The sequence below is a fragment of the Cyclopterus lumpus genome, chromosome 8 (genome assembly GCF_009769545.1).
Source record: "Cyclopterus lumpus isolate fCycLum1 chromosome 8, fCycLum1.pri, whole genome shotgun sequence".
NCBI lineage: Eukaryota > Metazoa > Chordata > Actinopteri > Perciformes > Cyclopteridae > Cyclopterus > Cyclopterus lumpus.
In genome coordinates, this window is record NC_046973.1 from 13,322,076 (window position 1) to 13,463,457 (window position 141,382).

Here is a 141,382-nt window from a genome sequence, read left to right on the forward strand (position 1 = left end):
ACGACTACTAAGAGATATTAGATGTCTACAAAGAGACTCACAATCACTACAAAGAGACGCAAAATGACCACGAAGTGACACAAGATGACTACAAAGACACTCAAAATGCCCCCCAAAAAAAGCTAAAACCAACATCAAAAAGAGTCTTAACAACTGTATTGTCTTCTTCCTGTAGAAGGGATCGTGGCGCCTTTTGCATGTCTGTGCCCAAGAACCCATTATCTCATAATCTGTCCACAGTAACAGTAATGGCCATTCATTTAGCTGTGAGGTAAGATAAAGCTGTCACATACTGAACACTGTCACTATATATATATATATATATATATATATATATATATATATATATATATATATATGTATATATATACATATATATATAGTGAATTGGCATGTGTTTATGTGTCTGGAAAGCAGGTTTTAGAGTCTGAAGGGTTTCTGTAGGCGCACATCGCCATCTAGTGGAATAACACTGCAACAGCAGCTAAAAACCACGAGCCGCAAACCGGAGAGCTTTAGCACCAATAATAGCTGTCTGTACTGTGTGTAGGTGAGATGGTTACATTGTCACGCTCTTAAAATCAGAAGGGGAATACAATCAGCGCCAAAATAAGCAATTCAGGGCTCAAATGCAAACTAAATGTCTGTAGCTAACAAACAAAAATCAGATTTCAGCATGTCAAAAGGATTCTTTTAGCACCAAGAATGATGATGGAATGGGAAGAGAACGCAAGCTAATATTAGTTATGTATGCAAGCTACTGTAGTTAGCTAAGGCACTTGAAAACATAATACTGCCTAGGTTTCTGATGTGTCCACATTCCACTATATTACAAGTTGTAGGGCTAAACTTAAAAGCATTCTGTCTTTAGAATATGTTTATATTCATAGTCATATTCTTGGTCTTTTGAGGGAGAGCTGAAAGGACGAAAGTATATGCTAGCTATACTTTCATCGGAAAAGAGTTGGCAAAGCTGGGCTGGGTTTTTGGTTTAACTTTATTTATCTTTTAATCTAGCGTACTCTTTCTAGTTTCTCAAGTTTACAAACCCTAGCTCTAAGGTTAAATGTGCCTCTTTTAGTTGGTGGGTCATTTGTATACAGTCCCTAAAATTACTGTGTTGTACTTTCTTTACTGTTTTGGATATATATTGTATTGTACGAACTGTATTATCCATCATGATGTTTCCTTTTTGATGTAAAGGTATCCACGGTTAGAGGATGAAAGCCAACACAGAGACACACGGAGCTCAGATGATTGTGTGTGCGTGTGTGTGTGAGAATAAGTGACAAAGACAAAGAGAGAGAGTGTTTTGTAGTTTGAAGGTCAGATTTTGGCCATGTGGCGACAAATTAAAACAATAACCTCATCTTTGTTCCAACTACTTTCAAAAGTTGGCCTTGTAAAAAGTCTGCAATCAGATAACCTCATTCTCTCCCATGTTTCAATTTGTCTTATCACTGAGGGCGCTCACATTGTCATCACATTCATCAGCTTATTAAATCAGTGCGTGTGCGGAGCGACACTCATTTGTGATCCCCTCTGTCCCGCTCTGTCATTTGCTGTGATGATGACCTTCGTTCAGAGGACATGTTATTAGCTAACATCGTCAAAAGGCACAAGTTGGCGACAGAATAAGCTTCAAATAGCCACACACACACACACACACACTCGCTCTCTCACACAGACACACGCTCACACACACACACACACACACACACACACACACACACACACACACACACACACACACTGTGCCTCATTTTCTGTCCTTTTTCAAGATTGTCAAATGGTGCGTGGCATTATCAGCATGACACACAGCGTGTGTGTTCATTGCAATCTCACCTGCAGAGGGCACACACTGTTCCACTGAGGAACACATTAGGAGACTATTTGTGTGTCAAATCACAGTATTAGTCACTTTTAATTAGATTATTTTTAAAGACTATTTTTATTGGTTCATTTAATCAGATTTTAACAGCCGTCCTGATCCATGGGGGAGGTCTATTTGCTGGATTCAGGTGACGTGTATCGCCTTGCTGCCAGTTCTCTAGAAGAACGTAAATCCGTCCGAGCCCAAAAGGCGTTAAATGCGGCCCGTCTAATTAAATCCGACTTTGACAGCGTTCCAAATGTATTAATAGAAGAGCATCTGCATATCTCCCTTAAAGCAATGGTCGGGAAAGGGCGAGAGTGAGTGGCAGCTGGTAAACACACTCACGCGGTATCAGTGAAACTGGGGCTGACAGTGGCGAGAAGTCGTTGCATCGACACTGTCGGCTCCAGTAATCAGAGGTGGAGGCCATGTTGTTTAGAGACGCTGCAGTCAAATGTTTCTCAGAGTGACAACAGTCAGTGGTCTACTGATGTAATGGGTGGTTATAGGTTTGATTTCATGAGTTGCGAACAAGAAGAATATCAGCATACGTTGTTTCCAGGATTCTGACCCGTACTGTACGCAGGGGTTAGGGTGTTAAGAGAGGGTTACAGCTGCTGATGTTCTCTGTGTTTTCAAGGGCACAGCGGCAACCTCTGTTGTTCTCCAGCGCCACCAGTATAACAGGATTTGATTAAAGAAAGATATCCATATATCTGCATCAAGGAGGACACAAATAGCCAATTAGAATTAAAAAGTGTCCGAGTCAGTTGTCGCCGCATGTTTACAAGCTTTACAAATGGCCGACGGTTAATGTACAAAGTGGTTAGGAAGTGAGCAGAGAAGTGGAAATAATTAACTCAAAGTATCTCAAGCTGTTAAAAAAGTTAAATTGATAAAGAATTGATTATTGTTATAAAATCAATTAATAAATAGTTGGATGAAGAAATAGATAATCAGTTACAATAGTCAAGTGATGGTTCAGCCAAACCAACCAAACCAGCCACAATTAAATTGGAGGAAAATATATGTTGTAATGATGTCTACCTCCATATAATCAATAGTGTTGAAGATGATTGAGGGCTTAATGGCAAAGTGCAGTCGGAAGAACTGTGACTCAGGCTCAGGTTGGCATTTAGAAATGTCGTCTTTATTGAGAACGTAAAGCACAGCAAACACCCATCTCAGCAAGCTCACCGTAGACCTGACAGCTCAGTTTACCCTTTTTATTCTTCTTTTTTATTACAAAACATGTCCATCTAACAGTGCCTCGCTCTAAGAAATACACGTATGTAATTACAAAAGAAACATCCACGGTACATTGGCGACAGACAACGCGTTCGAACTACCGGAACAGCCTTTATGGTACGAACTTACTGTGGGCAGATTTGTATTTCGAGTATTAAACCTCCTCTCAGGTATTAAGCCTACCTCTCCACTGACGGTATCCCACCCGATAACCCCCCCCCCCCCCCCCATGTTCAGGGCCAGCAATCTCTGCAACAAAGCTACATTGGTTATTATCTGTACTCTGCGTGGCCTTCTCCGCTATCACAGACCTTATACATGGATATGTAGACATGCAAGACACGGCATCACAACAGTGAGATCTGCTTTTAACAACTGACTAACGCACAGATTAAAGTCACCTAGATGAGCGAGAAGAGAAGCAGGGTTCGGGGAAGTACTGGTGATGGGTCCATCGTGTTGACGGTGCTGCCGTGAGAAAAGTCCTCCGGTTACTGGTTTGATTCATGCACGAGACGCTGACGCTGGACTGGAACAGCCTCATGTCAGAATGTCAGTGATGCGTTTTTTACAGAGCCTCACGAAGCAGATCAAATGCCTGACTCTTTAAATAAAAAATATCCTCACTTTTGTGCAGCCATTGTGTGATATATTCAAAATAGTGTATAATTGAAGACAGAGCCCTTGCAGAGATGAGGATGCTGCTACATCGGTGATATTTTCTTTTAAAATCCCGGCTCTTTAGGTCGTTGAAATAAATAACCAAGTGTTTATTGAGAGTGTTGCAAACTAGTCAGTCTATCTTAGACAAGTATACTGTTTTTTAAACCATAGAGATTACATGTAGAATGTGACGATAATGACAGCTGTGTGGTAAGGTTAGTTAGCGGAGCGAGGCTACAACTCTGTTTCAAGAGATAGATTAGGATCTAGACAATGGTCTCTAAATATGTTGCCACCTATCACTCCACTCTACAAGCCGCTCCCGCTACCCTCCACGTCGTCCACCACCACAGAGCGCTTGCGCAGCACAGTGTTGCCCTTCCGGCCACTCCTGGCCTGCGGGGGCAGCTTGGTCTGGCACGGGGCGCGGTACTGGGGCAGGCCGGCCTTGGTGGTGTCCAGCTCCTCCGGGTCGTCCTGCTGGGCCCTGAGCGCAGCCATCACGTCTTTGTCCGAGGGACTGAGGGTCAGGCAGCCGCAGGGGCGCCCGCCGGCGCCCTCCGCTCCGACCTCGACGACCTCTCCCGCGTCCTCCGGCTCATCCTCCACGCTCATGAAGGCGTCCCCCCACAGGCTCTCGCAGAGGTCCCTGCCGTGCTGATACATCTACACACACACACACACACACACACACACACACACACACACACACACACAACATATTCATAGTAAATAAAGATTATAAATATTTCTACCCAATATATAACTTTTATAACTTTATCTTCCCTGGTCGTACATGTTGACCTCCCAGGCCAAACAAATCCCAGTACAGCCTTGTACTTTAAGTTGTAGTTTTGTGTCTCTCTTTGTAGCCATTTCATGTCTCTGTGGTTATTTTGCTGCCTTTTCGTAGTTGTTGCAAGTCTCTTTGTGGTCTATTGGTTTCTTTGCAGCTGTTTAGCATCTGGCTCTTGGTAGTTGCTTTGTTTCTCTTTGTGGTACTTTGTGTCTCTTTATATTAAGTCGGTGTCTATTTGTGGTTGTTTTGCCCCTTCTCGTAGTCATTGTAAGTCTCTTTGTGGTCTCTTCATGTCTTTGTAGTTGTTTTGTTCTCTTTGTAGTCTATTTTGTCTCTTTTTGGTCGTTTGATGTTCTTTTTGGTTATTTTGAGTCTCTTCCTGGTTGGTACATGTCTCCTTGAGTTGACATTTTGTAGGGGAAGGCCAGGCAGGCCTGACACATCGGACACTTCTGAAATGACCTGCTCGTTGTACATTATCCCTTACATATTCAATTGGTAACTATAGCTGTACATGGTGGAGTAAAAAGAACAATACATCCCCCTCGTATGAAGTATGAAGTAGCATAAATTGGAAAGACACTAATGTACCACAGATCATTAGAGTCAGGAGAGCGCTTTAGTAACGGCTAATGAGTGCTCAAATTGGGCTAAGTACATTTTATTCCAAACTGGTATTGAACTTTGGAGTAAATCTCACCTTTTTCAACATTCATGAAGTATGGCCTTTCTTAGCTTGTGAGCAATCAATGGAATAATTCATTGTGGCCCTTTCAGGGCAGCGCCGGCCTTGAAAACAAACACCCTCTGCCAGGTGTTAGATGGGGCTGCAGGCACCTGGCAGCTGCTCTCGCAAACGGCTTATGTTGGCATCTCTCTCTCTCTCTCTCTCTCTCTCTCTCTCTCTCTCTCTCTCTCTCTCTCCCTCTCACTTCGCCTCACCTTGTCTCCACCAGCTTTGAGAGCAAGACATGATGACCTTGAAAAAGCTCACACTGGTATCTAAAAGAAGTCATCTCTGCGGCGTCTTTCTTATGGTTGAACGACGGACAGATCTAACCTAATCGGAAAAAGGTCACTTTCGGCACCTTTTTGTGTACGCCACCTGACAGGAAATGCATTACAGCGCTCAGTCTTTATAAAGTTGTACTTTTTGCGGCAAAACTCCAATTACTGCTGACATCGGCTTTATGGTTTTCTGGAGCATGACAAATTATACCCCTTCTCTAATACGGTGAGACGCACGGATTAAAGAGGGACTGTGCATAACGCAGCAAAAAAAGAAAAAATCGTAATTCAACATTTAAGCTGTTTAACGTAAATGGCGCTTCAAAATAGTTGGGGGAACTAATTGGTGAAGTTCGCGTGAAAAACACACCACGCGTTGCCATACAGCTCATTTTGTGTTCCATCTATAACTGCGTCTTATTTTCTTTTACATTGCTTCCCTCACTGTTTGTTTGTCTCTGTTCTTCTCCCACCCCCACCCCAACGTCTGCTTCCTTTCATCCTGCTGTCGGTTGGAGGATTAAGAATAAATCACACAGGGGGCTCAGAGAAGAAAAAGCTGTAATATATTTACCGTGGTCGAAGGACAAAGAGGATGGCGGCTGTTTCTCTCCACCACATATACACTCTCTACCTGATGCTGAGGTCTTATTGCAGCGACCTCATTATATACACAGGGCACACACACACACGCACACATTTTTCTGTCCTTCCCCAGGCTGACGTGGTTTGCTGCCAAAGCTAATTCAGTACAAGCACAAGTGGCTCGAGACGACATGGTGTGATCGAATAAGTGAGATATAGACATTTCCTGGGGCTCTATCCTGTCCTTCCCATCCCTATTTCATTCAATACTGCCCTTCTTTGTCCGAAAACTATACAATGTAACACCTGGTGTGAAAACGAAAGAAAGCGGAAAAAGAGGAAAAGACAGGACTTCAATCCGTGACATTGATTGAAGATACATTTATTTCTCGTGGCAATCCTCTTTTGCAATTATTCTTTTGGCCAGGGGTCAAGATCAGATTTAGAAAAAGGTCAGTTTTGTTTATGTAACACCAGCTGAATGGAAATCATCCAGATTTGAGAACAAATGACGACAGTGATGGATGTATTGAACCACACACAAATATAATATCTTCTCAAATTATAATATGGAAGCCAGGACAATATTCAACAGATTTTTAAACAAAATGTAAGAGGTGATATAAGTGTAACTACAACCTTTAAGCTATGGATTAAAGTTCTAACAGAATATTGTTTTTTCATCCAATTTAAAATTCACTTTCAAGTTTATTATATAACTTGGGTGTGTTTATTTAATAGATTCTGTTTAATATCTATGTTTTAATATATTTTATGTGAATTTAAATCCCAATAAAGAAGAATGTGACACAACATAACAACGTAATAACGTGACAATGTAATGTCACAGCCTAAAGTAACAACCATAACAACCACAATTAACTGACCTTAGCAAACTTCCTTACATAACATTACATCACAAATTTAACAGCTCTACGTAACAACACTACATAACAGCGTTAAATCACAGCACTACGTGACTACGCTACACAACAGCGCTACATAACAGTGCTATACAGCGCTACATAACAGCACTATGTGACTATGCTATGTAACTGCGCTATGTAACTGCGCTACATAACAGCACTGCATAACAGCACTATGACTACGCTACGTAACAAAGCTACGTAACAGCGCTACGTAACAGCGCTATGTGACTACGCTACGTAACAGCGCTACATAACAGCACTATGTGACTACTCTAGGTAACAGCGCTACATAACAGCACTTTGTGACTACGTTACGTAACAGCGCTACATAACAGCACTATGTGACTACGCTACATAACAGCGCTACATAACAGCACTATGTGACTACGCTACGTAACAGCGCTACATAACAGCGCTATGTGACTACAATGTTTACTTTTGGTTTCACGAGGAACACGAACCTGAGTGAAAGTCCTGTGTCGGCTTGACCCATCCACCACCTCTCCTTTCCATCCGTCATACCGCGTAACTTTCAACATCATACTTGATGAATTGAATGCAAAAACATCCACATTCTGGTTTGCAAGAAATGTAGGATGCAAAAATTTCCCGACGACTTGGTTGCTTATTTGTTACCCCTTCATTGTCTGTACTTCTTCCCTGACTACATAAAAGTATGCGTTAGGTATTTCTTTGGTCCCCTGAACGTACACAATATATACACAGTAATTTGCAAGCTGTATTATGATGAAGACAATTAATTCCCTATATCTGATCCACAGATGCCGCTCTAGATGTGTTTTTGTGCCAGCGCCTGGCAAGGACAAGGCCCCAGTCTTTGCAGACGTAACCTCATTCCCACAAAATCCGGAGCAGAGAGAGTTACTAATGCCGAGATAAATCAGACCTTGGCTGGGAAATAATGTTACCAATGAGTACAAAGACAGAGTGAGACACAGAATGCCAGAAGGAATGTTTCGCATGCAGTGGTTGTGTGTGTGTGTGTGTGTGTGTGTGTGTGTGTGTGTGTGTGTGTGTGAGTGTGTGCCTATGTGTGCCTTTAAATGCATTAGCTTGTTTCTATGCAAATTGACACATATTGCAGTCACCTACTACAAATCCTCATCCGCATATAACACACATACACACACACACACACACACACACACACACACACACACACACATAGAAGCCTGCATTTTGTTCCTATCTATCGGTTGAATTTTCCAGGAACTGGGAATCCGTCGAGGATTTTAAAAAACGTTTCATGTGGATTTTCTCCACTCACAGTGTATGTGTGGATTAAGCCATTTGAATGTAAAGCTTAGAAATCTCTAAATTCAGAGTTGCGAGAGGTTTTCCGTGCATGTTCGCACAGACATGAGGTGTATAAGGTGGACTAAAGCGCCAAACAGAATGAAGCTTTACTGCTGTGAAACCCCCCTGCAAAAAAAAGAAACGTTGCGAGAGGCTTGTTTCTCTCTAAGAGGGACCGATCTGTGGAATGTGCTCAATGCGGTTTCTTTGTATTTGGGAACTGTTTAAAACACTTCGTTTTGAGAGCTACTTAAATTCATTAGGGCCTTTCTCAGCGACATTAGAAGGCGCCTTACAGGAAAATGGGCCGATACAAATGCAAAGAGCACCAACACCCTTTGAGGATAGTCTCTCTATCTCTCTCTCTCTCTCTCTCTCTCTCTCTCACTCTCACTACAAATCGGTCATTTCCAGTAATCACCCACAGAGCATTACTAATAGGTCTGGTGTCTGGGGCTTTGTGTTCATTTGTGGTGGAGAGAGAAAAAGAGAGATAAAGGAGGAACGAAAAAGGGAAAATGGATGGGTGGAGGAATAAATGGATGGATGGATGATCAAGGCTTTAGTTCATCTTTGTTTAACACGCTAACTTTGTTAGTTAGCACAAATATAAAGTAAAGCTGAGGTTAATGGGGACGTCACAAGGTACAAATACTAAAGATACAATACAAAATGGATGAATGAATTGATGGATGAATGGATGGATGGATGGAGTGCCATGGATGGATAGATAGACAGATAGATGCATGGATAGATGGATGAATGAATGACTGGATACATGGAAGGATGCATGGATGGATGAGTGGATGAATGGATGAGTGGAAGAATGGATGAATAGATGAATGAATGGATGGATGGATGAATGACTGGATGGATGGATAGATGGATGGATGGATGCGTGAATGGATGCGTGAATGGATGGATGGATGGATGAATGAATGGATGATGGATAGATGTATGGATGGATAGATGCATTGATGGATGGATGGATGGTTGCATGAATGGATGGATGGATGAATGGATGGATAGATGCATGGACGGATGCATGAATGAATGGATGAATAAATGATGGTTGGATGGCATGTGGCGAGTGACGGTCAGTCACGCCGGCCCCTCGGTCACTCTGCCTCTTTTTAAATCACCCAGCTGGCCTCTGGCCGCTGAAGCAGGACCGAATCTGAACCTTTTCACGCTTCAGCCCACAGCACTGTTAACCCTTTGCTTCCCGCACACTCGTTTGAATACAACCACGCAGTCAGTGTTTGGCCTTCTACCTGCAGCTCATGGCTCCAATGACATGCCTCCACACGGTCCGTGAGGGGGATTTCCAACCTCTGACACCTCCTTTGCTTTCCTCAGCTAAGGCGTGACCGCACTCTGCTCATATAATGCATCAGGTTATGTTCCTAATAAAGCTAAAGGAGCGTGTAACAGCAGCCGTTATATTGAAAGCTCTACATAACTGCTTGACAGGACGAATTATGGTGGCGGTGTTCGTGCTGCAGTATGATCAAGGCCTTGATCTTAGTTTAACATGCTAACTGAACCCACCCACAATGCCGTGCTGCTCGTGGGGCTAAACACACTCAAAATGTCTGATTTCTACTGATGGTAAAGAAACAACAACAACAACAACAAAAAAAACACAAGGCCCCCAGATTATGTAAGCAGCCAATCACAGATGTGCAAGATCACAGCCTACCTGCTGATACTGAACACATGTTCCTGTGCAGTTCTGTCCCCTGGGGTCTTTGGCCCAGTTACGAGCACACGTCATGTCCATCCTGCAGGCATCAAACCTGCAGAAAGGTGGGTAAATTCTTTGAAATGGCAAAAACATTCAACTTTAATTTTAATATTTCCTCATGTTGTGTAGCAGAAAGTGAATCCCCTGACTACACATGAATGCCGTTCATTGGACACACGGTACGCTAAGCCGGATAGTAATCTCGCTCTTGACAGCCTTATAGGGGAGGAGGGGGGGTATTTAGATGTACTTGGCAGACTCACCAATCACGGCACAAGCTGTGGCAGAGCGGCACGGCCTGGATGTAGGAGCGGCGGTGGGGGTGAGGCCAACGCGCGGCATCGGGGGAGCAGCGGTAAAAACACGACACGCGCTTCAGGAAGCCCTCACACCTGAGGGGACAGAATTAAACCTTGATATTGATATTGTCATGCTGTCTAATATCTTGTGTGTGCGCGTGTGAGTGTCTTGTTGGAGTGTCGTGTGCATGTTGCATTTTTAATTTCTCAGACATACAGTAAATCTCAAGGTTGGAAGACTATTGTGGGTTTAAATATTTCACTTAATATCGCTGAGGAGAAAAATATTATTTCACTGAAGCTACTCAAACAATAACTGCAATAACTGATTGTTGTCCTCTTTGAGGCAATGGGAACTGTAACTATTTAAAACATAAACATTGCCTATTAACACATCTAGCAGACAGCAAGATTAGCATTGATTTGCTGTTGTTTTCTCCGGCCACCGAACAAATGTAGGTCTTCTGTTTACTCTTCTTTTAGCTCTGTTTTGGGTCTCCACCAACTCCTGAGGGAAATATTAGAAACCATGGCAGCTAAATTCCCCACAGTGTTTACTAATTACTTTAGTTTAGTCTGACTTTGTCTGTTAGCTGTTTGGCTCAGGGTATACAAAGCTTTCGTGAAAAAAGATGAGACGTCAAGAGAAAAGCTGCCAGCCATTAACCAAACACAACAAGCTGAAAGAAGATATATTTATAGGTGAACTACAGATTAGGCCAGTCATGGTAATTACGTTATCAACTTATCGTACAATATACGAAACATGACCTCGATAAATTTAACGTGATCAAATTATCGTAAAGAAAATGGACATGACCCCGTTTATTTTTTACGATGTATGGACAACACGTCAATCATTTTTACAACATGAATATTGCTTTTTTCCCAATACACGCACTTGATTATTTTTACGTTATCGACTTATTGTGTGATATATATGGACATGACCTCAAACATTTGCTTTAAGTGCCATGAGGTGGAATCTAAAGAGCCTGGATCAGGAGGGGTATCTACTTACTCAGAGCTCAGGGGCCCACACTTGTCCCATGGCTCGTTCTTATTGACATCAGAGGGCACATGGGAGATATCCTTGATGTCTTCTTCAGTGCAGCAGCTATCTGTGAGCACCAAGGACCGGGAAACATGTGCCGTCAGCTCGTCAGTCAGCACAGTCACCTCGACATTTGTACACCATTTAAACACTTACTGTCCGCGTACAGCCCGCACTCGCTCAGGTGCGGCTCCGGGCCTGGCGCGGCCTTGTGCTTGCCGTCTTGGAGACACACGCCCTCCGAGCGGGCGCCGCCAATCAGCGCGGCCGCCAAATACGCGCAAACCAATAGCAGAGGGCGAGAGGTGACACCCATCTCTACAGCCACGAACAGGTCTGAGGGGGGAGAGTTCAGCACGTTGGATAGCCGCAGACAAAAGGCAACGTAGTCGCACCTGGATCTCAAGCAATTAAAGACAACAATGCACACACAGTATGATGCATATATATATATATATATATATATATATATATATATATATATATATATATATATTACGTTGACAGAAGGAATTATTATGGATGTTTCCTGTGGAATTAAACACGTCAGGAGTAAAAAATCCCTAATCACAGCTATTCTCACGCGGCTCCGTAGTTCCAACCATCAGTGGCATATGTGTGTGACTTAGACATCCCGCGTGGGCCGTTAAGCGCCGTGTGGGCTCCGCATGCGGTGACCTAGTAGACAGGTTGAGCCTAATTAGGGGAGACGGAGGCACCGCGCTGAGGTGGATGACATGCGTAGTTGTTTAATCTGACAAGCGGCTGGCCGGTGTGTAGCCCACATAACACGAATTAGGCAAATCTGTTGGACGTGGCCACATGGCCCTGATTTGAAGAAATGCAGAAAATAAGAAAACGGACGAAAATGTGAGAAACTTGGCGCATTAGTTTAATCTCACCTTCCAGTTTTAACATCATAGATTATAGCCTATACTCGTTGTTATAAATTTTAAAAAAGAAAAATATGAATAGTTTGTTCGTCGCAGTTTTCAATATTGTACCAATAAAAAGCAATGGCATTGTTTTAAATGTGAAGCAGCTAACCTGATCTTGAAGATAGAAGAAAATAATAAAATAATGTTGGTATCGACAGCTCTGTGCAGAATATATGAAAAGTAACATATTGCAGGAACATCTTTACAAAAGACTCATTTTTTAAATCACGCAGTTGGGGGAAAAACAATATATTCATTTTTTGTAGTCTAGTGGTGCTCATTTGTGAGTTTACACTGGCCACTTAATGGTATTTTTTAGTTTCATCTGCTGTAGAGCATATTCTTAATTTAATTTAACGCATGCGTAATGTTGCTGTGATATCGATTCCGTCTGGTATTTACACCCTAAGCTTCATCAATGGCAGCTCCGGATCGGTTGTGTTGTTCTTGTTTTACCTGTCGGTGGTGAAGGATGCTCCGTCCGGGGTAGTGTCTCCTGTTGTTATGCTTCTCTGCCGGTGAGTGTTTCCCCTGCGTCTCTCCGCTGTGTTGCTGTGGATCCAGCGCCTGTAAGCGGTGCTAGGTGCTCTGGTCTCCTCCTCCTTTCTCTCTCTCTCTCTCTCTCTCTCTCTCTCTCTCTGTGCTGGCTGTGATCTCTTCTTCCTGGGGGCCGCTGCTCGACACTTTGTCACCGGTTTATATGAAGGACATTTCAGTCCCTTCCACCAGGCCCACCCCCTCCCTCTGCCCCATGCTGGAAAGTCCTCTCTCTCTCTCTCTCCCCCCCCTCTCCCCTCCCTCCCTGTCAAGCACACACAGAGAAAAGACTCCCTCCTTCTTAATCTCCCAATGAGATGTTTACCAAATCCTCCTTGTTGACAGCCTTCCTTCCATCAGAGTTAGTCCAAGGAATGTTGTAGATGGAGATGCCAAAATAAATCTAATAACAATAATAAAACCAACCCAATTCTCTGTCTTATAGCACAAGGGCTGTGTTGCCCTTGATGCTGAGAGGATCATTCATAGGTGGTGCTGAGTCACACCTGTCCCCCACACCCCACCCCCGCCCTTTCTGTATCCACATATACACCCTCTGAGGTCAGGGCTTTTGCCAGATGACAGGGTTACAGGAGGGTATTGCTGAGATTTAATACTGCGTGATGTGCTGAGGACAGGGTACACACATCTTCTGGGAACAAAACACTGCGAGCGAAGCTGCTGCGCGTTGCAAAACCCTTCCTGTTCCCATAAAGACAGAGTTTAGGTCACCCTCCTTTTCTGGATTACATGTGTTTGTTTGTTTGTTTTTTGCCACCCGTGTGCCACCTGGTGACCTTGCCGGCAATGCTACCAAAAGGTCTAATCAAATTGACATTTGGTGGTAAACATTAGTCCAATGGTGGTGCTATAGGCTACGTGGTCCAAAGGGTGGAAACATGAGTTTGGCGAGCCAGTGTTTTTTTCCACCATGCGTCTATTACAGCTCCTGGCTTTTAATCTCACCTCCCATTGGACCCTGTGTGCAGCCTAATCCCTGGCTGGGTTCATCGCTCTCTCTCTCTCTCTCTCTCTTTCCCTCCCTCCTTCCCTCCCTCCCCTAGTGACCTCCCAAGGCTTTTGGCCACAGAACAGCAGATGGAGAGTGTCTTGTGGCCTAGATACATCCACCTAAAGCCAAGGCGTGGCAATTGGTGGCATGCCTTCGATATGATTGGTTTTGGCAACCAAACCATGCAGGGACAGGAAGGAACCAGACAGACTGGCCATCACATAAACACCCAGATTGAGTGCAGATGAAATGGTCTCACCGGAGGTTGAACTGGAATTCAATATACTGAATACTTCAAGGAGGACATGAAAGCCCTCGCCGGCCATGTTGTCCACCAGACTGTTTCATAACTGCCGAGGGTTGTCACCGCAGAGCACTTTATTTCTGGGGATGAGAGCAGAGGAGCGAGAGACAGAAAAACAGCTCTCCATCTGGTAATTAGAGGAGGAATAAGGATATCCTTTGTTTGAGAGCTATTCAGGGAACAGAGAGAGAGGACAAAGCAGCCCATCGCTACTCTCTGTCCCTTGTTGTCATTCTCATTTAACAGGGTTGGGTCACTGCCTGCTCTTGGGCCTAAGCTGGCAAACAGTGTCACCCCTCCTCGTCGACTCACTAACTGAGAGACATTCCTTTACTACAATTACTATCGACATGAAAACCGTTTCCAGTAAATGATAGCTGAACTTGTTATTCAACTAACTTTTAAATTAAAGTAATGTTGTCAGTTGAGTCACTAATTGCTGTGATACTGATCTTTAGTAAAGTGCGTGAAAACTAGCTTACAAGTGAGAATGAAAAAGTTAGCTAAAAGTAAAGAACGCAGTTAGTTAACTAAAAGTAATGGTTTAGTTAACTAAAAGTAATGGATACACAGTTAGTTAACTAAAAGTAATGGTTACACAATTAGTTAACTAAAAGTAATGGATAAACAGTTAGTTAACTAAAGTAATACATTAGTTAACTAAAAGTAATGGATACACAGTTAGTTAACTCAAAGTAATGGATAAACAGTTAGTTAACTAAAGTAATACATTAGTTAACTAAAAGTAATGGATACACAGTTAGTTAACTAAAAGTAATACATTAGTTAACTAAAAGTAATGGATACACAGTTAGTTAACTAAAAGTAATGTATAAGCAGTTAGTTAACTAAAAGTAATGGATACACAGTTAGTTAACTAAAAGTAATACATTAGTTAACTAAAAGTAATGGATACACAGTTAGTTAACTAAAAGTAATGTATAAGCAGTTAGTTAACTAAAAGTGGTTACACAGTTAGTTAACTAAAAGTAATGGTTACACAGTTAGTTAACTAAAAGTAATGGTTACACAATTAGTTAACTAAAAGTAATGGATAAACAGTTAGTTAACTAAAGTAATACATTAGTTAACTAAAAGTAATGGATACACAGTTAGTTAACTCAAAGTAATGGATAAACAGTTAGTTAACTAAAGTAATACATTAGTTAACTAAAAGTAATGGATACACAGTTAGTTAACTAAAAGTAATACATTAGTTAACTAAAAGTAATGGATACACAGTTAGTTAACTAAAAGTAATGTATAAGCAGTTAGTTAACTAAAAGTAATGGATACACAGTTAGTTAACTAAAAGTAATACATTAGTTAACTAAAAGTAATGGATACACAGTTAGTTAACTAAAAGTAATGTATAAGCAGTTAGTTAACTAAAAGTGGTTACACAGTTAGTTAACTAAAAGTAATGGTTACACAGTTAGTTAACTAAAAGTAATGGATAAACAGTTAGTTAACTAAAAGTAATACATTAGTTAACTAAAAGTAATGGATACACAGTTAGTTAACTAAAAGTAATGTATAAGCAGTTAGTTAACTAAAAGTAATGGATACACAGTTAGTTAACTAAAAGTAATGTATAAGCAGTTAGTTAACTAAAAGTAATGGATACACAGTTAGTTAACTAAAAGTAATACATTAGTTAACTAAAAGTAATGGTTACACAGTTAGTTAACTAAAAGTAATGGTTACACAGTTAGTTAACTAAAAGTAATACATTACTTAACTAAAAGTAATGGATACGCAGTTAGTTAACTAAAAGTAATAGATACACAGTTAGTTAACTAAAAGTAATGTGCGGAGTTGGGAGTTGTGGGCCGCTAGTTGAGTTGAGAGCCGCTAGTGGAGTTGGAGTTGGGTCCGCTAGTGGAGTTGGGTCCGCTAGTGGATTGCATGAACATGTTGCGTTGTTGAGTTGGGGGCTGTTGGGGGCCGCGAGTGTAGTTGAGGGCCGCTAGTGGAGTTGGGGGCCGCTAGTGGAGTTGGGGGCCGTGAGTGGAGTTGGGGGCCGCGAGTGGAGTTGAGGGCCACTAGTGGAGTTGAGGGCCACTAGTGGAGTTGGGGGCCGCTAGTGGAGTTTGGGGCCACTAGTGGAGTTGAGAGCCGCTAGTGGAGTTGGAGTTGGGGGCCGCTAGTGGAGTTGGGTCCGCTAGTGGATTGCATGAACATGTTGCTGAAAGTCAGAGAGACTTCAGGATCTTCTTATTTTTCTTCATCATGAGTAAGCCCAATTAAGAGGATATTGGAAATAATGACATTATCCATTAGGCCTCCGTGGAAACATGGGAAGCCCCTTAAGCTCGATGCTATGCGGTCATCTTATCTCAGCCAGCCATACTTTATATACTACTGCTAGTCCCTCAAAGGAAGGTAAACTTCATTGACCTTTCAGTTGATAGAAATGTCACTGGTAAAATACCAAATTGTTGGTGTTGCTAATAATAGGGTTTTTGCTAAGAAGAATTGTTTCAAATGTCACCAATAGTGTGAGGTTTGCAGATGGAACAAATAGGAGCATTGACTTAGATTTATGTTTTTCTATTACAGAAATTGTGAAGTTAGCTAGTGCACACTATGTCTACATGGACTGGACTACTCTTCCCCTTTAAACATTTATTTTGTATCTTAAAATGTATAACAGTGACCTCTTTAGTTCGGTTGTGAGATAAAAAGAAAATCATTCAAAATCGGAAATCTGCACCCGAGAATATATTTCCCCATTTATTCAAAAACAATGTTTCGATCCAACATTGATAATTTTTCTTTACATTCAGCTGACAGACATTCAAGTATTATGACATGACATCTACAATCCAGTGTCACACAGTCACACAGGTATTTTTAAAGATACAAAAAAAAATACATTTCTGACAAAGACTTTAAAAAAAAAAAAAACATCCCAAGGACACACAAATATTCATATATCACATATCAATCCCTCATCTTTACTTTCCAGTCTGTTGGATTGTGTTGAACATTGCCATTGCACATCTTGTTGAGCTAGGGGACAGTCCAATCTCCAGTGATCCTGTGGTTTGTTGTTGCAAATCAAAACCAGTGAGGACGTCCCAGTTCTCCACCCTGTGGTGACAAGGCCCCACTGCATACAAAGTATTTATGCCCATTCATTATTTAATATCTACGGCCAGGTCTATTTCATGCCAGACACTTACTCACAACCAGATGATATTGACTTCTTGGTTAAAAAAAAAAGGGCCAGTAGTTGATTTGACTTTCTTCACATCCATCGCAGCATAGAGTTGAGATGAGTGTAAGTGACCCGCTTGAGTTGTTCATTTGGGCTCTTTTTTTTGCCCCTCGTGCCATTGCTTGAGAGAAGAGGTTCAGATTGTTGAACCTTTGATGAGGCCGCTGTTGCTAGTTGCCATTCGGTCTCAATCTTCGTTCCTGGATGTTTTTCCCAAAGTTCATAGCCAGGGTAGCAACAGCGTAAGTGGACAAGACAATGATGGTGCTCCCCACAAACTGCGACGAGGCTCCCCGCCTCGCCGCCATCCTCCAGCCTCGCCTCTGCAAGCGAGCGTCCGCTGCCACCGCCGTCTGCACGCCGGGCTCCATGGCTGCTGCTCGGACGGACCCGCTCCTTGAACTCCTGGAAGCCTCTGCGAATGGAGAGGTCAGCGCTCCCGTCTGTCTCTCTCGGGGGTTAGTTTTCGGCGTCCTGCTCGCTGGAGCTCAGAACACCTGGTGCACTTCTCCCTGCATGCTTCCTTTATTTGCTCGGCCTCGTTCGCCCACGTCAAATCCTCAGACTCAGCTGGGTGCCAGAGTGCGTCAACAACATCCTGTGGGAGATTGACGGAGTTAACAAGGACTCCTGCCAACAGGGCAAGCTGTCCAGACGGTGCTCAATAATAGAACGAACAGAAGTCATTCAGGCCGACCTTCCTCGTATTTCAGGACCAAGGTCAGCGCCAAGCAGAGCATAAAACCCTGAATACAGTCGATCCTTTAAGAACCTATCACCACCTAATCCGGCGACCCATCTGACAGGCTGCTAACGCTACAGAATGACCCCTGTTGTGTAATAGCACTTTTTAAGTTGTGACACATGTTGCTGTAATGTCTTGATTGCCTCAAAACTGACAGAGCCACATGAAGGAAGTCTGTTAGGGCGCCAGAGAGTAGCGTACACTTCTGTTCATAGAAGGTAATTATATTTTAGCTGAGCTTAGTTTCGAAGGTCTTCTTGAATACAATTAATGAATATCCACCCCAAAAAGTCTAATGACTTTATGTTATTCTTTTGAAATCTCAATCAGTTGAGGTATTCATAATAGTAAAGATTATAATTCTGCTTCCCAAGTACTCAATATACTATCGATCGCTGCCTTAAAAATGTGTTTAATTGTATTACATTTAGAAAGATCAGTAACTGATGAGGAGCCATCACATTTCTTAATCTAATACAATACATATTCTGATTATTATGAATGTTATTTTACTGTATATTTCTTTCTTTTTTTCCGTTTATATTTGTTATTATTTATTTGGGCCATTTTAAGACGTGCTCCACGAAATTACACTCACTTATCAGGTAAATCAAGGGTGACACGGTTTACAATGGTAATAATGATTGGATCACCAGCTCCCTCTGGTTAAAGTATGTGTCCAGAGTTAAGTGAACAGGAAATAGTCAGACTTCCTGTGTTTGAATAGAAGTCAGCAATAGAAGAAGATCATTCATTATTTCATATATTAATCATATCATATGAAACGAAGTGAGTGTTCTACGTAAAATGTTTGATTTATTGGGTTTTAGACATTATTCTGTGGAAATTAAAAACATATCTTTTATTGCAAATGTACCTTTAGGAAACAGATCAACCATTTGTTAGAGGCTTCCAATTGAAAAAACCCGTTGGTACAGGAAAACATGTAGATGAAATTCAGTTTATGAGGAGAAGAAAACCGTCTTCAAAAGCAGCTGCTTCTCTACATTGTTGACTTCCCCGTCTTCTCTCTCATATACAGATTATTACTCTCTGAGATGCAGCCTGTTAGTTTCTCATTTCCTCTGCTCACACGTAAGAAGGAAATCACTGGCAAGAAAAATTAAACACGACATAGTGTCTCCTCCCGTCAGCCTGGGCACGGTGCTGCAACCGTGTGCTACCTTTATGCGTGTTGTTGTGTACTCTTACAGGACTCTTTGCGTCATCGAAATAGGTTTAGCCGTGTGTGTGTGTGTGTGTGTGTGTGTAAACCCTGGCAGGGCCTTTGCCTATACTGCTTTGAAGCCAAAACCAATTACAATTGACATCAAACACAAAAACAATCAGTTCATCAACTCACTCTCTAAAAGCCGATTACTCCGTCAACATCCTCCTCGCTTCCTGCTCTCTCTTTGTCTCCCCGTTCTTTCTCCCTGCTGCTTTAATAATGAATAATAAGAACACAGTTCCTGTTGTTTCTTCTGCCTCCTTTCTTCTCTCTCCGGTTTCTTTTCTTTCCGTTCATACGCAGATCAACTGATAACGCTCAGGAGAAACGGCTCGAGCCCTAAATTTCCCTAAACCAAAAAGACCCACTTTAGACTGTGTAGCCTATTCATTTACAGCTGTAACATCCTTGAAGAAAAGAATTGTTTCCCCTCAGTGTAGTAATGATCTAGTTTCCAATGGCCTTCATGACACATTCTAGTTTGGATTGTGTCCGAATCACAGCACTAATAAAGACATATTTAAAGGTTTACAACAATGTTTGCATAAGATTAGATACAAACAAGGCTTTCCCCCACGTTCCTCTGGACTTCAGTGCAGTGTGCTGGACTGACTGGAATTGTGTGGAACTATTGGACGTATAAATGATCCATGAATGTAAACGGGGTTCCACAGGGTTCAATTCTCCGCCCGGTTTTATTTAATCCCCACATGCATTCGCCAGGTTATATTATTCACATTACCAGTGTTTTTTTATGATAATTAAGACGGACATATTATTATATTCCTTTATTAGTCCCGCAGTGGGGAAATTTACAGGATTACAAGTGATATAAACAATAGATAAAACAAGTGATATAAACAATAGGCAGTAAACAGTAAATAAATAATATATACAATAATAAATACACACAGACAGAATAAATATGCTATTTCCACAGTGTATTGATATTACAGTAATAGTGCACAGGTTGGAGTGAATGAAGTGATTGTGTTTTTAAGTGTTTTGTGGTCTACTTTATTACATTTAGATAGATCAGTAACCAAGGACGTAACAAGAATAGGAGACCTTGTTTCCATCGCTGGCCGAGACTCTTTGTCTCATACTTTCTTGTTATTTATTCTTTTCAATTTTAAAAAAAAATGTCTGCAAAGCATGAATTGTGCAATACAAATATATTTGCCCAGCCTTGCCGAACAGACCAGGGACTATTCCCATTGCACTTTTTAGATGTTATTTCGTCTTTACGAGTCTGGATGTGCTGACCTTGTGTGCACGTGTTTGTGGTTGTAGTGTGTGTGTGTGTGTTGATGGGCACTATGTTTATCATTTGTGCGTTTTGGCGAGAGCGAAGAGAGCAATCCTTTTATTCGTCAGGAGCAGCCGTGTGTGATCTGGTGCTGACAAGGGTTTAGGGGTGTCCTGCTGGGCCGGATCCTTAAAGCTGGCAGCATGGGAGCGGAGCCTCTCGATTCGGAATCAAACATTGGTGGTCACCGGGATTAACCACAACGGCCCGCTGCTGCTGTCTCGCCTTCTTATCGGCTGTGTGTGTGTGTGTGTGTGTGTGTGTGTGTGTGTGTGTGTGTGTGTGTGTCTTCTATTTGCTATTTGCCACACCTTGACTTTAATCTGCACTGATCGGTGTGTGTGTGTTTTAAATCTGACCTCTGGTCGTTTTACAGAGTAAATGGCTGCAGATTAAGTCCAGTGCTCATTCTAATTGATCTCATGCAGGTAGAAACGTGTACTTTTGAGTAAGTGGACCAAACAAATACTCGACTTACTCAAGGAGTTTTTCCCGCGGAATGCATCAAGCATGAATTAAATCAACCAGGAAGAAATATCCCTGAGATATATCTGTTATTCCACGTTATTTTCTCATACAATTAAGAGACTGACTTCAGAATAAGATCAAATCATTATCACACAATTTAAATGAATCCTCCTGTTGCTGGCGCACACAAACAGGGTCACACTGTGCAGGGTCATGCAACGGCTCTGCTGCACTGCCACCTTTTACCACAAGGAGGCGTAGTGGTGATTTATTGGAGGCGAAAGGAGAAGTTACCTTCAGGAGATCAGAGAGCTTCACATTCATGCGTATTAATATTGTAAGACAGCCGGACCCCAGACAACTGCAGCAGAAAATACAGACTGTGCAGGGGATGGACAAAGCCAAAGAGGCTTGTAATAATTTCACCTAATCCACCGTATTCGCCATGATAGTGACACGCACACACACACACACACACACACACACACACACACACACACACACACACACACACACACACACAACATACATTCATTCTTTTAAGTTGTTCCTTGCAAGACGTGATGGCGCCCTGTTTTGCTCGTGCTGAGTCTGTTTCCTGGTAAGAGTGATCCTCTAGAGGTCTCTGTGTTCTCACACACACACACACACACACACACATACACGCACACACACACACAAACGTGTGCAAACTCACATTTGGAAAAGCGGTTTGTTTGTGCTGGGTGTTTGGCATGGAGTGGATGACTAGCAACAGAAGCTTTAACGAGCCTTTGGATATGTTTCTCTTTCACACTTCAATGTACAGGATGTGTAGTCTGTGACCATCGAGCCCCATCGATATTGATGTGGACTCAGGGCCTGAGGATCACACCTGCAGAGTGCATGTTAACCTTGACATGCCGTTGCTATTCAAAGTCTATGTCACCCTTAGAGACCCGCATTGGCCCAATTTAGGGAGGGACAGGGGGGACCTTTAGGTCAACAGTATATTCCACTTAGATGTGGAAGACATCACCGGGAAAGGAGGGAACCTTAAGATTGATCTGAGATGCAGCTCAAGCGTGTCAAGTTCTTCTTGTGGGACTCAAGGGTACCCATAGAACCAAAGGTCCTCGAGATTCATATGATACCAAAATCATTACTCTACTTTGAAAACCAAGCCAGCTGTAGGTTACAGCCTCTTAAAGACAGTAACGTTGGGTTGACGGTAACGGTGCTTTATATTGAATGACGTTAGCATCGGCTTGGAGATTAGACTATGAGGGAGGCAAGTAGGTGTACATTTAATGAGGTGATAAGTCTATACTCTCTTTGAAAAATAATTTGTGTCCGATATGGTTATGGTGGCTGGGACGTGGTTAGGAGGGGAGTGGGGGAGTGGCTCAGGGAACAGGTGTCGGGAAGAGGCCTAATTGGCCTCAGCTGCAGGGGATCAGGGATTGTGCATCTCTCTCCTATATCAGGTGAAATAGAGATGGAGACACGGTACAGGAGAGCAGAGGCACAGCCAGAGGAAGTAAAGAATATTGCCAAACGTTACCCTGAGTGTGCTCATTTCTTGGTGCTGAAGGGGGGAACCCATGGATTGTGACAGGAGCTGTTACAATGTTTTTTACACAAACAAAATACTTGCGGTTTCAGATCTTCCACATGACACTTGTGCAAGTTTCATGGTGGACCTCAATTGGTTTCTATAGTTGTGATGTCACAACATCTTTGCGTACACTTGTTAAACTCAGATTAAAGCTGAGCACCAAGAAAGCTCCCTCCTTAGGCAGCTGCATGTGAAAACAGCCTTCTAGTCCAACTCCACAAACACACATTATTCGGCACATTGAAGCTCACACATCCACATCTCTTTTGTATCAGGCTCCAGCAATAATAAGAGTGCCCCCCCTCTCCCAGTGCTTAAACTAGCCTGTTTTGTGGATTTCCTTATTTATACTGTATGTACAATATATACAAAACATACTGCAGTTAAGTTTTTAAGTTTTGTGCTGATGCCTGTTACACTGATTATCGGCAGCTTTACAGTTGTTTTTCAGTGCTCCCATCTGCTCCTATTCTCACTGTGTGTGTGTGTCTGTGTATGTGTCTGTGTGTGTGTGTGTGTTTTATACCAACACCATGTGTGCTATTTAATTAAGCAAAGTCATTGGACAATAAACATTCTGTCATCATAAGCCCCAACATAAAAAATAAACTGATCATCATTTCTGAGGGAAAACCTCAGTCTCATAGACCAGACACTCCCTAAAAGTCGGACACTGATGTGCGTGGGTGTTTCAGTTGCGTAATGGGACATGAATGGTAAATGGATGTCGAAGTGTCCCCGAGCACCAATCCTTATCATTAGCAGGCATATTGTCGTTGATGTGACGTTTCATCAGTGGACAGAGAGCTGTTCCAAACGCATTTGAAAGAGTAAATTCACACCCTATGAACACCTCGTCTCAGTTGACCCCCTGGTGGTTAACCTCCTCACCTCGCTCCAGTGTTGTTCATAACGTTCTCAAGGACCGCGGGACATCATTGTTGGTTGTGGTTACAGATGCAACTGAGCAAACTTTGGACCACTGCCAGAGGTGAAACATACTTGAAACTGGCAACCAGAGAGCAGTAATACAATGCGGTTCAGCTTGGTTTTGAGTTGATATGATTAACTTGTTTGCAAACCTTATTCACACAATCAGCGCAAATAGAGGGACATCTCTGACCACTTAGTGAATGTAAATCCAATATTCTCTCTAATGTTGCGTTGCTTTTGGTTTCCAAGAACTCCTGATGCAATGGTACAAAACATATTAGTATATATGGTACAGGTTAAAAGAAGAACTTACATTACTTCTGCCATTTGCTATATATTCCTCTGGGTGACATAATCAGGAGTTATAACAAAATTATATGATTATTCTACATATATTTCTTATTGTCTTTGGTATTTTTGCCATTTATAGACAAGCAATGATGCTTGCTGGGTAATATGTATGTGGATGTTGTCCAATGTCTCTTTTCGATGATGAGAGCTATGAGACCCCATGTAATGAGCTAAAAGACGCCATGAAGCCCCGTGGTCTCGCTCATAGATGCTTTTAAAGAAACATGTGAGGAATTATTTTTAATATAACTACGGGGGTAGTTAGGGTTTGTCCTTGAGTTTGTTCCAAACAAAAACTGAGCAGCTGTTACTCTCCGAACTCAAAGGGATTACAAAAAAAAAAAGAGATTATGTAAGAGGATGTGAAAGCAGCATCGTGCCTGTGTTCAGCAGACACTGGAGCACCAGCAGCTCATTCTGCAGCGACCATAATGACCACATTATAAAAATGCAATGAAGTGTGCCTCCCCCGGCCAGCCTTCCCACCTGGCTTTTTGCAGTGAGCTGCAGTTTAGCCGGTGCATGCCGGAGCAGGAATCAATAGCCTCCCCTGCCTGCCACTTGTCCAGCGGATCCACTGCGGCACAGGCGACGCTCCATGACGCGGCCTTTGTGTTCATGCGTGGGGGGGTAGTCCAGCTACAGAACATATACTGTCATCAGCATCGATCTGGCTCTCTACTACCAGCCAGGCGGCAATGACAGCTCCATTTAATCTAACAAATAACAACCTGCTTACTGGGGCTTTTTTTTAAACTAGATTTGTGCGTCTCTGAACACATTCTGCCACACGGCAAGGGAAACGTTTTTCTGATTTCACTGTTTAGACAATGGTAATATCAAATCGTTTGTTTCGTTAGCCGCAGTCACTCAATCTATAGTTATGTTTTTTCCATCCTTTATCCCCAAAGAATGAAAATAATGGGCAAATTTGTTTTACCTCGATGCGTGTCCGTTTGTCCCTTGATTCCTGCACTCGGCTGCTGCTGCTGTTGGTGGTGCTAGAGGACAAGTCAGCATCACCAAAGTCAGTGGGATTCATCCTCTGAGGAACATGAATGTCAAAATTGCAATCCGTCCAAAGGTTGTTGAGACATTAAAGTCTGGACCAAAGTCATTTGCCGTTGGCTAATATGTTGGGGTAAAGGTTAGAACAGAAGGAGTCAAGCCTTTTCCTGACAAAGCTAAAATTGTTTGTCAGTCATTTTGAAAGCGGACCAACAGCATCCCTGCAGCCTTCCTGCCGTCTTCCTGCCCATTTCCTTTCAGAGTTGGTCAGCGTGGGCCGGATTTGGACACTCTGTTGCAGATCTCTCGCTGCGTCTGGCACTGTCGAAGTTGTGGCTCTGTGGGCAGCCTCCGACCATATGTTGCATAAAAACTGTGTGAATGTCCTAATCCCCAGCAAGACATTATGCAATGACTTTGGCAAAGGGCCAACCGCCCCATCAATTACTGTATGTCATGGGTGGAAACATTGTGTTGCTCAGTGTGGCCTTCTTCTTCTTCTTCTATTCTGGCCTAAGGGTTTTGTTTTGTTTGTTTTCCTGTCGATGTGTGTTTCCCCCTCCCGTTAACCTGACCCCAGTTTCACATAGCCACACCTCTCTGCGCTGTTTCAGCGCTAAAGAAAGATCGTCTCGGGCTCATTTGTAGTTCTTTAAACCAATCACGATCGTTTTTGGCGCCGATGACAAAACAGATAGCGGAAATACGCAAACTTTGACGAGGAAATTACTGGTTTTTGACAGTTCTTTACATTGTTCATTGTAGGTATCAAACAAATGTATACCATGAAAATGTTGAGCTTAAGAGGTGCTGGTAGGCAGATTGCGTTACTTTAAGATAGAGCCAGGCTAACCGTTTCCCAGTTCCTGTTTTTTGTGCTAAACTAACCACCTGCTGGCTGTAGCATCATAGGCCTATTTACTGAACTCGTCATTAGTCATTTATTCAAGCTAATCTGTTGCACACAAAGCTTCCTAAATAATGTAACGTATAGGCTACACTTTAAGGAAAAGGTTCCTGAATTAACCTATAATGTGGACTAGCCCCTACAGGGCCGAGCCTCCATTTACTAGCTTTATGAATGGTGTTTCTGTCATCATGTTTCTTTTTTCTCACACGTTCAACATCTGCATTACACTGTAGGGCCTTTTAGGCATTTGTCAGGGAGCCTATGAGCAGCCTCGGCTGTAGTGTTAGCTTTAGTCCACGTCCAATTCCTCAACGAGACCCGAAAGGTGATTAAATGAGCACAAATAACGGCGGTTTACTGCAACGCCCCGCCTTCCCCCTCTCTGTCGGATCACTGTGGACCCGGTGTCGCTGTCCGTGGTGCTGAACGTGTCACCAACCGGCCTCCGTACAAACATTCACAACATCCAAGGTGTCTAAAAGGGAAATGTTTAAAAAAGCTATAATGAAACTAGCCGCGCCATGTTCAGGATATAAAAACGGCAATATTATTGGACACTTCAAAAAAGAGGAACACTCCGGCTGTGCGAGGAGTAGGAGGAGGGTTGGGAGGAGGAGGGGGAGGGGCGAGAGGGAATCCCAGGAAGAGATGGGGAGGGTTTACAAATATCGCGTTGCTGCTGTCGCCCCGTCCAGTCCCCAGTTCCAGAGGACGTGAAGGTGGACGAGCAACGGACGCGTGAAAGGAAAGCGGACGGAGGGTTCGAACCGGCGTGCGTGTATCCGCGGCGTGAGGGAGGGACGTGCTGTTCTCGCGCTCCTGACGCTCACGGGAGCAGACACTCGGGCTCGCGGACGCAGCGCGTCTCGGAGCAACAACTCCACGGCGCCACACACACACACACACACTGTGTCAAATCATCGCCCCCGTTGTATTTTGTTGTTGTTTTGTTTCTTGAGCTCTTTATTTTTTTTACACGTTGTCTTTTTGTGGGGTGCGAACGTACGCCGGAAGGGGCTCGCGCTTTTTTTCCTTCTTCTTTCGGGACAGTCTCGCGCAGCAACAGAAGAACTTGGCTCGTCCGACGTCCCTCGGTTCGCTCGGGCCTCCCGGTCGCCCCGGTCCGCGCCGCGCGGCATCAAAGCGCCCTCTGTGCAACATGTCAAGGATGCTCCGAGAGGGAGCGCGGACCACCGAGACGGCCGCGTGACTGGCACCCCGCAAGACGCAGGACACGGGGCAGAGCCAGGGGAACCAGACGGAATGGGACTGAACGACACCCGTGTGTTTACCTGGCTTTCTTCGACGTGACACTGTATATGTGTGTGTGTGCGCGCGCCTCTTTGGTCTCCCGAGTGAGCCACGACACTGCTGTTACTGCTGCTGTGCGGTTCGGGTGTGAACCGGCGGATGCCGCAGCCCTGCCGGGTTAAAACACATCTTATAGTGAGGCTGCGTGGGGGGTTATATTGAGGGGAACCCCCCGCCGCTCCTCGTTCCGCCATGGATGACTCGGGGATAATCCGGCGACGGAGGCTGCAGGTGAGCTTGGTTGAGGCTGGACATCGTCCTCCTGTGACGTGTCTCTTACTCACGAAAAAATAACGAAGCAAAATAATGTTCCTATTGTGTCCAGCCGTGGGCCACACCACGAGACACCATGCCAAACACGCACAGAGTCCACTGGCGCATTTCACATGCAAGTTAATGTGATTTTCCAGTAGTATGGCTAAGAATGTCAATCAAAGTCGGACCTATATCAATATACCCGCAGGCCTCAATATATGCCATGACAGCACTTCCATATCATATATTGCAGTTATTTCCACGATTAATTCATTAGATTTTCTTCACTATTCAGTTGTTATTTGGTCAGGACAATATCATGAAATAGTGAAAAGTGAGCCCACGGTGATGTCATCAAAAAGCTTTTCTTTGTTGGGCCAAATAGTCCAAACCCAAAACATATTCACTTTGTTATAATGCACTGAAAACTACTGGAGCAGATAAATGTTCCACATTTATTGCCTGTTGTTGGTTGCTAATAGATTAAATGAGCCGTCTGTTGCAGCAACAATTGCAGTGTGACAGTAGGAGAATACAGCAATCGGCGGCCTCATCATTAAGCCAAGCCCCAAACACAATGGTGTTCTTGCCCTGTGCTTGTGTGGGGGGTCACGCAGTGCCTCTCAGGTGGTGAGCGTCTCTCCTCCATAGTTTTATTATAAATGAATGCAAGACATCACATGTCTCCTCCTGATTTCACCACAAAGCTCACTTTAGGTACATTTCCTTTTAGGCCGAGCTGACGCACAAGTCTCCTTCACCAAATGCTGGGAATGAGTCGTCACTCATGCATATATGACGTGTGCAAACCTCTGCGCTCATCCATTATGAAGTAGCCTGCCTAACCACGGGTCATACACTCCCCACCCCCCTCCATCTTTGTGTGATTCAGTCGAGTGAACTGAGGAGCGGGGATGAGCAGCCTGCAGGGCCGGGCCGAGAGAGCGGCCCGCCCGGCAAGTGTGTGTGGGTTTGTGTGTGCATATTTATTTTCTTGAACATTGGTGGTCATGTTGTGTGAAAAGGGAGAATTGTTAGCGAGTGCTCTCAGTCAGTTGCAGCTCTGAGCTGAGCTGCTCCGAGGTCAAATTGACACCCCCATTACTGTGAAGAGATGTAGAGAGAGAGAGAAAGAGATTGTGTGTGAAGGAATCAAGGGAGGATTAGCAGTGAGGTGTGGAGCTGACTGCTCTGCCTACGTGATGTATGACAGGAGATGTGAGGGAATTAATCATCGAAGAGTCAGACTCGATCTATGTCTCTGGTATTTTATAGTTATAGGCCGGCCGGGCTGAATTATTTGGTGTATGTCTCTGCCTGTGTGTGTGTGTGTGTGTGTGTGTTTGTGTGTCGATAAAATGTGCGTGTTGACGTGTGATTTTCTCTGTGTGTCCCGCTCAAAGGCCTTGTTGTCACTCCCCTGGGCCTCATCATCCCAACCATCTCTCTCCCTCTCTCTCTCTCTCTGACACACAGAGACACAAACACACACAATCATTCTCTCAGCACCATACGGTGACACCCCAGCGCTCCCTTGAAGTTGGGGTCAGGGGTCACACCTACGATGCATTGCTTCAACTTGACTAACGTGAAATGAGCATCTCTGTGCCTGCTGCACGTTGTGTCGCTGCATTCGGCTCGCTGGCACACAAAGCACATATTTAGAACAAGACAATCATTTTATTTGGCTTGTCGTCTATATGAAAAGATACACACTTTTTGTCCAAGAAGATGATAAACTATAATGATTATGCAGCTATTGTCTTCATGCTACTTGATAACAACAACTGGTAGCAATTTAAGCTGTCTGCCCTTTTAAAAGCATGTAGAAGGACCCCGTTGGGCTTGGGTTCCACACGGTTTGGTTTAACTTGAACACTCACTCAGTGTTGTGTCTGATCCACATTATACAAAGGGGCGGGTCTAGCTAGCATTAGCTATCTTTCTCTCTTGGGTCCAGATGTGGTGATGGCTAATAACCAGAAGCTAACAGAAATCTAGCTTTGTGTAGTTCTGTGACCGCCAAACTGCACGTTACCCGTTATTTTTAATTAAATCACAGAGTAACGTACAGAGTAACGGAGTACCGTTAAAAATGGTCAAATTCAAGATTGGCCTAATCAACTCCTAACAACGTCGGCCCACTACCTAGTTGACTAACTGTCCAACAAAGAGTTTGGACAACACACATTACAGTACTGATAGAAAGACCAGACCAACATTACACACACCCTAGCTGCAAAAATAATAAAGATCAGATACTGTGTGTACACAAGTCAAAACAAACGAAATGTTTAGATTTTCAGCAAAAAATGACATTTTTAATGTCAGTTATATAGGCTTCAGCGTTTCCTTGCCAGTTATTGTTATCACAAGCCTGATGTTCGCATCATGAAATAGAAAATAAGATGAATGGTGGCACAAACATAAGCACCAGGCCATCAACTTATGCATGACACTCATCAGCCCCTTTCCCTTCTTCCATCTGTCAAATCCAAATCACTGAGTCAGACTGTCAGATGCTGGAGATGATGGCTGGCCGTGTCACTGTCTCTTGGCAGCGAGACAGTCCTTGATGGTTCCCCGTTGTCGGTCTCCGGGCCGACGCCCCACCATTTCTCTTCTGCAGCGCGCCCAACCCACAAAATGATTGGACTGGCTGGCCCATCCCGACAGAACTGCCGTTTGCTTTATAGGCATGCGGCTCAGCTCATGCCTTTCATTTCATGACTGGGGCCTTTTTTTCCTTTGGTTCTTTTAGTGTGAGAAAGATGACTTGAAGGACACAACAGCCAAGGGCCGTTTTGTAGGTTTGTCATATTGCAGGAAAACACCAAGCAGGAGACGGCATCCCCTTTAAGTAGGTTTTACTGCCTGCATCATTTAGCCCCTGGCTAAAAAAAAATAGCATCTCAGATGAATCATAATACATTTGAATGGTTTAACTAACTGGTTACGTCTACCGGCCAAGTAACAAATAAATAAAAAATGCAGATAAGATTCATGAAAATTACAAATTTCAACATCCTTCTCATTTCTACTCATTCCGGCCTAAAGGTTGAGTGTATTAACAAATGATTCATCTGGAGTGACTCAACACGAGGCAACCATAAACACACACACACACACACATATAATACGTACACATACGTGAGTGCTGCACTCGACCCATTAACAAGGTTTTTGTTGTCAAAGAAAACCTGCTTTGACAGAAAGAGGTTTGTCACGAAAGAAAAGCCCAATCTCTGAAGTGGTTTCCCCGAGAAGAAGAAGCAAAATCTGGATATAAATACATTAAAAAAAAGAGCTTCCTGTCAGAGACGGGAAAGGATATAGCACGGAGCTGTTTGTCTTTCTAATCTGTGATCGGTGGGCATGTCATGTGTGTGACAGAGCCTCCCATCTGTTGTCAGTCACCCTTCACCAACTGCCAGACTTCATCAATGGGACACCGGGGAGAGCTCTAAACGCGGCGACGACAATCTTTTCACGTGCCGTGCAATGAGCAATGAGCGCAGGATTCTGACACACTAATTACACCAGAGGAGAATTAATTGAGCCGCAGAGAATTTCAGGGACTTCGGGAGCTGAATGTGGAGCGCGGGTGATCGTTCCTTGATGACATATTGTCTGCTTATTGTTCACTCCGAGACTGTGAGTCACTAACGCATGTCGGGAAGTGGAATGGTCGGCTTGCGGGCCGCCGGTCTCCGCTGACAACGTCGAGATTGGACCGGGGACGTGAGCTCTCTCTTCCTCACCTTTTGGCAAATTAAAGTGGAACTGCATTCAGGGAGGTAGTGTGTGACGCTGATTACTGAGAGTTATAACAAAGTGAGTGTGACAGAGGACTACTTTAATGGAATTTCTGCTGGGTTAATAGAGGCCGTGTCACCTGAGGATTGATTGACTAAGCGACCGGCCGCAGCACGGGCACATAAGCTAGAGTCCAAGGGAAGACGGACGCATCATTTTCATTGTGCCTATGTTTATTATTTCAGGCACCAGTGGACGGCTGTTTAATGTGCCGACTGGCTCCTTTTTTATTGTCTAGACATGCCTGGACATTAAATAGTCCCGCAGAGGGACATGAGACAGACAGTGAGCAGATGTTCACAGGCCTCCTGGACCCGGATATAAGAGGTATAGCAGTCCGCTGTGCTCCACCAATGGCTTCCAAGCAGGGGTTTGTAACTAGGTCCACTTCTCGATTCTTAAAAACTACCCACGGACCACCCTGCCCACATAAATGAGAAAAGGAAAAAAAACATGATACAAAAAGGAGAAAAAACAAGCTGGGCTGTAAATACGTGTAACGCCACTGTCAATATTCTGCTTTAATGCATTCAGGGTCACATTTCTTCGCCACACGCATCAGGGGGATTTCACCGGCACAGAGTTTGTCAAATCCCACGTCACTCTTTTTGTTTTCTAAAAAAAAAACAATTCATTTTACTGCATCCGAGGGAAAGTTGGCTAGCTAACGGCGGCAAAACACGCTTGCCTCTAACCTGATGGTGTGATGTGACATTCAAATGTGGCTGTCAGTTAACATTGTGCATTTTAATTTGACATTTGTTCTTGAGCACATTTATATATAGGAATAACCACAACTTGTAATTTTCAATTGAATCTAACCATTTGAAAGGAGCTCCACTAGATGGCATTCTGAGGCCCGAGATTAGCTGGTTTAATGCATTTTTTTTGTACTTCATTGACTATTTATGCTTCAAGACATACTAAATGCATGCCTAAATACTCTTTGTAAGTTTTAGCAGTTTTTATTGTTATTACAGTACATGAATGTTATACTTTTATATTTAATATATTTGAGTCAGACTTTTGGAGCCAAGGATTCACTATTAATTCATTAAAAAGAGTTTTATCCTGACAGTGTAGGGTGGGTTTTAAAATAAAATTTTCTTTTGCCCCTGTGTACATCTTATCATGAAATGCACACATGAAAATGCATTTTATTTCGTGTGAGATGACTTGTGTTGTGTTTCCACTGGACTGCAGCTGCTCTGTGATACTTATAAAGGGCTTGTTTTAACGGTTAACCCTCCTCATTAGCAGCTCAGAAGCCTTTTCTGAGGCCTCTCGTTTTTATAAGTCATCTTCCCCTCGGCTCTGACGACTCAGGGTCAATCAATGAAGGACAAAGTGAGGAGGGATCAATGGGTTGAATATTCAGTTGTCCTTGTAAGGAGGGATTTGTCTCTGTTAACAACCTACACCCTGGAGACAAGCAGTGGAATAGCAGTGCAGTTTGTGACCTGCTTATGAAGATTACTGTTTTTCTATCTTTCTTACCGGGGAAATGTTTTCCACTGTTCCAATGTTTGGTATCTTGCGGTGCTTCACTATTCAGCTTTCTGAGTGTCATCCGCGGCGTAGACTTAACCTCATGGATGGTGACTGACAACATAAAAAAAACACTCTGCTTTGTTGGAGGTTTGTCCTTCTAACACAGAGCTTTCAGGTGGCCACGCTTTAATATATATGTTGTGCTTCAGTGGAGACCAGTAGCAGCAGGTCCACTCACACATATACATGCTAACTCACACACATATATTCTCACTCACTCACTCACACACACACACATCTTTATCTGAAGGTTAACCTTATAATCGCATTGACTGCGGTTAGAAGATGGTCGATGTGAATGTTAACAACGTTACCCTGCGTGTGACAGGAGAAGGTGTGAGGCGGCTAATGCATTAATAGCATCTGCTGTGCGATGGCTCACATCTGAGACACTCAAAACAACATTCATCGTTTCTAGAACACACACATGCACACACTCCCAGAGCTGGAGGCAAGAATACTTAGGCTCAAGAGGAAGGCTGTGGGCATAATTCATCTCTCTCTCTCTCTACTCCACCCTTGTTTACACCCTCTGCACCCTCCCTCCATCGCCCTCCATCTCAGCATGTAGGGTTTTGTAAACAGCCAGGCTATGCTGGCATGAGATCTGGCTCATCTCGGTGCAGTGAGTGTCTGCTGCTGATGCTCAATGTAATCCATCCATCTGGATTCGCGATATGGGAGGATAGAAGAGAGAGGGCCCGGTCTCAAATGGTAGAAAATGGTAGAAATAAACAGCCTGGCTGGTTTAAAAACATTAATCCAAGTACATCGTGTACATGCAGTTGCATTTTTAAAGTAAATTCTAGTCTCGTTTATTTCCTCGTTAGTCGGGATTACCAGCTGGGAAACTTCTTCACCCCAGGCCTCCAAAATCCCCGGGTTCATCTAATTTATGGAGGGGAAAAAAGCGATTTCAGTGAAGCAGCCAGTTGGGTCTTCAATGTGCATTTGAAAGATATTTCAAGAGTGATAAAAAAGGCTAAAAAGATCACAGTCTAAGTAAGAGTGAACCACCACATCAACTGCGAATCGGGACATTGGCCAATGAAATAAAGGAACATCATTGTTCATGTACCTTCAGTATATTGCATAAGTGCTGACGCTAGTTAATGATGAGCTCACGCTAACGTTAGCTCCACAGGTGTTTTTGTAACCTAACGTTTTAGTATGGGGTCAGATCAGTCTCAATAATTGCAAATGCACACAGAGAGACTTACAAATGCAAACACGAAGATTTACAAATGCGCACAGAACAATTTACAAATATGTTTGGTTTACAAATGAACACAGAAGGATTTACAAATAAATTAGACTCACAAATGCATGCAGAACGATCCACAAATACCTTTCCAATGAACACATAAATAAATTACGATTTATATAAATGTAAAAGAAAAAACACAAATACATTTCTGCATTTCTATGTGGATTCTTCTATTTGTTTGTGGATTTGTATGTATTTATTTGTCAATCGCACTGCATTTGTTTGTGGATTGCTTCACATGTGTGTGTGGATTTATGAGACTCCACTGCCGTGGCTAGATTTGCAAATGCATTTTTTTTAAACAGACCTATTTGTAGCCAATCAGATGTCGACCTCATTTTCAGCCAATAAAAACAGGATCAATAAGATGATCAAAAAGGCTGGTTCAGTGATTGGCCTTCCCCCGGACTCACTAGAGGTCACTATACAAAAGATGACAAGAGCCAAGTTAAAAACAATCATTTCTTTTGAAGGCCATCCACTACACTGTGTTTTTAATGGACTCAGAAGTTCATTCAGTGAGCGACTCAGGATGCCTCAGTGTTCTCCTGAACCACTCAGAAGGTCCTTTGTTCCAGCAGCAGTTCGATTTTTTAATGAACACCGTTAGTTTTTTTTTTTTTTTTTTAGATTTAGCATCTTTCTGATGGTCATGTTTTATGGGGCATCTTCTGGTTTTGTTTGTTTCTTGTAGTGTGTTTCTTGTCTGTTGTGCTCTCATCTAATCTATCTATAAACACTGATAGCCTCCTGTTGTGCCACGCTACGGGTGCAAAGCTATTGGTCGGACAGTTCCTTTTTGGTCCGGGATTTAACGAGTAGTTAATCATCGGTTTCTGGGATCCTAATTATATCCTCCTAAACATAAAAAGGATGGCAGATTTTTTTCACCAATGCTACTTTTTCTCTCCACCTGATAAAGAATTCATTGCTGCTTTCGTTTTTTTTGGTCAAATCCCAACATCCTGTTTCATGTAAAAACATCCAAATTAAGAAGGAATATGCTCTCAAACGTATAACATGTGGTGCAAACCTTTTCATGTTTATTATTTTTAAAAAATGAATTACCAAATGGCATGTTTTATTTTGTTGCTCATGTGAAAGTGTAAATATATATATATTTTTCTTTCGGTAACTGATCTCCCTCTTTTTTTCTTCTTGTCTTTCTTCCAGAAGGATTTGCCCCTGCCTCGCAAGAACAGCAGGTGAGTGTTACCCTCGTTCACCCCTCCCCCTGTCTTTCCCCTCCTCTCTGGGGGGAAGAGACAGGGTGAAGCTGCTGAGCATGATTTACATGTTGTGCTTTGAACCGCTCTGAGGATGCTTCAGCAGTGCTTGTGGTGTGGAGTGTGTCGTCCTTGTGTGAATGAGAAGGGAGTCGGCTGGAGGGATGCTGGGAGTCTGTCGGAGTCTGATTAAAGCCAGTCGGGGGCTCTGGAGGCTGTCCACGGTGCTGAAAGCCCTTCTGCCTTTCCCAGTCGCTCAGTTACTCGTCTTTATCTCTCCGCTTCTCTTCTTATTGCTTGGTTATTAATCTGTTTCTATTCTACTCTCGTTTCCACCCCTCTGCCTTTTGGCTCTGCTCCACATAACCCTGTTTTATAAATCCCCTCTCGGGCTCCCATTTCTATCTCCCTCTCACACACTGGTTGTTAGTTTATCAGTATATTGGCAATCAGTTTTAGTCAATCCACGGGCAACGGAAGTATAGAAAGTAAAGTACAAAACCAGACACACAGCTGAAAAACAATACAAAACTAAACAAAGACAAAAACACAATGCAATTAGACAGTTGATCACAGTAAGTCAAACATACAGTTAAATCACCTGCAGCAAAAGACTCTGGAAGCATTTAAAAGGCTACGAGAACTTTCACTTGATGCAGAGAAACATTTCAGAGGGAAATATTGTACTTTATTTATTTAGTTACTTTGCAGATTGAGATTTAAAACACATTATTTATCTAATTTTAAAGATTAAGAACAGTATAAATGGGAGTTAATAGTAGCTTCATCTTTTCAAATACTTGCGGACAAAGTCCTCCATCGGTGATAATAATCCAATAATCCAGTATATGGTAATGTAACACTGGGGCTACAAATTATGTACTTTTGATACTTCAGGTACAATTTTCTGTCAATACTTTTGGTAGTTTTACTTGAAGCTTCTCCGATCGACATGATAGTTGAAATGACTCGTAGTAATGAACCCACGGAGAATTGTGACGTGGCTCTGCAGTTCCCTTCAGCCTCCTAAAGCGTCATTCATTTCATTAGCTTATTTCATAGCTTAGCTTTTTCCTGCCCACCATGGCATTGTTGTTGTTGAGTCTCACGGCCTCTGGTCTCTGGTTCTCTGAGAGTCGCCACGGGGCGGTGACTCTCAGAGAACCAGAACTCTAAGAAACAACTGTACACAAACTGCAGCCGGAACAAGTTAGCCACATGCCGGTGAACATACCAGAGTCACATGTTTCCCATGTGCGTTGGTGGAGACCAAAAATAGATCTAAAATAGAGTGAATATTGGCCGGAAACAACTTTTATAAAGGCGATCAATTTAATCAATAAGGAAATCAATGAAAACAAGTTTTAGTGATATTTGTAATGTGTTAATTAGTGTCATCTACACTGTACATGTCGGAGGCCAGTGCCAGGCTCACCGTTTCCACCCTGTTTCCAGTCTTTATGCTAAGCTAAGCTAACCAGCAGCTTCATATTTAGTGGCAGTCATGAGAGTGATATCGATCTCATCATCTAACACTCGGAAAGAAAGGGAATAAGCGTTGTTTCATCGTATATGGCGTATAGATTATTATGAAGAGGGTATTAATAAGACCAATAGCATGTTAATGCTTCTCTTAAGGTTGTTTTTATTATAATGTCTTTGCTCCACTGAGTAAGACTGAATATGTGTGTGTTTGTGTGTGTGTGTGTATATATGTCTCTACCTGGTTCCCATTTCCCCATTCTATCTTCTCTACGCTGCCCCTGCCTCGTCCAAGTCATCATGGGTAATCACACATGTCATTTCACTCTTTCACTCTCCAACAATACTTTCCATTTCTCCCATCATGCCCCTCTCTCTGTCTCTCTCTTGAGACGGCTTCCGTTTGGACTCGGCCCGTCTCTATCTCCCTCCGCAGGACGCTATGAGCCCACCATCCATTATAAATGAGCCCAGAAGGAGTTTGGAGCGTGTGTGTGTGTGTGTGTGTGCGCTCGTGGCATACATCGCCATCAGGCTTTTTTAATGTTTAGCTTCATTCGACATCTGTTTTGCAGTCCACATGACCTTGTCCCCAAGTCGCGTCTTCGCTCTCTGGCGGTGTCCGTAGGCTGCGGTGGAAAAGCTTTTGACTCCACGTCAGGTCGCCTTTCAGTGCACAGACATCAAGAGCAAAGAAAACCGCCGCGAACAAGTCACAAAATTACACTCTGTACCAAAACCACCGCCCTTTGTTGTTCCTCTCTAAAGGACAGACCCAACCTATCACCCTCCATCCCTCCCTTCCCCTCTCTCTCTCTCTCTCTCTCTCTCTCTCTCTCTCTCTCCCTCTCCTCTCCTCTTGCCCACACTTGCCCAGACATCGGCGCACCTCTAAAGCTTGTGGGAGCTGCAGTGTGCGTTGCATCGCGCTCATATCTACCCAGAGACCCGCGGCTCTCCGACCGCTCTTCCCCATCCCTCGGCTTGCTTTGTTCCGCCTCGATACCGGGCAGCATGTTTCGACGCACTAAAAGGTACAACAAGAGTAGTGATGATGTGGCTCCTCCGAGGTGTGAGGTGTGGTAGCGCTGGCTTCCTGTTCGTGCATCCCCCTCCCCCCCTTTCTCTCTCTCTCTCTAGCTCTTTCCCTCAGTCCTCTCTCTCTGGTAGTCTACAGTGCCAGTGCAGTATACATTACAAAGTGCCTTGTATTGACAGTGTGACTATACTGTGGTTGCTGCGTGCCGAACGTGGTTTTCGGATGTTGGCTCTGTTCTGCTGAATGTGCGCAGTCCGAGTGATTTTTAGTGTATTACAAAAGGCTGTTACGGTAACTGTTTCAAGTATAAAGTTCCAGCAAAGGCTCCAACGAGTAAATTGCTGAATCTTTTGAAGCTGCGTGATACGCGACATGCTATTTCAAGGCGGGCATTGTCTTTTATGTGGATGTCCAATCAGCGCTTGATGGTGAACGCAGTCGATTGAATCGTATCAATCCCTCCGGCGACACTGATCGAGAATGCAGCGAGATCTGCCATTCTCCCTGCGCCGCCATTCGAGCCGACAGTGACGTGGTCGGAGGTGAGGAAGAGCCACGTGCCGCTATCTGGACGTACACTTTCCGCTTCTGGGAGCGTGCTCCAGTTTCAAAAACAGACACAGAACTTCCCTTTTTGCGTCTACTGCAAACTAGCTACGTTTCAAACAGCCCAAAATAACAAAAGGGCACGGCAAAAGTACGAGTGCAGAGGACGCGTTTGTGTCTGACATTCAGCTGCAGGAGATGCAAGAGGAGATGGTCCGTGGGGGCCCAGGGCGTCAGTAGCTGGCGCGCAATGCATCCTGGTACGTGGAGGCACTTTGGCACTTTTGCTTCAATCGACGTTAAAGCACTTGAACCGACCTGATCTGTCGTAAGGTAAGTTAATGTCTACGAATGTCAGTTAGTCGAGCTCTCTTGGTCCGGACGGAAATATCTCAACAACTTTTCAGCTTCTACACTGAACTTTGTGTGTTGGTGCTATTCAGTTAAACAACAAGGTAAACAACATACCTGCGTGGTTGTAGGCTCTTGGTCTACAACCACGGCTACGTGGCCTTTCTTATGAGTTTGTTTTATGCAATATCACGTTATTGAGAAGGTGATGAGTCATCATTGTGACATTGTGATTTCCAGCAGACCTGCCCATGGACTGATTCACTGTCAGTCGTGGTCCATCAATCAAATCTGAGTTAGACAGAGCAGCGAGTTTCAGACGGGCTTGCAGGAGGGGGGGGGGAGTTTTTACCCAACTCAAATCTCCACAAGCTATAGTTGGCATTTAACGTGAAGCACAAGAGAGAAAAATCTCCTGCAGGGATCAATAACATCTCACATTATCGCGTTTCTTGGATACATTATTTGAGCACTAGTTTTACCTTTGTGATTTTAATTGATACTTTCAATCGTGCTGATGTCAACAGCCTGAACATTTGTGCTGATTTTCAAGAGCATTCGGGGCGGGGTGGGGGGGGGGGCTCTTCATTTTCGACGGCGGCAGTAATGGATGTCATGCTGAGTCTCTCCCCCCTCTGATGATTAGGGATTAGGCCGGCTTCTGTTACACCAGGGACTCTCACTCCGGCACACCTGAGCCCAGACACCCAGGCAGGGAAGATGGAAACAACGCAGGAAGCCTCCTTCTATGTGATCCCTGCCACACTCCGACAGCGTTGCTCAAACAAAAACCCCAAGAGGAATCTTTTTATTTAATATATATATATATAAGTCATCGCTAAACTGCTGTGCAATATAAGAAGCTCAAGACGCGGTTCCTTCTCGAGTCCCTGCCGGGGAAAAAGAGAGAAGAAAACCAACAATTAAGATAATAAAAGTGACGGAAGTGGAGGAAAGGGGGAGCGTGTGCGAGAGGTGAAAGGAGGAGAGACTGAGAGCGCAGGGCCCTGGGGTGATATCTGTGTCTGCTCTTCCATTAGGGACCAGCTCACCAAGGTTACGTGAGCATGCAAGACACGCACTCTATAGCTTTGACGGCCTCGCTTGCACCCGTTCTGACTCTTTCTCTCTTTCTTTGTTTGGTTTCTCTCGTTCACTGTCTCTCTGCGGTTGTTTTTTCCCCGCTTTCTTTCATTTGTGTCTTTCTGTGTTTTTATTTTCCGAGGACAACCGTTGATTTGAATCAGAAATATTCTGCAACCTTATCTACGCGTGGCAGTTCTGTCCAGCTGAATTCTCCACGTTGCTGAAGCCGGTGCAACATGCGGCACATGCATGTAGTACGAGTGATATTAATTATTCAAAGAGTTTTCGAAGGCGGTGTCTCGTTTTATTTTTGGGCTTTCCCAAAACCAGAAACACAAGAACAAAAGGTGTAAGGAAGTTATAAAACATATGTGTGAATATATTACTTAATTTCATCTATAGATATTAATATTCATGTAATATGGAACGCAAAATAGGTCGACGAAAAAGTCCAACCCTGGTCTGTATGTGAGTATAAGCTAAGCAGCTGAATTAGGTTATGTTAGTCTGATCAAATATATTTCCCTGTCATACATATACTGTACATATGTTGTTGTTTATTTAGTGCAACATGTCTATTGCATGGATCATCAAGGCTTCTGACTTTTGCTGTTGTTTTGCTTTAAACCCTATCCAGGATATTTACTGTAACACTCCTTTTACAGGACTTCTGTTTTAAAAGTGTGTGTGTGTGCGTGTGTGCGTGTGTGTGTGTGTGTGTGTTTATGTGTGTGTCCGTCCCTCGGTGCTCTGGCTCAGGTGCATGTGTGAGTCTCAAACACTTTTCCACTGTAACTAAATAAGCCATTACTCTTCATTTAACCAATTATGTGCGAAAACCAAAGGGGGTCAGCGGGAGACCAGGACACCTGAGTCCGACTGCGGAGTCTCTCCTTCTAAGTGCTGCAGCTTTTCCCCCTGATGGAGCCCCGAGTTCCATACACAGCAGCTTAAGGCAGTATATGTGCTACATCTCCCATTAGCTTCCAGTGAAGTGTCTTGTCCTCTCCTCTTAGAGAGATGAGACTCTTATTCTGTTTGATCCTCCTTCTCCTCCGCCGTCTTCCTCTCAGGGCCTCTCTTACAGGAAAACACTTTTGAGGACACAGGCTTCTCGGGAGCACTACATTTACCCGTGCTTGATAGATATCGCTGCTGTCAGCTGCTGTGTAATCCCCCCCGACAGAGACAAAAAGAAAAGGGGGGGCCTTGCATCCAGACTGACGTGCTTTCGGGATGTTTGGGACCCCCGAAGAGCTGAGGAACATGGGTGGGAACGAGGCGAAATGTTGGACTTTTCCTCCTGGTTATATTGTGTTACCAGGCCGGGCGATGGTTTTGACATTTAACCCCCCCCCCCCCCCAGCCTTCTCACGCAGTTCTCAAATTTCCCCACAGAGACATTTCGAACCGCCATGAACACGTGAAGCTCGTTTGGATTTCTGCGTCCCTTTCGTCTCCTCCGCCAACATACCCGTGAATAATGCTCACCATTATTTACATCGGTCGCTCCCATTCGTTCACCCTCTCGTGCTGGGGAGATAAACACACCCGAACCTCCTCATCAAGCAGCTCTTTTCTCCCTCTCCGCCTCGCTCTTTTCAAGTGCTCACTTATCCGTCTCCCTCCTCCCCCTCCTCTTCCACAAAACAGATCTACGTTCTGTTTGACTTTGCTGCACCGCGGCTACATTTCATACGAGTGGCCGACTCAGTTTGATCAATATTGAAGTAATGGTGCCCCCCCCCCCCGCTGTTAAGCAGGAGGGAGGGGCGTTAACGTTCCGAGAGGGGGATGAAGGCTCCTGTTTGTCTGGAGTGTGTGTGTGTGTGTGTCTGGGTCATACCGTGCGCCTGTGTGGGTGATGAGCACCGCTGAGAGTGCCTTTCAACCTGCATCTCTAATCTTTGTTTTTTTGCACTCAGCCCTTTCCCTGAGGGTCATCCCCCGCTGACACCCCTTATCTCTTTGGAACACCTCCTCTTTTCGACCTCCTCACCTCCAGGGAAGGGGGGGCGGGGGGTCAAGGCCAAGCGCTGTGTGTGTTTCCGTGTTTACAGCTAGCCCCCATTGTTTTCCCGTAGTGCTGAGAATCCATTAACCAAGAATAGTCTCTCTCTCTTCTCTCTCTCTCTGTCCTTCTGGAAAGAAATGAAAGCCAGCAAGGCGGTGTCGTAAAAAACCTCCGGGTGGCGGGACGTCCCGCCTTACGCAGAGATTAGTGCAGCTCCAGACAGAAAAGGCTTAAGGTTAAAGGACGACGTCGGGATTCGATTGATCCAGTTTGGAAAAAGCGTGAAATGGCCCGACAGCGGTTTATCGGACCTGCCCGTTAAATCCAACCTATTGGCGTACGTGATCAATAAGGCCAGTTAAAGATCAGATCGAGCGGGTCATCCTGTGTGCGGTTAGAATAATGGAAACCAATGGCGCTGGCTCGGTTTTGTGAACTTATTGGGATTTGTTCAGTGGCAGTGGTATGAGCAGATGGGAGCGACCGAAAAAAAGGCGGGCTGCGGTGGCTGCTGGCCAACAGCCAATCAGCTGTCGGCTTTTTCTTTTTTTCCCTTTTTGAAATCACTTTGCACACGGTAGCAAGAGTGTTAAAAAGGAAACATTAAAAGTACAAAAGAGCCTTTCAGATTTGTGTCAAGAGCTTTCTTTTTCTTGTTGTTGTTGTTCTTTAGACCAACGTTGAGAGAGATGTGTTCTCTCCTCTTTGTTCCCAGCTGTTTTCATTTTTCAAAGCGCATTTTGCCGCACACACAATAAATTGCACTGCTGCGTTCTGAGGAAATAAAAAGGGATGAAGAATACAACGAGGCTCCCTCAGTTTCCAGCATAATGGACACATTGGTTGCGTGTCCAGTATGAATGTGTGTGTGCACATGCCAACTGAGGTGACTCAGCGTTGTAGTGACTGCTATTAAGTGCCCAAAACATAATTAACTGAGGTCATGGAATGTTTGTCTTTTCTCCCTCGTTCGTCGACGCTATTGTGTCTTAACTTGGCCTTCCTCGCTCTCTCTCTCTCACTCTCTCTCCTTCTCTGTTCTTATCTGGGCCGAGCGGCGGCAGGCAGGGATGGATGACTGAGGAAATTAAATTCTTCTTGTCGCCCACTGTGATACAGCATGCAAACACAGCACCTTCCTCCCGCGTTTACATGCGTCTCTCTCTCTCCCTCTCTCTGTCTCTCTCTCTGTCTCTCTCTCTCTCTCTCTCTCACTCTCTCGCTCTCTTTTTCTCTCCGCAGTTGCCGTACAAGCAACAGGAAAAGTCTGATCCTGACCACCACCTCTCCCACACTGCCTCGCCCACACTCCCCTCTTCCCCTCCCCGGGCACCTCGGTATGTAGAGGAGCCGTGACCTTGTCTTGACCTTGTTTATTAATGGGATACTTTTTCTTTTTTTTTAAATCCCTTAGATTCCAAAGTGTTATTTTAAAGAAAGACATGTATTCACCTATTCATCCTTTCTGGCCATTTAATTGATATATTTCTGCCTTGACTGGACAGAAATTGGTTCAATAATCATAATCCCATTATGTAAAAAAAATGTAAATGCTTATTTATTTTCTTGCCAAGAGTCAGATGGGAAGATATATACAAAATACAAAATCTGCCTACCAACACCTCTAAAGCTCAATTATTAAAGTGTTATATCTTTTGTTTATTTGGTATTTTTGCACCTCCGTTTCTGGTCATCCTGTTTCCAGTCTTTGTGCTAAACTAAGCTAAGCTAAGCTAAGCTAAACTAAGCTAAGCGGCTGCTGGCTGTATGAGACCGGTGTCAAACTTCTCATCCAACTGTAGGCAAGAGAGTGAAAAAGGCAAATGTCCTGAAATGTAAAACTATTCCTTTAATTAACTGAGTACAAAGAGTCAATAACAATTATGCTGATGGATCTACATTGTTGTTCATCCATAAGAAGTGTATTCACCTGGTTTTGGAAACGACCGGGACATGACTCCCACGCCGGGTGTTGCGCTCGCTCTAATCCTTCAATCCGATATACAGACGAAAGGTTTGTGTGCAGATTATGCCTCGTCCTTAATCTGGCTGCTCCCAAAAATTAGCCGGCTTGATGTATTCATCTATGAAAAAGCTCTGAATCGCATCCCTCAGTCCAGCAATCAAAACGCCACACATTATTGTCCACAGAACGAGGCAGAATTAATGAAAAGCTGAGGCTGCTAAACATTCATAAGGCTACAAATAAAAATAATTGATCCAAATACATTTCACACCCTTTTACCCCCGAGAAAGCCGAGCCCAATTTTGGCCACGCTGTCGTATTGAAGGATCAGATCAGAGAATGTGAGGACGGCGTGGTAAGATGCTTTAAGGTGTGCTTTGTTCTCCTCTGGTCATCTGGTCACAGAATAACTTGACTCTTTGTAACATCTCTCCTTTCCCAACATGTGCGTCTCATCCTGTGTGCATTTCTTGTCGCCCCCACCAGGAAGCAGCCCCCTGGACAGCCCGCGAAACTTCTCTCCCAGCAACCCGGCACACTTCTCGTTCGCCTCCTCCAGAAGGTCGCTGCACGTGTTGATTTCACACACGTTCATTGTTTTTTTGTTTTTTTACTGTTACCTGTTTTTTGTGCCGAAATGGTTGCGAGAGGGACAGAGAGCGAGACGGGTGAGGGAGGTGAGGGAGGTGAGGGGGTGAGGGGGGGGTGAGGGGGGTGAGACGGACAGAAGTCGAGTCGGCGTCAGACGAAGGGAGAGAACGGGGAGGGGAATAAGTGAGTGCCACAGAGGAGGTGGGGGGGATCTGTTGCTCTGGGTCACACCGCGTTGGTGCGTATGGACGGGTGGCCCTGGGTCTGTTTGTATGAATGTGTTCTCATGATTTAGTAAGTATTTACAACATTACATTTAGACAATAGTGTGCCAAGACGCCACCCCCCAGTTTAGTGTGGAAGAAGTTGGCCTCAACCCCATCCAACGCCTTTGGGTCGCACCGTCACGAGCCAAGTCTCATGTGGGGCGACCTCGCTAACGCTGTGGCTTTTTTCTCGAACGCTGTCTTTAAGAAAAGCCGAAGGGACTGCAGTAGTGCGAGGGTCACGTTCTACAGGCAGAGACGTAGGACAGTGTTGGGAGTATAAATCCTCCGTCCTCATTTATCAAATCCGGCTGCCTGCCTCTGTCCGACCGAGACCCACAGAAGAAAAATGAATGGGTCTTCTCACTGAGAAAGGCTTCTGGGGAAAAAACCACATGGGATATAAGTCACTAGTCTAATGAATAACTTTTTTTTTTTTTTTTTGCAGCTGAAATTAAAATGACAAAAGAAAAGTGGTCAGGGTTATATCTACAGTCGGTTATATTAAATCACAGGTACCAACAATAATGTTTTTAGACAGCCGGGCTAATATGTATTTGTTTTCTTTTTGTGTTTGCACCTGGTTGTCACACACCTGTGTTCTCTGCAGAGACGGACGCCGATGGTCTTTAGCATCTTTGCCTTCCTCTGGATATGGAACCAACACTCCGAGCTCAACGGTAAATAACTCCCCCGTCACATCGGTGATCGCTCTTTCGGTCAACAAAGTAAGGGGTAGAGGTCCAGGTCTCATTGCTCTGATGATGGCAAATGATGGGGAAAAGGTCTGTCTGTGAACCAAGGCTCATCGGATGCCTTCATTAACATTTAAAACCTCAATTTATCATCCGAGGTGTCCACAAGGAGTCCAAATCTATTAGTAGGCAGATTAATAAGAGTTAGTTTATCCATCTCCACCCTCTCTAATATTCCTGTTTCCCTTCTCTCCATTGCACTCCTAATCCTCTACCCGCCCTTGTCTGCTTCCTCTTCCTACTCCACCCTTTTGCTCATGCCTCCTCTTCCTCTTCCTCTTCCTCTTCCTCTTCCTCTACCCTCTTGCCTCGCCACAGTCCTCCAGCTCCTCTCAGGAGCGGCTGCACCAGCTGCCCTTCCAGCCCACCATGGATGAGCTCCACTTCTTATCCAAGCACTTTGGCAGCACCGAGAGCATCACGGATGATGATGGGGGCCACTGCTCTCCCCACATGCGGCCGCGCTCCCGCAGTCTCAGGTCAGCATCACCACCACCAGCACCCATGAGATTAAAAAAGCGGCTTCAGCTGCCCAAAAGCACTATCCTCTTTTTAAAAGGACTCTCTAAAAGCAGATTTACAGGGGTCACCCCGGCTTGAGCTCTTTACTGCTTTTATATAACCTCCTGAATGTTCCCGGTTTAAAGCTAACATGTCTGATTTTATCAGCACGGGAAATTAACCAATGAATAGAGAGTTAGTGCTGTTACATCAAGACAATGTCATCAATAATAGAAACGCGGTAACTAACTGAAAAAAGATCTTCTTGGTTCAGTATGACCAGTAATTTATGGTTGCTAATGTTAGCCAATGTTAGCAAACTTCAGCTGGATGCTGCTTTAGTAATTGACGTATCAAGACAAGCTGGTTGTTTAAAGTATCTAACTATCTTAAAGAATAAAATAATGTTTAATTTATCATTAAAACAAGTAGCTTAAGTCAGCTAACTTTTATTGTACTTCTGTTACACTGAGCTTTAGTTTTGGTATTATCAGTTCAGCAAGTAGTAACATGGGCTCACAATCAATAATATTTAAACAGTTAATTTGCCTTACTTAAAGCAAGCCTATGTGACCAGTAATTGACATTAGCTACAATAAGCTACCGTTACCGTGTACCAAACTAGGAAGGCTGGAGCAGAAAAGGCCTGAACTGAGCAAGAGAGCAGTTTAATTCCTTCCTTAATTTTTCCATTTTTCAGAGGAAATGTGTTATTTTGACTCACAGTTTCACTTTAATGTTGAACTTAAGTGCTAATCAAATATTATGCACGATTCAGATGTGTTGTTCATTACACTAAACACATTATAACAGATGTTTTTTAAAAGCCAAATGTTTTTAACTATATTCCATGTTCTTCTGCCCCGCCCCCAGCCCAGGACGCTCCTCCTCCTGTTATGATAATGAGATAGTCATGATGAACCATGTGTACAAAGAGCGCTTTCCAAAGGTGAGACGTACACACACACACACTGAAACCTGCTTTGTGATAAACATCATATTCCATGAAAAAAACACTGAGCAAATCCTTAAACCTATAGAGCATTAAACCAATCTTTCAGGCCACAATAACGTTCTAATCCTATTTACTCAGAGCTCATATTTTAGAGAAATAAAAAGGGGGTATCATTTATGATTGAGCATGTTCAGAGATTGGTGTATAACAAATGCACAGTAAACACAAACACAGTTTAAAATAAATAAAAAACAGAGCCACGGGGTTGCTAAACCATAGCAAACTGGATTATGTGGCACTGCCAAGTCGCGATACGTTTACAGAGAGAATATTAAGTTTAGTCACTGCAAATGCTGCCACAGCCACAAACAGTTCAACAAAAGAGCCTCATTTTTCTTCCGTTCACTCTCTTGGCGGGCTGAGGTTGGTATCGAAAGAAAAAGGCCTGACAGCTTCCACAGGGATAACAATCGACCCTGAGGAAATTTGGCAGTAATGTTCGGAGTTCATTCGAGATAAAAGCTCTTTGGGCTCACATAAGTTAAATGGGGAGGAAAAACATTGCAAAATTACATTGCATTGTATTCAGTGTAAAGCAGCAGCGCCACAATGTCGCAGGCACAAATGAAATTGTTTTCTGACCTTTCTGTCACGTAGCTCTGGGTCCTCTTAAGAAATTCCCCTGTCGCTTCTACTCCCGCTCCCCATTCTCACCGTCTCTTTTCTCTGCTGCTCCCGGTCTCTCCCCACCTTGTCGTGAACCACCAGGCCACGGCACAGATGGAGGGGAGGCTGGCCGAGTTCATCCAGGCTTTCTCTCCGGAAAACGTTCTTCCGCTGGCCGACGGAGTCCTCAGCTTCATTCACCACCAGATAGCGGAGCTGTCCAGAGACTGCCTGGCCAAATCCCGCGAGGGCCTCATCACCTCCGTCTACTTCTTTGAGCTGCAGGAGAACCTGGAGAAGCTTCTTCAGGACGTGAGTTATAGAAAAGATACAATGCCAACGAGCTTGTGCAAGAGCAATAAACCCAGTAATCACTGATGAGTTCATTTGCATCAGAGCTGGGTATGGGTACCTAAAAAACGTGTGGGTGCCAGTATCAAAAGTACCAAAAATATATCTTTATCTGCACTTTTAATTAACATTTTGATATAAACAATTGGAAACATGACAGTTGTTGCATATAGAGATTCGCCCACAGATCATTATTACCCAAGTCTGCAGTTCCCCTCAGCTCTATGGAGCGTTTTAGCATCTTTTAGCTCATTGTTTTCGTTTCACCAGCCACATTGTTACCGTTTCAGTTTCGATCTCCCCGGCTCTCTTTGAAAATATCTTTTTGAAAACCCACTGTACGCTGTATACCTGCTGAAGACGAACAAAGTTATCAACTAGCTAGTGGAGCGTGGCGGAGCATTTAACTAAAGCTAAAGAGCCAGAGAGTTCCCAACAGGAGTGCTTGGTAGTATCCAGAAACAGAGCCAAAAAGAGCATAAAGCTGATCTGACATCAGCTTTATGTGTTGAGAATCTGTTTAGAGCTGGTTGTGGTCAAAACATTTATTAATTAAGGTTCACATAAAGAAATTGTCACCAATTTTAATATTTGAGAACACTGGTTAGAAAATATATCTCAAGGTAGGGTCACAAAAGATATTAACATAGCATTTTAAATGAAAGCAAAACAGACTCAGCCACAAACACATCTATCCTCTGCTGGAACGGGGCATTGCAATGTGATGCTGTGGATGGTTACGGATTGAAAGACTCAGCTCATGTCTTCTAATTTCATTCAAACCTGTGAATGCCTTTGAGACGAGATGAGATTGAAATGACTGCGGTAAATGTAAGCTAATCGCATTCGGACCAGATAACAGGGATGAGGCAATTTCATCACCAACCTCATTCTGGCGGCTTGATTTGATCGCTGTGATTACTCAGGGTTGCCTGGTTTTGATTCGATAGTATCAGCATTCGTTAGTTTTTTAGTTTTTAACGATCAGATATTCTCATGTGTCACAGCTTCTTGACGCTTTTCTCACTCTGCTTGTCTTTTTTTGTGGCGTGTCCGTACATTAGGGTCGCGTTCGGACGTTGCAAAACGTTAATCTCCCTGTCTGTCTCTCTCACTGTCAGGCCTTCGAGCGTTCGGAGAGCACCGAGGTGGCCTTCGTCACGGAGCTGGCCAAGAAGCTTCTCATCGCCATCTCCCGACCAGCAAGGCTGCTGGAGTGCCTGGTAAGATGACATCCTATCCCCGCTACCATGTCCACAACCTTCATCCAGCCCCCCCTGCCCTTCAGTGCAGAACATGTCCCCGGTTCACGTCCCTCTTGTGACTTAAGGCAAATCGATTTTCTTTAGATACTCGTTTGTTAGCCTATTAAAAGCATTTAAGCACTCTGATGCACCACACAGCGGGGGCAGAAAATCAAAATAAAAGAGCCGGTCTAGTCTGTCTGGATGGCGAAATGCATTTGCATTTAGATTAGAATTTGCCCCGCCAAAGTACGACTAATACCAGTCGTCGGCCCCCTGCTGCTGGAACCGCCTAACCGTCTGAGTCAGACCGTGAGGACATCTTATGTGTGTGTTTGTCTGGTTGTGTTTGTGTGTGTGTCTATGTGTGTTTTGTGGCTTTATAACCGACTTGCGTCCCACTCGATGAGTCATGCCACAGTTCTTTTCCTCATATTTGATTACTAGCGACAGCGAAAAACCGAGACATGGAGAATTAATGCGTCGATGTAATTCCACACTCGTCTCCTGCATTTCGCTGCAGTCGGATTACAGTCTGCGGGAACCACTGCGTGTCTTTGACATCGCCAGTGTCCAGGCTTTGGATCAGCAGCCCGGAGTTTCAGCAGTGGTACAGTGGATGAAACGCTCCTCTGCAATCCAACTTGTCAAGTTCAATGTTTGGCCGATGTAATGAAGTCTTTGGTGGAGCACGCGGTCTCAGGGATTGACTCTTGAGGTTCATACTGACCTGGTTGCATTGTTTTTGTGCCTCATTTCTCAGCATAGCTCAAGAATATCTGTTTGTTTATTTCCACACCAACAAGGATTTAATTTGAGCAAAAAGAGGCACACAATAGCAACCTGGATCACTTAAAGGTGGGCAAATAGGACACATTAGTCAAACTAACTGAGAGGTTATTAGTGGGAATAATAGCAAGCACACAATAAGCAAAAAGTCATTTTCTGTGCTAATCACGCACCTAATTCTACCTAGTTTCTGTATTTATACCGTTTGCTGCTAGTCTGCTCTGGCCTCATGATTTGGGCTGGTTGGAGTGAATGATGTATGATTAAACACAGCATACAGCTTGTAAAGTGTAGCTTTCAATGGGAAACCCAAGTCTCTGATGCTGAACAGACTGCAGCGATGGTGTCTTCCAGAAACAAGTCTTTGAGCTGCTGGAGGCGGTGAATCTTCAAACAACTGCTCAGAGCAGCCGTGGTGGCTTCGCTTGGATATGGAAAACATTTTCTGATTTACATTCAAACCAGTTTACCTGGAAAGCAATGATAAAAGTTTTTAAAAAAACACCCGATGACATCACGGTCACGTCGTAACGCTCTGGTTTCCAGGAGTTTAATCCAGAGGAGTTCTACCATCTGCTGGAGGCGGCAGAGGACTACGCCAAGGAGGGTCACTTGATGAAGACGGACATTCCTCGTTACATCATCAGCCAGCTGGGACTGACCAGAGAAACGATTGAAGGTGAGGGAGGAGGGGGACAGAAACACACAGTTGTTACCTTATCAGAAAATATATGAGCTGACAGCTGACTTAAACCGCAATATGTTTCTCATCAGAGATGGTAAACCTCGATAGTTACGACAGCGAGGGACCACTAACACCGGAGACGGACGACTCGACGGAGGTGAGATCTTGAATGTGGTCATTTCTCCAACGCTTTTTCCATCTCCCTCATTCGTCAACCTTTCTTTCTGCCAAATTGCTAATTGGGACAATTTCACACAAATGTCTTATATGGTAAAATAAGGAAGTGATGACATTTTGGACAGGCGTGGATGTAAAACTGTAACTTCACTGGTTGGCGGAGGCCAACAGGTGGTAATTCTAAATTATTTTTGCAAATGACTATATATACACATATAATTTAGCTAATTTATGCTGAAGCTTACAAAACTGATACCCTCCCCCCCTCTTGAATCTGTGGGCCATCCCTCTCGCATTAGGCATGCCTCCAACTTCAAAAACCAAAGTAGGAAAAAAAGATTAGATGATTTAAATGTGAGATCACTAAAGTTACAGTGCCAAAAGGCTACGTGACTTCATTGACAATGAGGCAATATACATGTTTTATGTAGATTTTTGTTCGATTTTACGCTGGATCATGTTTAATATATCGTCATTGTGATCTTTGATCCACAGGGTAAGATCAGAGCGATGAAACCACCAGAAGAAGCCGACTTCCAGACCATCAAGCTGATCAGCAACGGAGCGTACGGGTGAGTCGAGGAGAGCGTTAGGGCGTGCTTACATTACAGCTGTAAGTCAGGCATGCGGGACGCCACCTTCTTTCCTTTTTATTTTATTCTTTTACAAGCAACACAGTGGCCACGACCACTACAACAAGAATAACTGTGTGTGTGTATGTGTGACTGCACTAGCGCCGTGTACCTGGTGCGACATCTGGAGACCCGCCAGCGGTTTGCCATGAAGAAGATCAACAAGCAGAACCTGATCCTGAGGAACCAAATCCAGCAGGCCTTCGTGGAGAGAGACATCCTCACCTTCGCGGAGAATCCCTTTGTCGTCTCCATGTTCTGTTCCTTCGAAACCCGCCGGCACCTCTGCATGGTCATGGAGTACGTAGAGGGTAAGAATAGATCTCTGTGTGTGTGTGTGTGTGTGTGTATGTCAACTGATGGAAGACAATAATTTGGTACTGCCCACGTCAACCCCGACAGTTATTTTATGTTGTTAGGTTGAGTTATGCCCCTTGTCAAGATATTACCATTTAAACTTTTGTGCATTTAGATTTTGAATCAGTATAAGTTAGCGTGTGTCCCACAGGTTCTGAGTACGTTGTGTGCTCTCACGAGGGAAAAGCGAAAAGAAAAGTCCAATTGACAACTGCTCAAACTAGACAGTAGTCGTACTAAATACGTTTGTTTTTAGTCAGTGTGCTGTCGATGCTATTCTCCCACAATGCAACGGGGAAAGTGAAAGAAAAGAATCCCCCAAAAAATCTAATGAATTGTTTGTGTAGAACACGTATGAAGGCTGTTTGTAGACTACACTGCTACAACCGTAGCAACTTTGACAATTAGCATATCGCACATACTGTCCCGAATAATGCAGGCAGCTTGGGTGTGGGACAACGAGCGTGGCGGTAGAACCGGAAAGCTTCAAACGTTGGATGTTTTTTGCGGAGGGGTGACTTGTGTACGTCAGCACAGTCATCGCAAACCCACAGAATGTAAATGGTTCGAGGACACGAGGCACCAGGACACGTTGACGTTGACTAATCAAAATGGTGAATTGTGCTGGCAGGTGGAGACTGTGCCACTCTGCTGAAGAACATCGGGGCCCTGCCCGTGGAAATGGCACGCATGTACTTCGCGGAGACCATCCTCGCGCTGGAGTACTTGCACAACTACGGCATTGTGCACCGCGACCTCAAGCCCGACAAGTGAGACTTGCTCAGAGATTGCGACACTATTTAAAAAGGGTGTAGAGAAAGTGTGTTCACTTTGTTTGTTTCTCAGCCTCCTCATTACCTCGATGGGCCACATCAAGCTCACAGACTTCGGCCTTTCTAAGATGGGTCTGATGAGTCTGACCACCAACTTGTACGAGGGACACATAGAGAAGGACACTCGGGAGTTTCTGGATAAACAGGTGAGACAGAAGTGATTCCAATCCATTCCAAAAACACAAACACAGACAAGCCAAGTAAAGTTGAAAGTACGAAACGTCCTTTGACGTGTTCATCTCTATGTAAAGATATTCCCCCCCCGTCATTGTGAGCCAGGCATATCCGAAATCGTGAAGAAGACATTCCGCAGAACAATAGGCCCATTTTTCCTCAGCTATTATAATCAAATTGTCTTTTTAGGTAAGGTTTTTTTGTTGTTGTCTCGAGCCTTTTTCTTCGGCGCTCACGCTTGTGAAACTGAGCCTCATCGTTTCTCGTGTGTGCACATTACGGCGTGCCGGAAATCCGTTAGCATTCAGTGCATATGAACAACAAAAAATATAACTGGGGCTTTCATCTTGTCTTTTCTAAGCCTGGCGGAAAATATGCACGCTCCACAAACATGTGCAACCAAATGTTATGCACAGGTAGTTTGAAAAGAGGTTGGAAAATAAATCACATGACAAGGTGGTTTAGTGCAATCTGGGTAAGTAAAATGATGTGAACTTAAATTAGATGTTACAATAAATGTTAGTGCTTATTAGTAGCGGAAATGCACAAACCTGTAGAAATCTTAACACGCCTACTGAAAAAATCAAGAAATTATTTTTTCCTTCAGGTGTGCGGAACTCCGGAGTACATCGCCCCCGAGGTCATTCTGCGCCAAGGTTATGGGAAGCCAGTGGACTGGTGGGCTATGGGCATCATCCTGTATGAGTTCCTGGTGGGCTGTGTGCCTTTCTTTGGAGACACTCCGGAGGAGCTGTTCGGGCAGGTCATTACAGGTGAGGGGTCACATGTCATTACAGGTGAGGGGTCACATGTCATTACAGATGAGGGGTCACATGTCATTACAGATGAGGGTTCACATGTGTTGGGTTGTAGTGGATTTTATGTACACTTGCACATGTAGATAAGAGAGGTTATGTTTTAAATTAATACATAAAGAAAGATATGATCATTAATTTGAGGAATGTATTATGAAGCATAAGAGAGGATCACTGTTTTATTATTCTGTTTGTTAATGACAAATGTAATGATTCATTGTATGATGCATGGGAATGAATGGATGTTTTATTGTTTAGACAGTAGTTAAAGGGATGCCGATTGAAACCTGAGATGTTGCTTTTATTCTGTAGGCAGGATAATAGGGTTTTATTCTGAAGGGGAACTTCCTGTCCTTGACCGGAAGTGTGAGCTTTGACCCCCGCTAGTTTATCGATTTGAGGCATTCTTTGAAGTGGCCAATGGAACTAACCCTCAGGTGTGAACCTTATGTCTTATTCGCTGGTCAGCGTAGCATGCTGTGTCTCTGAAAGGTATTTGCATGAATACCTCCACTAACCAATGGGAGCTTAGCTCAGCGAATGGACTGCGAATAAAACTAATTGTAAGACGTGAATTGGGTCTCTTACGTGGTGACGCCAGACAGAAACTGTTGGCTAAGTCAGGAGACTGTGGAAGCGAAGCCATGTGAGCGCGTCCGGGCCTGGACCATGTATGTATACAGATGACTCTTGTTTGTTATGATTAAATAATGATTATTATATATCTCTGGCTTCGGAGCTTCTTCTTCCAAGCACAAGGTAGCTCGAGACTCTCTGAACTCTTACACATGTCATTACAGATGAGGGGTCACATGTCATTACAGGTGAGGGGTCACATGTCATTACAGGTGAGGGGTAACATGTCATTACAGATGAGGGGTCACAGGTCATTAGAGGTGAGGGATCACAGGTGAGGGATCACAGGTGATTACAGGTGAGGGGTCACAGGTCATTAGAGATGAGGGATCACAGGTCATTAGAGGTGAGGGATCACAGGTCATTACAGATGAGGGGTCACAGATCATTACAGATGAGGGGTCACAGATCATTACAGGTGAGGAATCACAGGTCTGAAGCCTTAATTGTGTCACATTCTTCCTCACCTCTCCACTAGAGACGTGTTTCCTCATGTCCTCCTCTCACCCTCATTCTCCTTCTGCTGCAGACGACATAGTGTGGCCAGAAGGGGACGAGGCTCTCCCTGTCGACGCCCAGCACCTGATCTCCTCCCTTTTGCAGACCAATCCCCTGGTTCGACTGGGCACAGGTCAGTCACTGGGCAAATGTTACTACCTCTTAGAGTGTAAAAGTTACTACCATGTATCCATTAATAACTATTTCAATCAGTTATTCAGATTTTAAGATGACTATTTCAACCAAAAATTCAGTATTTTAAGATAACTATTTCAACCATTTATTTGGTATTTTAGCTAATTATTTAAACCTTACATGTATACATTTTTATTAGCTAACTATTTCAGATGTTTATTCATTATTATTAGCTAACTATTTAAACCATTTATCCATTACTCAATCTCAAAAGTGGAGCTCTGGTGTCACAGTTGACTCAATATGTGGCTTTTTTTCTCCATCTTTTTTATTAAATCATAATCTCAATCTTTTAAATTAGCTGAGCATCCCCCTGGTCTCTCTAAGTATCCCCTGGGGTAACGTTACTTCAACCCTTGATTAGGAATCAGTGACCTAAAATAATAACTGTTGTCTCGCCTGTAGGCTCACCAGTTCAGTTCACCCAAATAAGTCCACTTCTGTCTGGGTCAAAGTGCCGCAGTTCTTACCTGTCTGTCTTTGTGTGTGTGTGTGTGTGTGTGTGTGTGTGTGTGTGTGTGTGTGTGTGTGTTTGTCTGTGTGTGTGTGTCCCATTGTCCTCTAGGTGGTGCTTTTGAAGTGAGGCAGCACTCTTTCTTCACAGAGGTGAACTGGAACAGCCTGCTGAGACAGAAGGCAGAGTTCATTCCTCACCTCGAGTCTGAGGAAGACACCAGTTATTTTGACAGTAAGTCTGCTTCTTGGGATTCCCAGCACGGACCACAGATCCCCTTTTGAACTCAGGAAAATCATATCCGTCTGAACAGCTCCGGGTCTTCTGAATTATCACCTCTTTTGCCACAATACCCTCGTGACCACGATAACTCTGGTAAATGGAGAACCGTTTGCAGCTTTCCATGTTAATCGCTACCTTCTCGTCACCAGCCCGATCCGAGCGCTACCATCACGTGCAGTCATACGACGAGGACGATACCAACGACGATGAGCCCGTGGAGATGCATCGCTTCTCGTCCTGCTCCCCTCGCTTCAGCAAGGTCTGAGCGGACGTTCCCGTCAAAATTCGCCGCCTACTTCTGCTTTTATCGACATAGAGAATGTTTGAAGCCGTGCGCAGACCAAAACGATAGTGACCATCTGTTTGTTGTGTGGGCCTGCAGGTGTACAGCAGTATGGAGCATCTGTCCCAGCTGGAGCATAAAGCGCCTGGCGTGACCCTACGGGAGCACAAGGTCCCCAGGGAGGATCGAGTGGCCAAGAGGGAGAGCCTGGGCAGCCTCACCCTCCGAGACAAGAGCTGGCGGGCTGGATCGCCTGAAATGTGAGCGCAGTCCACAAAACGAATCACATGACCAGACCTGATTCAACTTAATGGATGGATAACCCAACAACACAATGAATGAAACACATGTTTGTCTTTGTAATTTCTTTTGTCCAGAGAATAACTTTATACCAAAGCATTACTGCCTTTGATTTTCCCAGGAAGCGCTTATCCTGCTCCGAGTCCTCCTTCACCGAGAGCGACTACAGCCCACCATCCGGGGCCCGAAGGCGCTTCTCCGCCCTCATGGACACGCACCGCCTGTCCTCCCCTCTGGAGGTCGACTCTGAGCTGCCTGTCCCCAGCAGGCAGCCTCCAGTGACGACCAGAGGGACGTCCCTGGAAGGAGCCATGGGCACCACCCCCTCTCAGGGCGATCTGAGAACACTCCTTAAGGATAGCAACGGGCTCACAGCTGGAGGTAAGAAGAAAGGTGAGGGAGCATGTCACTTTGTGACCCGCTAACCTGCGTTAGATTGCAACTTTGTAACGAGAGCTTAATTTCTCTACCGTGTCACAGAGAAGATTTTGAGACTGGCCGATGCACCGTTGCCTCTACCAGGGAGTGCCGCTGTCCTGGGGCTCCCAGACCCACAGGTGCCCCGCGGGGCCGCAACTGACCTGGTGCTGCGGCGGGTCCGCCATCAGCAGCTCTCGGCAGAGGGAGAGAAGCGTAACGCACGACCAGGGACCAAAGTAATCAAATCTGCTTCCGCAACGGCTTTGTCCGTCATCATTCCTGCAGGTAAACACAAACGGGTTCTGTGACATTTGGCACCTTTAAAAAAACGTATTTAAAGCTGATCTCCGTCCCTGTCTCCTCAGTGGAGCAACATGTTGCATCCCCGCTGGCGAGCCCCATGTCTCCTCGCTCCCTCTCGTCCAACCCGTCCTCCCGGGACTCTTCTCCCAGCAGGGACTACTCCCCCATGGTCAACGTGCTGCATTCTCCGATCACCATCCACCGCTCGGGGAAGAAGTACGGCTTCACTCTCCGAGCCATCAGAGTCTACATGGGAGACAGCGATGTTTACAGCCTGCACCACATGGTCTGGGTGAGGGAGCAGAGCAAATAATCAAATGTTGGCAAACGATGGCATCATGCTAACTGAAAGTTTGATGAGATGCTACCTAAGGCTTGAGTCATTTCAATCTTAAATTTCCAAAAGTTGCGTCAGATTTGAACTGTCATCTTTTTAAAGCAGCCTCTTAGTAATGTTCAGCTCTTGGGATGAGGCACCGGCAATATGTAGTGTTGTGTGTCTTCTACATATGAAACTTTAGATAATGTGTCAGAGTGGAAAGAATCCTGTATAATGGCAAAATGAGTGTGAAACCCTGGGGAACGCAATGTGAAATATAATGGATATGTTTTTGTTCTGATCGCAGCATGTGGAGGATGGGGGTCCCGCCCAGGAAGCTGGTCTCAGCGCTGGTGACCTCATCACTCACGTAAACGGGGAATCAGTCCATGGTCTGGTCCATACAGAGGTGGTGGAGCTCATCCTGAAGGTGAAGACAACCTACCTCACTAACTTGTATATCCATTGCAAGATTCCTTTTATTGATATGGCTCAAATAACATGTGCTTTTAAAATAATGTGATTCCTAAGAAGATATATATATATATATATATACATATAATCTACAGAGTGGAAGCAAGGTGACAGTGACAACTACTCCATTTGAAAACACCTCTATAAAAGTGGGTCCTGCCCGTAAGTCCAGCTATAAATCCAAGATGGCACGGCGCAGCAAGAGGACAGGAGCCAAGGAGGGACCAGAGTGCGTTACTGCACTTCATTACAAGGATTCATTGTCTTTTGTGCTTTACATGCCTTTATTGTCCTCACCATGTTTTTTTTTTTTTTCTTTCAGGAAGAAGAGAAGCTCCCTCTTCAGGAAAATCACCAAGCAGTCGAACCTGCTCCACACCAGCAGGAGCCTCTCCTCTTTAAACCGCTCCCTTTCATCTGGAGACAGTCTCCCAGGCTCCCCCACCCACAGCCTCTCCGCCCGTTCGCCCACTCAGACTTACCGCTCCACCCTCACTGAATCGCCTTACATGGGTTAGCGTCTTTTTGTACCTATTTTGACTGTCTCAGTGTGGATAATATCATCTTAAAAACTCAAAACGGGGTGTATTTATAGGCTCTGATACATTTTTGCTATAAAAGAGCGGGACCCCATTTTGTTTGTTGTCAAGTAAATGTGGACGTTAAAGTCCAGCAGCACTGCTCAGTGTGGTCAAGTGTGCTTTATTCCTCCTTTAACCACACCCACAGTGACATCACCGTGTACTGACACACCGTGACATCACTGCAATCATATTAAAAGTTAAAACCTCTAGAAACAAGAAATTCAAGGAATCTTACATCACTCTTTAATCCCGCTCACGTTGTTTATTCCATGTCATCCCATTATTTACGCTGATCTCTTAACCTTTTTTTCTTTTTGGAAGATGATGAATATTTTAAAAAGACAATTAAACTTAAAATCACATTTACTGTGAACGGTTTCATTCTTGACAGAGATGCAACGTTGACCACATGGTGATAAAAATGTTTTATTTCCTCTCCTCTCCTCAGGCACCTCCTCCCAGAGCAGCTCGCCAGCATCCAGTACCCCCAACTCCCCCGCGGCCTCCCACCACATGAGGCCCAGCTCCCTGCACGGCCTGTCTCCCAAACTCCATCGGCAGTACCGCTCCGCCCGCTGCAAATCTGCCGGCAACATCCCCCTTTCCCCCCTGGCTCACACCCCCTCCCCAACCACCTCCTCTCCTCCCCCTCTCTCTGGCCACACGGTGGGGAGCTCCAACACCACGCAGACATTCCCCGCCAAGCTGCACTCCTCACCACCCGTTGCCCGACCCCGGCCCAAAAGTGCGGAGCCGCCCCGGTCCCCCTTGCTGCAGCGGGTGCAGTCGGCGGAAAAGCTGGGAGCCCCGATTCTGCCTTCCTCCTCCTCCTCGTCGGCGTCGCCTTCCCCTCTGACTGGCGGGGTGTCGCTACGCAAGCACAGCCTGGAGGTGGCGCACGGGGACTACCGGAGGGAGTCCTTCCACTGCGAGCACAGTCTGCAAAGCCTGCTAGAGATGGAGGGGGAGAACGGGCCCGCTCCCCCGTCTCCTTCATCCTCCTCCTCTCCCTCCCCTCCCATGGGAGGGGAGATCGGAGGTCTGAAGCCTGCGAGGAGGCTGGGGAGGCAGGAGTCGCCGCTCAGCCGCGACACCCTGCTCCCACCAAGAGAGAAAGCTACACAGACTGCCACCGAGAGCACGACGACCAAAGCCGAGTCCAAGACCAGCGTTGTTGACGCGAGTAAAACCTTGGCTGAGGTTCTGAAGAATAACGCGGGTGCGGCTGCGGTGAAGTCAAGTCCAGCGCTGGTTTCCACTCATACGGAGGCCAAGCTGAGTCCAGGGGACAGAGCTCAAAAGGCAGGTACCGCCAAGATTAAACTTGGCGAGAAGACCTCAACTCCGGGCACATCGAAGGGCCTGCAACAGCCAGACTTCAAGCAGCAGAGTGATGGCGGGCCTGCGACCAGAGCTCAGGAGAACACTGAGGAGAAAGTGGGTGCAGACAAAGGGGCCGTGCAGAAGGTATCGTCTGCAGAGCAGTCCAAGCCGCGCAAAGGCGCAGAGACGGGGGCGAAGGGAGGCATTGGAGGCAGCGATGAAGCGGCTGATTCGACCAAGGTCAAGGGACCGGCACCCCTAATTTCCACCCAGGTTCAAACCCTCGCTGCGGCTCACGCCAGATCCAAAACCGAGAAGGTGTCGAACGGTTGCCGCGGGGCCAAGGAGGAGCGGGCGCACCTGGAAGTCCTGGAGGAGAACCCGGCGCCGCCCTGCTCGGGCCGGTCCCGCCCCATGTCGCCAGGGGACAGAGCCAGCTTCGTCACCCAGCTCACGAGCGTGGCCAAAACGGTGCTCGGGCCCATGAAGGCGGGGTCGCAAGAGGGCGCCAGGGTGCGGGACGCCTCCAAGCCGGGTGACGAGAAGCGTGGCGGCGTGGTGGGGAAAGCGGAGTTCTTGGCCGGGGGCGGCCGCCGCGGCGGCGCTCAGGCAGCGGCCTCGGCCGGCAGCGGGACGATGCCATCTGATAAAGGAAACGCCCGCGGCTCCAAGCATCACTCGTGATCAGAGGGCTTCAGAAAAGTGTCGGACTCCCAAGCAATGCCTTTCTACTGTAGCGTCCCGCTGACATATCCCGAATGAGCAGGACCTTTGAGCGGAGGGGAGACGGGAAAATGTCTGAAGAAGTAACTCCAAATAGATGACGAGTGACATGTAGAACACACGAGATGTGAACAAAGACGTGTCGGCCATGTTGGCAAAATGGGCGCCGCACCTGGTGTCGTAATGTAGGCCTGTGTAGGTACTGTGTGTTCAATGTTCTGTATATAAAGGGGGGGGAGGTATGTCTTAATGCATGCACATGGAAAAATGAAAGAATATTTAAAAAGGAGATAAAAAAAAAAATATATATATATATATAAAGACGACCTCAAGGTGGTGAACACTGTGAACAGCTTTTCAGCACGCCAGCTGGTAACTGTGTGTGAACAAGCGGTTCTTTTCTGTCACAAATGGGCATTACCCACTGGTTTCGGATCAGCTCCAGTGCCATCCTTCAGTTATTAAAAAGAAGAGCAACACACGCTGTATTTCAGTGACTAAAGTCAAGGTCGTGCTTCGTGGAGTGAAGGGAACCGGAGCAAGTGACATCGAAGCACGGCGTGCTTCACATTGTTTAAGGGCTGAATTTAAGTGGAATGGAAAGAGGGCGATGATGAGATGCACAGGGACACTATGCAATGCCACTTTCTTTTTTATTTAATTTTATTTATTTATTTTTGGTGTCCCTCCCTCCCACCCCCCAAATTGCCAAGTTTACATTGTGCTCCAGACGAGGACTGAAGAAAAAAGTGAGGGATGCAGTAAGCCAAGCAAACACTTCTTTTGTTGTTGTTGTTGTTGTTGTTGTTGTTGTTTTAAACGTTGTCTCCATCGATCATAGTGCAAAATGTGCAATTGTATATTTTAGGCTGTCAAGTGAACACACTAGTGTGTCTGGTGAGGAGGCGGAGAGGTCACAGGAGAGTAGATGCTCCTTCACTCACACGTTTCAATGTATGCAGGTGTACCGTGAATATATTATGTGTGTGACGTTACGTGTGAAGGGAAAGTGCCAGTCTTTTTGTTTAGGGATGATGTGGGTTTTTGTTGTTGTTGTTGTTGTTGTTGTCGTTTACACTTAAATGTATAATAATATGCAATCCAACAGTGCCCAGTTTGATGAATCGGAGCACCGTTGTCAGTGATACAGTAGTAGACTACACACTGAACAGGAGTGGGTGTGTTGAGAGTCGTCTTAGTGGTGAGGTCGTGTTTTGTTCTCGCGTGTTCAGACCCTGATAGTTTTGGTTAGACCGCCACCTTGTGGACGACGTCACACCTACATCGAAAGTCCCGAGGCGCAAAGGAAGATGGGCGTCCAACGTTGCCCGGCGGTCTTATTTCCATTTCATAAATAACTATCCGGATACATCATTCTTTTGCTAAAGGAACACGTTGAGATCAAGAACGACGCGGTCCAAGTTTATATCCATCACGACGTGTCGTGGTCTTCGGACATTAACCCAATGTTTGGAACTGTGTTTGTGTGGTGTGATGTGAGAAAATTGCACTTTATTTTGTGTAGAATATTTTTTTTAATTATTATTTACTGGTCCTGTATATTTATTTTATTATTTTTCTATTTGTTCTATTTATAAAAGTTGTTTTTCTTTGTTTTATTCTTTTTTACACCTCAACGGTTAGTGAATTTCTGTTTTACTACTGACATTAGATATTTATACATTTTACATTTAGACTGAGAAATCTACCAAAATCTGTGTGACTACCCTTGACGCTCATATTCCTGTCAGCAACACTTATCTCTGACTGTTGTTATGTCCATTATATTGCTACATATTTACTATCCACCATTGTGAAAACCCAATGCAAAAAGCCTCTAGTGCAGACATGTAATAAAAAGCAGAGAAACCCCTCGTTCTGTTTGACTTTTCTTTTTTTAAAGCTATGAACAGGATAAAATGATCACCCAAAGGCATTATCGAGGGCTCCCTGTCATTGGTCCTTTGTTAACCAATCACAGCGCTGCTAGCGTGTGACCGGTTTAAGCAGGAAGTGAGTGTAAACTCATTAGCTTGCTGCTCGAAGACTCTTTTTTTTTTTCCTCCAACGAAACGAATGCAGAATAATTCTCTAAATAATTAATTAAATGACTTGCTTTATTTAAAGAAGAAGCAACGACGATGTCCGAATAAAGGTAAGAGATAAATGTCGGGCTACAACTTGATTTATTCTGCGAGTGAACGGACTCTGAAGTTGTCAGATGCCTGAGAGTTTTTAGCTGGATCTTTTATCTTTTTGGAGGGGCTTGAAATTTAAAATAATTTGCAAATGGATGACAGCTTTGCCCAAGACGCTTGTTAAAATGCAGCTAACGTCAGTGTGTGTGTGTGTGTGTGTGTGTGTGTGTGTGTGTGTGTGTGTGTGTGTGTGTGTGTGTGTGTGTGTGTGTGTGTGTGTGTGTGTGTGTGTGTGTGTGTGTGTGTGTGTGTGTGTGTGTGTGTGTGTGTGTGTGTGTGTGTGTGTGTGTGTGTGTGTGTGTGTGTGTGTGTGTGTGTGTGTGTGTGTGTGTGTGTGTGTGTGTGTGTGTGTGTGTGTGTGTGTGTGTGTGTGTGTGTGTGTGTGTGCGCTTTTTTTTTTTAAAGATGGAAAAACATGAATATCGATGACCAATTTTAATGTATAAACATTTCTTCATTGGTGGCATTTTTGTACTTTTGAATATTTAAAGTTCATTCTGCTGATACATATGTACTTTTTACTTTCGTGACATTTCCTATGTAGGACATTGTACAAACTGAAATTCCTTGAGTCACAGGACGCCGTCACATGGTTTCCCTCTTTACATACTGTCCTGGAGAATGATTGACTTTGCTGTGGTAAACAAAAACCCCAATCGGTTCCAGGGGCGGATCCTTTTCAATGCAAAATAATAGAATTGGCTATTCGTGGCTGCATCATCCATCTGGGGGTCTTGTCTGCATGTCTTTGTAGGCTGCTATGGCGATAAGGAGGATACCTTCGCGCTCTGTCTCCGTCATCTTTGGTCGCTATGAATCCCGACGGCGCCTCGGCTCGCTGCGAGGGCCCATCCTCCGCGGATGACCCGATGGACGACTGGCTCTTCCTCTCCTCTGATTCTGCGGAGCGTCTGGGCCCAGAGGGGAGCAGGGGAACCCCGGAGGCAGAGGACAGAGGACAACTAAAAACCAAGTTGATCTCGGCGTGGAACAGTGTCAAATATGGTCTGTTGTTACCCGCTCCAACGCCGCTTCTGTTTCCTTTTGTCAAATCTGTCTGTTCCCCCCACTCCCCTTTGCTTTGTGAGATTTTAAACTGGTTTCTCTTCTTTTTTTTTCTCCGGTAATGTTTCAGGCTGGTCCTTAAAGCAGAAATCAAAATTTAGCAAGAGCTCCGCTGTGATAATGTTTGGACAATCCTACGAGCTCAGGGACCACGGTGAGGCCTTCTTGGTATGATTGTTGAAAGCACACGCGGGCGGTGGGGATTTCAACTCGATGCTCTGCCGCTGTTTCAGACGAGAGGGAGCGTTTCCGCCGCTCCTTTGCGTCTCTCCTGTGGTTGACGTACAGACGGGGCTTCCCTCATCTGGCGGGCTGCTCTCTGACCACCGACAGCGGCTGGGGTTGCGTGCTACGCACGGGGCAGATGCTGCTGGCCCAAGGGCTGCTCCTGCACCTGATGCCGCCAGGTGATGTCCGTCATTAAGTTGAAACACAGAATGTTGTCAAATAACTTCAGAAACTGTACTCCTGTGATTGGAAAATCTAAGCTCATACCAGGACGAGTTTATTGAGTACTACTCTTCCTCCATTGTGACTAGATTTAGCTACTTTGTACTGTTGTACTTTGTACTGTCGGGAAAAGTCTTTTAAATTAGCTTTAGTCAAAACTAGCTGTGACTGCACTCCAGCTTGCCTTCACCACTCTTGAGCGGTTTTGGCTTTTACGGGTGTTTTGTTGAAGTTCCACTGATAAACACCTTACATTAGTAGTATATATCTGTTGTCTTATCTTGGGGACATTGACCACTACTCAAATGACTGTCTTTACAGGTTGGACTTGGTCTGTGAGCCCCTGTGCGGTCAAGGATGACATGGACCTGCTGGTGAGTCGCCCCACGGCCGGGGCAGAGCGTGGACTGGATGCAAAGGAAGGGTCGAATATGGGGGTTCGGACACTGAGCTTGGGTTCCCTCCTGGACAGACCCATGGAGGCTACACACAGGAGGGTGGTGTCGTGGTTTGCGGACCATCCCACAACTCCTTTCGGGATACACCAGCTGGTGGAGCTGGGCAAAAGCTCGGGGAAGAAGGCCGGCGACTGGTACGGCCCTTCCATCGTGGCACACATCCTCCGGTAAGAGCTGGAGTTGGGACCTGGCAGCCCAATTATCCTGACCAACTTCTGTCAAGATGTAACGTCCGACAGTACTTGTTTTTTTTTTTTTCAGGAAAGCTGTGGCAGCATCAGCGGACCTCCCCAATCTAGTCGTGTATGTTGCACAAGACTGCACCGGTGAGTAATTTATTCCATCAGTGGATTTGCTCTCTTCTCTGAAGTGCATAGCAAATGCAGCTGTGCTCAGATTCCCCTACAAAATAAAAGCAGCTTCGGCAAATAAGCTCATTTGTTTTCATTTCAAATTTGACGTGAGTAATTAAAAAAAATTTAAAAAAATTTAAAAAGTTTCAAGAATGATCCATGTCTGTCTCCGTCTCTTCCTTCCCATACGTTCAGTCTACTTGGAGGACGTGAAGCGGTTGTGTGAGCGTCCTCTCCCTCAGCCCTGGAAGTCTGTCATCATCCTGGTTCCTGTGCGACTTGGAGGACAAGATCTCAACCCCTCCTACATCGCTTGTGTCAAAGTATGCACACGAGAATCAATGCAGTCCCTCCAATGTGCACTCCGAGTAGTTTAGACGTGGGGGGGGGGGGTTAAAACGGCAGCGGCTCTCAACGTTGGGTCTGTCTTGTACAAAGAACAACAACTCGTTCCTCGTTCTCACCCCATAGAAACTCTTGACGTTGCCATGCTGCATTGGAATCATCGGAGGCAAGCCGAAGCACTCTCTGTTCTTCGTCGGCTTCCAGGGTATGTGCAGTATCGCGCACGTCATAATGCTGGTGCTCAGCTGTTGGCTGTCAGTCCTTTTCACTTTTCTGTTCCTCCCCCGGACCTGCCGTGCCAAAGATGACCATGTGCTGTACTTGGACCCTCACTACTGTCAGCCCACAGTGGACATAACAAAGGAGAACTTTCCCTTGGAGGTATGAGGAAGTACCATTTCCCTTCTTTTGGGGTTTCTGGTTTTGTTTCCTGCTATTGCCTATACAAGTGTCTCATATAGTGTCTCATATCTCATATATATATATATATATATATATATATATATATATATATATATATATATATATATATATATAATATAATTTTTTTTAGACTTTAATATAGACTTCCCTCACGTAAAAATGTTAAATAGATAACAGCCACATCAGACCTTTTTTATCTGGATATTTTCTCTGATTCTGAGACCTTTTTCTGAATTATTCTTTTATTTTGGCTCTCCTCCACCCCGCTTGCAGTCCTTTCACTGTAAATATCCCAGGAAAATGGTTTTCTCTCGCATGGACCCCAGCTGTACCATAGGATTCTATGCCAAAGGCCAAAAGGACTTTGAATCCCTGTGCACAGCAGTTCATGAGGTTTGTGATTAAGATTTGAATCTCCATTCATTCAACATGCTTTTGGATTGTTTCAAATTATAAAAAAATGTGTTTTGGATTGTTTTAAATTATTAAAAAATGTGTCTGAATTAAATTAGTTGCAAACGCATATTTCGAAGCTGATGCCACTTTACAAAATGTGTTTTGTAGAACCCATTTAGTGAATTTCCGGCTTCTTTCTGTCTCTTTTAGGCTCTCAGCATATCTGCAGAGACGTACCCCATGTTTATATTTGCAGAAGGAAAATGTCAGGAGGAGGAGAGAACCAATACACCACCTTACAATATCGCCTATATCCAGAGGAACAATGAAATGAGAAGAGTCAACACTCGCAACAGTATGGACGAGTTTGTTCTGTTATGAACAGAAGAAGATTAAAATCTGCCCCGAGGGGCGGACAGTGACTATCAATAATCAAACGTACATAATGTGGCAACTACTGAGCTTGAAAACAAACAATGTCCTCAAAACACCCACTAGCCATAACCTCAAGGGGAAATTAAGTAGCCAAGTATAAGTAATGACACTACAATGTTATTGTTTTTGTATTGCTGTTTTTTGCTCAACTATATTTTTATTTATTGTTTTAACAGAAGAACATTTAAATTAATATTAAATTGAAGGACTTTGAAGAATATATATATATATATATATATATATGATATATATTTTTTATTTATTTTTTGCCTTTTAAACTATTTGTGTTTATCAACAAAATCCAGGAGCTCACGCTAATTAATTTGACTAAATACATTCTAAATAATCTAATTAAAGTTTATAATAGTACATTTCTCCAAGGGACAAATTTAAAGCAACTGTTGCCTCTCACTGTTTCATGTCATGTGACGGGATGTACCGCCTTTTTTGAATGGATTAGAAAATTGGATTCCTGTTAACATGTGACACACGCAGGAGAAACGCAGTATGACTTCACTGCAGAAGAAGTCGGATGTTGTGAATGCACTCTTACAGGAAAAGAACAAAACGTACTGAAAAGAGACTCTCTATTATTCCGATTTTTATTTCCTTTTTCTGCTGTCTTATCTGAATAAATGTTTGTTTTTTTTCAAAAAGGAAGAAACTCATTTGTATTTCTGTATGCTGACGTGAAAAAAGTGTTTAATGGTGTGCTGAGCTATTCTCAAAGCCTGTGTGGTTCTGTTGCGGGCCATTTCTCGGCTCCTTAGGGTCCCGGAATGACTCTGGTGACCTCCCACCACCAGAAAACTCAACAATGCTGATTTGGGCCTCTGTTGCCTTTTTGGGTGGAGGGGAAAGCAGGAACAGGGAAGTTGTCATAAGAGGGGGGGGGGGGTCCTCTTGTTCACAAGAGATGCCGATGCGTTAAGGAACTCGTGCACAAACTGCCCTGAGTCTGAAACCGGGAAAAGGAAAGTGTGGTTCTGCACATGAGAAGCAGAAGCCTCATAGACATTCAGGACCTTTTTTAGTATGTGTCCTTGTCCTTGGCGTATTCTAAAGATTGGCGTCCTGTGCAGTTAGCCTGTGCATAGTTGTGCCGAGTGTCACATCTGCTGTCTTTGTATGGGTTGATTAGCAGCTATAGTCCTTCACTGGCTTTTTACTCCTTTTTTTTTTTTTTTTTTTGGAGAATCATGAGGAATTTGGTAAAAGAAAATCTAAAGATTCAGTATTACATACCTCATAATGTATATGTAATAAAGCAAGTAGCGTCCTGTCGCTTACCTTGAATGCAGCACCAAATGAGTGCCTACAAGTGTAAGCCGAAAGTTCACAAACATAATTTACTTTGTAATATTTCGTGCATTCGTGATGAAAAAAGAATGTTTTTAAGTACTCCATTTGGGTAAATAAATAGCTACTTTTTGTAGGTAAATGAAAGTGTGACAGCGTATGGAACTACCAACAAAGTTGCATCTCTTTTTTTCTGACTCATATTAGTCGAGTATCTGATTGACAAATTCATTTTTGATACTCTATTTAACTGCTCTGGACAAAACAAGCATTTGGAAGTTGGGCTTTTTTTGGGCACATTATGCTCATCTTGCACTCTCATGTTTCACATCAAACGAAGTGCTCGTCAGATTAATCAATAATGAAAATAAGTCACAGCCCATGGTATTGAATAATTGCTGCGTTTTTCTAAAAGCATAATCACACAGGCTGACAAATAACGAGATACCGAAAACTATTCCCCCTCCCTCGCCATGTTAATACGGCACGGCCTAATAACGTGCACGTATTCAAGTGTGTGTTCACATGGACGTAGAAGCGGAGTAATATGAGCATTCCTGCCGTCTCGTCCACAGTACCCATCCCCCATCCTCCACTGCTCCCTGTTAACGCATCCCTCACTGGGCATGCGGGAAGTGAGCGAGACGGTGGATGGGGGCGCTGCGGAGTCGCACAGGCCGGTCTCTGCGATACAATCTACCGAGAGGAGGGGGGTGGAGGAGGAAAAAAACCAACTGGGTAGGTCGGTCTTTGTTTCTGGCTAGGAAGGAAAAAAACCAAGAGACGGTGCGACCGGCGAGGATTTTAAACATCAGCGTTCACCGCCAGTGTAAGTCAACTGCAATTCGGTTATCGGTTGGAGAGAGTCCGGTGTGTGTTTCACGGCGCTGTGGAGACGAAACGGGCGCTTTTAGACGGCGTTTTTTGGTGTGGGGCTGAGAGAAAGCCGAGACCGACATTACAGCACCGCTGCCGTGGCGCGACAGTGCAATGAATGAAAAAAATGTTTTTAGGAAATGTGCTTAGAGCGGAGCTCCGTGCCAAGGGTACGGGTGGCGCGTTGGATCAATCAGCCCCGGAGACGAGGGATGCTCTCACCTTTCGCACGGGCGCCGCATCTCGAGAAACATCTCGGAAAAACAACACGTCTTTTTTGTTGTATGTGCCTAATTGGCCTGCGGTAGCGTGGCCGGCTAGGCTAACCCGACTAGCTCGCTAGCATGCTAGTCACCGCCAGCAGATTATGTTGTAGTATCAATACGGGCTTTTACGGAGCTAGCAGGCGGGCTAGCTCCGTAAAAGAGCTGCTGCTCTTTGTCGCTTCCACCGACACATTAGCGTCGTTTCGCCAGCGGAGCCGCTCTCCGGTGAACACCGGGGAACTCGTGCTGCATGACGTGAAACGGGAGGTTAGGACGAAGGGTATATTGTTTGCGAACGGTGTAACGTGAACCGTTTAAACCTTGCTAGGCCTGACTAACGCGAGTGGGGAAGCTGCCCGTGCTAATAATAACTTATATTTAATGTTATTATTTCATACAGTGTGTGTTTTTGTAAACGTAAACATTGTAACCACCGGAACGCGGCAAAGTTTTTACTTTGAAAAGCTGCTCGCTCGTTGACTTCCAGTTGCCGCCTGTGTCTGCCGTCAGCGTGGGTGTCTTGTTGAATAGAGCCGCGTCTTTATTTTAGTATTGTTGGACCCATAAAGTGACTGTTTCGGTGACCTCTTGGCCATTGTGTGTGTGTGCGCGTGTGTGTGTGTGTCTGAAGCTCATAACGTGTGTGTAGCTCATAGTGTGTGTGTCTGAAGCTCATAGTGTGTGTGTGTGTGTGTGTGTGAGAAGCTCATAACGTGTGGATACAAGTCTTTAGTTCCCTGACTTGTTGCTCCCAAGTCGGATACCAGTGGTGAAAGTGATCAGCTTCGATTCAGCAACTGACTATCTGTCACAATTTGAATTCTGAAGAGGTCCACGATTGGACGTATTTGAAAGGACAGTGCACCCCCACACCGTTCTAGAAACAGTTTCCCTGTGATTTGTTTTTTAGTTCACACAACAACAGCAAATCTGCATGTTGTGTGTGTGTGTGTGTTATACACCCCACCAAACCATGCAACTTGTAAAACACAACATCAGTGTCACCTTTTCTCCCCAAAAATAATGATTTAACACGCACAGTGAACCCCAGAGCTTCTTTCTAAAGTACGCCACCAACTGTCCTGTACTGTTGACTACTGTTAACTGTAAATTTGAAATAAGAGATGCCATGTTTGAGTTTTTCATTTGATCTCATCGTGTTGTGGTCAGCCGGAACCCAGCAGGTCAAGCCCGACCTGGTCTGGTGAGTGTGTGCCTCGGGAGAATGAATTAACTGTCTATTATAAAAAAATAATAAGCTCCCATAAGAGGATTTATTATCTGATCAAAGTTGATTGTGTAGCTCAGTCTACTCTAATTTGAGCTTGAACAACTACTGTGGTGTAAAAAAAAAATTATATATATATAAATAATTGTGTGTGTCGGATTGGATTCTGAACACCGCTCTCATTCCTGTCGTCATCTCTCCTCACAGAGGTACTTTCTGCTGCCACACATTCCCAGGTTCCCCTGAGAGATGTCCACTCCTGACCCCCCGATGGGAGGGACACCTCGGCCGGGACCCTCCCCAGGCCCAGGGCCATCTCCAGGAGGAATGATGGGCCCGAGTCCCGGTCCCTCTCCCGGCTCAGCCCATAGCATGATGGGGCCCAGCCCAGGACCTCCTGGATCTGGACACCCGCACCCTCCACAGGGACCCTCAGGATATCCACAGGACAACATGCACCAGATGCACAAAGTAAAAAGTCTTTTAATTATTTGTTTCCCCTTTAGTTAAAAAAAAAATAACACCCAAGTTCATTCTGTAATGGTTTATATTCGTCTTAGTAGGAACTACCTATTTACTACAATATAGCATTTAAAGTTAAGGTCCCAATCGCTCATCAAAATACATTTCATACATACTACTGTTTTTTTTGTTGTTGATCAGCCCATGGAAGCCATGCATGAGAAGGGGATGCCCGATGACCCCCGGTATGCTCAGATGAAGGGCATGAGCATGAGACCAGGAGGACACAGTGGGATGGGACCCCCTCCGAGCCCTATGGACCAACACTCCCAAGGTAACGCCGCACAACATTGCGGTCAGCGGCACCTGAGTCAGAAGTCGTAGAGGGACGAAATGCGGGGAAATACATTCTCCTACGAATATCTTTGGGGGCATAGTCGCAGTCTGCATTCCTCGTGAGAGTTTCTTGTTTGACAACATGTAGCGATTACTTTTTGGTCCCCGAAAAGCTCCACACAGTCAGAACGGATAACGCAGACAGTTTGTGTGTTTGAACCCATCCAGCCGGTTTCTCTTCTTGTGCTGCTGCTGTTCATTTGGCAGCATGAGCAGACGGCAGTAGGCAGGCCGATGGCGGGGGGCGTGGCTGAGAGGCTTCCCCTTTCAGACAGCAACAAAGGCGGTTGCGTCTACAAAAACCACACTCAGTGAACTGAAGAGGATAGCAAGTATGAGACGCACAAGAACACTCATGTGAACTATAGTAGTGTGTTTTGCTTTGGAGATGGTTCTCTGAATGTTCTGTTCAGTTGGCATTTACTTGGCAGCCTTGAAAGAGAATAAAACCGCAGGTTACTTGGCTCATACTAAGTGTTTACATTTTTTATTATGGTCAAATGAGTTGTTGACATGCGCTAAAGCTTGATTTCATAACGGAGTATTGTTCGGAATTGTGCACGGATGTGCTACGTACTCGGATCAGTATGTGCTGCATACTACTAAATTCATGATGAAGATTTTCATTTGCAGCAGACCGTTCACACTGGAGTCAACTCAAGCGATAAAATGTCAAATTAAAGATTATTACGTGTTTCCTACAGTGCATTATATATTTATATATTTGAGCACCCACATTTTACCCTCGTAACTGTCACTCACCTTCATTCCTAATTATTCAACCGGTTAATTGTTAAAACCGCCTTCCTCGCAGTCCGCCATTGGACAGTCTGAAGAGTTGCAATGCATTTTGGGGAAGTAATGTATTTCCAGTAGGCTCCCGGTTTATACTCAGAAATTCTTGCTAATCTAGTACAAATCCACACGCAAGCCAAGTCAACCGGAACACACCTCATGCTAAATGTTACGTCGTACTTAGTTTGAATACTACGTTATTGTGCAATGTCTTAATGGAGCAATTAATAATTTGGCCATCATGCATCTGTTCTGTTTCCCAGGATACCCCTCTCCATTGGGAGGCTCAGAGCACGCGCCCAGCCCTGTCCCAGCCAACGGCCCTCCCTCTGGCCCCATGATGCCCGGAGGTCCCTCCGGCCCCGGGGCTGGCCCTATGGAGGGCAGCGTGGACCCGAACCAGGGAATGGGTCAACCTAACCGCGGGGTCCCCCAGGGTCCAGGCGGACCCAGTGTTGCAGGAGGTGTGCCCGGCTGTGCAGGTGGGCCCGCGCCTTTCAACCAGAACCAGTTGCACCAACTCAGGGCTCAGATTATGGCCTACAAGATGCTGGCACGAAGTCAGCCCTTACCGGATCACCTGCAGATGGCCGTGCAGGGGAAGAGGCCCATGCCAGGGATGCAGCAACAGCCGATGCCCAACATGCCGCTCTCCACGGGGCCTGGTGTTGGGCCTGGAGTTGTTCCGGGACCCGCTCAGGCCAACTACAACCGACCACATGGTGAGTTAAATTGGGGCCCACCGGAAGCCGGTTTAGTGTGTTTTTGTAATGTGCCTCTTGACAACTATATCCAAGCTAGAGCTTTGAACAAAGAAAGCAGACTATCTGATGGCTCAGCAGAGACACCTGGTGGCTGAAAATGTGTTTCTTATTCATTAGCTTTCAGAATATTTACTAATTACCAGAGAAATCAAAGTGTTCTTCTTGTTTTAGTCATGGTAGGTCCTAATATGGTGCCTCCTGGACCTGCAGGAGTTCCCCCTGGTATGCAAGGCCCGCCTACCAATGGACCCCCTAAATCATGGCCCGAAGGTAAACTTAGTCGTGTGCGTGCATGTGTCTGTGTGTACACATGCAGCAGCGCTGACCTCTCCTGACTCTCCTCTCTCCTCCAGGACCAATGGTGAATGCCGCTGCCCCCTCCAACCCTCCCCAGAAGCTGATTCCACCACAACCCACTGGCAGACCCTCTCCCGCTCCCCCCTCCGTTCCCCCCGCCGCCTCCCCCGTGATGCCCCCTCAGACACAGTCCCCAGGACAGCCCGCCCAGCCGCCTACCATGATGCTTCACCAGAAGCAGAACCGTATAACCCCCATCCAAAAGCCCCGCGGGCTGGACCCGGTGGAGATCCTCCAGGAAAGAGAGTACAGGTGAGTACGCCCCCGCAGCAGTGTTGAAGTGTGCACCATATATATCTTTCTGAAACATTATAAAGCACACTCTTCTGTTCCCTTATTTGCATGTTTATAACATGGTATTTTACACTTATCAACCTCTAAAATTAAAAACCTTAAAAAAATACATTTAAATGCCATAATTGACATGATTTTTTTATCAAACGGTGAAATATTTTTTTTTAAATAAATGTATTCATTAGGCTACAGGCTCGTATTGCTCACCGTATCCAGGAGCTGGAGAACCTGCCTGGTTCTCTAGCCGGTGACCTGCGCACCAAGGCCACCATCGAGCTCAAGGCCCTGAGGCTGCTTAGCTTCCAGAGACAGGTAGCCAAGAAATTCAAGTCCAGACAACGGTCGCACATATTGAACCTCCACTTATTTAACCGGCCTATAATCCGGTCCGTCCTTGTTTTCCCAAGATGCCGTGTTCGATATTTCCACCGTTTGTGTGTCCACAGCTGCGTCAGGAGGTGGTGGTCTGCATGCGCCGTGACACCGCTCTGGAAACGGCCCTCAACGCCAAGGCCTACAAGCGCAGCAAACGGCAGTCGCTGCGCGAGGCCCGCATCACCGAGAAGCTTGAGAAACAGCAGAAGATTGAACAGGAAAGGAAACGTCGCCAGAAACACCAGGTACGCCTGACTTCCATGGGCTGGGCCGTTTGAAGGCTAGAGGGGTTCATTTGTCCTTTTGTATGAATATTCCAGGTTGTATCTAATTAAGCATCCAGTTTTTGGTGCATGTTTTTTTTGTGCGACTTAATTTCCCCCAAAACACAACCGATTTACTCAAAATGGCACGAAAAAAAAGTTATAATATTTCTCAACAGAGCAAAAAGTTTGAAAAGGGGGAACACAAAAAAGAAATTCACAATAATATAACAGCTGTGTTTATTTATTTTTTTGTCCCTTCTGTTGACAGGAATACCTCAACAGCATCCTGCAGCACGCCAAGGATTTCAAGGAGTACCACCGCTCCATCACCGCGAAGCTCCAGAAGGCCACCAAAGCCATCGCCACCTACCACGCCAACACCGAGCGCGAGCAGAAGAAAGAGAACGAGCGCATCGAAAAGGAGAGGATGCGCAGGCTGATGGTGAGTGTCACATCCATGAAGGAGACACGAATCCATTTGTTTTTCGGTCTCGACACTTTCAGGAATGTAATGGGTGTGTTCATTATTAGTCCATTCACGAGCAATCGAGCATCTGTGTGAACCCTCTCCCAGGCTGAAGATGAAGAGGGCTACCGTAAACTTATCGACCAGAAGAAAGACAAGCGTCTGGCCTACCTGCTGCAGCAGACGGACGAGTATGTGGCCAACCTCACTGAGCTGGTGCGCGCCCACAAAGCTGTGCAGGCTCTCAGAGAGAAGAAAAAGAAGAAGAAGAAGAAGAAGGTAAACGTTTAAAACGGGCTGCCGTGTGTTTTAATTTAAATTGCATTTTTATTTTCATGATTGTTTTTTCGTCTACTTTTCTTCCAAGAAGCCAGCAACTCTGGAAGGTGTCATTACCTCCCTGGGACCAGATGGAGAGGTGAGGAACTAGTCTACTTGAATAAGATGTCCTTTTATAATCTTTATAATCTACCTTTTTTATTTACTGCAGCATTGTTTTTTTCCTGTCTCCTCCCAGCCTTTAGATGAGACCAGTCAAATGAGCGACCTTCCGGTGAAGGTCATCCACATGGACAGTGGGAAGATCCTGACTGGGGGGGAAGCACCGAAGGCTGGCCAGCTAGAGACCTGGCTGGAAATGAACCCAGGGTCAGTATCTTAATAACTAAATTAAAAGTTACGACTCGTATCAACAGAGCGTGGCGCGGATCGGCAGCAAAGCCACGTTTTTGCACACCGAAATCGTAAATGTTTTTAACCCGGTCAAAAACACTTTGTTCCTCTCGCAGATACGAAATTGCACCGCGCTCCGACAGTGAAGAAAGCGGTTCAGAAGAAGAGTATGAGGAGGTGCGTGCCTCGGGAGGTCTCTACATCAAGGCTAAATGGTCACATTAGGATTTCTTGCAAACAGTTTTCTGATCTCCCTCCTCGCTCTTTTTTTATGTTTTACTTTGGTCAGGATGAAGAAGAGGAGCAACCTCATTCCTCTGCGACTCAAGTAGTAGTAGTAGAGGAGAAGAAGAAGCTTCCCAACCCGGATGAAGTGGATGTCCTGCACATCATCGAGTAAGATGAACCGCAGAGATTTTGGTGTTAACTCTTAAGTCTATAATAACTCTTAAGTGTTGCCTTCTGCTCACGCACCAAGACATCCTGAGGCATTCATATGTTGACTTTTGTTTCCTTTTTACATCTTGTTGTCATTTGCCCAATACCAAATCGCACTGTATTTTGTCCCATCTTCTTCCACCAGACACGCCAAGCAGGATGTCGATGACGAGTACGGCAATGCAAGTTTCAACCGAGGCCTGCAGTCCTACTACGCTGTGGCCCACGCCGTCACCGAGACGGTGGATAACCAGTCCACGCTGCTGATCAACGGGCAGCTCAAGCAATACCAGGTACGCAGCCCAAACACAGCCGCAAAGAGTGGAGCCCCCCCCCCCCCCCCCCCCCCGTTCAATGAGCCCAAAGCTAACGTTGACCCTGTTCCTGCCTAGATCAAAGGTTTAGAGTGGCTGGTGTCGCTTTACAACAACAACTTGAATGGCATCCTGGCAGATGAGATGGGTCTGGGGAAAACGATCCAGACCATCGCCCTCATCACTCACCTCATGGAGTACAAGCGCCTCAACGGGCCCTTCCTCATCATTGTACCTCTCTCGTAAGCCCTGGCACACCCTCCTCAGCTGTAATCTGTGACAACGCAAGAAGTGCTTTTACAGAAAAGGTGCACGAGTTGTGATGTTCTTGGGTTCAACTTTTTCTGCTTCTTTTTGTTTTCAGAACTCTATCAAACTGGGTCTACGAGTTTGATAAGTGGGCCCCATCTGTCGTAAAAATCTCATACAAGGTCAGTCCTTTGACAAAGAGGGTGTAAAAGCTGTGGTCAATTAAACGTTAGGGCTAAACCTAACCCTTAGGGCTAACCCCCTAACTGGAAAGCAATTCTGTCCATTTTCAGGGCTCTCCAGCTGCTCGTCGTGCATTCATTCCCATCCTGCGCAGCGGCAAGTTCAACGTGCTGCTCACCACGTACGAGTATATTATCAAAGACAAGCAGGTGCTGGCAAAGGTAAGGGAGCGCCCTCAGATTTAGGTTAAAGTTGCACGCAACAACAACGACTTCTCTCTTCAACTCCTATATTTTGTCCCAAAGCTTCGCTGGAAGTACATGATCGTGGACGAGGGCCATCGCATGAAGAACCACCACTGTAAGCTGACCCAGGTCCTGAACACTCACTACTTGGCCCCGCGCCGCGTGCTGCTCACAGGCACACCGCTGCAGAACAAGCTGCCCGAGCTCTGGGCCCTGCTCAACTTCCTCCTGCCCACCATTTTCAAGAGCTGCACCACATTCGAGCAGTGGTTCAACGCCCCCTTCGCCATGACTGGAGAGAAGGTGAGTCGCGGTCCGGTGTATTCGTGTTTCATAGAGGCCGTGTTGTCATATAGACCTCCACATAACAAAGAGCTACAGTTGAATAAACATGTTTTCCCCACCTCCAGGTTGACCTGAATGAAGAAGAGACCATTCTGATCATTCGGCGTTTACACAAGGTGCTCAGGCCGTTCCTGCTGCGCCGACTCAAGAAAGAAGTCGAGGCTCAGCTACCAGAGAAGGTCAGCTAGTTCGCTCTCGTTGAGACGAAATTTCATTACCGCAATAATTGAAGTGTTTTTAATATTTTTGTGCATATTTTATTAATCAAATAATTGGTATTGAAATCTTTTTTTGTTCCACTTTGTTGTTGGTTTATAGGTGGAGTACGTGATTAAATGCGACATGTCAGCCCTGCAGAGGGTTTTGTACAGACACATGCAGGCCAAGGGAGTGTTGCTCACAGATGGATCAGAAAAGGACAAAAAGGTAAGAAGACGACGTCGTCTTTTCTTTTGTCATTGGTGAAAACCTCATTTTGTAGACATTTTAAAGTATGGAAACTAAAAAGCGTATTTTTCTTTTCTTCCACCGTGTACATTTTCTAGGGTAAAGGTGGCACGAAGACCCTGATGAACACTATCATGCAACTGAGAAAGATCTGCAACCACCCTTACATGTTCCAGCACATTGAGGTACGGGACAGAAGCTCCACCTCCATGAACTAGAAGAGGAGAAACGGTTGCAGAAGGAATGAACGTGACCGTTTTGTTTTGTTTTTACAGGAGTCTTTCTCCGAGCATCTCGGCTACTCTGGTGGAGTCGTGAGCGGGTACGTAAAGCTTGGACCCGCGCAGTTGAATCCATGTTACACACTGGTTGCTTTCGTCCTGCTCATTTTTCTCCCTCTGCCCGTCCAGCCCTGACCTGTACCGCTCCTCTGGGAAGTTTGAGCTGCTGGACCGCATCCTGCCCAAGCTGAGGGCCACCGACCACAAAGTGCTGCTCTTCTGTCAAATGACCACACTCATGACCATCATGGAGGACTACTTTGCCTACCGCAGCTTCAAGTACCTGCGTCTGGATGGTGAGAACCCCCTCGCCACCACCCCCCTGGGTCAAAGGGCCTTTTACTGTCACCTAATCATATTAATTATCAATTGAGACTCACTTCCTGTACCCCTCTTTACAATCTTTTTCCTCCTCCCACAGGAACCACCAAGGCAGAGGACCGCGGCATGCTGCTGAAGACGTTCAATGACCCGGCCTCGGAGTACTTTGTGTTCCTACTCAGCACCAGGGCAGGAGGCCTGGGCCTCAACCTGCAGTCTGCTGACACCGTCATCATCTATGACAGCGACTGGAACCCACATCAGGTACGCAAATATATATTTTTTTTTTTAAAATTTTTTAGGCTAAGCCATGATATTGATATCTATTTTCATAAGTACATCTTTGACTAATTTCTTCATTCATTTTCTATTAATACATTTACTTTGATTTATTCATGTTTTTTTATTCATTTATTATTGACTGACTTGAATGTGAAATTCAGGTTCATCAGAAGGTCATTTCTTGCACGCTCTTACTGTAATTCCTCGTATAATATAGTCCAAAAATAATTTGACCGTCTACTTCGAAGTGGAGGCTAGCGTCCATTGCTGTTTCAAACTCGTCACGCATGAGCTCGTTTTTGTGCTTCACTTCTTTTGCGTCATCGACCTCTTGATACAAAAACACCTCGTTACTACATCCCCGTAGGACAATATATATTCGATTTATCTTATTTACACTTAATTAACAACACTGTAGTGGAAGCTGTTTGTTGGACACATTACGATTTTAATATTGTGTAACAAAGGTTTTGATATGTTTTCCTGTTTGTTTGGTTGTTTTTTATCATTCCACCTGAACTAATCAATGTGTGGACCCTCTACAGGACCTGCAGGCCCAGGACCGAGCCCACCGCATTGGTCAGCAGAACGAGGTGCGCGTGCTCCGCCTCTGCACCGTCAACAGCGTGGAGGAGAAGATCCTGGCGGCGGCCAAGTACAAGCTGAACGTGGATCAGAAGGTCATCCAGGCCGGCATGTTCGACCAGAAGTCCTCCGGCTGCGAGCGTCGGGCCTTCTTGCAGGCCATCCTGGAGCACGAGGAACAGGACGAGGTCGGGGCTCAAGAAGGCAGCCGTGCCAGGGGGCAGTGGGTGGGTAGAAATCTGATCCTGTTGCAACATCGCCCACATCTGCTTGTGTTGTGCTCTACCTCGATTCTCTCTTTTTTTTTGCCACAGAAATCTGCCGTTGTTCACGTGTCTTTCTTTGTCCGCAGGAGGAAGACGAAGTGCCCGATGATGAAACTGTTAATCAGATGATAGCCAGAAGTGAAGAGGAGTTTGAGCAGTTCATGGTTAATCTTACCTCCTTCTCAATTTTGAAATACTGTTTATTTTAATAATCTTAATCCACTAATCCCCTTTACTGCATTTCTTTTTGTTTTTTGTTATTCATTCCAGCGCATGGATCTAGACAGACGCCGCGAGGAGGCCCGTAACCCTAAGAGGAAACCCCGTCTGATGGAGGAGGACGATATGCCCAGCTGGATTTTGAAAGACGATGCTGAGGTCGAGAGGCTGACTTGCCAAGAGGAGGAGGAGAAGCTGTTTGGCAGAGGATCCCGCCAGCGCAAGGAGGTGGACTACAGCGACTCGCTCACGGAGAAACAATGGCTCAAGGTGGGATGTCATCGCCTTTTTAGTTCTGAGGATATGTAGTGACTTTGTGTCTTCGAAGGCAAAAGGGAATTAACTTATATGAAGTTTTTATTTATTTCATTTTTTTTGCTGCATGGTAATTCCTCCCCAACGCAGGCCATAGAGGAGGGAAATCTAGAGGACATCGAAGAGGAAGTGCGCCACAAAAAGACGACCAGAAAGCGCAAGAGGGACCGCGACCACGACGGCCCGGCCACACCCAGCTCCAGCAGTGGTCGCGGGCGGGACAAGGACGAGGATGTGAAGAAGGCGAAGAAGCGTGGGCGCCCGCCTGCCGAGAAGCTCTCCCCCAACCCGATGTCCCTCACGAAGAAGATGAAGAAGATCGTCGACGCCGTCATCAAATATAAGGACGGGTGAGGACAGTAACGTGTGTTTCCAGGCATGCAAGCTAATGTGGGAGAGATTACTTCAGCATTGACTCACGGTGATGCGTACTAAGAAACCTGCTGTCGTCTCTCAGGACTAACGGGCGTCAGCTGAGCGAAGTCTTCATCCAGCTGCCGTCTCGCAAGGAGCTGCCCGAGTACTACGAGCTCATCCGCAAACCAGTGGACTTCAGAAAGATCAAGGTGAGGATAAAGGTCCATCTTTTCTTTAATGATAAAGGGCTAGCTCAGATGTTTTTAAAGTGGGCTTGTGTGAGGTACTTCTCCTTAGTCCTTCAGTAGATGACAGGGGGGAGGTGCAGCTAAATGTATTTTAGAGACCTATAAAATTCAAAATCTGTTTTACGTGTACGCTATTTTTTGAATATTTCCCACGCTTTACCTCGCCGTCAGCCATCCCATTCTGACGGGGAACTGGAGCTGTCGTCTACGCTCTCATCAAAGCCACCAAAACGTCCGCAGCGTCCCTTTTTTTAGATGACAGTTGTTGTGCTGTATCAGCTGACTGACCGCTGCCTTCCTTTGTCCCATCCTACCACCAGGAGAGGATCCGGAGCCACAAGTACCGCGGCCTGAACGACCTGGAGAAGGATGTGATGCTGCTCTGTCAAAATGCCCAGACTTTCAACCTGGAGGGGTCTCTGGTGAGTTTAGCCACATGCACACGCTTTGAATATATTTGAGTAAATTAAACATCTGCAGAGTGTCTCTTAGTCAAAATAAGTACTTAATAATCTCCTTCGGGGGAAACCTTTCAGATCTATGAGGACTCCATTGTGCTGCAGTCCGTCTTCACCAGCGTGAGGCAGAAGATTGAGAAGGAGGACGAGAGCGAAGGAGAGGAAAGTGAGGAAGAGGAGGATGACCTAGACGAAGGCTCCGAGTCTGAATGTGAGCATCGGGGAAACGGAAGTGTTCCACACTGTAGCGTCGACGTGGTAGCGGCTGAGGCACATTGACCGTTGACCCTGTTTTTGTGATCTCTGTTCCCGTTCCATCAGCTCGTTCAGTGAAGGTGAAGATCAAGCTGAGCCGGAAAGAAAAGGGGGATCGAGGGGGAAAAGGACAGCGGCGGAGGGGCCGTGGTTCCCGGGCTAAACCTGTGGTGAGCGACGATGACAGCGAGGAGGAACAGGAAGAGGTGAGACAAGAAGTTCAAGCACAAGAACAACATCCCGCTGAGAGGCGTTACTTTGAATGTAATGCTGAGGATGAATAATAGGAAAAGATGCTCCCCGTTTAATGCTGTAAATAGAGCTTTATGTAAGTGTTGAGTACAGCTATTTTGTATTTCATCCAGCCCCTCAATAGCAATGATGTTCTGCTTCTCGTTTATTTAGTTTCTATGCTCGTAAACTGTCAGACTAAAGAAGATATTTGGAGTCATCAATTTGGCCTTTGGGAAATTGCAACAGGCAAAAAAATAGATATTCTTACACTTTATTAACCAGAAAATGTTATTTTAACCTTTTGCTCTCGTGTACTTGTGCCAGATAACAAATGTCCAATGTCGGTTTCAGGAGCGCTCGGCCAGTGGCAGCGAGGAGGACTGAAGTGAACCACTCCCGATTGGACCAACGGCCCACTGAGCCCCTTGACTGGACTTTATATATTTTACTTAGATACAGCAGGGAGACAGTCGGTGGAAGAGGCTTAGTTTTACTAGATGAGCTGATTTTTAGTGAGACAATTGTATTCTCATTAAAGTATACCATTCATTGAAAAAACTATTAAAATACAGAAAAGACTAAAATATGAAAGCTATGAACCATTCACTTCCATATTTAAACCATGTTCCCTGTTTGAATAGTAGTGTCTCTTTGCCTTTTTGTTTTGTTTTCTCCTGTAAGTGGAAAATTGACAGAGCCTGAATTATAGACTGATCGTGGGCCATAAAGACAGCTAACTGTTTAGTTTTTTTAAAGTGGTATTAATTTTGTCGTCTTTTACTTTAAGACAAAGCGTACACATGAACCAGGAGTCACTGCGTTCCCTGAAGTCCCTTTTTTTCTTTTTTTCTTTTTTTTCTTTTGAATGCATGTTGTGCGTGTCTGTGGAAAAGCACCTGGGTGTGTCTTCGCTATTATCTCTGTGTTTAATTTAAGACTACAAGCGGGATCACGGTGCATCCCACCCTGCAGCCCCTCCCTCTCAGGTTGTGTATGTAAAGGGGGAGGAAGGGATGGGACCATTTTCTCGTGTCGATGTCACTGGATTCCAAAAAGTACAATAAAGGCATCTCATCATTAAGCTACTCTTTGCATTTGTTGGTCGAAAAAAAGAATGCACGGGGGTCTCCCCGTTACATTGCACTGCACTCACCACATCTGTCCACTAGATGGCCTACTGAGAACATGAGGCTGGTTTACATCAGCTACCATCTTTTTCTCAGTCATGTTTCAGGTAGTAGTAAATAGTTTTCAGTTACTTTTAATACTGGTTTCTGTTGCATTTCTTTTAGTTTGGGCTTTAATGGAGACCAACCTATTCTTTAGATGTACCCCCACAGCTCTATTAATCAAGTCAAGTGACCCGACACCCTTTTCCAGTGCGAGAGCTGAGGTTGTATGCTGTTGATTGTAAGGCCCATTTGTGATATTGGGCGATACAAATAACTCAAATTGAATTATTTGAACCATTTAGCCATTAGCTTATTTTAGCTAGCTATTTGAACTATTCCAGTTCAGACTGTTTCAACCGTTTATTGTTGTTTCACGATGTGTCTACTTTTTAAGATTTGGTGACATCTGGCAGTGAGGTTGCAGATTATTTTTTTGGGGGCGGTTGCACAACAAAAAAATGTTTTTACACATACTCTGCATGATAATTGCAGAAGTACAACGGAACTGCATCCCCAAGAGCGACTTGGTGTCCCAACACCATCCTCCCTCCCTGACCGGTCTGCTGCAGCACACACACATGAGGGTCCATATCTGCTGTGTGGGGGGCTTCCCCTGCCTTGGCTGAGTTTTAGAGGAACAGTTGTCCCAGCATGACTCATTCTGCTATGTGAATATGTGTTTGGACAGTTATGGCTGTCATTAACCCAAGTTTAATTGAATCATGAATATCCTCTATTTGGATCTGTTCGATTAACTAAAGAACCAGGAGCCTTGTGTGTTGCTTTTCAGCCACTTTCCCCTTGTGGCCTTTTATGGTTCCATCACGTTGTCAGTCTTATCTTTGTTTCCAGGGCCAATGTGATGAAGCCGACGTCTTCTGAGCAGCGCTCCCTATCCGTGGGGCTGCTTCCTCCTCGTCCACGGGCCACAATGACAGGAATGTGTCACCCTGCCAGGGGAGGATTGAACACGCACAGTTATATCTGAAATATCAAATTTCTTTTTTTTTGTGATTTGATTCTACCGTAGAAACAAAACTCTCCTCCCCCGACAGACGTCCCCTCTCCCTCCCCCCGACCTCCGCCTCAGCTATTCCCAGACCAGAAGCCAAAAAACGTGCTCCGCTTGCAGCTGGAAGAACCTGATTTGGCCTTCAGGGGAAGACAGAAAATCAGTTGCAGCCAACACACTGTTTGTTTTGTCAGGAGGAGCGTTGGATGTGAAAAGGGCCGCACACTGGAAGAACCAGAAAGGAGGTGGATGAGAGGGCCGTGAGAGGAGCTTTACCTCACATGCACTTTTGTTCCTACTTTTAGCAGAGGCCTAAACATTCCTTGTCACTTCTTATTAAATTGCAGCCCGACGTGCAGCACAGTGTTGCTAGAGGCGGGGGGGTGGGGTCATCCTCTGAGAACGGCCACCATTGGACAGAAATGTGTGCCGCATGGCTCTGGTGTTGATTAATGCAATGTAATGGAGTCCTTTGCGGGAGGTCAATGTGTGCGCCAGTGCTGGGAAGTAAAGTGCATTTACTCAAATAAAGCAACATAGAGGTACTTGTATTTCCATGTTCTCATATGTAATATTTTACTTGAGGGAACCATCAGCTACATCACGGTCACTGTGGAGAAGCTCCAATAGCAGCAGAAGAGCCGCCGTAGTGTCAACTGAAAGTACTACCTGTATCACACACAAGTATTCATCACGCAGCACGGCCTCCCCTCCTCGTCCGTGTAAGCAGAAGCCAGGGTTATTATTACATCTTATTTTATGAATCATAAATTATAAATGATCACATGTCTTCTTTGTTATAGATGTTGGATTAATGTAGTGCAGAAGAGGTTACAGTGTTTTCCTCTGTTAAAATATAAAGTAGCATAAGGTGGAAATACCCAAGTGTTTCAGGATTTAGAGCCCCAATTTGTTGCCAGACAGCTTTTGAATAAATGGACTTGGTTCCTTTCCCCCACTGGGAAACATCGTACCCCACGACACACGTATGTGAGGTTGAAATGTTGCACAAGAGGATCCAATACATTGTTGTGGTCCCCTGCGTTACAAAAGAAAGTGGACTGGTAGTTCCATCAAAGAAACATGTCCCCGTTAAATCTGTCAGATGGTCTCATTTACAGTAAATAACTGTTTCGAGGACGAAAATGTTTGTTTGTTTGCTGCAAAAGCACATATATCGAACAATATTCGTGTCGCAGAACTTAGTTTTTCTTCTCTGCGATTTTTGTAAATGTCTCACGACCCCTCAGGTTTTCCTTGGGACCCCCCCCGACCACTAGAGTGGGAACCACTGGACCTGACTGTATATAAAGGGATTGAAAACCAGCTGAAATGCCACTGACATGTTCATGTCAGTCTTGACAATCCCATAATGTCACATCTCCTCACTGGCGTAGAATGAGCACTTTTGCTGGAGATACTTCTCAGAACACTTAAGTACATTTTAAGCATCTGTGTTTCCAATGGCGGACGCCCTCGGCCTCGGTCCTTGAATTTAATAAGCAGCCTCACTAGTTCTTCAGCTCTCACGGTGAGGTTCATGCAACACATATACCTGCGCGTATCTTTGAAACTTTAATAGTTTCTGTGCACATTGTAGCAGCACTGAAGGTCACGTATGATAAACTGGACTTGGTCCATACAAACTATATGTTATCTGAATGTATAACCCTGTGATCGTGACAGGGTCAACACACTATGACCTACAGGATATTTCCCTCAAAGTGCTTTATTTTCTGGTAATTGTTTATTTTTATTTGTTTTAAACCAGCATTGACTGTCCAGCGCCTCTTACATTGTTTTCCTTAAAAGAAACATCTGTATTATTATTGATATGTTCCCTATTACAAACTGTATAACTTGTATAGGCGTATTCCTGAGCTATATGACGCTCTCTGTTCTGGGGTCAAGGTTATTTGTACTTTATCTCCTCCTCTGATGTAAATCTCATCGTGAACTATCTTATGGACCCTAGCAGAGTTTGAGACTTTGAACCTGAAATAACATGTTTTTTTTATTATTTTTTTATTTTTATGAGAGGTCACTACCCTGAATTCCGATAGTGGTGATATGGAGATAAACGCTGTCCTAATGACTTCATTGACTGTTGTCAGTATTTTAATGAGAAGGTTTCACCCACCGGTACACCTTTATTTCATAGTAGATTAAAATAATTACATAAAGAATAATTCAATTATTTCCTTTCCCAACAAGCTGAAATGCTATAACAAACCAGTAGTAAAAGTGACAGTATGAACTGTGCCTCCGCTTTGTGTTGACCGCGTTGTTTGCTATTATTTAGATATTGAACGAGTCGGCCAGCTGCCAGTGTTTTAATGTCCCGGGACACATCCGGGGACAACTTTTGGACTTCAAACCGGTGGATTGGGAACATCTTATTTACTTGCGAGGGGGATGGGGCGATTAGTTTTCTTTCTCTAGAAAAACTGAATATTTCTTTTGACAAAAAGTCAAATGGTTGTTTGGATAAAAGTCATTGTAAGAAACAAATTGCTTTATAGTATAATTATAATAATAATAATAATAATAATACATCGAATTTATATAGCGCTTTTCAAAACACACAAAGACGCTTTACATAAGGCATAGACATACAAAACTAAACTAAATAGAAAGACAAAGAGCAAACAAATTTCAGGTAAAAAAAAAAGAAGAAAACTTGAGAAGTTCTCAGGAATGAGTCATATAGTGGAGAGTGCAGGGGTTAGCAGGTGAAGGCGAGTTTGAAGAAGTTTATTATGGGAATTAACTCATAGTATTATGAGAGAAAGGGCACATCATTGTTATTATTATTATTATTATTATTTATTTGTAATATTATCATTACTTTTCTCTTAATTATTACTCACAATCTGTCATTGCGTGTTCCTGATAGCAGAGTACTTTCCCCCTGGCAAACCCTGAGACCTTTAGTGATAGTAAAGGTAACTAACTACCAGCAGTGTACATTATTGGTGTAATTTAAGGTAATCTATACATCCCCCATTTAAGAGCTGATATATCATGACTTTTATAGTACGTGCTCAAAATCACAGATTATCCCCACCCTTCCATTCCCAGGTCTTGACCTCTATTGACCCCTGAGAAACATTCATGCGGGTCTCCTAAAGCCCTGGCCACGCCCCTGTGTATGTATAGCGGGGAGGTGGGCTCGCTTTCGGGGAATGAAACTTATGTAACGTCTCCATCCATGTGGACGCGCCACCCCGAAAGGGTTAAACTCGCATAGTGAATCCATCCCCACAGATAGGCTCCGCCTCCCAATTGTTGGGGCTGGTTGCCTCAGAAATCACACCACTCCGGACCCCGCCCTCCACCCCAGCCCCCACCCCAACCCCCACCCCATTCCCGAGGCCCCCGCTCGGCCCCGCCCACCGCTGGACCACATTGAAATGGGTCTGAAGTTGTTGTCAAACAGAACAGTGTTGCAGATCCTCCCTCACCCTCCAGCGGGAGCATCTCTGATTATTAATAATAATAATAATAACCAACCAGCAGCCGCACCGGTGACAGAGAGTCAGTAGCGCCCAGCAGAGAGCGCCCAGCCGGCGTCCAGTGGACACGCGTCTTCCAGTGAAACATGGCACGGTGTCACGCGCTACTGTTGTTGTTTCTCCTCTGCTCTCTTGTGCAGACAAGTAAGTTCACCTTTTAGCATGAGCATTTCTAGATGTATTATTTTGTTGGGGACTTGGCATCCGCCTGAAACATGTGTAAAAAAATAAATAATAATAATTAAAAAAAAAAAATTATATATATATATATGTATTCTGCGCTCCATCTTTATGTTTGATAGATGTATAAAGGTTATAAATAAGGTTTTGGAGCATGTATTCAGCCCGTGTGTGTTTAAATTTCGCACTCCTCTGAAAGCCCCGGATGCAAGGTGATTGGTGGTGGTGGGGGGAGGGCGCAATTATTCACAGAATGTAGGTCAAATCTCTCCTAACGATGAATTTTTCATACCTCGGCCTAGTAGTTTTACATCATTTAAAATCATCTATCCATAAGTCATCATGCTTCTTTTAATTTTATGTCTTCCAGTTATTTTTTTTCATCCACGCCAGCTTTTGAATGGAGCTTTTTGTTGTTGTTCCGTTTCATTCAGTGGCGCTCAACTCGCAGCAGGTTGCGCAGCCAATGAGGTTCGAGCAGTGTGAATATCACTGTGTGTGAAGATGTCAAGCGGGGTTTCTGAAAAGCCGGTTCTTAGAAGCTGTGACCATTATAATGTGGGAAGTGGCGCCACTTGCATTGTAATCTGTTTTTAAAAAAGAAGGAAAAAAAGGCATCATGATAACAGGGAACTGTTTTGTTTTTTTGACCAGCATTATTCTTTTCACATGATGCAATATCCAGCGTGTTTGCAGAAGGCTCTCTCTCCCTCATCGCGTTTCACCTGATAAAGAATGGGAAGCCCTCCAACTCATCCTCCACTGCAAACATTGTCTTCAGCAGCATTCTTCGACTTTTGGTTACACACACCGACGTGAAGTCACCGTCAGACCGGTTCTGTGTGTGTGTGTGTGTGTGTGCGTGTTGGTTCTGGGAAAATGGTGAGACATGTTGGAACTGGTTGGTTGTCACCCATCCGCCATAACAAAAACACACCAGTCACGTACAGAGCTGAAACGTGTCCTGTTGGGAAATAGGCTGGCCTCACACACTTTTTTTTTTTGGACAGAGGGACTTTATTTGAGGAAATAAAGTCAATCCATAACGCTGCCATTTCGTCTAAGGTTGTCTCCCAAGGACTGACCACTGAGCCCTTGAAGTAAACAACCACCCTGAACTTGGGTTTGGGTTACGTGTAACTTTCGGGGATATGGGAGCCAGCGTTCAGGGAAAAGGAGCTCAGTTAAACCCTTCCAGTGTTTTACAGTGTTTTACCCACAAGGATCTCCCTGTGATGAGACCAGGTTTGTCAACATGAAACCGATGATATCTTTATGGCAAGCCCTTTTACATGGAGCCATAAAGAAATGAATGGCTTTAAATCCAGTAGTAGATTTACTATTATTGTAGTAGCCGCTATAATATGACCGTCCGCAGTCATTTGGAGTCATAAAAGAAATACTACAACATTTCCTCAAGCTGCACGAGAAGTAATAAAACCTCTCCTTGTTTAAATAAAGCATCAACCAGGACCCACGACACCAGACATTTGACTTCTCCAGGAAGCTGTTATGATTTACTATGCTGTCAGCCATTCATGATTTATGATTTGTCTTTTCCCACATCCAATCTGACAGGGCACTAACTTATGTAAATGTAAATACTTACACATCAATATTTAAGTAATAACATTTCCATAAATTAGTGCTCTGTCAGATTGGATATGTTCAAACTAAATAGAAAATATTCCACCGACTGTATGATGGCTGCTAAATGCCTAGCTGCTGCTACTACACCTCCCTCTGCCCCATTTCAGAAACAGTTGGCCATATGGGAGTTTGGAGCCCCTCCCCAGGGGCCAGAGGGCTGGAATGGACCCTAGTGCCTTTTCCGTGAAGTGCTGTCTCTCCGATGTACAGTCTAATTGCTCCTTCTGGTTCAGTGGCTTCATTCCATTCCATAAAAGATGGGGGGTTGGGAGGGCGATCAAACTCACTCCAAAGGAGGCGTTTTCTTACCAGCAGACTGGAAGATGAGATTTCTGTTGTGTGTCATGGACTTGCCATATAAGCAGTACCCTGATAAAGGCTTACGAACCGAGAGTGTCCCGGTTTGACTCGCAGTTTAACCATTCATCTGCCCTCGCCGAACAAGTACCAACAGGCACCCGGGTGCGTGTGCGTGTGCGTCAGTGTGTCAGTGTGTCAGTGTGTCATGCCAGAGTATATACCTCCCAGCGCTTTTGTCCTCTGGCATCAAGTTTATCACCGTATCACTTTTCATCTAGCGCCATCGTTAGGTCAAAGCCAAATGTGTCCGATACTTTGATTTATGACCAAATACCCGATCGTCTCTAGACTTCTCACAAGAGTATCGCAAATCAAGGTTTGCCAACTGGAAATTACCCAAAAACCTAAACTCAAATCTAATGACATTCAACTCTTTAGTCTTGTTAATAGCGCTCTGCTTGAGTATTATTCCATTTGATTTCATTTTTTTTTTGACGTCTTTGTTTATGGAGAGTCTTCCGGTCTTGGCCCTCGATAGACGATAACTAAAACAATGGCCCTTTTAGCTGAGCTGTGTGTTCATCTCTGTCTGTCGTAGATGCATGGACAACATGTGGACCCGAGCAGTTCCAGTGTGGCAACGGGAAGTGCATCACGGTCAGATGGGTGTGTGACGGCACAGACGACTGCGGAGACGGCACCGATGAACTTCCCGCTACCTGCAGTGAGTATGGCGACGCAAGGGTGGATATGCGACTGCCTTGCGTACCTGTCAGTCCCTCAGTGTGTAGATTGCGTAGTCCTCAGTTAACGTTTTCCGTGTATGTCACTTCCAGTGGCCAAAACCTGTCGGCCGACAGAGTTCAGCTGCGCGGATCGCCTGAACCAGTGCGTACCGAGCACCTGGCGCTGTGATGGAAAAGCTGACTGTGAGAATGGCGCTGATGAGGAGCGCTGTGGTAAGCCGAGTTAACAGCGGGCTGTCTTTCTGCTTCCTTAATTACATGTGATTTATCTCCTTCCAATCATTGTATGTCCCCTTCCTTCCTCCCATTACATTACATTACATTACATGTCATTTAGCTGATGCTTTTATCCAAAGCGACTTACAATAAGTTCATTAAACCATGAGTCCAAACTTAGAACAACAAGAATCAAGCAAGTACAATTTCTTCAATAACGTTAAACTACAGAGTACTATCCGTAAGTGCCATTTAAGTGCTACCAAAGTGATAAACAACAAAGTGCTATTGGTAAGGGACATTTAAGTGCTACTAGAGTGCTACTACGGCTCTACCTTCCCTATTCAAGGTATAGTCGAAAAAGATGTGTTTTTAGTTTGCGACGGAAGATGTAGAGACTTTCTGCTGTCCTGATGTCAATGGGAAGCTCGTTCCACCAATGAGGAGCCAGCGCAGCAAACAGTCGTGATTTTGTTGAGTGTTTAGCTCGAAGTGACGGAGCTACAAGCCGTTTGACAGAAGCCGAGCGAAGTCCCCTGCTCTAAAGTGATCAAAAATGTCTTCTCTCTCAGTGCCGAAGCGGTGCACGAACGTGGAGTTCAGCTGCGGGAATGGCCAGTGCGTGTCGTCCGCCTTCTTGTGCGATGACGAGGCAGACTGCGACGACGGCAGTGACGAGGCCTCCTGCCCGCCCATCACCTGCAGCGGCGCTTCCTTCCAGTGCAACCACGGCGTTTGCGTACCCCGCTTGTGGGCCTGCGACGGCGATGCCGACTGCTCCGACGGCTCCGACGAGTGGCCCCAGAACTGCGGCACGACGGCGCACAACTCCGCTCCCGCTCATCAGTGCTCATCACTGGAGTTCCGCTGCGGCAGCGGGGAGTGCATCCACAGCAGCTGGAAGTGCGACGGGGGAGCCGACTGCCTCGATCAGTCAGACGAAGCCGCCTGTGGTAAGCGTTGCGGATTTGTCTGCTCCTCCTTGTTTCTTTCCGAATGGTCGCCTCTTTTGCTCACATGTCAACCTTTTGCTCCCCAGCTCATTCCACCTGCCGCCCCGATGAGTTTGAATGCGGCGATGGCACTTGCATCCATGGCAGCCGCCAGTGCAACCATCAGTACGACTGCCGTGACATGAGTGACGAAACGGGCTGCGTCAACGGTACCGATCTCCTCCCTCACCCCTTCTGATCCTGGCTAAACCTCTGGTCTGTGTGGTCTGTATAACTGAATCTTTTTTTCCACAGCGACCCACTGCGAGGGCCCGAGCAGGTTCAAGTGCCGCAGTGGGGAGTGCATAAGCATGGAGAAGGTGTGTAACAGTCAGCGTGATTGCAGGGATTGGTCAGATGAGCCTCTTAGGGATTGTGGTGAGTACAGAGGCCTCTCCTCCATAACCGTCTGGTTAATTACTACTTTTATGTATTTAATTAGGGTGTCTGCAGCCTCAGAAATGTTCTTCTTGTTTCTCCCCTGCAGGCTCCAACGAGTGCCTGTACAACAACGGTGGCTGCTCTCATATTTGCAATGACCTGAAGATCGGCTATGAGTGCCTGTGTCCCTCTGGGTATCTTCTGCTGGAGAAAACGCACTGTGAAGGTAACACCCTGCCAAACTAACAAGAAATAGCCACTGTTGTATTGTTTATTTTCTCTTTCTCATTTGATACACTTCGGTTAGATGAACAAAGGATGTTGCAATCCGGTTACTCTGACGCAACCATGATCAAGAGGGATCCCGTAATTCTTATGGACACGATGACTCACCATCTTGTTCTGTTACACTGTCATGTGTGTGTTGTTTCATTATTATTTCTTCTTCTTCTTGGAATCCAGATATCGACGAGTGCGCCAACCCGGACACCTGCAGTCAGATCTGCGTTAACCAGATCGGCAGTTATAAATGCCAGTGCGAGGAGGGTTACCAAGTCGACCCGGCAACCAAAGCCTGCAAGGCCATTGGTGAATATGAGTTCTCAGTGTTCTTTCAACAGTGTTTGTTGCATGAATATGTAACACTTAGATGTTTCAAGATGGTGAATAGCCTTACGTACATGAATACAATCAATTGAACTCCCTCATATGTTCCGAGTGTGGATTGGTCTCCACTGTAGCAGAATGCTATCAATGAAACTTTAGCTATTGTGCATCATTTTTCAAAAGACGGTAAACTATTTATGGACCCGGTTTTTGAAAGCATTATCTTAGCTTTAGGCCTCAGAGTGGGCGTTTCCCACTGCAGCGGCTGCAGCCTAGCTCTTGGCTTCCATGGGGCTCTACTAACTGAAGCATGTCTCAGATCTGTAGAGCCTACCGAACGATTAAACAAGATGGATCCCTTGAGAGTGTTAGCTATCATCTGTTAGTAGTTGAAGACATTCCCATGAGTTTACTACAAAATAAATCACCTGCCCACTCCTGATTTTGTAGGTACAATAGCCTACCTTTTCTTTACCAACCGCCATGAAGTCAGAAAGATGACTTTGGACAAAAGTGAGTACACCAGAGTAATCCCCCGTCTGAAGAACGTTGTGGCTCTCGACATGAACATGGCCGCCAACGAAATCTACTGGTCGGACATCTCCCAGAAGAAGATCTACAGGTGAGCGAGAATGACACCGGAATGAAAGTGGCCTTCCTGTGTCCTCGACCCCGGCTTGACACTAGCTCTTCGCTGTCATTCCAGAGTGCCGGCGAACTCGGCCGAAGACCCCGCTCATCACCGTGTGGTGATCGGCAGCGACATTGAGGCTCCGGAGGGCATCGCTTTCGACTGGATCCACAGAAACCTGTACTGGACCGACAGCATTCGCAGGACCATCTCCGTGGTAGCTGCCGACAGCGGCCGCCGCAAGACTCTCTTCCACCGAGACTTATCCAAACCTCGCGCGATTGTGCTCGACCCCTACAGCAAGTAAGTCTCCAATAGCACTCGTATAGTGCAGTAATGCCTAAATCCTTCCTTGACTCTCTTTTTCCATGCCGTGAACAGACTAAATGTGTGTATTTATGGTCTGCATTTTGGTTTAATTTGCAACATATGTCTATGTCCTCCCAGCTTCATATACTGGACTGACTGGGGGAATCCCGCTAAGATTGAGAAGGCGGGTCTTAACGGAGGAGACCGTACCGCTTTGGTCACTGACAACATTGAGTGGCCTAATGGAATTACCCTTGGTAAACCCTCTGGTTGCAAGTTGTTGTGTTTAACTATTCACATGGATGCCAGTGGTCTGACTGGTTGATCTCTCCCCCCCACCCACTGCCTGCTGCTTCCTCCCCCAGACCTGTTGAACCAGCGGCTCTACTGGGTGGACTCTAAGCTGCACACCCTCTCCAGTATCGACTCGCAGGGCGGTGGTCGACGCACCCTCATCATCGACGAACACAAGCTGGCTCACCCGCTGAGCCTCACTGTGTTTGAGGTAGGGTCACACACAGACCAGACCCAGAGCCTAGTGTTCCTCACCACTACCACTGCTCATAGTCTATTAAAATGTTTGTTTCATTTCTTCTAGGAGAGAGTGTTCTGGACAGACGTCAGTAACAATGCCATCTTCAGTGCAAACAGGCTGACGGGTGATGACATCACACCTGTGGCAGAGCACCTATCGTCCCCGGATGACATTATTCTCTACCATAATCTCAAACAACCCGCTGGTAAGAGACACCACTGTCACACACTGTTCAGATATGTGTTCACATATCAGATCATTATTGAACTTGTTATTGAATATTGGCAGAGTCATTTGCTGCCAATGGGATGGAGGTTCCTCCCTGACCACAGCTGCGTAACTTTAGTGTCTAACACCTGTAGTAATGTTTATTATTCATTCACTAATATTTTTAATTAGATTGCTTTATTATTTCTGTCACCAAGACCAGAACACACAAGTATTACATGCTTAGGCCCCTCTAACCCACAAGTGCCCAGGCCTCAGAAAATTGCTCTATGTGTGTGAATGTTAGTTACTGCTGATGTGCAGGTGGAACCTTAGCCCCTGCCATCATTGTATAAATGGGTGAATAATGTCATGTAGTGTTAAAGCCCTTTGAGTGGTCGGAAGAATATAAAAGCGCTTTACAAGTACAGGCCCATTTACTGGGAAACAATATTGTTTAAAAAAAAGAAAAGATTATATAGGCTATTATTGCAGTGGGTTGGTTGGGAAACAGTGCTCTAATCCTACCATCCTAATAATGCTCACTACAGACTGTAATAATAAATATCAGAGAACAAATCAGTGACTTTAAAGGAATAGTTGAAAGGTTTGTGAAATAGGCTTATTCTCCAAAATGTCTAACTATTGCTTTAGTTTGATAAGGGCTTGTAAAGCGCTTCAATTAAAGTCAAATGTCATCTTCTTTTCCATTGCAGGGAGGGATTGGTGCCATGTATCCGGGTGTGAATTCTTGTGCCTGGCAGCCCCTCAAGTGGGCACGCATCCCCCGAAGTACACCTGTGTCTGTCCAGATAGCATGATGCTAGCCAGGGATATGAGGACATGTGTACCTGGTATGTAACGACAAACATTGAGAAGAAAAGGACAAAATATTAATCTCCGTCATTTTAAATTAAACATTTTCATTAGTTCAAGCGCTCCTATTTCTGACTCTCACTCCTCCTCCTCTGTTTTTGTTCCCCAGCTGTGCCAACACCTGCAGCTCCCGTGCAGCCTCAAATGCCAGATACCGTCCCTCCTCCTCAGCCACCAAGGCCATCCAGCATCACACCTAAGTCCCAGATCCGCACCACTACTAAACCCCAGGTCCGCACCACCACTAAGCCCCAGGTCCGCACCACCACTAAGCCCCAGGTCCGCACCACCACTAAGCCCCAGGTCCGCATCACCACAGTGCCCATCGTAATCACCAGCACTGCGGCCGGACCAGTGCCACGCAGCACCATGCCTCCTGTACGAACCACCACAGATGAACCACGGCCGTCGAACCCTAAAATACCCAAGACTACAACAGGGGCTCCAGTCACCTCTCCAGGCAAGTACCATAATGCTGTTTTAAACCTTTTTTAGATCATTTAGGTTGAATTGTGTGGACGGTTTACATTACGGTTGACCATTTTACAGAGTTGGTTTTGTTTGAGTGCATTGTCCTCATACAAAGTGTCCAGTGCAAGTCAGCTCTGTGTATCATTAACTCCTCTTCTGGTGTTTACTTTTCCCTCAGATTTCCGTCATGGATTTGCTGCAGCTATACCCAACACCGCCTCCCCCAACCTGATCGCTCTCTATATTGCATTACCTCTGGGTGAGTTGCTTTTTGGCAGCTGCTGCAAAGGCGGCTTCCTCACAGTTACATACGAACAGCGCCGAGCATCGTGTCTCACCTCTCTCCCTCCATTTGCCTCCTGTAGCGATCGTTTGCCTGGTGGCTGTTGGTGGCGTGCTGCTGTGGAGGAACTACAGGCTGAAGAACACCAACACCATTCACTTCGACAACCCCGTCTATCAGAAAACCACCGAGGACCAAGTGCACATTTGGAGGAGCAACAGCACGGACGGTTACTCCTACCCAAAAGTGAGACTCATCTCAAAGTCTACAGTTCAGACTGTTTGCATTTAGTACATTTTGTTGTAATAAGCACAGACAGGCTACGGCATTGTGGTACGTCTGACATCCTCTTTATTTGCTGTCCTTTCAGAGGCAAGTTGTGAGCTTGGATGAAGATGCAGACAATCCAGCCTTCACAGAAAACTGAAAAATGTCAGTGGAAAGAAGAGCCTCAATGATAAGCTACCTTGGATGCCCTTTTTGTATTATTTCTTTACCTCACACAGCACAAAGATACAGAGCCAGGATCAGAACCACTATACCCTCACGGACAGCAAGCGCTCTGCAGTGGAAAGAAAAGCGGGTGAAACCCACTTCTTTCAGGTTGCACATGTTTTTGCACATGTTTTTCCTGTTATGGTTGACAATCCATTCCTCACCAAATCATACGATGATGGATTCCTCAATCTAATTTGTTTACCTGTTATCCCAAGTGTGACTCTGATGATACAACTACAGAACTGTGCCACTGCCATATAATGTCTTGTTTTTCACGCATCAGTTAAAAAAAGAAAAGAAAAAAAGGGGCCGAGCTAAAGAAAACAGTTTTTTTTTTTCCTTTCATAGAACATTGTCAATGCTTGTTTAGCTTTTTTTGGCTACTCTAAAGTCTGTATGGTCAATATAGAGCTACCAGAGGCAGATGCTTAGCTTAGATGAGCTCAGCTTAGATGAGCTCAGCATGGGGGAAACAGCTAGCCATGTGAGAATGTGTAGTTTTTACAATTTTTTTTTGACGAGGTGTTTTTTTTTGTACAGAATAAATAAATGAGATATAACGTGTTTATTAAGAATCTTTAGAGATCCTGGTTGGCAGATTGTATAACTTTTGGTCAGAGCTAGGTTCTCCTTGCTTCCAGTTGTTATGCTAAGCCACGCTAACTAGCTGTCAGGCTAGCTGTTTCCCTCTTTTTCCAGTCTTTATGCTAAGCTAAACCAAGCTCAACTAATCTAAGCTAAGAGTTTGGAATCAATCTTTCCATTGAACTGTCTGCAGAGAAGGCAAATATATTTCCAGTTTAACCAGCGTGACCTCGATACGTCTCAATCATTTTGACTTGAACACCAGTCTTTGCCTCTGTAGTGGAGCAAAAACATCACCCAAAGTGACCTAAATACAATGCTTCTTTGTTAACTGCAAAGAATGCACACTGTCAGTGACTTGATGTACACTGCGCTCTGTGATAGCCTTGAGATTTCACATACCGCCATGTGGTCACAAAACAACGTTCCTCATTAGCAGAGTTCCTTCGAGAACTTTTTCAGCTCCATTCTTTAATTTGTGATCATATCTGAGTGTTGGAAGGCCATCTTTAAATGTTCAACCCCCTATGCTCCTCTAGACCAAAAGGATTTAATGCAACCACGTGTGAACAGTGGGGCCATGTCTAAGGCCATCCAGCCTTAGACATGGCCCCACTGGCACACTTACATCCTCCCTCAGGACCACAACTTGAACTTGCCTCCAGCATTCCTGACAAAAGAAAGACATGTGCCCGATCATGGTTTTCAAAATACACAGTTCGACAGCTTTTTTAACCCCTTTATTGTATCGCTGACAAATGTGTGCCTTTTTAATGACAAATTATGTTCACATGTTCATGTTGGTGCTATTGAACTCAGTGGATATGTATCAACTCACCATCTGTTTACAGTGCATTAATGGAGGGATGTGTAAGTGTTACATCCAGGTGAGGTTACACCCAGAAAAGACGTTATGCGATGTGGCTTATGACCGTTGTGAGGCTTTTCGGTAGTGAAACTGTATATAATGTAATTTTACAGTAACCGCCTCACAGTGCAGATTAAGTGTGTAAATATAGTGTTCATACGTGTAAATATTTGTTGTGTTTTTTTAATGTTTTAAACTGTTGTAAACTTTAAACATGTTCTGTACATAAATAAATGCTTCTATTTATTTTAGAATCACGCCTGGCTGGGTTCAGTTTTTGAAGACTCATTGCTGAATTTACTTAAATGCATAACTTAACAGTCACAGTTAACAGTTGAGTTAGCTATTACAACTTGATATTGATTACTTTTAGCTAACTAATACAACTTTATATTAACTACTTTTAGCTATTACAGCTTTATATTGATTACTTTTAGCTAACTATTACAACTATATATTGATTACTTTTACCTAACTAAAACAACTATATTGATTACCTATAGCTAACTAATACACCTTTTACATTAATTACTTTTAGCTAACTATTTCAACTGTATGTACAGAGTAAGAACCTTTTTCTATCCATTTCAGTTCAGGGGATCTCATCTGGAAGTGAAAACTACAAGAGACATGGTTCTGATTTATTTGTCAACTGTTCAGTTTTTTTATTTTATTTTTTATTTGTTCAATTGTTTTTTAAACCATGTGCGGCTGAAATGCTGCTCATGGTATGTGGCAGATGAAAGATTTTGAATACTGTACGGCAGTATGTTCCACTGTTTTCATCCAAAAGCTTTGGTATGTAGACATGGCAGAAAACGTGAAATGAGGGTTTGTGTGTTTTTTTCCTCTCCCACTCTTTTTTAAGGGGGGGGAGGGCACATGTGTTTTTGTGTTTCTATGGAAAAGGAGGCCTTCTTCCTAGAAAGTCAGGCTGTCACAGTGAAAGGAAAAAACAGTTTCTTAGAAATCCTAAAACCCTGTGAGACCACAGCAAGGAAAAGTAACACTGAGTGTTTTTAATATATTCACACAAACATTTTGAAAGATATTTCACCCCATCTGGAAATCATTTTTACAAAGACATGCTTATGCTAAGCCAACAGAGTAGTATAGCTTAGAAAGAGGGTAAATACAATTAATGTAGCTTAGTAGCCATGTCTATGATCACTTGTAATGTGTTTACATGCCATCTTGTGGCCGTAGCTTTAAAAGCAACATTGTATTTCTCATTGAAATCCATGTTTTGCAGTAGCTAAGTAAGCCAGTAAGCCAGAACAACAGCTATCTGAGCAGAGAGGGATAACAAACGGCTTTGTGGCTGCAGATCTGTGGTCAAAACCACCAACAGAATGTCACGTGCAAAGTTCAAGGCTGAGGAAGAGTGGAAGTGCTGAAAAGTAAGGTAAAAGATGCATCTGGGCACATGTGGGTAAACATGCAGATAAGAGAATAAGCAGTTCCTACTGACTCTCAGATCACTCTCTGAAGGGAAATACTGATTATGAATACCGCTATGTCCTCGCACCATCAATCAGCGTGAACCTTTCCTGGTTCGTCACTTATTTTAAACACATCGTCAAAGCAGTTATCGAGACTGCTGCAGGACAATTTGTTCCTGTTTGCATGGACTGCACAAAATATCTGGTTTTCAAAGAAAAGTTTCATCTGGATCCCTTGACATCATTAATCATTCATTTAAAAACACAAAAGGTCACACACATGCTGGATCATTCCAGTTACTTTCACAGATGGATGGAATAAAAAATAATGCAGAAGTCGTGGAGTGTTTTCTTTAATGACTTCACATCCAGTCACATACTGAATACAGTTCTTTCTGCAGCATATTTACTTTTAGGTTTCAGTGACTTTCACCGGATGTTTAAGACATGCGAGCTCCCAGAGTGTGAGGATACAACGTTACTGCTCACCTGATAAACCAAACCAATCAGCTGAACTGTCGCTGACCTTTGCTCAGACTGCGTTTTGTTGTTGGGAGACCGCCCCCATTTTGGAGGCACACTACTCACCAGACAACAGCTGTGGCAATAATATTTACTCAAAGCTGTTCTTCAATGAATTCTTAGATTTTATTCTTACGAGAAGTTAATCATATCCCCTCATAAAGTCCTCAAATTTGATCATGTTTGGGACGTAGTGTAAGGTTTTATTTGATAGGAAATGTAATAGAGTGCAAAAAACAAATGTCAGAATCATGCAAAATGATGTAATTTAACGATTTCTTGTCTTTTATCTGAATTACCTGAATTTGTCCAAATGTTTCAATGGTTTTGCCATTATTTTGGAAATATTTAATTTAAAATTCAGGTTTGGATCCATGATTACGCAAAGATATGAAACCTTTCTGACTACATCACTCTTTTTGGGCTTGATGAGAAATAAATCATACATTTTGTCTCACCTGTACTCAAACTTAGTCACCATGTAATAGCGTCTGGCTTCACAGCAGCTAGCGTATCTGTTTTTGCACGTATACAACAGCGTCATCTGCACACATTTTCCATTTGTGACACTGTTGTGGAAGATCATCAATATACCGGCTAAATAATAGGGGGCCTAACACTGATCCTTGAGGTACAGCTCTGATGCACTGCGCCCTGTTGGACAACAGTCACACCCAAAGGGTTTAGATGAAAATTGTATGAGAACAAATCAGCACCATCTACTCTTTATAAATCCATCCATCCATCCATCCATTTTCAATACCGCTTATCCTCATTAGGGTCGCGGGGGCGCTGGAGGCCTATCCCAGCTGACATAGGGCAAAGGCAGGGGACACCCTGGATAGGCCGCCAGTCCATCGAGGGCACATGTAGGGACATACAACCATTCACTCTCACATTCACACCTATGGGCAATTTAGAGATCAATTAACCTGCAGCATGTCTTTGGACTGTGGGAGGAAGCCGGAGAGCCCGGAGAGAACCCACGCTGCCACGGGGAGAACATGCAAACTCCACACAGAAGGACCGCTCCGACCGGGAATTGAACCCGCGGCCCTCTTGCTGTGAGGCGACAGTGCTAGCCATTACACCACCGTGGAGCCACCGTCTTTATGAATCCTAGATTTTATTTGCTACATTAGGTGAAAGTTTGCCATTTCGGTGAAGTGTTTTTCCCTCAAGCCAAACTGCATTCTGTAATTGAACACAAAAAAATGCTTGTGGAAAGAATTTTTCAGTTGCTAAAGTACTTTATCTGCAACTTTTAAAAGTATAATGGTCGGACACAAATGGCTAATAGTTGCTGGCTTTGTGGCAGAGGGACAAAAATGTTTTTTTCGGTGTTGGACGTGTGTTTAGAGGGACGTCACAATGGATGGACGGATGTTTTTGTACCTTACTGTCGTTTCATCATATCCCACACACCAGAGCTGACTGTGATTGACCAATATTCAGTCCCTGAATCAGGTCAAAAGTATGTGTTTATCTGCCAACATGATTACGTATGAGCTGCATTCTGCCTGTTCTTGAGGTCTTTGGTCTACATTGATGTTGACACAAACCACATGAGTATTGTCAAGTCAGGTTTGTTCGGGATCTTGCTCATCCCGCCTATTCCGGGTAAACAGCTTCTCCAGTAAACTGGTGAAAAAAACAGCGTCCTTTATGTGATTACACAAGCAGACTCACGTTACTAATCGGTAATATTATTGACCCTTTTGAAGAGTGTAAGACAAGAAAACACTGTATGGCATGTTGGCTGCTAATTGAATGAAAAGTAACAGTGTGAGTATTTGATCATTTTTGGAGTTAGTCTGTAAACTCTGTACTGTAAGTGGGTTTATGTTTTCGGAGATTGCTTTATCAATGCCTATTTCTGTTCTGACAATATATAGGCCTACTAATCTTTGGTTTGGCTTCTCATTCAACAGTATTGTTCTTTTAATATAATATAATACAATAAGAAAGACTAAATAATTACCTAAAATAGGCATTTTCAGACAATAAGGTAATATTTGAACAAGATAAAAGTGGAGGGGAATTAATTTGTCTCATAGGTTACATTTTAAAGAAGCAGTTGTTGTTTTTACTGTTTCTAATAGCAAGCGGGAATAAAATATAACAAGCCAGAATTATGTGAATGTTAGTAATTAAGCTATCTAATAACATATTCTGGAGGCATCCTTGTCTTCCACCGTAGAAAATATAATCTTAAAAAGCGTGAGTGGGAAACAACGCGATCAATCATCATCTGTGACTCGTGGACATCTGTATTAGCGCGCCCCCTGCAGGACAAGGCATGTCACCTGTGACCCGTGCACCGGAAACCACGTGACCCAGCTTCCCTCACGCGCATGCAGGGGCCGGAATGCCTTCCCTTTACCAGCGTGTAGTTTTTACAACTGTAGCGTAGAGCTAACTCCTTCATTTAAAAACATGTCGGAGTTTAAAGTGAACTCCAAGTTCGCGGAAAAATATGATAAATATCGTCAGAAAGAAGAGTTACAGAGACGTAAGTGTGTCGCTGCTAGCTAACAACGGCTACACCGTGGAGCTAACGACCCAGCGTGGGGAGAAAGTGTGGCGTCAGCTAGCTGCGAGTTGTTTTCTACGACACCGTGTTGTCAGTAGGGCATGTAGCTAATATCTCTGTGTGTGTGTCCCACAGTGAAGGATCGATACGGAGACGATGAGAGCGAGTCGTCCGAGTCCAGCTCCGGGGACAGTGAAGTGGTGAGCATCGCTGCTTCTTCCTCTCCAGCAATAGATGACGGCGGCTCAGCAGCGTGTTGACCGGCTGACTCGTGCTTTGTCCTCGCAGGAACTGGACCCTGAAGTCGAGAGGGACTTCTACAGGACGTTGTCGCTGCTGAAGAAGAAAGACCCCAAGATCTACCAGACGGACGCCAAGTTCTACTCGCAAAGTGAGTGCTGCTCTCGCCTGGTGTTGCCTTCATGGTCTGTGGGGAAATCCATATTTGTAAACATCAACATCTTTCAGATGCGTCCACCAGTGATGAGAAGCCTTCAACCTCGAAGAAAGCGGTGAAGCCCATGTATCTCAAGGACTATGAACGTAAAGTCATACTGGAAAAGGAGGGGTGAGTGAGCTGCTGATCATTTAATGTTTCTCTGCACAACACAATGAGCGTATTTATCCAATTGCCAGTCCATCTTATCAGTGATTACGTTAAATATTACATATTTAACGTATTGCAATTGTCTTATTGGTAGATATGAGATATCAGTATTCTTTTTTTGCGTGTGTCACACATTACTTTATCACATAAAGCCGACTGTTGCTATTTTCCAATTGTTTTATCTTTTGTTCTCATACTGGAGCAATCTCTGATTGCTTTGTTCTTGCATCACAGTAAATTTGAGGATGACGACAACAGTGACGATGAGGAGGCAGCCAGGAGATTAGAGGTAGACCCCTTCACAGGATAGTTCAGTTCTTCAGGAATGTGGAGATGCTTATCGTTAATGTGTTTTATTAATCATTATTGTTTTTCTTTCACAGAGAGCTGCCTCTCCGAGCTACATTCAGGAGCAGCGGGAGCTGAAGGATGGGTACGACTCAAACGATCTAAAAGGTGTCTGGCAGTATTACTCTTTAAAACAGACCATTAACAGACACTAAATCCTCTCCTCAGCTTTCGTAAATTCATCCAGGACAGTGAGGATGAGGAAGAAGATGCCATCGAGGGAGCTGGACGATCAGAGTTTCTCACCAGGAGGATCAAAACGCAGGAGGAGAAGGTCAGAAGCTGTTAGTTCCCCCACTGTGAAGTTGAGACGCAAAGCTTTATAGATCAGGATAAAAACTATCCGTCTGTAGGATAACGAGGAGGCGGACTATGTGGACTGGCTGAAAGGCCAGACTGACCTCGAGGGTCCAGAGGAGGTGAAGGACATGGTGAGAGTGTGTGTGTGTGTGTGGTGGGGGGGGGGGAGAGAGTGTGAAATATAGTGGAGAGAATGCAAGACGGCTAACTTTGGATCAAACCAGAGACTTTCTTAGTAATGAGACTGGTTTGTGTTGGGACAGAAATACTTAAGGGACTACTGGAACGACCCAAAGTTGGACGAGAGGGAGTGTTTCCTGAGAGACTACTTCCTCAACAAGGGCTACCTAGACGAGGATGCTGAGGATGGCAATGAACGGTATGTTGCCGCATGCGGGGATGTCAGCTTTGTTTCTCCAGTGTGCCGTGATTTGGAGGAAGCCTTATATTCAAACTCCTGCTATATTTAGGATCCCGACGTATGAGGAGGTGGTGCAGGATGATGTGGAGGACTCCGAGGAGGAAGGGGAGACTTTCTTGGCACGGCAGGAGGATTTTGAGAGAAGCTACAACTTCCGCTACGAAGAGCCTGACGCTCAGAAGATCAAGACCTACCCCCGCAGCATCGCCACGTCGGTGCGCTCCAAAGACGACCGCAGGAAACTCAAAAGGGATGAAGTGAAAGAGAGAAAGGATAAGGTGTGAATCGCGTTTAGAATAAAAACTCTTGATCCCTCCGGTACAAACCTTCTCGCTCTCTCTCTCTCATTCATTAGCTAATACGGAAACATCTTCTCTCTCCCTGCCGCTCCCCTTCCCTGACCACTATTTCAGGAGAAAGAGCAGAAACGGGAGCACCTGAAGCAGCTGAAGAACTTGAAGCGAAATGAGATTATGGAGAAGCTGAAAAAGCTTCAGGAGCTGACAGGCAACGAGCAGCTCGCCTTCAATCAGACCGACCTAGAGGGAGAGTTTGATCCACAGCAACATGACCAGCTAATGCAGGTGGGTGCACACACACACACACACAGCTACACGCGCACACTTTTTCGCAGGACAGTCTTTTTTGTGAACTGTTTAGTTAACCACTAGCTAAACCCCTAACAGTGATTGTCCAATCATAGCTCAGCAATCGTATCTGTCAAGGTTTGGATTTATATGCATGTTGAAGCGGTAAATTGGTGTCTTGTTGTATTTTTAAAACAGCAAACCAAAGCCAAAGAATAATTAATGGATTAAAAAGTATATTTTGGTTCAGTCGTAACCGCTGCTCTTCATTAGATTACAGTCCACCAGCCCCCACGCCCCCACACTGAGAGTGTTGTGTACAACACACGTTAGTTAGTCCTCATCCTAACAATCTGTTTCTCTTGTGACGGTAAAGGAGACATGCCATACTTACAAAGCAGCTGATGCTCCAATTATAGTGAAACTTAATGTTTCGCTTTTTTAAAAACCTGCAGATTCTTAATTATTTTGAGTCTCAGGGTCAACAAATAAATCTAAAAGAGCCACTGTTTTTGGCCCAATTAGTCAGTCTGATTGAGGGCTCCCATTTCCCAGCTCACATGTGCGTTGTGTTAAACTAATTAGTAACTAATTAGCCTTCCCTGAAAGGTGTGCGTCCTTGTTCCCTCCCAATAAGAAGCGCTCTGGTTTGTCTCTCCACTCAGGTGACAAAGACACTTGTAGCTGCACACTTTACCGGAGCAGCAGTTGCATGGTTGAAATTTGTTGCTTCAAAGGCAACTCTCTGCTTTCACAAGACGAGCACACTCACCCTGGCGTGCTGTGTTTGGCTAATTGGACTCGGTGTGTTCAGCTTCTTCTTAATTTAGAGTGTTTAAGCCAAAGATGACTACCACCGCTGTCTCTCTCCTAGAACGCCCACTCAATGTGTCCTTTTTCTAGTCGCATCTAAGCAACATTTGTTGTACGTATTTATTTGGGTTTTTTTGCAGAAATTCTTCGGTAATGAATACTATGGTGGAGAAGAAGAGGAAAAGCCTCAGTTTGATGATGACGAACTTGAGGGTAAGCCTGTGTTTTCTTGTTGGCTGATGCACCGGTGTTGAAACCTGCATGGTTTAATTTAAATGCGGTGGTGCTTCCGCCGCACCTTTTTTATTTATGATTCAAAGTGCCGTCTTGAACTCTCAAAGCTATCTGGCAGAGACAAGTCGGGGGATTTGAATAGTGTAGCAACAATGTTGGGTTCATTGCCTTAATGCGTCATAGAGGATGTAACTTGTGTGTGTGTGGCCTTTAGAGCCCTGGAACTGGGACACGTGGACGGGAGAGGATCGAGAGGAGCACCACCGTGAGGGCGGAGACGAGTATGGCGCCTCTGAGCCCCACTGCGACGATGACAACTTCATTGTGAGTGCACTCTCTTTTACTGACGGTATCCGTTCGCCGGTCGGCTAAAATGTTTGTTTTGTTCTTGTAAAAAGAAACTGTCATCCTGTTGAAACAGATGGATGCGGACTACGACCCCAACCAACAGACTGCCTCCCAGACGAAAAAGAAGAAGCAAAAGGAGAGGAAGAAGATGAAGAAAGAGGATTTGCCACAAATGGGCAAAAGGAGAAAAAAGTCTCACTTTGCTGAAGTCGTCACCAAAAGCAAGCCGGTGTTTGACCCACGTAGGTGTCGCTAAATTTTCTGCCACTGAAACTAACTCTCCTGGGTCCTCCATCATACAGGTTTGTAACTGCAGGCGGTTTGTGTTTCAGAGGAGAAGAGCTTTGAGCAGTACTTGGACGAGTACTACAAGCTGGACTACGAGGACATCATAGATGACCTCCCGTGCCGGTTTCGCTACAGGCAGGTCCTGGCCAACGACTTCGGCCTGAGCACCGAGGAGGTGAGAGCGCCCGCACTTCCGCCTTCGAGTGATTAACAGTTCGCTCAGTCCCGCCTCCCTTTACTGTTGCTGTGCCTGTGAAGCGTTCAGGTCTCCCACGGCTTTACATTCAGTGTACAATGATGACGCCAGCAGATTAAAACATTTGAGGCGGCTGTGGACAAAAGCAGCTTCTCATTTCCAGTTTGCAACATTTTCGCAGTTTCATTCTGTCGGCTAATTAGGAAAACCTGAGTTAGAAGTTTCTAGTTTGTCATAGGATTATATGTATGAGACAGTAATACGACACTGTCGCTTCATTCTAACATAATCCTGTAATGGCTGCTTATAGACTTGTGTTATCAAACTGTTCCAGTTGCGATGTTGCGAGAGGAAAAAGGCTTTTAGGATGAGCATGTTTGACAAACATTTCTCTCTTTGGGTTTGCTGGAGTTTAAACTTCCCCTCTGAGCAGGATAGAGCTGCTAATGTTAGCGTAACCTCTGTTAGCATACAGGGCCATTCGGAGCTTCATACACAAATTCAACATGTGGAGAAATCCAACCCTGTACCGGCCTTCTGTGCCTAGTTACAGTCACTATGATTGGACAGTTGCATTTTTGGGGGTGGGCTCTAGGGGAACGGTCAATGGCTGACTGGATGTTGGTTGGCAACACTGCAGTGATGAGCCTTGAGTGACTGATCTGGTATTGCTTTTCCCTTCGGGGAGCGCTCTGACCAGGGAATGACCTCGACTTAATCTTCTCTCTGAGCAGACCACACAGCGGCTGATGTGAATCCTGTGACACGGACCGACTCTTAAGAAGTCTATGCTGGTTTTACAAAATGTGTTTCAGAACTGCACGAGTTGTTTTGAACTAATTAAGTGCTCTGGTTCTTCCCTCAGATTTTACACGCCAACGATAAGGAGCTGAACACTTGGTGCTCTCTGAAGAAAACCTGCATGTTCAGGTACTGCCTCTGTCTTTCATGTTAAAGTGGCCCTTCTGTTTAATTTAACACTTTTTCTTTCTATTTGTCCTCTTAGGTCTGACCAGGAAGAGAAGAGTGATTTAAAGAACTATCAAATCAAGGCCCAGAATGAGAAGAGGAAGCGAGAGATTCTGAGCTCTGTGTATTCTGAGTGAGTAGAACACAATCCGCCGCACCCCTTATGATGGATTAATTAACGGACCAAAATGTAATCTTTTTTTTAATTTGAATTAAATCCACAGGGAAGATAAAGAACTGGATGAGGCTAAGACCACAGTAGGGAAGAAGCGAGGCAATCGTCTGAAGGATGGAGAGACGCGAGACGGCGCAGCAGAGGACGGCGACGCCACCTCCATCGTGGACTCCCCAGGAGGGACACTGGCCCATGCTCTCGGAGAGGCAGGGGACGAGGAGGAGATTCTCGTACCCAAGAAGAGGGTAAAACTGGAAGAGGAGGCCCAGGTGGCAGTTACCGCTGTGGAGGCAGCAGACAAAGCTGAGGTGAAAATCAGGAACGAGAGGCCAAGATGGCCCAAGAGGAAGCCCAATGCCACCGGGGGAGGCCTCGGGTCAGGAACGCAGGGGGTGACGATCGGTGGCCGGGAGTTCAGCAGACAGAGACTGAAGGCCTACGGGCTGAACCCCAAGAGACTGTTCTTCAGACAGCTCGGCAGACAGAGACGAAAAGAACGGGAGAAGGAGGAGAAGCGGAAAAGCAAGGAGTGAGCCACCATCTCATAGTTAACTGTCGACAGTACAATCTGTAGATTGTTATGGTCCAATAATTAAACTCATTATAAATAATGTACTTCCAAGTTTTAATTAAAAAAAACAATGTTGAAATCATGACTCCAATTTTTTTTTTTTTTTTAAATGTATCTAAAGTTGTTTATACTTAATCAATTCCATCATTTATTTACATGCTACATTAATTTTGTGTTTAGCTTTCCCAAACTGTAATAAACGCACTGTTTAAAGGTTGCGTTGTTTTGGATAAAGTCAAAAGATGCTTATCAAGATGACATTTTAGTCTCATATATTTCTAAATGCAACCCACATCAGCAAATGTTAATCTTATCCTTAAACATAATAAAACAAACTGTTCGGCATGTATTGAACCAGGTGTGTGAATATAATGCATTGACTAAGTAGTTGGAGCCTCTGTTTACTGTTTCATTCATATCCAAAAATACATTCATGACTTCAACGCAACACCTTAAATTGTACCTGTGTCTGGACTACACTAAACAATTACAGATTTGAGTGCTTCCGGGAAGTGATTTTTTTTGTTGTCTTAATCCAGCTGCTTCATAATTTAGGATCTGTGGTATGCTTCCAAATTGGAAGAAAGGGTATGTTTAATGTTTGAAGAGGTGGTGTGATTTCCATGAAAAGATAGGGAAAAAATAAACTGGTGTTTATTTAGCATTCAGTTTAGAAAACAAAAGTTCTTCACATTTTTTCACAATGTGGAAATGTTGGTCTACCACTTGGAGCTGAATCTCATTAAAGTTGACTAATGTAGCGGTTTAAAATATCAGGGAGGGGGAATGTATTACAGTATTAATCTAAATTATGCAATCTCCAGATAAAATGACTACAATTAATTAATTAATTAATAAATAAATTCCAGTAATTCCAGCTACAGCGTGTCATCTCCTTCCTGTGCAGCAGGTGGCGCTGCGAGCGTCCGCCAATGGCCGAAGAAGAAGAAGAGGCGCGCTCAAGCTCTATTTTTTGAATCTCCTCGGGAAAGAGCTGCTCGGTAGGTTTTCTGTGACTGAAGTAATGGCTCATCTTTCCCTCAAACACGGACTACTAGTTAATCACAGAGTGGACCACGTTGTGTGTAACTTGTGTTGTGTGTCCGCGGCGCGTTAAGCTAGTTAGCTGCGTAGCTAACGGTTGGTTTACGTAGACCTACCGCTGTAAACAACACACAGGCCGACGTGTTGTCTCGTTACCCGTCTGTGTGGCTCTCACGGTTAACCTAGCTCACAGACTCTGGGTCAGTGCTGGAAAGTAACCCACATTCAACGTCAGCTAAAGATAACAAAAAAAACTTTTACTTGTTAATATACAAAAATATCACTATGCTTATTATTGTCGGTTCAAACTACCATACATTATATTAAGAATCAATCAAAAATGAGTACTTGTTGCAATGTACTGCTTGAGTGGACCGTCACGTGTCCTCTAGTATTTCCTCCCCCGCTGGGGACTTTGCTGTTTATGTGGTTTGGTTATTCTTATGAAGTTGAATCTCTTCACTCGTGTGCTCTCTAGCTGCCGGTGCCATGGCTCAAGGCGATAAATTCCAGTACCTGGAGGAGACGGGGGAGGTGTTGGTGGCCTACATCAACAGCAGCCAGCTGGAGAAACTGAGACTGGTGAAACATGAACATCAGGCTCTTTTTGACCATCGCATAGAAACTAAAAAGATTGTGACACAGATTTTGAAAGGTAAGTCATCCTAGATTTAACGATCTGTTGAGTGTCAGCTGTCAATTTGGAGTCGGACAGTATATCTTACTGACACTATATCTGACACTGTGCGGTCCTGGATATAGTCTGTCCGCAACAATTAAGAATATCTGAATGCATCCATTTAACTTCCCAAACAAAAACTGTTTCAGACTTGGATTTGGCCCCTCTGACTTCCACCTGTAATGTTCATATCTTTTACACCTCTGTTATCGCTCCATCTCTGTCCTCCATCCCCCAGATGTTGCTGAGATTGAGGAGAGGGAGGGCCAGGCATTGATGGACATGGAGGAGGAGAAGACGCGACAGGAGAGGGAGCTAGAGAGCCTGGGGGTGCAGCTAAGGCAGGCCACGGCCAAGAGCCAGATGACCGACTCAGAATTACAGTATCTTTTTAATACGTCCTTGTTTGCCATGGAAAGTGCAACGAGAGGAGTCCAAATCTCTTCAGTTTCACGATGTTTCCCGTCTCGCTTTATTTTTTTCTCTGTTGGCTTCCTTAATCCTCCTCCAGATTTCTGCAGAGAGAGTTGGAGAGTCTAAGAAACACTGAGCACGAGCTTGAGACTCTTCAGACCGAGGTGGAGGAAGACACGACTGAGGTCATCCCTTCAGCAATGTGGGTCAGATATTGAGTAATGAAAGGGTCTCTCTCTCTATCTCTCTCTCCCCTCTCTCCCTCTCTCTCTCTCTCTCTCTCTCTCCCCCCAGAGACTGTTTAGACTCTGTGAAACCAGCTCCCTGTGTAGACAGGAAGGGCTCATTCTAAGCTAATGAAAGAACACATACATTTTTAGTTTGTACGCCAATGAAAACATAGTTCTGAATATTATATCCCATTCCTACAAATCCCCTGAAATGCTCCAAACCGTTTTACTGTTTCATTGTTTCACTCCCCTACGCTGCTCTTGTGTGACAGCAGTTACATTTGAGAGTAGCGATGAGTTTGATGTATTTTCAGATTTGGACTTTTCTATCCACAGATTTGTGGCTCAGTTGTATTACCTCATCACCAAGATCAAGTGGGAATATGACACACAGCCCAACATCCTAAAAGGAGGTACGTTGTTGTCCTCTGTTGTCGTTGGGCCGCATGCCCAAAATGTCTTCAGGGCATCAGTCTGTTTTCCTCTCTTGCAGTGCACTACGGTGCCGATCTGGCGACCCCCATCAACACCGACACCTCCACGCGATCTCGGAGCGACGTAAGCGATCAGCTGTGGGGCTTCGTCAGCACCGAGTGGTAGCCCATGGATTGGCCCCTTTCAGAAACAATGTTGTGCGTCGTTTTGCTTTGTCTGTAAATTTCTTTGTTTTCTTTCCGTTCAATAAAACACATATACTGTTTTAAAAAAAAGTAAATATCTTTTTAGTAGTTATTCTCCAAATGTGTTTTTTTTTGTGTTAGTTCCATAATTGTGTTACAAGCAAAATCCTCCTGCTGAGGAAACCTGCAATGCCGTCGATTAGTCAGACTATTTTACTATAGTTTAGACCAGTGGTTCCCTACTGGTTTTATCTGTCAGCTGAGCTTAAGTCGTGAATTGGCAAAATAAATACACTCATAGTGAGAGCAAATGTTGAAATCTCAACTTCTACCCAGGCGCCACCGAGAGCGCCCACTTTGGTGAAACACTGCCCGCTGTTTTTTTACCCAGAGGCCCTCGGCTCTACCGAGAACCGAAACTGCCTCCTTTGAAAAGGAGTCGTTCTCACGGCCGCGCACTGCTGCAGCATGGCTTCTGGGTTCTGGGTTCAGGCAGGACGATACTCGCTCTCCCACGTACCATAACTCGGGAGGTCCCACGCACCGGCGTGTGGTTTCCTTATGGTAAACAGAGCGCCAACTAGCTGTTTCTGCAGCAGCATCATCTCAACCTCAGCCGCACACGTCGCACAAGTGGTTAACACGTGGTTGGCATGCAGGGAGGGGTTCATGAGTCATGTTGTCTGTCTTTATTTTCCTTTCATCTGTCTTGTCAAAGTCCCTCGTGTTTGAATGCTTTTGTTTTCATGTAAATATTCGGGAAAAAAAATTCTAAAGCAGCACATAGCTTTCATTTGACTAGTTTCAGCATTGAGACTTGACTCAGTCGTAACTCGTGTACCTGTAGTACTAAACATCAACTAACCTGTGATACATGGTGGACCTGGATATGGGTTAAGACCCTCTGTGTCAACAAAACTTTCACTTTTTAATTGTCTCAAGAATATGATTTACTGCAGGCCGTTCTGCTCACTCAGTGTTTATCCACATTGTGCATTCACATTAATAATGCTGAATGTGTTTCACTTGAGCAAAAGAGTTAATTTCTTTATATTAGAAAATAATACAACAGATCGAATAGTTCATATAGTGTGTTTCATGTCAGCAACCTTTTATTAAGCTTTCATGAGATAATATCACACATACAAAAATCCCAGTAAACCTTTATTTATTTTGGTTTGAATGTGTAGACTAGATGTATTTAATCTATTTGAATGTCATTGATATTATTTGGGTTTTTTATGTAGTTTATATATCTTTTTTATTTATGACCACAATGGAGATTGTATCGTGTATGTGGATATATATTCAAGTTTAGTTCTACAGTGAAAAACAGTAACGTCAATCAGTGAGTGAGTATGTATACATATATATGTGTATGTGTGTGTGTATATATATGTATATATATATATATATATATGTATATATGTATGTATGTACATATATATATATATATATATGTACATGTGTGTGTATACATATGTATGTATATATGTGTGTATATACATACTGTATATGTGTGTGTATATATATATACACACACATATATAACGTGTGTATATATATATGTGTGTGTATATAAATATATATGTGTGTATATATATATCCCTCAAACATGAACCACTGAAATAAGGCCTCAGTGGTGAAGAACACACATGGCTCCATCACATGTTTTATTCAGTGCACATATTAAAAAGGAAGACATCATAACTTAAGTGAGGTTTTTACAACACAAAATGCAGCTCTGATAAGCTCAGAGAAGGCTATATATACATATATATATTTACAAAGTATACAAAACAAATCAGTAAATAGATGTTTTCTTTTGTTTACATTTCTGTACAATATTAGTTGGCAATCTATTATTTTTTATGTCACGTGACCACAATGAAGTTCCCCAGGCAGCAGTATGAAGCCCACGCTCCTCTGTCGTCGGGGCCTCGACGGATCGCTGCTGTGTGGGACAAGATGATGTCATCGCGAAGAGAAGCGCATTCATCATCGTTTCATGGTGAAGAAAACCTTAGTTTTGTCCACATGTGTCAGCGGATCACTGCGATAATCTAGTCTGTGCGACCAAGAGGGCTTTAAAGCCTTCTGGTCCTTCATCGTGTGTCGCTACAGCGGGGGCTGCCAAAGCCTCTGATCTGGGGCCCGATGGGGGTGGGCGGGACCACTACCCGTCGCTGCTGCTGACCAAAACTCACATGGCAGACATTACATGGGTTTGGCAGCCGATTTTGGGGCGCGGACGCTCCGTGTTTGCAACACCGTATCATTACACGCTGACGCAGGGAGAGGAGAAGCGGATCGACCTCCTGCCGCCGTGGCTTTGGCCCCAGTCTGTCAGATGTATGGCGTGATTTACTCTGCACACACACACACAAACACACACATGAAATGTTTTTTTTTCCCAAGAGGAAAAGCCTCTGATAAATACTGACCTTGTCTCAAAAGATAAAAGTAATGCTAGTTTTTCACAACAAACTGCCACCTGCTATTAAGGCGCCTTTTGTGATTATGGATAAACTTCAAAAGTTAGTCTTTCTCCCAAAAACCTGGACTTCAATCACATCGAGCTTACTCCGAATACCAAAACCCTGTGCAAACCCCCCAAAAGCTGGTGCACATCTCTGTCTGGAGGGAGGTGTTAGTCCAACTGCGTCCTCTCGACAGTGCCGCTGTGTCATGTTTTGGACATCCTGGGGTAGATAGCTTTGATGGTCGAGGGCGTGCAGTTCCCGGAGGACACCGTCGTCTCCAGACCCTCCAACCGGTGAGAGGCCGCGTCGGTCTTGCTGGTGCTGCACTCCAAGAAGGGCATCCCGATCTTCTTCACCTGCCCGTCTTTGGTCAGGAGGCAGCGTCGGCAGAGCAGCCGGATGATGGCCCTCCTCATGTCCTTGCTCGTCAGCGTGTAGATGATGGGGTTGAGGAGCGAGTTGAACATGGCGATGCCCAGGAAGTAGTCCGCCTTGAAGAGCACCCCGCAGCTTTTGGCCGGGCAGCAGAAGTCCAGCAACAGGAGGATGAAGAGGGGCAGCCAGCACGCGATGAAGACCCCCAGCACGATGGTGACCGTCTTCAGCAGGGCCATGTACTTCTGGGACTTGCGGTAGAGGCCCTTGCGCTGCGGCACCGAGGCCAGGCGCTGGGTGTTGGACTTGACAATGCGGAAGATGCGCACGTACAGCACCACGATGGACATGAGTACTGCGCTGAAGACGGTGATGCAGAAGAGGATGTAGCTCTTGGCGTAGAGCGGGAGCACCGTGGAGCACTGGTCCAGGCGTCCCATGCAGTTCCAGCCCAGGACGGGCAGGACGCCCAGGAACACGGACAGCACCCAGCTGGCTCCGATCAGGGCGAACATCCGGCCCTGTTTGTCCCCCTGGTACGGCTTCATCCTCACCATGGTGACGTGGCGCTCGATGGCGATGGCCAGCAGGCTGATGACGGAGGCGGCCAGCATGATGAAGACGCCCCCCTCCCGCAGGAACCACAGCACCGGGGTCATGCTCATCGTGTTGGAGCCGGACGTGATGATGTTCACCATGTAGGTGAAGCCGGCCAGCAGGTCGGAGAGCGTCAGGTTGCCCAGCAGGTAGTACATGGGCAGGTGGAACTTCTTGTTCTTCCAGATGGCCAGCAGCACCACAGCGTTTTCTGCGACGATGAGCAGGCAGACCAGCAGGAACGCGATGGCCTCGGGTTTGAGTCCCTCCTTGTACTTGTTCTCCTGCAGCTTGCCCGTGAAGTTGTAGTGCTCCAGGATGACGGCGTTGCTCTGGTACGCGCGGAACATGCGAAGCAGGTTCCCTGAGGAGGGGGACATGGGGATGGCGGATGGGGCCACAACAGCATAGGCCGCATGGAAAGACTCTGTGGTCATTTTATTTTGTGGTGGGGGTACTTCCACAGGTAAATGATTTATTTTCCTTCTTTCCGTAAAAAAAAATAAATTATATATATTTCAAGATTAGATCCAAGGTTTCATGACGTCCTCTGGTTGGGCATTCTTTCTTTGGTTATCTAACAAGCTTTAACAAGTCAGAAGCAGTCAGCTGTTGTACGCAGAGGAAATCTTAGGATTTCCTGTGGTTTGAAAATGTTCCTCCAAAAATCCCTGATTTTTTCTTCTTTTTTAATGCGCGCTAGGAGGCGTTGAGAGCAGCCTGCACGAGACACAACAGAGGAGAGCGTTAGATGACAAAAAAATAAACACTATAATTACCGACAGGAAGTGGATTAATGGATTAATGTGCAAAGATATCTCCAAATGCAAAATACATGCTCCATCATTACTCTTATAATAGCGACGACGCGATTAATAAATTCGGAATATGAAGTAATAGCTTGCAGTAATAGCTTGAGTTCGACATTGGGAGTAAAATAAGGAAAACACTTTCAAAGTCAAAAGCAAAGTTTGAATTATTATATTTCCTTAAACCTTTGCGTAAACCAAGTTTTTTTCCTCGTTTATTTTTTACAGTATTGTGGTACACAACACAAAGAGACACATTTGCCGCTTTTTATGTGTCCAAATGCGTAAATACGCATGCGTTTTAGTGTCCAAATCAGCCCATTTAACTCGCAATTATACAATCAGATTTAGTTCACTGCTGGATAATTTCTTAACACGCAAATCCTGTTTTAATGGCTATGCACACAATCAAATACAATCTGGGGTTCTATATTCAGTATACGGTTAAATCTATACAAATTATTAAAGGTCAAAATGACCAGTAGCGCTGTCCACAGTCCACAGAATGACATCGTCGAGCAGCGCGGACGCGTTTCACGACCCTTTACGCATCTTAACGAACCGACATGGTTGAATACGTAACTTTTAAGAAACTTTCCCACGCACCTGAACAAATTCGTGCCAAAATCCAGTGAAACCCTCAGCAGCAGCAGTAGTGATCCCACAGCCGGAGAGGAGGAGGAGGAAGAAGAGGAGGAAGAAGAAGAGGAGGACGCGGTGTTCAGTGGATCACTGCGCCTCAGCGACATGTGAGTGCGATGTGTGGAGCGGAGCAGGGCAGGACTCAACACGCAGTGGGTTGGTCCATAAAGCTGGTGCCCTTTTTCCTCCCTCCTTCGCATGACCCCTTACGTTTAAAAAAAAAAAACTGATTTGCCCTCTGTGGGGGGATTAGAGGTCAATGATAGATTGTGTGTTTGTGTGGAAGAATAGGAAGAAAGTGTGATTTATCTCCTTATCATTCAGTTTGCCCTCAGGTTCTGTTCAAGTGGTTCTTCTTGTCTTTGTGTTGGTGTGTTTAATATGCTCGTGTAATTATAGGTTGCTCTTCAGGTTTGTCAGATTATGTGGGAATATCTCTCTCTCTCTCTCTCTCTCCCCCTCTCTCTCCCTCTCTCTCACACACACAGTCCATGTATGAGAAACATCACACTCAGAATTAAACGCTAACTAAAAACCACAAGTTAATTTGTCAGTGGAAAAATAGCAATCTGTGAGGCAGGTGCAGCTGGGTCCGCTTTAAGGGCCATAACCCCAGATTTCAGAGCATAACCAACTCTGTAATTGTCTTTCAGTTCACTTTGAATTTTCTATCTTTCTAAAAAAACATTTTTAGATATTTTCACCACTGAGAGATAAATATATTATGAATAATAATTTGTGTACAAAAACGTAAATTGCCTCGTTAGGAAAGAAAACTTCCACTAAATCCACTTATCCTGCCTCCTTAATGAAATATTTTTATTACAATATAACACACAGCTGGACTCAAGATGTCTCGTACTGCACTGAAAAGAAGTTAATTCTCAGTTTTGTACAAGACAATGATTAGTTTCTATAGTTGTCCTGTAAGCAATATCATGCTCATACACACTCCGATTTAAACTGTAGAGTGAAAGGTGTGTGTGTGTGTGTGTGTGTGTGTGTGTGTGGGGGGGGGGGGGAGGGGTCTTTTAAACTAGCTTTCACTACTTAAAGCTCTGCATTGTCATTATCTGACTTCCTTCTAAATTAATTTGCGGTGTGAAAAGTGCTCAACAAAAGGCCAAAAGACTAAAGTTTAGAAACACCCTTTATATCTCCTTCCATCCCATTAGCAACACAGCTGGAGGAGAGATCCACTTCACAGTGAAGCACCAGAGCCACGGCTTTAGATTACTGATGTTGCTGCTTCTCTCGGTCCAAGTTTCATCCCAAATGGAAAGCAACGTTTCCAAGTAATTAGCAAAAACAACAACAGCAACAACAACAACAAAAACAACAACAACAACAACAACAAATGCACATTTCGCTCGATGGCATGCCAGCAGAATCAACTGGGAAATGATGTCATGCTGGGAGAGCGAAGGCCGGACTGAGCCTTCCTCTAAACAGGAAGCTGCCTCATTGTGCCTAGAGAGGAGCGGGATATCCTTGAGAAAAAACACAGATGAGGTCACTGGTAGGAATTGACACGCAGGGGCGGAGCTGTGACTGCAGAGTGACGTGCAGCCAAAATCACACACACACACACACACACACACACACACACATAATTAACAGCATACTCATTTCCGCTGAAGGTAGTAATTAATGGGGGTTTTACTAGATGTGGCCACGTCATTTTATTGTGCGCTTGCTCTTCCCTGGTGGTCTTTCTGTGTGTTTCCTTCAACCCAATTGTTTTTATTTTAGCTCCCCGCCACCTCACCTGCTTTGTCAGGGACTGTCGCCCTTTTTAGGCGCCTGCCCAGCCATCATTGACAAGTGCTGCTGCTCCCTGACTCGTCTTGTTCTCCTCCCCCCCCCAAAAGAAAAGGCCCACCCAAGAGTGATAACCACGGTTGGACTGCTCCTCTATCTCGGCCTCGGACAGTTCCCCTCCTCCACACCCCGCCCCCCTGCAGTGGCACCGCGACATGCTCCCCAGAGTGTCGCCTCTGGTTAGTTAGCACACAAAGACATGACAGCAGGACTCTCTGCTCTGTCTTTTCTGTCTGCCCACAGTGGGGGGGTCTCCTCCGTCACTGCCTCTGCCCCTCGGGCCACAGGCCACATTCTGAGTGACCGGTTGGGACCCGCCTAGTCGTCTCACTGCCTGGTGGGAGGAGGATGGGGGGCAGGGGGTTCTAGTGTTCAGTATGTTCTGTCGGACACTGGTGGCTGTGGGGTTTATTTGTTCTTCCCCATGTGACGTTAATGCTCGTGCAGAAAGGAAGTCGAGTCCCTCCTGCTCTGGTCATGATAGCGCGCTGGAGACTCACAGCCACTCCTGTCGTGTCCCGCACTCGCCGCCTCGTCAGTGACTGATGAGCGGCTTCAGTCGGTGCTCCTGAGGTGACGGACTGTTTTTCCCTATTGGGACAGGGGCGGTGAGTCATGTATCTCTGCTTCCTATGTCGCGGGGAAAAACAAAAAAACAAACATTACAAGAGCCTTTTTGAGTTGTGATGCAAAATCACCCCTCTAAATGAGATTGTCACCTCTCGTTTACAGCTTAAAGGCCTTTCTGCTTAACGTTGTTCCACAAGGACAATAGAAGGACATCACACCTCTCTAATTCACTCATCACAGTCACTTGTTAGACTTTTGAATACAACCTCACGTGATGTGTTTTGAGTGACTTTTCATACGCCGGCTGCTCAGGAGACTCAGACCCTTTGCCAGGAACGTCCTGAGGAAGGAACATTTAGGATGAGGTGTTGAGCATTAATTAGCAGTCACATAGAGGTGTACTCATTCCAAATGTTTGATGTCTGCGAAGGTTACACTGAGGTCATGATTTTTGTTTGTGTGAGAGAGAGAGAGAGAGAGAGAGATCCCCCATGTGATTAGAAAAATATGCTACACCATAGCCCCATGTTTAAAAAAACAAAAAAGGGAGAGAGAGAGAGAGAGAGAGAGAGAGAGGAGAAAACACAGGGGCTCTAATGTAGTGTCCAGTACGGTTGTGGCTGCCAGAGTTTTATGGGACGTCCCAGGAATAGCCGGCCTTTTGTCGCTTTTTTCCGCCACGCTGTTTCATGTGCAGCTGTGCCGGGCAGCGACCTCACTTCGAGCTCCTAATGAGGGGAAATGGGAAGAACATACATTAATGTTGGACATGTTTCTTTTCCCCCCTTTGCTTCCATGCATTTCCTCCATTGGGCCAGCTCACTGTACCTAACCCTCCCACGCCATGGCCTCCGGTCTCCAGCGGCTCTGCTCTGTCCCGCTCTTTTCTTCTCCGACAGCACTGGAAAGGCTCTCGGTCGGAGCATTCGAATCCAGATCCAAGTTCATACCCGAGCGAGCGGCTGCTTCTCCTATAATTGTGTTTTTTCTCTACCATTCAAACACATGCAAATCTCTTTCTATGGCTCTAAAAAGTGACATTCACATACCGTGTGCTTCGTGTAGTGGGTCTGTCGAAGCCAAGCAGCCTTTCTAGAGAGTCTTTGCACAGTAAAATGCACTCATTCATTCCCCTTTTTAAACAAATATAAAAAATTTGTCCGGAGGTGGAAAAAAACCCATTGTTGGTTGAAGTAGCTAAAGTAAGTGGGGATTTTCTTTTCTGGCACAAATACACACAGGAAGATGCTGCTATTCGGGGCCGTTTTGATTAGACTTAAGCCTGAGCATATGTGGAGGTCAGTTGTGTCTATATGCAAAGACAAACATCCTCATTTCCTCTGGAAACCTCTCACCAGTTGTCACTCTGGAGCTGGTTTCCCTGCATTTCCTCACTCTTCTTATTTGGGACTTTGTCTCAGCTCAGCTTTCAGTGTGTTTATTACAAATCCACAAAGGCATCTCTGAAATTACCTAATTAGACCAAAAGCACCTGGTTCTCCCGTTTGATTTTTATTACTTCAGTTGACACGGTTGACTTGTTTTTGCATTTGTTTTTCATTCATGGGGATTCTTTGTATAACCTTGGGAGCTTTTTCTAGCTCAACAATGTGGAAAATGTGAGAAGATCAATACCATCTGTGTGTTAAAGGAACCCTTTAATATTTCTTTCTGCCAGAGAGTAAATTGATACCCATATCATATATGCACGCTACATATGAAGCTCCAGCCAGCAGCAGATGATAGATGACGTGTTCTTTTTCTCCCTTTAACCCGTTAGCCGTTTCATCCCGTTTCCGGTCTTTATGCTAAGCTAAACTAAGCTAAGCTCAGCTCATCATCTCCCGGCTGTCGCTGCATATTTAGTCATGTGTGTGATATCGATCTCCTCGTCTATTCTCTGCAAGAAAGCAAATATAGAGTATTTCTTTCTCAAAACGTCACACTATTACTTGAATGTTTTTTTTGTCATGCACATACAGTAAATAAGCTTGATAAGAAAACTACATTCAAAGCAATGTTTTAGCGGATCACACTGCTCCTCTTATCGTCCACACACCATAGGGGCTTTGTTTCACTTCATGCTGGGCTCCAATTCTCAGACGTGTTGTTCACTCTGTCTCCACATTCCCACATTTTTAACATTTAACCCTCCACCCTTTACCCTCTCCCCGTCCTACATTCACTGATAAACCCCAAAAAGGCACCGGGTCACCCTCGATAAAGATGCATTCTTTCCTAATACGGTACCTCTATGGGAGGTACCTCATGCCTTGACTTCCATCAAAGGGCCACGTCATCGCGATCCCGTGTGCCGGTTACAGAACCAAACTGGGTAACGTCAAACATGTATGATGGCCAATCTGAAGGCGTCTGCTGGTTCCTCAAAGGTTGACATTTGAGTGGTTTCCACAGTGACAGCATCCTCCACAGAGACGCTCATTTACAATTCATTGGCTGCCATGCGGCGGTCAGTGACAGACTATATAGCCCATGCTTTCATACGTATGTATTTTTTTTGCGCATTTGCCGTGAGAGAGGGGAGGGAGGCGGCGGGGGGGGGTGAGATGTGAATGGGAAGTTTTTATGAAAGCTTGTTTTGTTCGTAACAGCGGTTTGGGATGAGTTCATCTTGGAGGATAGAATGGAAGAAGAAGAAAAAAAAAACGGTTCCCACAAAAAGGGGGGGGGGGGGAAGAAGAGAGAGAGGGGGGGAGTGTGGGCGGGATGTGTGACTGGCCTCATGGTGGGGGTGAGTCATGAGAATTAGTAACCAGCCTCTGTGAGATTTATTCAAACTGCTTCAATAACGGACACGCCGACAACCCACCAGCCCCTCTCTCTCTCTGTCGGGGGTCAGATTCTCGGAAGAGACGTCATTAACAGAATCTTTGTGTGTCATGCCGATGTTCGGGGGTGCGGTGGGGGGGGGGGGGGGGGGGGGGGGGGGGGAATTCCACATCTCTTTCTGGGACTGATCCTTGGTCGCTGTTTGAGTTTCAGGTACCTCGGGAGACACGAGTTAGAGGAGATCAAACATGGGACGTTTCACGCTGAGGTACTTCTCGTGTAGTTTATTTCCCGTGCATGAAGTAATGAATGACTTTCACCAGAGTGTTAGTCAGTAAACGAACGGCTGCATAGCTGTATATAAAGGAAGCCGGGCAGCAAAGAGGTAGGGGCAGATTAGTAACACAATAGCCAATCTAATATGTATTCAGGAAATGTCACAGATATCAGGCGGACAGAAGGATTATAAATGGAGTCTGCGTCACTGCCATAGCGAATGAGGTAGAAGTGATTTTAGGGCACTTAGCGTGGTGGTTAAAAATACCCTATGACAACCCTCCATTGTCTCAGTGCAATAGCTGTACCTTCCAACACACACGAGCCAGTCGCCTCACACACATTTCTATTCACTGGACGACTGTATAAGCATTTCACCTCCAATAAAAATAAGGCTGTAAATTTCACAGGCTGAACTCGAGAGTCCGACTTCCTACCAGGAAGTCTTTTCTCTGATAAATGCAGCTAAATGCAAGATGGCTGATAAGGGGAACAGCACGGCCATATTGGGGAGATTACACTTAATCACACTCTCGTTCTTTGGACGTCACTCAGAGGTTTGCACACTCGAGTTTCACATTTTGTCTGTCATCATGTTGGTTTTTTTGCAACCATAAGTGACACGAGAGAAGTAATGTTACAAATAACTTTCATGAGTTAGAAACACACAGTGAACGGCTTAAAGTTGTGAGACGAAAACATGGCTAACTCCTCGATCAGACAACGCCTTGTTAACAACCTGTCAATCACTAGGTAGCCCCGCCCTAAAGCATACCCATAATTTAATACATCATGCTGTATTGAAGAAGACTTGAAACTAGAGATTGAGACAATAAACTCATGTTTACAATGTTTCCTGATGGAATAAATCAAGAGAGAAGTCATTTTCTCATAGACTTCTATGCAATCTGACTTCTTTTTGCAACTGGAGGAGTCGCCCCCTGCTGGCTATTAGAAAGAATGCAATTTTTAAGACAGTTTAACCGCCTGTTGGCACGAGGTTTAGCATCCGCTGTGCACATTTTAAATGTGTTTAAGTTTACACTCCAGCAACCATCGGCAACAATACACAAGTTAGCGTTACATTTGCCAAAAACAAGCCTTTTTTTCTTTTCTTCATACTTGTTTAAACTCATGGAGCAAATGTTAGCTCAGCTACAGTTGATTAAATCCGACAGCGACAGTTGTAGTTTTCAGAGAGTACATTTATGGCCGCCAAAAAAAGAAGCCTGCCTTTGTCTCACTCTGTGTGAAATCAAGGACACACTGTTTGAAAAATGACTTAGCATTTTGAGAGTTGAATCTGTCACTTCATCGTTGTAAACCGCAGAGTGTAAACACAACGTTTGACAGGTGTGGCGAGGCTGTTCCTGGCTCAGATCATACGGGCCTGTCTGCATGAGAGGATTTCACATGATTTATTTATTTTCAAGATTGAACTCAGCTCTATTTTCCTGATACCATGGTGAAACCATTTCCTTTGTCTATTTATGGTGTATTTTCGGGATTACTCCCAGCTCTGCAGTTTATAAATAAACACAGATGATGCACAGTGCAATGGACCTCTTTAATAGGTTATTCTTGGTACATTATGACTGTTTACTTGGTGCCGCTTGCCTAATGCTGTCGTGAAAGTGATTTATTATATATGATGGGAATACGATAAACCATCTGCACACATATTTTCTATAACAGTGCAGACAGACGAATACTAATACTTTGGTAGATTATTTAAGCAAATGTGAAAAAATTGTTATTACGACCTTCTGAAAGTCACTCTTGAGACGACGTTACGTAATGTGACGTGATTAAAAAAACCAGTACTGGTATTAATTCATACAGACACCATAGAGTCTGTCCTCCCTTCGTCCGGGTCTCTCTTACTTTTGAGGCTCATTTTGTGAAGTAAATATAATCTGTACATTGTTTTTTGCAGCGGTTCCGAAAAAGAGCTGAAACCCTTCATTACGAGTGTGGTGTGGGCCCGCGTGTGTGTGTCTGTGTGTGTGTGTGTGTGTGGTGTGGACCCGTGTGTGTGGGGGGGGGTGGGGGGCCAGTGTGGGGGGAACCAGCAGGCTGTTTGGCTCACCCGGACCATCACAGAGGCCTGGCTGGGTATGTTTCACTCATCCTGTACTTAGCTGAAACCAAAAGTATTGTTAGTCCCGCTCTGGTTTCATGTCCATCCGTCATAAATAAAAAGAAGAGAAAGAGGGCCACTGAGGTGGGGGATGGTGGTGGAGGCTTATTGGATGGATTTCAAATGTCTCTGGGCTTCGACGCTTCACTTTGAAGCATGTGAAGTGTTTTCAGTCAGTCCAATCACTGTTCTAAGGGCGGCTGTGTGATTACTGGGTTGCAGTTGGGCCTCGCTTTCAACTGTCTTGTGTTTTGTTGCACCGACTCTCCCTTTTCCGATGTAATTTCCTGGGGCTAAGAAATGTGGACCAAGGCAACACAATAACGTGGTGCACACAGTCCTTTGGCACCCGTAGCGCTGATAAACAAACCCATTGCTACAGGAAGTGAAATGCTTCGCATCTTGTAGGGTTCTTGTGTTTTTATTGGCTGACACACACACGGCCAAACTCTGGAACCTATTAAAACCTGGCGCGTACACACAAACACACACACACACGCATATACACACTCCTACACGCACACGCACACACACACACACACACACACACACACACAGACACACACACATAATCATAAAGTGTGAATGCTCACAGCATCACACATACAGCAGGCTGCACACTCGCCTCACACCGGCGCACTTCTGCAGAAAGCAAAAAAAAAGAAGAATGTTAAAGGAAATTGCTGAGCCTATTTAAAAAACAATGAAACTGTTGGTGAACCGCATTTAGAGGGCAGGAATAAGTGGAAAGTATTAAGTCTAACTCATTGTCCTAATCTTTCAAGTGCTTTTTTTGGCAATAAAACAGCAACAGAAAGACAGCGTCCTTAAGACCACGCAACACCAGAAAGTGTCACAACAAATATGAATATGCGTTTTGTAAAAGCCTCAAAATACACAAGACAGACTCTTATTTCAGGCATCTAACCAAAGACCCATAAAAAAACAAAAACACATTGACTTCGAGACGAGGGAACCAAATGCTGACTCATCTGTGTCTTCAGGACGGATGCCTGCAGCACTCGGTTACCTGCAGGGTTAGTTGGTGAACTACTGCAGTGGACGAGCTAACTCACTCCCGGTAGCCTCTCTCTCTTCTGGGTGCCGGGGCTGTTTACCTCCTGGCAGTTTTTCCTTGGGACTCCACATCATTTCATTTAATAAAAGCGGTCCGACCAAACGAGCTCGCTAACTCTTAAGGTAGCGAGATCGGGGCCTTCATGCTGGACTCTCGGGCTCTTTTAAAGGTCAGCAACGAGAGGTCACTGGTCGTCGTTTTAGAGATCTTTTTTTGAATTGAAGAATGCAGCGAGAGAATGTTGGCTGTTGGCCTGTCGCCATCCGATGATGTATTGCAGCAGGTAAGTAACAGTTACGCGACCCCAGTTGCTGTGAATGGCCACATGTTGTGTGACTCTGGGCCGTATAATTGTGACGGGGGGGTGGCGTGAGGGCCCCCCCACCGGCACATGGCGGCCAGGGGGACCCCGGCACCCCGCTGTCCGGAGCCCAGGCTGTGTTGCTGTTGGCTGTGAAGTTATGTGAGGTATTCTACTGTAAAACCTTAACCAGGAGACAAGGAGTATATTATATCCAGCCGTGCACTGGGTCCCTCGGGGGCTTAGTAACTGTAAACTCGCATGAGGACGCTTGCAGCTACACGAAACTCTCTGAAACCCTCCTCCTCGCCTGACTTTCACCGAAAAGAGTCGCAGCTCCAAGCAGTCAGATTGCGTTACATTGTTTTCTTTCTTTTTTTTGTTGTTGTGATACTCTTGGGAAACAGTCTCATCCCACCACATTGTTTATTATGATGAGCTGTGGCTCAAGTGAATGCTGGAGGAGGTCATTTATTTGAACACATGGTTGCTGTTACTATCATCCTTTTTAGATTCCACGTCCTTTAAAGTCTGATCCGCTGGAAACGGCTCCGGTGTCCTCGTCTTGTATCAATTCAATCCAATTATCTCCCCGAGCCCTCCGCCGTTGTCCTCGCCGTGAGTCACGTGTTCTCACAACTGTGTTGAGCAGATCACTGCTGCGTTCAAGTCGAATGAGGTTCAAAGATCAGATGGAGTTGGGGTATTTATTTATTTATTGTTTAAATACAAGGTTTGGTTGGAAAGCCCATGAGGGAGATGATTGAGCAGAGTGGGAAGGATGGAGGGGAGGGTGCTGGGGATTTTTGGGATCTGTTTGGCTACCCGCGGCTTTAATGAGATGATCCGGCCTCCAGTCAGAGCACCCGCTGCCATGTGTGTGTTGTTAGGATTTAAGTATTGTGGTGGACAAACGGAGAGCGTCTGGGCGGCACATGTAGCTTCTCCTGGAGGAATCCTCCCCGGCCCGTCCCGGGGAGGGCGCCTTGTCTTTGACGGCCACTCATCGGTCATTGATTCTCCTGAGGCTGTGACCCACACACAAACGTTCCCCAGTGAGCTCTTCCTCTCCCAGTATTATCTCTGAAGCTCTGCCTGCTCCTCCCGTCATATTACTCGGTATCTGTAGGAGGAAACGAGCAGCTGGCTGATTAATGTCGTCAAAGGAGTCATTCAATCCCTGAATCAGTGTGACGGGTGATACTGCAGGTGAGTGTTTAATAGGGACACGTCACTCGTGATTATTAACTTCATTTATAGAGAACCCTTCAAAAACAGTTACAAAGTGCTTTACAATAATAATTTAAAAAAACAAGATAAGCAACAACAGTGAAGGAAAAGCCGTAAGATAAAGAGTCTTAAAGGGAGATACTGGGTTAGCCGTCCCTAAACTCCTCAGGCAGGGAGTTCACAGATTAGGGGCTTGGACAACAAAAGCCCGATCAAAAGGATTTTGTAACCATTAGAAGGGCCTTACTCGAGGATCTCCAGCAGCGATCCGGCTCATGGGTAGTTAGCAGATCACAGATATGGAGCTGGATCATTCAAGGATTGAAAAACAAGCAGTATGAAAAGAGAAAGTCTGTTTTCAGTTTATAATAGTTCATTGTGACATTTGTTGCCTAAAAAAGTATTTTTCAGCGTCCGGTTGCACTTAAGCTCCGCCCTCCGGTGTTACTTCTGGTTGCAAAAAGAACCCAAGATGGCGACGGGCGAAATGCCGAACTCGAGGCTCCAAAAGAGCAGTCCGTAAACCAATAGGTGGCTCCATGTTGACGACGCCCTCTCCCTATACACAGACTATGGTGTTAAAAGTGAGGCAGCCACTGTTTGGATGTTTCGCCTGCTCAGAATAAAGCGTGTCGCACAATCAAAGTTCAGCCTCCATTGTTTACTTATCATGTCTGTAAATGTTGCACATGAACTCTCTCATTTATTATTTATCAGATCATGTAAGTAAAATATTTGCTGGAAAGTGCAAAGATATCAAATGAGATTGAGAATACTTTTGCTTATATTTCATGCAGCCACCTCTTGTTTGTCATTACTTTTGGATTTTCCTTTTTTTACTCCTACTGAAGAGGAATATTAACTAACATTAATATGTGACATAGTTTTAGAAATGATGCAGTTTCGATTCACCAGTAGGGGCAGTTAAATGGCTCGGCTGGAGAAGGACTCACCCTTCCCCTCCAGCTACAGAGCGCCATCGCTCCTCTGCTGAGGGTCGCTGCGAGGGAAGCAGTGAGCCTGGAATCAGACGGGCCCAACATTTCGGGAAGTTTGCAAGCCGTGACGTAGGCATTTCCTCAGGAAACTGCGGCAGCCAGAAGTCGGCAGGTTGCCCTATTCTTTACGTCTTTACCCTTTGACTTTGCCAAAATTAAAATGTGACTCTTAATGGTGTTGCATATCTTTCACTTTCGCACATTTATAATACACTTGTGAAACTTCTTTGAAACTTTACCTAGGAAAAAAAAAAAGTTCACACATCCCTAAGGCCTAAGACTAATTGTTAACACATTCCTCCCTTTATCATCTACTAATCAGTAGGTGAGTGAGGCAGAGGGAAGAAAAAGTAAGAAAACCAAAGCGTCTGACTCACTCAAAAGCCTGCACACGCACACACACAAACACACACACACACACAGACACATACAAACACAAATGCGTGCTGGTACTTTGTTGTCCCAGACAGACTCCATTAATTGCCACTGAGTCACAAACTGGTGTCACAGAGCACAGACAAAAGCTTGCTGACACACATCGGGCTGAAATGTCTAATGGCAGACACACCTGGGACCTGAAAAGGCCGAGAGCAATGCCGACCAGGCCTCTGGTGCAAAACAAAGAGAGGATTTTTTTTTTAAGCCTTTCAATTTGTCTTTGTGGCAGTAAAAAAAGAAAAAAGGAAAGTATTTGGATGAAGGGTGAGATACTTGCAGTGTGCAGCAGCTGTGGCTTCATGCTCCGGTTTCCTCTACAGATTTCTCAGTGTGGGACTCCTGGACATTCAAGTATAGGATCACGGTGCATGTGTAGCAGCGACCTTAACACTGAGTGGGTGAATCACTGAGTCAGCAGAATCACTGATGCAGAAACACAGAGGGTTAACAGAGTCCTCTGAGTCGGCTTTGTTGCATGCATTAGCTTCACAGACTTTAAAGCTTGAAAAGGAAGGAAGTCAATGACATTGCAGTAGATTGGGTTCCCCAATGGCCTTTAAAATAAAGCGTGTGCATCTATACGGCATGTAAGAACTAATGCTTATTAGTGCGTTCTGCCCGTTTGTTGAGGCCACATGGCTCAATGTTGATAAGAGTTCAACTTGACAGAGCCCTTCTGAGTTCTTCTGGGTGGAGCAGGTGTTTGCAGACCACAAAACACATCCACATCACACTTTAGCCTGCACTCATGTCCTCGCCCTACGCTCGTGAAAACGTGGTGAATGCCCTTAAGCCACGTAGGACACCGTGAGAAAGAAAATATACGGGGCGTTTTCCAGATAATGCACTTTACAGAACGATGTCATATGACTTTTAAAGAGTTTTGGGTAAAGCTAAATAAGCATGAGCTGTAAAAAATAAAACCCACCTTCCCTCAGGACTTCATATCTCGTGTCAGATAAGCCAATATAAGCAGGTTGTACACCAGAATGTAAGCAACCATATATATCTATATACACACTGTATATAGGGGTCACCACTCAGCTTTATCAAGTCAAAGTTTCCTGTTATTTCACCCATTTGATGGATTTCCTCTATGCGCATCATGTTTGGAGATTTTTCCCACGAGAACCATTTCCTGCAGACAATGAATGCATGTTTTTACTGAGCTGTTTGTCTTGAAAACAGGGATTCCATCCTCCATGTTGTTTTCACGGGAAAATCAACATACATTGTCATTGAGTCATTCTTAAAGTTAAGTTGTAGTAAAATTACCCAAATAAAAATAGTTAATATATACATGGCATCTCAAGACCAGAACAATCCCCCAAAAACCTTTTCTTTCATATTAGAAATGTGCATAAAGATAACAAACACAAAAAGAGAGGAAATTCATTAGACATTCTTCACATTAGCTCTTAAGTTAAATGACTAAGCAAATGAGAAAAGAAGAAGAAAAAAAAGCAACAGCAGACAACTGAAAGGAAGAAGAGAGGATCATAAACACGAACGACTGTTGGATAAAAAAATTAGCCTTCAAGTTTCAAAGAAGCGGGTAATGAAGCAAGAAGCGGATTAGTGAATTGCTCTCGTGGCTCAAACCTTCATACGTGTGGATCTATTAACCACACAAACTGCTGGATTTTGCTTTCTGTTTTTTGCGAGCTGTTTTGTAGTGACAGTGAGGAAAGGCAGTTTTATGCTGTATGAATTATTGTGGGAGCGGTAATTACCGTTGGGTCTTAATTCATAATGATGAACAGGAAAAGGAAAATGTTCATGTGAAATGATGTGCTAAATCAATGGGAAATTAGTCTTAATGTTCGATTGGAAGTGTTACAACCAGTAAATATTGAGCTGCAGGACAGTAGCCGGCTAACTTAGCTTAGCATAAAAAAGGTTCTCTCCGAAGGTAACAAAATTCAGCTTCCTCTGAAGTCCCGAATTTTTGTTTTTCAGTTAGCAACATTCATAGAAATGAACGGGATGCTGTCTTTTGAACGGGGCATCCAGATCCCCTGAATGCATCATGGGGTTTATGTACCGGACTGTGTATTGGCTTGAAACAACTACTTCCTGGAGTCTCCCCCCGGCTGCATTGTGACTACTAAATTGTGAGCTTTTTTATTGATTTTTGGATTTTGATTTACATCTTTAATTCATCTCTAATCTGTGAAATATATAAATCCCAAAACATCTCAGCTGAAACACTCCCCCCCCCCCCTGGCGTAGGTCATAACCCTGCAGTTCTCCCCATTGTGACAGAAAATGGGGGATATGTCAACCTTTCCATTTTGTCGCCCCATTGCGTGACAACACATTCCATAAACTTACAAAACAGCCAGAAGGCCACAGTGCTTGACCTTTCTCTTTATTTTTTACACAACATCTCCCTTTCTCTGCCAACTTTCCCTGCATTTCCTAACGAAGCATAAATATTGTAGAAATTAAAAACAGCTGTTTCCTTTGCGTGGGAGAATTCCAGTGGCCCTGCATGCCTTTCTCCTGAAGGAACAGACCTGCTAATAGCATCTCTCTCAGGTGGGTGTGTCTCTTTGGGTTTTTTCCCATGACTTCACTGTTTTGAAAGGCTGTCCGCATCTGGACAACAAGTTGCATCACTGCGGTGAAAACTGTCCGTACTCCCTGACTTTATATAGCATGCGAGTGATTAATGGATACCTGATTGTATTGTTTTCGTGTAAAATATTGGTAGCACCGGTCTATTCCTGTACATGTGAACCCTCCCGCTAGTTCCCTTAACTTTCCATTTGTCTTTCGACCGCCACAATCATTTCAGTTCTCCCGGCCCCCCTTACTGCATATTATAGGAAGGTACCAATTTAACTTTGTGATGTAAAGTTATACCGAAAGGTCAGACTTTCTCTTTGCTGGTTTGTGTCGGTGGCAGCAGACGGTGAATGGAGGTTAACCACAAGGGGGTTCTCACTCTGAGAAAGATTACAGTCAGGCAGCGAACCGTAGAATTACCCACCCTGCCCTGTTTTCACCTCGCCCACCCACCACACCTCCTCCCTTCCTCTAACTTCTACTTCCACTAATTACGACCCAAAACGCTGTTCGGCTTTGGGAATTTTTCTCGAAACATCGTCCACTAGGGATTCTTCCAAATCTAGATGAAAGATGCGAAAGGAAAATGGAAGGAAGTGGTATAGCGCTGTGTTTTCACAGGAAGTCATTATTTACTACTTGCCTGTGAGGGGGGCTGGAATGGCGTGGGTGTCTCTTGACCTGCTAGATTATTTAGTGTTGATACATTTGATCCCCCCCCCCCCAAAAAAAAAAAGAAATCCCCCTCATGAAACAAGCCAGAATAGTTTGGTCCTCTCTCTCTCTCTCTCTCTCTCTCTCTTTGCCTGCCCCCGGGTCTTTTCATTAGAAGACGTAAATGTTTCACCTTCGACAAAGACAACTGCTTTGAGACCTCAGACACAGTGGAGAGCAAACACCAGCAATCAGAGTTTTAATCCCATTTAAACAATGTTAAAATTCCCGTCCCTGCTCAGGGGCTGTTGTTTTGCCCCGGAGTCACTCGATTAGCAATTAACGCTGCATTGTTTCACCCAGTGATAGCACTGACGTGCCTTGTGTGTCTAGACAGAGAGATACGGCTATCTAAATTACGGTCCTGCTCTCTTGTCGAGCAGAGAGAGGGATTCCTGAGCCCATTGTTTGGGGGGACAGTCCGAGGCCTTGATCTGGGCCACGGGAGCAGATAAAATGCCAGCAGAAGGATGTGTGTTTGCTCATCATTTAGAAGCCGTTCAGGAAACACATGGCCCCCGCCGACCGCTGATGAGCCCCTTTCGTTTCCTCTGATTTGCACAGGAAACAGGGCAGGTATACTTACCGTAAACTGTGCCCCCTTGCCGCGCTGCGAGGGGTTGTCTGTATGAGGTTGTGGCTGTGTGGCAGCACAGCACTTCCAATCCGTCTGAATTATTCTGTCATGTAGATTTTGTGTTTGTTTCGGGGTGTACATGTATAAGCCACAAAGCCGGTGAGCCTAAACGTGTGGCGCTGAGGTCGACCAGGAGTGCACTGGCTTATTTTCACTTTATGTGAGGGCTTTTGATTGTTCACTCAGCTCCTCCAAGTCACCTCTGAACGTGTTTTAAAAGGCTTGACCCTCGCCATCGCCTCGGAGGGAAGACTTTATTTTCAGAGCGCGAGAGGCACAAAGAATGTGTGCTCGGGAGCGGAGGAAACGGGTTGTTCCTTCACCTTTCAGCTGTGTGTCCTTCACTATTTCTGTCACAAGGCTCGTTGTCTCGACCCCAGAACAATTATTGCGGCCGACAACTATATACACATATATACCCCTGAGCCGCTCCCTGATGACAACCTAGACAACCAGACTCCAGCTTACTGAGTTAGCTTTGACATGACTCACAACACAGTTAAAAAGGCCCAGTGTCAGCCATCCAGGTGAGTCCAGAGAAGTTTCTCATCATACAGACTGACTCCCCAGTTCAACTTTGACCCGCAGTACTACACAGGGTTCTAGCGGTATTTGTGCATATTCATGAATTTCACGTGCAAAGACAGATAATTAGGAGCATTTCCCTTTCACTGGACTCACTTTCGGTTATCAAAACTAATGGGCTGTCTTGGTTTCACTGTTTACTTGAAAACGTCAAGCTATCTTATCAGTGGGCTGACGGCAAGGATTGTACACAATCAAAAAAACATGTGACGTGACTGTCAAATAGCAACATATTCATCTCTGATAACTCGTCTGGTCATTGAACATAAGAGGCAGAAGAAAATGATCTGATCCACAGATGAAATGAAACAGAAAAGGCTGTGCGAGTGAAGAAAAGATTGGCTTCCCTTGCTCCTATTACCACACACACACACACACACACACACACACACATATTCACATTCACACTCACACACACAGACACACATTCACATTCACATTCACATTCACACACACACACATTCACATTCACACACACACACACACACACATATTCACATTCACACACACACACACAGACACACATTCACATTCACATTCACACACACACACACACACACACACATTCACATTCACATTCACATTCACACACACACATACACACACACAGTGCCTTATCACAACTTGTCATCAAGCACTCATATCCTCACATTGTCCCGGAGGAACGCTGACCTCCCTGCTGTAGATATAAACTCGATCCAGCCCTCATGTTCCCCGCCGTGGGGGTGACGGGGTTTTGCACTCTGAGGCGAAACTCATTTCTCAGCCCGTAACCAGTGGACCTCAAGATCCTCGCGAGTGTCTTTTTTATCTCACTCTTTTCTTCTTCTCAGCTTTGGGATGCAGCTGTAAGCCTCGTGTGACGTAGGTGGGGTTAGTGGAAGGGCTGTGGGGTCAATGGAAAAAAAGAAAAAAAGAAAAGTTGACTGCTCCTCTGGAGTCTGAGCCCTGAGCCCACACTTTTCTTTTTTTCTTTTTTTTTTCCCTCATCACTGTTCTTATTGAGCACTCGTGCAGGCCCTCGCCAAAGAAAAGTATCACCATCACTCACCAATCTAGAAATTAATCTTTTAATTATCCCATGTACATGCTCAGAAATGTTTCTCCCCAACGCAGTCTTTACTACACACCTTTTCTATTGCTTCGGCTGAGGAGCCTCACATTCTTGATGCTTGAGTCTTGTAGGAAATGTGTGTGTGTGTGTGCGTGTGTGTGTGTGTGTGTGTCTGAGAGACACTGAACAACAGGCCATTGAAGCACAGTCTATGTGTCTGCATGAGATGTCCCACAAATGTTCAAATGCGAGCTTGATATCGGCGATCTCTTCCAAATCGGACCAAAATAATGATGCTGTGTGTAATCCTCACTAACCCTGTCAGCTTGTTTAGTGTGTGTGTGTGTGGTGGGGGGGGGGTTGTGACTACCCTTCACAAACTCCGCTGAGGCCTGTGGTGAGCTGTGGGTGTCGGGTCAGCTGACAGCGGTGTCACACAGGCAACTTTAGCTGGAAAATGTCGGTCTTATTTGTTGTCAAACAGCCGGCGTTTCTGCCATAGATCAAACCACCGGTTTCGTGCGAAAACAACAAAACAATGCAGTTTGGGGGTTTCATATAATTATGTCTGTTAAAGATTACACACCCTCTGTGTTGATTACCAGAACTGGCTCTCTTTACTCCTGAAAGCTTTGGAGAGATGATGTGCATGCAAATAGTCGAGATATAAAAAAGCTGCTTTGTTTCTATTTTGAGAATCAATTAGACATTTTTTTAGGGTATATGAAACAATCCCCTCAACCCTACAACCACAATGTGTTTAATCAATGGTACACGGCTTGAAGACATGCCTTTGACACACACAATGTGAATGAATGCAATGAAAAGAAGTTTATATCCTTCAAATCAGCTGAGCTCTCAACAATCCACGTGTTTACTGCATTTCTTGCTGGAGATGCTAACCAGAGCTTGTGATTCCTGATAAGATAACTCAGCCAACTGCAAACAAGTCATGTTTCTCCTCGGGGACAGGTGACGGGAAGGGGCGGGGGGCCTCCTCACTATCACTTCTTCTGTCTTGTGTCACAGTTAACAAGTCGTATAACATGGCAGGAGAAACCGCTCACGCACTTTCTTAAATAAACTGCTCAGATAAACCCTCCTCTATTGGGGAGAGGGTGAGATACCGGCAACATATTATATCATCTCTGTGTTTGGATTCCCATCACCATTAATAAGCCTCATATTTCCATTTCCTCCTTTAAAAACTACAACAACATAAACAAAAAGAGAGAGAAATAGCTTGAGGCTCCCTTGTATCCTGAGCGAGTTTGCAGAGAGTGTGGGCACGAGATGTCTGACCCAGATTATTGTTTCAGCTTCACTCACATAATGACTTTCAGCCACAATTCACGTAGTCAGAAACCGAACAGCGTGCCATGTTGTCTCTGTGGTTTGTGTTTGGAGGCGGCGAGCTCGCGTCCTTCCTCATATACGGCTTTCTGCTTTTTGGTTTCTGTTGTTTCTTTCTTTTTGATCGCATGGGCACCTGCTTTGTGTGTGTATGTGTGAACAACAGACCATATTAAGAAGCAGTGTCTGCATGAGATGTCCCACAAATGTTCAAATGCGAGCTCGATATCAGCGATCTCTTCCAAATCTGACTAAATTAATGATGCTGTGTGTAATCCTCACTAACCCTGTCAGCTTGTTTAGTGGGAGGAGTGTTTAAAAAAGGGCTTGTTTCTGGAGAGTATTTTAGTGTCTCCTATGATGTTTTACTGTTCCGTCGAGCAGCGGGAGTCTGGGAATAGGAATGTTTGGCCTCTATGTTCGAATAAATGTTTGATGTAACCAGAGCCGACTTGTTTTGTTTTCAAGTGGGGTAAAGTGGCAAAATTGTTTCCATTAATCAGTATTTTACATTTTTTTGTGTAAAGCATCACAAACCCTCTTCTCTACTAAACTATGCAATGAAACAAACCACATGAACTCATGACTCGTGCCGTCGTTCATTTCAAGATTAGTCGACTTTTTTTATAACGTGCATGTGTTATTAATAAACTGGAAAAGGAACTGCCGTTTACTTTACTCATCCAGCGGACACGGCAGTAGCGTACGAATGGAAGTCCAATATTCACTCTTCTTTTAGCTCAGTTTTGGTCTCCACCAGCTCTTTGACTTTAGCAGCTAACCGCTATGTTCGCCAGCTGGTCGCTAACTCTGTCTGCCTGCAGTTTGGTTCTGAGCAGGTAGAGTGAATCCATTTATGAGAGCTATGTTCATCCTAAACATCTGCCCTGCTGCCGGAAAACCAGGTTGACGAGAGCAAACTAAAAATAGTTGTGTGCCAGAAAACCAAACAATTAGCTGAAAGATGCTTAAAACTCTCTGTAGAGCTGGGGAGAACTGCTGAGTCTGGTGACAATTCTCTGTGGGTTCATCACTGCAAGTGACCCCTTTTCATATTACACACAGTCGTTTAATCTATTGCTAATGTAAAATATGAATGATCGCAGCTTTAATGGTCTTTAAATGGCCCAACACATTTACAAAGCCCGGATATTTTTTAACTGTGCCATTGATCGGGCTGTAAGTATGCAGCCTCAGACTTAGTATAGTTTATTCTGTGGTGATGCTCTCATGCCTGAAGGTTTGTTCTGCCTAAAGCCTTTCTGGTCCACTGCCAGTCCTGACTCATTACATTACATGTCATTTAGCTGACGCTTTTATCCAAAGCGACTTACAATAAGTGCATTAAACCGTGAGTCCAAACTCAGAACAACAAGAATCAAGCAAGTACAATTTCTTCAATAAAGTCAAACTACAAAGTACTATCCGTAAGTGCCATTTAAGTGCTACTAAAGTGCTATCGGTAAGGGACATTTAAGTGCTACTACGGCATTTAAGTGCTACCTATTCAAGGTATAGTCGAAAAAGATGTGTTTTTAGTTTGCGACGGAAGATGTAGAGACTTTCTGCTGTCCTGATGTCAATGGGGAGCTCGTTCCACCAATGAGGTTTCTCCATGGTTTCTAGTTCCCCGCCGGGCAAAAGAATCCGAAACTGAAACTTTTGTTCCGCCGGGAGCATCAGACCGCCACATGCAGACAGCAGGACCACAGCGCTGGTTTCCAGTCATTGTGTGTCCGGTATTGTTGTTTTAACTCTCTTTTAAAGCTTAATGAATCCAAACCTCAGTACATTCAGCAACAATACAGGCCACTGTGTGCATCCCCTTCTCCCTCCATCGGATGGTTCCCGGACTTCACAGGGCTTCCCGAGCCAGCAACAGGGTCCGGGGATGTTTGTTTTATGCTGGTTGCCATCCGCTCAAGGTTTGCTGTGGGTGGGAAACAGGGAGGGAGATACAGTGGGAAGAAAAGAGCAAGAAGAAGAAAAGAAAAGAGGGCATTAAGAACAGCAAGAGAGAGAGAAAAAGATGCCAAGGAAAGCTCCAAAAAGCATCTTGCTTGTGCGACCACTTGGCCTATCTTCAACCCTTTCATTTCATCAAGTTAAAGGAAACAGGGGCCCTAAAAAACCCTAAAGCTTTGCCTCGACCCTGCCTCGGTGTCACCGGTTCATTCGCTTTTGGTGACAAGCAGGAGAGAGCGCAGGATTCGGCTTCGATACACTCTGCTCTCTGACAAATGTGGAGTTCGGCTGTGGGCTGCGGAGGCCTGAGGGGCATGTGTGTGTGTGTGTGTGTGTGTGTGTGGGGGGGGGGGGGGCACTCAGCCACTCCCCTTGCGGACACTTAAAGAGGGGCTCTGTGAATACGGGTACCTCCCTATCCCGCGGTCGTGCGTGGGAGGGAGGTCACGGACCCACCCTCCCTATCGAGGGCATGAGGGGGAAAATAACAGGGCGCACCGGCCCCCGAGTGGGAACTTTGCAGTGCAACCCTCTAATCAAAGTGGCCTCACTCACATACCAACAAGTATATACTGTACATACAATGAAACACAGCTCGACTGCTGTGCACACCCCGACAACACATGTTCGTATAGGAAAGACACATTAGAGATGATATGAATGCAGTGTGGGAACTATACTGTGGCTTTGGGGGGAGCTCATGTTGCAAAGAGAAACATTTTTTAAATTGCGCCCCCCGTCATTCCATGGCGCTGGCTAGAGCAGCGTGCATGCTGATATTTTTTAGAGGGAATTAGTGATGGAAGACCCTCATACATGAACCATACATCTATGAGAACCTAGTTTTACCCATTATCCATGATCAAGATGCAGACTAATAGAAATGGACTGCAGGAGAGAGTATTTCCAGTACTGTAAAAAGACACGGCCTGCTCCTGCCTGCACTTAAAACCATTAAGCAGCTAAATCTACTGGATCGCCGTGATAAGTGGGCTCACTTGCGGGGGCTGAGTCCGTTTCCCTGCAAGCCGAGTGGGACGCTTTCTCATCACTCTCGGCAGACTGTTTGAAGCTGGTACATAGTGACCTCAGAGTTCTTGTCCTTTTTCTCAGATTTATTTTTCCTGGTGTATCTTCTTCAGATATGGCACTACTTTGTGGTTCTTCCATTTTCTTGTCAATTACAAGTCTTACTGGTGTGAGATCTGATCTTCAATCTGAGAAGCTATGAAATAGCTACAAGAAATACTGGATCATTTGAAAAGTTGACAAATAATAAAAGTAAAGTAAAATTACAATGTTTCCCTCCTGAAATGTATAATGTAGCATCAAATGTAAATATTCTAGTAAAATACCGTACTACCTGACTCATCTGGCTGGCTAGCGTATTAGCAGTTAGCTCTCCAGCTACAGTAGTTTGCCAACCGTCACTATTTCGCCAAGCCTCTAGAAGCCAAATATGATAATGATAACTTTTGCTGTCCCACTTTCTGGTTTGACCCGTCTTTAACGTGTGTCCATCCACGCACGCACACACTCACACACACACGCACACACACACACACACACACACACACACGCACACATTCCTGCAAACCTAATGGTTGGCGTTGTACCACTTTAACGACACGTCCTTCCAAACCGAGCGCGGCCCTTTAAATAGACCACTGGGATTGAACCATCACTCACATGTCACTGTGGTCAGAGAAAATATGTTTTGCATTGACAGAGCTGATATATGGCCACTCAGACTTCAAACGAATTTGGTTTATTTGAACTTGTAGTCTGTTTTACTTCCATTTCACATGACTCTTCTCATAAAGTCAGGGGTTTAAAAAGACGAGTGAAAAAAAATAAAAGACATTCTGGCTTTTCACAAAGCTCGAGTTGCACAAAAGAAAGAATCCAGTAGAAAAAGATGTAGATCCCATATAGCTGGTGCAGCGTGTGAGGGATTTTGGTATCGTGTGATTGAGGCTTTGCTGCCAAGCACCGAGGGGGCAGGAAGCTAAAAGCACAGCTTTTCCTTTGATTAGGTTTGTGTGTGTGTGTGTGTGTGTGTGTGTGCGTGTGTGTGTGCTTGTGCTTGTGTGTGTGTGTGTGGCTGCGTGGCTGCATGCGTGTGTATCTTGAAGACGGATGAAAAAGAGTTGGTTTTGTTTGAGCGGCGGGGCTTGGATTGAGTTGTGACTTTCCCCACGCCCAACTGGGAGCTGCTTGGTAAAATCCATTATAGTCCGTGACCACTTGTGCAGGCCGGACAGCTTCACACATTGTGTGCATCATCGGCCCCTTTAAGATGATTTATTTCAGCTCAGGTCCTGTCTGACGTCTTTATTGTCAACATTTGGTCAGATTGTTAACATGACCATATTCTTGTTGACTTAAGTGTTTGTGCGTTGGTACTGTCGTGTGTGTGTGCGTGTGTGTGCGTGTGTGTGCGTGCGTAATGTGATCAGATGAGACCAGAGTGAGGTCCAGGCTGTCTGCAGGAATTCTCCTCTGAACCACGGGGAAGATTTATGACTACCAGGGGTGCAGGGGGATGATCGCTCCGCTCAATGTCTTCATTGTGCTGAGAACATGTGTGGCACTGGGGGAAACGAGGTGCATGGGGCGATACTCAATCCCCTATCTGAGGGGGAATTAAAAGGGCAAAACCAGACACGTGCACACGTAAGCCTGGAAAGCACGTACGGCACACAAACACAATCAAATACCTTCACACATCAGAGTTAAAAGCGTCTCTCTGCTTCCAGGAGAGTTGTACATATTAGGCTTGGATTTTTGCAAAGAGTGAAATGATTAAGGGCCAAATGTTCTACAAATTAAAGATTAAATTCTGCATTTAAAACTCCCGGAAAGATTTTTTAATATAATTTTTAGTTGCCAGTGTGGCCCTGTGTTTAACGTGAAAACAGTGTGCGTAACGCAGCCTACAACAGCAGTGCAATAAATACTAGCTTCGTACATTTTTAGTTGGGAGACAAATGTTCGCTCAACTCCATGTGAAGGCCAGAAAATGTTAGCAAACATTTTCACACAATAATAATGAGTCCAATAGTTTGGTTTATGACCAAATAACTAATGACACTAGCGAAATAGCTAGTTTTAGCGTGCTACACTAAGATGGTGAACATGCTAATCTGCTAAATACCATCATGTTAGCCATTGGATGTTAGTATTTCGCTCCAAGCACAGCTGTGTATAGCCTCAACAAGCTCCTATTGGTATTGAAATATTGCTATATTCAATATTTTAAAGTTAAAGTTACCATGGTTTAGCTCGCGTTAGCTTGGCCATTGATGTGATGGGTGGCTAACTAGATTGACAAACAATAAATCAGATAAATAGATCAACCTTTACCATAAGCTTTTGAACTTCCATAGTTTTGTAACAGCAAGCATTATCCCCAACTTAACATACGCATGGATATGTTAATCACTATATACGGTATACAATATCACAAACAGTTTTTCTCTACGTCACCGACTCTCTCCCAAAGTCTTGTGTGAAACGAGTAAAGCCAAAAGCAATAAAGACTGTGTCGTTAAAAAGATATGAATCTGTTTAACAGCCAAATGTTTGGAAGAAGTCACAGACACAAAAGATAAGTTCCCTTTTCATTCCTGCTTTTCTTGGCTGATCAGTCAGTTGGACAGGCAACAAGAGGTTTGGACACTGGAGCCTTTCGGAAATGCAATCTTCATAATTCGCATATCTTTGGTCATGTTCATAGCCAAGTTCATATTTTTTCCCACACACACACAAATGAGTGGCTTACCAACCTCTAAAGCCTCAATCAATAATCTGTCAAAGCTTGTCTTAAATCATTCTCTCTTCGGCTGAAGACAGTTGGAAATGTTCCCGCGGCATCCTGTAAAGAAGAGTGGGTTGTTACGCCTACCAGCAGGGCTTGTCAGAACCTGCATGCCCTTTGTCACTGCAATTGCAATGTGTCAGAATGATAGGTGGAGACATCTACTGGTTTTCAGCTTTTCCGGCCAAGTTCATATGTCCAGCAGTTACAGCCGTCAACTGTGTGTGTGTTTATGTGCGACTACGTGAGTGAATACATTATTCAGCTTTTGCATAGGGGGCTGAGTGGGCAGGTGACCTGGATTTCCCATCATAGGTCGCTCATCCCCAGGAAAGAGAAAGGGAAGCTGCTGTGATTCAGTCAGCAAATACTCCCATCACTGATCATCAGCACGGTGACAATCTGTAATCACCCCCAAACACACCCCTCAGGCCACCTGCGGCGAAAGTTCACGTACTATTTGCAGAGCTCGGTTTTTCCTCTGTCAGATATAAATGTCCCCAAATTCACATGCTCACACAGATAAAAAAACAAACAATGACAGTGTCATGTCAGCATAACCACCAGTAATTGTCTGATTGTAGCCAAAGATACCAGCTACATGAGAAAAAGTGTAAGAAATGGATTCCCTGTGTGGATTAACCGCTCTACCATGAGCCGCGAACGTTAGCATGTCGGGGTTGTTTACGCTCCCAGCAACCCACGTCATGCTCGTAATGTAGACCCCAAACCCTACACACATAATAAAGGAAATCTGACCTCTTGCTTGTCCAAGGAGGTAAGCTAAGCAGCAAAACAGCGTTAGAACAAAATGGCCATTTTAATTTACATTTTCCAGGGCTAACTATCTCTAAACTGCGGTACAATATGTTTTCTACTTGGATCAGCAATCGCTGACGTTATAGCCGGGACATGTAGCTTGAACTTGATATCATACATGTAGCGATCAAGTGTATATTTAAGACCCTTTTACAGGCTTCTCGTTTTGAAAGTCAGCTGGAAACATTAAAAAGTCAGACATATTTGGCTTAATTAGCTAACGTAAACTAGCTACAGCTGTAGCAACTGTGGTCAATTCAGCTGGAAAAGTCAATGGAGCGGCTGGAAGGGAGAAAGGAGTAGCAACACTAAGAAAACATTGCTCATTCAACAAGATGCTATGAGCCTCAACGAGAGACCCAGAGCAACGTGGGCCAGTCTGCATGACTTACGTCTCACATTGTGCATGTAATGTGCACCTCCTGCCATGGAACATACTTCGGTCGGCACCATATGGGTTTGCACAAATTCACCCGAGAACAACATGAAAAAAAAACTACGGCCATCCGTCACCCTGCCTGTGCATTTCCAGAGCAAACAGTCGCAATCCAACTGAAATACATGCTCAAGACATTAGTTGTGAAAAACCAGTAGGACACAATTTCGACCACGCAGGAAGCAAATACAAACTCCTCTGTATGTGAATCCGTCCACATTCCACTTGTGTGTTCAGAG

At 44.8% G+C, this 141,382-nt stretch overlaps 8 protein-coding genes and 1 non-coding gene across 11 annotated transcripts; 7 read left to right on the forward strand and 2 right to left on the reverse strand.

Annotated features, from left to right (window-relative positions):
• Positions 1–4,096: 4,096 nt before the first annotated feature.
• Positions 4,097–11,841, reverse strand: rtbdn (retbindin). The gene is made up of 5 exons (XM_034539809.1): positions 11,682–11,841; positions 11,493–11,592; positions 10,436–10,564; positions 10,128–10,224; positions 4,097–4,453 (listed from the first exon to the last, which is right to left on the reverse strand). The coding sequence occupies exons 1-5, from the start codon at positions 11,839–11,841 to the stop codon at positions 4,097–4,099; spliced, it is 843 nt and encodes a 280-aa protein (XP_034395700.1).
• A 15,678-nt stretch (positions 11,842–27,519) lies between these two features.
• LOC117734864 (microtubule-associated serine/threonine-protein kinase 1-like) lies at positions 27,520–60,547 on the forward strand. The gene is made up of 27 exons (XM_034539176.1): positions 27,520–27,633; positions 35,465–35,496; positions 43,278–43,372; positions 44,488–44,566; positions 45,469–45,538; positions 45,932–46,092; positions 46,988–47,063; positions 47,838–48,047; positions 49,208–49,309; positions 50,666–50,798; positions 50,894–50,961; positions 51,477–51,553; positions 51,716–51,924; positions 52,602–52,740; positions 52,817–52,949; positions 53,585–53,750; positions 54,958–55,059; positions 55,687–55,809; positions 56,007–56,116; positions 56,240–56,400; positions 56,562–56,821; positions 56,921–57,145; positions 57,226–57,455; positions 57,790–57,912; positions 58,052–58,185; positions 58,279–58,469; positions 58,989–60,547. Exons 1-27 carry the CDS (start codon positions 27,595–27,597, stop codon positions 60,545–60,547), a joined length of 5,007 nt encoding a protein of 1,668 aa, XP_034395067.1. The 5' UTR covers positions 27,520–27,594.
• Positions 60,548–62,599: 2,052 nt separating this feature from the next.
• Positions 62,600–67,359, forward strand: LOC117735656 (cysteine protease ATG4D-like). The gene is made up of 11 exons (XM_034540446.1): positions 62,600–62,741; positions 63,539–63,789; positions 63,920–64,003; positions 64,083–64,256; positions 64,621–64,924; positions 65,019–65,083; positions 65,306–65,433; positions 65,582–65,660; positions 65,760–65,836; positions 66,152–66,271; positions 66,485–67,359. Exons 2-11 carry the CDS (start codon positions 63,597–63,599, stop codon positions 66,653–66,655), a joined length of 1,395 nt encoding a protein of 464 aa, XP_034396337.1. The 5' UTR covers positions 62,600–62,741; positions 63,539–63,596; the 3' UTR covers positions 66,656–67,359.
• A 1,257-nt stretch (positions 67,360–68,616) lies between these two features.
• Positions 68,617–82,347, forward strand: smarca4a (SWI/SNF related, matrix associated, actin dependent regulator of chromatin, subfamily a, member 4a). 2 transcript variants are annotated; one of them, XM_034538797.1, is made up of 34 exons: positions 68,617–68,837; positions 70,586–70,849; positions 71,042–71,174; positions 72,295–72,753; positions 72,967–73,065; positions 73,149–73,404; positions 73,632–73,758; positions 73,893–74,066; positions 74,356–74,529; positions 74,662–74,832; positions 74,924–74,971; positions 75,071–75,201; positions 75,342–75,402; positions 75,515–75,621; positions 75,809–75,956; positions 76,056–76,219; positions 76,342–76,408; positions 76,520–76,630; positions 76,715–76,957; positions 77,065–77,178; positions 77,318–77,425; positions 77,545–77,631; positions 77,722–77,768; positions 77,857–78,023; positions 78,149–78,312; positions 78,876–79,142; positions 79,268–79,345; positions 79,452–79,670; positions 79,806–80,065; positions 80,173–80,281; positions 80,641–80,742; positions 80,857–80,989; positions 81,100–81,239; positions 81,619–82,347. In XM_034538797.1, exons 2-34 carry the CDS (start codon positions 70,628–70,630, stop codon positions 81,649–81,651), a joined length of 4,923 nt encoding a protein of 1,640 aa, XP_034394688.1. In that variant the 5' UTR covers positions 68,617–68,837; positions 70,586–70,627; the 3' UTR covers positions 81,652–82,347. The 2 variants fall into 2 exon arrangements, with proteins under 2 accessions (XP_034394688.1, XP_034394687.1); XM_034538796.1 differs by having other exon boundaries at positions 68,718–68,837; positions 74,921–74,971.
• A 4,505-nt stretch (positions 82,348–86,852) lies between these two features.
• ldlra (low density lipoprotein receptor a) lies at positions 86,853–97,514 on the forward strand. The gene is made up of 18 exons (XM_034539817.1): positions 86,853–87,110; positions 89,695–89,820; positions 89,933–90,055; positions 90,631–91,011; positions 91,098–91,220; positions 91,306–91,428; positions 91,538–91,657; positions 91,894–92,019; positions 92,488–92,659; positions 92,744–92,971; positions 93,116–93,234; positions 93,343–93,482; positions 93,576–93,717; positions 94,436–94,573; positions 94,705–95,055; positions 95,245–95,325; positions 95,432–95,595; positions 95,720–97,514. The coding sequence occupies exons 1-18, from the start codon at positions 87,053–87,055 to the stop codon at positions 95,774–95,776; spliced, it is 2,772 nt and encodes a 923-aa protein (XP_034395708.1). The 5' UTR covers positions 86,853–87,052; the 3' UTR covers positions 95,777–97,514.
• Positions 97,515–101,599: 4,085 nt separating this feature from the next.
• kri1 (KRI1 homolog) lies at positions 101,600–107,733 on the forward strand. Its single transcript, XM_034539958.1, has 18 exons — positions 101,600–101,776; positions 101,933–101,997; positions 102,086–102,188; positions 102,266–102,365; positions 102,639–102,693; positions 102,788–102,837; positions 102,921–103,026; positions 103,106–103,183; positions 103,316–103,431; positions 103,523–103,751; positions 103,887–104,057; positions 105,014–105,086; positions 105,322–105,431; positions 105,529–105,697; positions 105,788–105,918; positions 106,805–106,869; positions 106,946–107,041; positions 107,133–107,733. The coding sequence occupies exons 1-18, from the start codon at positions 101,701–101,703 to the stop codon at positions 107,614–107,616; spliced, it is 2,277 nt and encodes a 758-aa protein (XP_034395849.1). The 5' UTR covers positions 101,600–101,700; the 3' UTR covers positions 107,617–107,733.
• LOC117735729 lies at positions 106,574–106,673 on the forward strand. The gene has a single exon (XR_004609923.1). It is a non-coding gene; the product is annotated as a Z30 small nucleolar RNA (small nucleolar RNA).
• An 803-nt stretch (positions 107,734–108,536) lies between the features above and the next one.
• On the forward strand, positions 108,537–110,736 carry spc24 (SPC24 component of NDC80 kinetochore complex). The gene is made up of 6 exons (XM_034539417.1): positions 108,537–108,655; positions 109,177–109,353; positions 109,616–109,760; positions 109,889–109,993; positions 110,358–110,434; positions 110,515–110,736. The coding sequence occupies exons 2-6, from the start codon at positions 109,188–109,190 to the stop codon at positions 110,619–110,621; spliced, it is 600 nt and encodes a 199-aa protein (XP_034395308.1). The 5' UTR covers positions 108,537–108,655; positions 109,177–109,187; the 3' UTR covers positions 110,622–110,736.
• A 1,569-nt stretch (positions 110,737–112,305) lies between these two features.
• On the reverse strand, positions 112,306–115,669 carry s1pr5a (sphingosine-1-phosphate receptor 5a). 2 transcript variants are annotated; one of them, XR_004609808.1, is made up of 3 exons: positions 115,512–115,643; positions 113,226–114,816; positions 112,306–113,010 (listed from the first exon to the last, which is right to left on the reverse strand). XR_004609808.1 is itself a non-coding variant. In XM_034538445.1 (2 exons), the coding sequence occupies exon 2, from the start codon at positions 114,531–114,533 to the stop codon at positions 113,328–113,330; it is 1,206 nt and encodes a 401-aa protein (XP_034394336.1). In that variant the 5' UTR covers positions 114,534–114,816; positions 115,512–115,669; the 3' UTR covers positions 112,306–113,327. The 2 variants fall into 2 exon arrangements, 1 of the variants encoding a protein (XP_034394336.1); XM_034538445.1 differs by having other exon boundaries at positions 112,306–114,816; positions 115,512–115,669.
• Positions 115,670–141,382: the final 25,713 nt, after the last annotated feature.

Excerpts from the sequence above, each read along its gene's own strand:
- ldlra (XM_034539817.1), top strand. The coding sequence starts at position 87,053 with ATGGCACGGTGTCACGCGCTACTGTTGTTGTTTCTCCTCTGCTCTCTT. Across the intron at positions 91,658-91,893 it reads GGAGAAAACGCACTGTGAAG|ATATCGACGAGTGCGCCAAC; the intron begins GTAACACCCTGC and ends CTTGGAATCCAG. Across the intron at positions 92,972-93,115 it reads GTGCTCGACCCCTACAGCAA|CTTCATATACTGGACTGACT; the intron begins GTAAGTCTCCAA and ends ATGTCCTCCCAG.
- LOC117734864 (XM_034539176.1), top strand. The coding sequence starts at position 27,595 with ATGGATGACTCGGGGATAATCCGGCGACGGAGGCTGCAG. Across the intron at positions 50,962-51,476 it reads AGACGGACGACTCGACGGAG|GGTAAGATCAGAGCGATGAA; the intron begins GTGAGATCTTGA and ends TTTGATCCACAG. Across the intron at positions 56,822-56,920 it reads CAACGGGCTCACAGCTGGAG|AGAAGATTTTGAGACTGGCC; the intron begins GTAAGAAGAAAG and ends ACCGTGTCACAG.
- rtbdn (XM_034539809.1), bottom strand. The coding sequence starts at position 11,841 with ATGGGTGTCACCTCTCGCCCTCTGCTATTGGTTTGCGCGTATTTGGCG. Across the intron at positions 11,593-11,681 it reads GTGCGGGCTGTACGCGGACA|ATAGCTGCTGCACTGAAGAA; the intron begins GTAAGTGTTTAA and ends TGGTGCTCACAG. Across the intron at positions 10,565-11,492 it reads TGTGGGCCCCTGAGCTCTGA|GTGTGAGGGCTTCCTGAAGC; the intron begins GTAAGTAGATAC and ends CTGTCCCCTCAG.
- smarca4a (XM_034538796.1), top strand. The coding sequence starts at position 70,628 with ATGTCCACTCCTGACCCCCCGATGGGAGGGACACCTCGGCCGGGACCC. Across the intron at positions 72,754-72,966 it reads CAACTACAACCGACCACATG|TCATGGTAGGTCCTAATATG; the intron begins GTGAGTTAAATT and ends TTCTTGTTTTAG. Across the intron at positions 77,769-77,856 it reads TCTGGTGGAGTCGTGAGCGG|CCCTGACCTGTACCGCTCCT; the intron begins GTACGTAAAGCT and ends CTGCCCGTCCAG.
- spc24 (XM_034539417.1), top strand. The coding sequence starts at position 109,188 with ATGGCTCAAGGCGATAAATTCCAGTACCTGGAGGAGACGGGGGAGGTG. Across the intron at positions 109,354-109,615 it reads TGTGACACAGATTTTGAAAG|ATGTTGCTGAGATTGAGGAG; the intron begins GTAAGTCATCCT and ends TCCATCCCCCAG. Across the intron at positions 109,994-110,357 it reads GAGGTCATCCCTTCAGCAAT|ATTTGTGGCTCAGTTGTATT; the intron begins GTGGGTCAGATA and ends TTCTATCCACAG.
- kri1 (XM_034539958.1), top strand. The coding sequence starts at position 101,701 with ATGTCGGAGTTTAAAGTGAACTCCAAGTTCGCGGAAAAATATGATAAA. Across the intron at positions 102,694-102,787 it reads AGGCAGCCAGGAGATTAGAG|AGAGCTGCCTCTCCGAGCTA; the intron begins GTAGACCCCTTC and ends TTTCTTTCACAG. Across the intron at positions 103,027-103,105 it reads TCAAAACGCAGGAGGAGAAG|GATAACGAGGAGGCGGACTA; the intron begins GTCAGAAGCTGT and ends ATCCGTCTGTAG.
- s1pr5a (XM_034538445.1), bottom strand. The coding sequence starts at position 114,533 with ATGACCACAGAGTCTTTCCATGCGGCCTATGCTGTTGTGGCCCCATCC.
- LOC117735656 (XM_034540446.1), top strand. The coding sequence starts at position 63,597 with ATGAATCCCGACGGCGCCTCGGCTCGCTGCGAGGGCCCATCCTCCGCG. Across the intron at positions 64,925-65,018 it reads ATCGTGGCACACATCCTCCG|GAAAGCTGTGGCAGCATCAG; the intron begins GTAAGAGCTGGA and ends TTTTTTTTTCAG. Across the intron at positions 65,837-66,151 it reads AGGAGAACTTTCCCTTGGAG|TCCTTTCACTGTAAATATCC; the intron begins GTATGAGGAAGT and ends CCCCGCTTGCAG.